At 39.3% G+C, this 144,179-nt stretch overlaps 1 long non-coding RNA gene and 1 pseudogene across 1 annotated transcript; both read left to right on the top strand.

The window, feature by feature from the left end:
• The first annotated feature begins 20,209 nt into the window (after positions 1-20,209).
• LOC120877808 lies at positions 20,210-94,313 on the top strand (annotated as a pseudogene).
• Positions 94,314-103,742: 9,429 nt separating this feature from the next.
• On the top strand, positions 103,743-121,523 carry LOC120877809. The gene is made up of 3 exons (XR_005724401.1): positions 103,743-104,680; positions 119,148-119,154; positions 121,514-121,523. It is a non-coding gene; the product is annotated as an uncharacterized LOC120877809 (long non-coding RNA).
• The last annotated feature ends 22,656 nt before the right edge of the window (positions 121,524-144,179 follow it).

Consider the following 144,179-nt stretch of genomic DNA (forward strand, 5'->3'; position numbering starts at 1 on the left):
GTCCAACTCTTTGCAACTCCATGGGCTGAAGTACACCAGGCTTCCCTGTCCTTTACTATCTCCCAGAGTTTGCTCAGACTCATGTCCATTGAGTTGGTGATGCCATCTATCCATCTCATCCTTTCTTGCTTCCCTTCTCCTCCTGCCTTCAATCTTTCCCAGTATCAGGGTCTTTCCCAAGGAGTCGGCTCTTCGCGTCAGGTGGCCAAAGTTTTGGAGCTTCAGCTGCAGCATCAGTCCTTCCAATGAATATTCAGGGTTGATTTCCTTTAGGATTGACTCATTTGATCTCCTTGCTGTCCAAGGAAGTCTCAAAGGTCTTCTCCAGTACCACAATTAAAAAGCATCAGTTCTTCAATGCTCAGCCTTCTTTATGATCCAATTCTAACCACTGGACAGCCAGGGAAGTCCCTATGTCTGCCTTCATTGGATTAAAGCACTCTAATTTCCATGAGGGATTACTTTTCTCTCAGTGTTTAGGGTCTGCTGGGTTGGTTAATCAAGGTGGTCTCCCCTTGCCCAGTCATGAGACTAAGCTAGGCCAGGTAACTGATGCTGGCTTATCCTTGCTTTACAGCCAAGGTGATCATTCAAAGTACCATAGATGCTCTGAGTAAACTGTTAAGCTGTTCTTAGACTCTTCTTGTAGGGGCTTCCTAGGTGGTGCTAGTGGTAAAGAATCCGCCTGCCAATGCTGGAGACATAAGAGATGCAGGTTTGATCCGTGAATCAGGAAAATTCCCTGGAGGAGGCCATGGCAGCCTACTCCAATATTCTTGCCTGGAGAATCCCTTGGACAGAGGACCCTGGTGGGCTATGGTCCACAGGGTCACAAAGAATCAGACATGACTGAAGCAACTTAGCACACATGCATGTCCTTCCTTATCCATTTTGTGAGCCACCTAATAGCCTTCAGTGAATTTCACCTACATTAGCTAGAAGACCCTTCTTGTAGGGGCATCCCTGGTGGCTCAGACAGTAAGGAATCTGCCTGCAATGCAGGAGACCTAGATTCTATCCCTGGGTTGGGAAGATTCCCTGGAGGAGGGCATGGCAACCCGCTCCTGTATTCTTGGCTGGAGAATTCCCATGGACAGAGGAGCCTGGCAGGCTACAAAGAGTTGGACACAACTGAGCGACTGAGCACACAGCACGCACACATTAGCTAGAATCTATTTCTATTGTTTGCAACCAAAACTTTTTACATTACACAGTTTGGATCTTGGCTCTAAAACTTACTAGCTTTGAAACTTTTTGCAAGTAGTCACTCAGTCATGTCCCATGGATTGCAGCATGCCAGGCTTCACTGTTCTTTACCATCTCCCGGAGGTTACTCAAACTCATGTCCATTGAGTCAGTTATGCCACCCAACCATCTCATCCTCTGTCATCCCCTTCTCCTCCTGCCTTCAATCTTTCCCAGTATCAGGGTCTTTTCTAATGCGTGGGCTCTTCACATTAAGTGGCCAAAGAATTGGAGCTTCAGCTTCAGCATCAGTCCTTCCAATGAGTATTCAGGACTGATTTCCTTTAGGATTGACTTGGACAGGTACACACTTCTATATTTAAAATGGATAACCAACAGGGACCCACGATATAGCACAGGGAACTGTGCTCAATGGCAGCCTGGCTGGGAGGGGAGTCTGGGGGAGAACGGATACATGTATATGTATGGGTGAGACCCTTCATTGTTCATGTGAAACTACCACAACACTGTTAATTGGTTATACTCCAATACAAAATAAAAAGTTTAAAAAAATAAAATAAATAGTGTCACCACAAACTTTCTTAGAACTTCCTGTTATTTACAGAGTTCTTCAAAGCCTGTCCTTGAAGGTGGCACAACAAAATATTTTAAGGTAAAAAATATTTAAAGCAGATTGATGGCATTTTCACTATATATCCTCAGTGTTTCTGTTTGTTTGTGCCTTCTTCCTCTCTGAAGGTATGTTTCACATCCAAAGCAGCGTTGCTGAGTTGGGGACTGCACAGGATTTACCTGCCTGACCCAGGGCTCCAAAAAATTTAACAGCAAATATAAGACAATTAAAAAAATATTTATTTTTATTTGTTTATCTGGCTGAGCCAGGTCTTCGTTAGGGCATGTGAGATCTAGTTCCCTGACTAGGGACAGAATCCAGGTCCCCTGGACCACCAGGGAATTCACCTAGACAATTTTTTGATCCACATGCCATAACTAAGACCTGGCACAGCCAAATAAATAAATAAATAATAAATATTTTTAAATTACATAACCATTAGTTTTTGACTTACAGAGGATTCCCCCAAATGCTAGATTTCAAATTTTGTGACTCTCACTTGACATGTAATATTCCCTCTCAGGTTTAAATTACAGCTGAAGATAAAGCCAATGTTTTAAAACCTCAGGGTTTTAAACCATAGATAATATCTTCCTGCAGTTGTCTGCTGATACCACTCCACTGGAATAAGGGGGAATTAAGGAGGTTTAGATGAGCCCTCACATTCTTAGCTCCTAACAGCTAAGTTGCAAAGAAGTAAGAAATTATTTCATTACAGTATTATTACTTGGCTGCTATAAAAATACACAGGAGCAGGCAAATATATAAAGCACAGTCACTGAGTCTAGATCTGCTCAGTGAAAAATCACATATTTCCTTTTTCATTGCTATTTATTCATGTTTGATGTTTCTTCTATTTAAACTGATTGAAGTTTTGTGTGTGTGTTTGTGTTTTTTTAGATTGTTATTTATCTGATTAGACCAAGCCACTAGGCTTGCAGAATCTTAGTCCCCAACCAGGGATTGACCCTGGCCCTTGGCAATGAAAGTACAGAGTCCTAACCACTGGATCGCCAGGGAATTCCTTAAACCAATTGTTTTTAATCTTTTATTTTTTTTTTTCAGGGCCATAAAACTCTTTGAGGATATGATGAAAACTATGAATCTTCTCCCTAGAAAAATGCATATTAACATTATATTTTGCTTATACCAGGTTAAAAACTTCTGTTGTAAGCTGAGAAACTCTCTTTTCTCAGTTTGAGTAGAAAACAATCTGATTGATTCTAACCATGATTTCTGATTAGGACAAAGTAGCTTTTCCAGGGCCTCCCTAAGGTTTTACATTGTTTTTTTCTTTCATTCCTGGTTCTTCAGAGCTAGAAATTATTTGAATTAGGCTTTTTTCAAATCAACCTGAATAAAGTTTGGTTTTCAGGAGATGGGCCTGGCTGAGAAAAAGAGCCCTCTTGGTAATAGTCTTCCTGAAGCAGGCAAATAGAGGTATCCTGCCCTGGTTTTTGTCATTATCCTTTTACAGTTTTTCCCTCCGTACTTTCTAGAAGACGGCTGCTGCTGCTAAGTTGCCTCAGTCGTGTCCGATTCTCTGTGTGACCCCACAGACGGCAGCCCACCAGGCTCCCGTCCCTGGGATTCTCCAGGCAAGAACACTGGAGTGGGTTGCCATTTCCTTCTTCAGTGCATGAAAGTGAAAGTGAAGGCGTTCAGTCGTGTCCGACTCTTCGCGACCCCAAGGACTGCAGCCCACCAGGCTCCTCGGTCCATGGGATTTTCCAGGCAAGAGTACTGGAGTGGGGTGCCATCGCCACGGGCAGTGTGCATATCTGCATGCCCACACTGGTTCACAGTATAGACCACTCAGACTCTTTCATACAACATACAAAAAAATTACAAGACAAAGCAAGTTGCCTTCCCTCCTTCTACATACAAACCTTGCTGTTGTTCTTTCATGACCTCTTTTCCCCTTAGTGGCTGTCCTTGCATGTTCCCCTTTAATTTTTTTCCTCTGGTAAAGTTCCAGTGGTTACACACCTCCAATCCCATCTTCAAAGCTATTCTTCACACTGTCACCATTGCACAACTTCACTAAAGATTTATTAGGTCTGTATTAGAGGTATAAAGACAAGTCTTGACTATAATGGAGATTACAGTCTACTACAAGAGGGTTTTTTTTAACAAATAAAAATGTATATATTTAAGGTGATGTTTTAATTTATGTACACATTGTGGAATGCTTACCACAATCAAATTATGTAACATATCCATCACCTCCCATTGTTACTGTGTGTGTGCATGTGTGCGTGTGTGTGCATGTGTGTGTGCATGTGTGCATGTGTGTGCTTCCATGTGTGTGATTTCCCTTGAGATCTACTCTTCTAGCAAATTTCAAGTATAGAATATATTATTATTAACTATAGTCACCATGATCCCTGGGCAGGAAGAACCCCTGACGAAGTAAATGGCAACCCACTCCAGTATTCTTGCCTGGAGAATCCCATTGAACCTGGCGGGCTACAGTCCATGGGATTGCAAGAGTGGGACACAACTTAGCGACTAAACTACCACCACCATCACCACATAGTCACTATGCTGTACATAAGGTCTCTAGAACTTATTCATTTTATAACTGAAGGTTTGTACCCTTTGATCAATATCTCCACATTTCCCTACTCCCCTACTTTGGCTAACCACTACTCTATTCAGGAAGTATTTTTTAAAAGGTCTGTTAGTCATTTTTCAGCTCAAAAACCTTCAGAGACTAGATAATGGCTACAGAATCCTTAGCGTGTTAATCTAGGTACACCATGAATTTACCTTTTTGGTTCATCCTCCTTCCTCTCCCTTCATGCACTATCTGTACAGACACACTGAACTTCAGATCAGAGAATGTGGTACAAAACTGGTGCTTCTTTGCTAATGTGGTTTTCTGAATGTGCTCATCTGAATCCTAAACTCAGTAGTACACAGTAGGTGCTCAATAAAAACGTCTACATCAGCGGCATGAATGAACACAATAGTGGAGGTGAGGTGGTTTAAGGATTAAAGCTAGTGGCAAAGAAGGTAAAACTCATTAGGTACTGAACATTGGGGTTAGACTTAGGATAATCGAGTTCTTATCTGGCATTTACAGAACAGAACACGGTTGAGTTTCTCCACTAACACACAGCTAAACCATTGTACACTGCAGTATCATCAAAGAAGGAAATAGATTACCAGGAAATGATCAGGAAATAGGGTACGGTTAGATTTAAATATGAATTCATCTTATATTCAACTAGCTGGAAACAAAGAGAAACTATAAGACAATGCAGAGAGCTAGTGCTTTGATAAGCATAGAAGTAATTATTTGTTGGTTGTTAATTTCATATATGATGCATCTGGTAATTTAACTGCTAACACAGAACAAAATGTAATTCCCGGGGTCACTGCCAAGGCTCGTGAGAAGCCCAGGAGGACCTGAGAGAAGAGCTCTCAAAAGAGTCTCCATCTTTTTCATCCAGTGATCACTGCTCTCACCTCTTTAAGTCTTTCTTTTCAAGTCTTTCTCCTCAAGCCTGTAGCGCTGGTGTTGCCATAGCTCCTTTTTCCGTGACTCCGTCTAGCCCCGACCCGGGGTCTCTAAGGCAACAATGTGTGGTCTCTTGTTTGGCCGGGAGACCTAGAGGGCTGGCTCCAAAACTGGGCACACGGACAAAATGGGAAAGTGTGAGTGCCCAGAGGGTGTGAAAGGCTGCCAACTCTCAATGTAATGCTAGGACGAAGATGCAGCCAATCCTGAAACAAACAGCATTAAATGCCCCATTCAAGCCGTAAGTATGTTTCCAATTAAGGCAACCTACTGAGCATGCCCAGTTACATCGTTCTGGTCACTCCGGGGTTCTGAAACGTGAACTCCGTTTCTCCGGGTTTTTAGAGTGGCCAACAGGTAAAAGAAGGTTGCAGGAAAAACAATTCCTGAGAGGTCCAATGAAACAATAGCAACTGCACACAGGAGGTGGAAGAACGTGGGAAAATTGCCCAACACACAAACTCAGCAATGCTTCAACATGAATTTTAATTTATTGGATTAAGGAACCAGAGAACCAGCAGATGGCATGCCTAAATAAGGATAACTCCAAATCTGGGAAATTTTACGATCTGGTCTAATTTAATTAATTAAATTTATGAAACATCTACCATGTAATGAGAGGCAGAGTGAGAATGCAAGAATAAAAAAAAAAAAATCTAACGAGGAGGATTTGAAAATGCGGTGTAGAAATAACTACTGTGATAGAACTATAAACTAATGCTGGAGAAAAACAACATTTCAGAAGGGACGTCTGGAAAATATAAAACAATTCTTATGGGCAGCAGCTAACCAAATTTAAAAAAAAAGACTTTTCTCATTATCTCATGTTTCCTAAAATAAATAAAAATGTACTCTCTTCCATGGTAAATAAATGTAAACCCTATGTTTATATTGTTTCATTGTTTTGAAATAGGCAGCATTCGTATATCTCCCATTTAAAAAGAAAATGAAAAGTAAAGCTCAGAGAGGTTGCTGCTTTCTTTAGAGTTGATGAAGGATCAGTAAGTGGCCAAACTGAAATTAGAAATTATGTTGTCTGAATTCTAGCCCAATGATTTTAAGTATGGTTGTATATTTTATGATCAAGTTGTACCTAAAATGAATAAACAAAGACTTTTGCAGGGGTGAAGGCCTGGGGGAGGTAAGTAGATGCAATACTAAATTACCATGTATTACCAGTTAACATGGATGGTTTCAAAACGGGTTCATCCAGAAAGAGACCAGTTTTAACAACTCCCTGGGAGAATGTTGGGTCTTGGTGAAGTTCCTGCTCATTAAAGACTTTCTATTGGTGGTTATAACATTGAATAAAAGAAAAATGGGATTAAAGAGAGCCTGACACTTTATCGCTGTTAGATCTGAATATTTTTATCCCTGAAAAAAAAAATAAAGTCCCTTTCATTGATCCTCTCAACTAGCATACTCTGGACCTCTCCTTGTTCAGCCCTTCATCAGTGTGACTGTTGATCCCCCAGTGAACAACACCATTCACATTGTGTTCACGGTGAGCACATTGGCTCAATGTCCTTGAAAATTTAACATTACTTTCATTTAAAAATTTTTAAAATTCCTTTAAAAATATTTATTTATTTGGCTGCACTGGATCTTAGTTGCAGCACACAAGATCTTTGATCTTTAGTTACAGTATGTGGGATCTTGTTCCCGGTTGTTCTTCAGTCGCTAAGTCGTGTTTGACTCTGCAACCCCATGAACTGCAGCATGCCAGGCTTCCCTGTCTTTCACTAGTTCCCAGACCAGGGATTGAACCTAGGTCCTCTGCCTTGGGAGGGTGGAATCTTAGTTACTGGACCACCAGGGAAGTCCCTCAACATTATTTTTAAAGGAAACATTTCAATCATAAAGAAAAGTTTACAGATTTGCCTAAGAAACACCCTTTTCTCCCCACAGAGATTTTTTTAAATGTTAACATTTTGCTTCATGTATGTGACTAACGCTTGAAGCCTCTTTTACATGCTGCCCAGATCTCATTTTTCACCCTGCCTGCCTAAAGGCATCCACTGTCATGAAATTAGTGTGCCGCCATCTTGTCCACTTTTTATGCTTATATATATATGCTTATATATACATGTTTACCAGACCACCTGACCTGCCTCTTGAGAAACCCGTATGCAGGTCAGGAAGCAGCAGTTAGAACTGGACATGGAACAACAGACTGGTTCCAAATAGGAAAAGGAGTATGTCAAGGCTGTATATTGTCACCCTGCTTATTTAACTCATACCCAGAGTACATCATGAGAATCGCTGGGCTGGAAGAAGCACAAACTGGAATCAAGATTGCCGGGAGAAATATCAGCCTCAGATATGCAGATAACAACACCCTTATGGCAGAAAGTGAAGAGGAACTAAAAAGCCTCTTGATGAAAGTGAAAGAAGAGAGTGAAAAAGTTGGCTTAAAGCTCAACATTCAGAAAATGAAGATCATAGCATCTGGTCCCATCACTTCATGGGAAATAGACGGGGAAACAGTGGAAACAGTGTCAGACTTTTTTTGGGGGAGGCTCCCAAATCACTGCAGATGGTGACTGCAGCCATGAAATTAAAAGATGCTTACTCCTTGGAAGGAAAGTTATGACCAACCTAGATAGCATATTCAGAAGCAGACATTACTTTGCAACAAAGGTCCATCTAGTCAAGGCTATGGTTTTTTCAGTGGTCATGTATGAATGTGAAAGTTGGACTGTGAAGAAAGGTGAGCACCGAAGTATTGATGCTTTTGGACTGTGGTGTTGGAGAAGACTCTTGAGAGTCCCTTGGCCTGCAAGGAGATCCAACCAGTCCATTCTAAAGGAGATCAGTCCTGGGTATTCTTTGGAAGGACTGATGCTAAAGCTGAAGCTCCAGTACTTTGGGCACCTCATGCGAAGAGTTGACTCATTGGAAAGGACTTTGATGCTGGGAGGGACTGGGGGCAGAAGGAGAAGGGGACAACAGAGGATGAGATGGCTGGATGGCATCACCGACTCAATGGACTTGAGTTTGGGTGAACTCCAGGAGTTGGTGATGGACAGGGAAGCCAGGCGTGCTGCAATTCATGAGGTTGCAAAGAGTCAGACGTGACTGAGCGACTGAGCTGAACTGAACTGATATATACATCTTTGGCCTCATAAGAGATGTGATAATGTTGATACATTCAATGATAATTTTTACATCATTCCCACCTCCCACTAGGAGCCAAGATATGTTCTATGCCTGGCAGTTTTCACAAGACCATGTGTAAATTGCATAAAAATGTGAGAGCAGCACATCTTTAGAGGATCTGAAGGTACAAGGGATGTAGAAGCACCTGAAGCAGGTCCACACTGATTTTCCTAAATGCTCTTAGCTGCTTCACTCAGCCTCAATAGAGGCAGTGTTGGTTCCACAAAACACAATGACTTAATAAGAATCAGCCTAAGGATCAACCTTACTTAAAAAAAAAAAAAATATTGCATTAGTATTTATTAATGAAATTGAAAATGTCATTTCAGATCCCTTTTATGATGCAATTCCCATAGCTCATCTTCTGACTTTAAACCGTATTTATGACTGTCTAAGCCCAGTATTTATTATCATTTAGGGATCACCTTTAAAAAAGATTGTTTCACTGGTGCTCAAACAGTAAGGAATCTGGCTGCAATGCAGGAGACCTGGGTTCCATCCCTGGGTCGGGAAGATCCCCTGGAGAAGGGAATGGCAATCCACCCCAGTATTCTTGCTTTGAGAAGTCCATGGACAGAGGAGCCTGGTGGCTACAGTCCATCGGATCGCAAAGAGTCGGACACGACAGAGGAACTAACACTTCCACTTTTCTTTGTATAAAATAGTTGCCTATAATTAAAGATGCCACAGAGATGTGTCCCAAGGGTTTGGACAAACCGCAGATTATATAGCTGTTTTTGGTCAGTCTCCTAACATGGGGTGGCAAAGTTTCAGACAGATTATATTAAAATACACCATCTTAACCAAGTGTATAGTTGAATAAGGTTAAGTACAGTCATACTATGCTACAAGATCAAAGTATTTCTTTAAGTCCTGGGTGCTACCATAGAACAAAAAAGGAAGGGAAAGGAAGGTAGGTAAAATGATGGAGGCAAAGGTAACAGCTTTGCCTTGAAATGAATGAATCCAGACTTAGCCCTCAAAAGGCTGCCTGGCTCAGGCTAAGTCTTTTAAACCTTTCTGGACCTTTCTTTTCCGCGTCTGGATACTGACAGGTTAGGTTTAGATGATTTCTAAGGAATCTTTAAGTTCTGAAATAGCTTATGTAGAAAAAAAAAATAAAATAAAATCACTTATGAAGAATAAGAGAGAAGAAACATTTCCCAAAGAACAGAAGATAGGGAATGCCACCAATAACCTCAAGCCCCATCTGCTCACTAAAGTGGGTGTTGGTAAAGAGGGTATCTGCTCTGCTGCTTCAGCCTGGAGCTCTGCAATATGAAAGCTGACTACCTCCATCTGCACCCAGTACCACTCTCAGCACCCGCCTCTTGTCTCTAACCCTCGCGTCCTCAGGGGGCACGCTGGTTCTCGAAACAGGTTTTGGTGGTCTCGCAATAATAGCATTCCAGGCTTGAGTGATGAGAGTCGCTGCACTGTCTCAGGAGGGAAGGGAGGGAGAGCTTTTTGCAAAGGGGACTGAGGGCATTTTAGAAAAGCTTCCAGAGCTTGGAACGACTCCGCCGGAGCAGGACAGGGCCAGGCACCAGCCTCCGCGCGAGGTAAAGAACATGGAAACCTGCAGACGGGTATCCAGAAGCCCGGCTCAAAATCGGAGAGCTCGGCGGAGCCTGCGCAGCGCGCCTGCGCCCTACGTGCGTGCGCATGCGCTCCCGCCATCGCGAAGCTCGCGGTCACTCCGAGGCGCAAGCTGGTGGTCCTCGCTGGCTCCGTTTACCTGAGGGACCTGCGGCTGCCCCCGGCCAGCGCCGCAGCCCCCCGGGAGCCCGGCCCCGAGGGGTGAGGTGAGCCCCGCGTCGTGCAGGCCCCTTCCCGTCCGGGTCTGCGGGAAAAGGATTCGGGAGTGGGGACTGAGGAGGTGCCGCCGCGGCAGCCCGCTCCTCGGTCTAACCCTGTGCCGAAGAGCCACCAGCAGCCGCGGCAGCTCCTCCTCAGGGATCGTTATTCTCGTCGCCGCCAAAACAAAAGTCTTGGGCGCCGCGCTGTGGAGGGGGTGTCTCGGGGCTTTCTCGGGGTGGGCGGCGGGCCGGCGGTGGAGCCCGAGTTTGGGGCTGGGCGCTGAGGCGGAACGATGCCCGCGGACTGGGTTAACCCTCTCAGTCCCGAGCCCGCGCTGAGCAACCTGTTCGAGTGTGGCCCGCGCTCTCTCCGCGCCGCCCTTAGCCCAGCCCTGGGGCTCGGTCGGCGCCGCGGGGGCGTGTGGCGCTCCCGGGCCGCTGCGGGCTGTGGGTGGAGCACGCGGCCGCTGGGGAGGAGGACGATGCACCGAGGGCTGGGTGCGGGGGTGCGGGTGTCGTCGGGGCTTCCCGGGGCCCGGGCGGCGTCGCAGCATCTTGACTGCCTCCTGTTTCTAGTCCTGAAAGTTGACCGCTTTCCTCCCTCCCGTCAGTTTTGCATATTCCTCCTTGAGGCTTTCCCCTCTGCCCTCTTGGACGCTCCGTGTGTTTGCCCTGGGGTACCGCGGGGAGGTTCATCCATAGCCTCTGAAATAAGGTGCTGCTAAACATTTCAAGACATTCCTAGACGTCTTTTTCAGAGTTAGGTTCCTTCCTCAATAAGAGAAAAAAAGAGGAGTTTTTTCTTTCTTTCTTAAAAGAACAAAAGCATATGCCACTTATTTAGGCAGAGGAGTCAACTTGACTTTGCAAAATATCTAGGAAGGAGGACAAAAGGTCTGGTTTTTGGCCCAGAATAAGTGAAATTTTGAATTTTGGTTCCCTTCTGAATGTAGGGAGACAGAGCAGCAGAGCAGACCAGCCGCTATAGAAATAAATGACTGCTCTAAAAGATTGGTCAAACAAGATCTTATTTTATAGAAGTAGTTTGGAGAGACCTGTAATGTTTATTTACGGGAATTGGGTTAGTTGGTAAAGCTAATACCACAGGAGCAAGGAAACAAAGACATGACAAGGGGGATGTTACCTCCCTCTTGAGCCTTCTTTTAGCCTTTAGTGGCGTGCTGACAGCCAAAGGGATAGATAAATCCCTAGTTCTGTTATTAAGAACCATTTACTCTTCAAGATAATGCTTTCCATCTGTATTTTTTTTTTCCCCATCCATTGTTTCAAGCAAATCAGTACCATCTTTTTCCTCCAGAAGAAGGGGGGGAAAAAAAAAAAAGTGTTTGTTTGAAGTACCAAACCACAACATAGAGGTAATAAGATTGGAAAGTGATGTAAAAGCTTAAGTGGGCAGGCTTGCAAGGATAGAGCTGAAAATAAAAGATAATTGATATGCAATTCTTCTTACAGTGTTGCCTTTTATTTAGTGACATAACAGGTTCCTCCTCTACCCCCCTTCCCCCAAATGCTTTGAAACTGTCAGGAAAATAAAGTAATTAGTAAAGCCTACTGTCTTACCTTCTCTTTACTCCTCCTCCGTTTTGTTTTTTTTTTCCCTCATCCACTAATATTCCCTGACTCTACATCTCTCCTAAATCTACTGATGCCCTATGAATAGAAGAAGAAAGGACTATAGGTTCTTTCATCCCTTTTTTCATCTTAGGTACTGTATTCCTCTGAGCTTTATTTTGTGCTTTGAACATTTAGGTGGATTTTTCTAGAGAGATCCCCAGCCATGATTGAGATATTTGAAGTAGGGAGGCTTGAGGGGAAGATAAATAGTAAAGTGCACGTTCTTTCTTTGTATAGCACGATGTTGTGAGAGCGTCATCATTGGGCAAAGAGAGGTGGTTTTAAACTCACTGTAAGTCCTCTGCGTATATGTTAGTAAAACTATGAGATTTCATACTGAAAACATCCTGAGCATGTTAGTTTGTTGATGTTAGACTGGTGTTAACTTTATTTTCTTCAGGAGACATGTGATAGGAAACAGTTCTTACTGCATCTTTACCTTCTTTCACAGGGAAGAGCAGTGTTGGCCTCAAGTGTTTTTTAACCTCTAAATCTCTAGAATTAGAAAAGCTGCAAATGTCCACAAAAAGAGCAGTAGTGCAAATGAAAAGCAAGGCTTTGAAATATGTATGAGAGGACTTGTTCAGTATAGATTTGGGAGAAGAAGGGTCACAGTGTCTTGAGGAAAGAAGTGAAGGTTTTTAATAGTGGCATTTCTAGAAGGTTAGGAATGAATGTTTGAAGAGTAACAACTCCTCCTTGACTAGAAAGCAGTTTTAACCGACTGTTGCATCAGAAATGATGAATCTATCTTTGAGTTACAATTTTTTTTGCTGAGAACTAACAACAGTTTTGGTGGATCCAAGGAATGTGCTGTGAATGCAGTTTAAGAAAAAACAGCTAGGCTGCTGCTGCTGCTCAGTCACTTCAGTCATGTCCGACTCTGTGTGCCCCCATAGATGGCAATGGGCTGCCATCCCTGGGATTCTCCAGGCAAGAACACTGGCGTGGGTTGCCATTTCCTTCTCCAGTGCATGAAAGTGAAAAGTGCAAGTGAAGTCGATCAGTCCTGTCAGACTCTTAGCGATCCCATGGACTGCAGCCTACCAGGCTCCTCCATCCACGGGATTTTCCAGGCAAGTGTACTGGAATGTGCCATTGCTTTCTCCAAACAACTAGGCTAGTAGGCCTAAAAAAAAAATCCTTGTCCCCAAAGTTTATCTCATTAAATTAATTTTATAGTCAAAACATGCAACCATACTAAAAGGGAAAAAAAAATTCAGGAGCTTGATATTAGAACATTTTCTGAACATATTTCAATGGAAAAGGGAAACCAGGCTGGAATTTCAACCTGATTTTTTTTTTTTTTTAATCCAAATCTGGCCATCTTTTAACTTTCCAATTTTGTTTTTCGTTTTAAAAGATCTTCTGCTTCTGCTTTCTCTAATATTAAAAATAATTATAATTTGTCAGATGGACTGGAATTTAATGCCTACTATTCATTTTAAGTTTGAACTTTAATGTATTTGTTTTTCCTGTATTTTTTTAAGCCCCATCACTCAGCACACTGGAAGATTAGATTATCTTTTGTAATCAGTAGATGACTAGATGGACTTTAAAAATTAGATAAAGTAGCAAAGTGATGCTTTGAGATTAGTAAGAATCTAGGCCCTGTGAATTAAATATGCTGCTGCTAAGTCACTTCAGTCGTATCCAACTTTGTGTGACCCCATAGACGGCAGCCCACCAGGCTCCCCCGTTCCTGGGATTCTCCAGACAAGAACACTGGAGTGGGTTGCCATTTCCTTCCCCCATGCATGAAGGTGAAAAGTGAAAGTGAAGTCGCTCAGTCCTGTCCCACTGCCACCCCATGGGCTGCAGCCTACCAGAGTCCTCCGCCCATGGGATTTTCCAGGCAAGAGTCCTGGAGTGGGTTGCCATTGCTTTCTCTGATGAATTAAATATGGAGCTATATAAGCTTTAGCAACCAGAAAACAGTATCCTGAGAATGAATTTATTTATTAAATAAGATATGGAAAACAAAAGACCAAAACCCACATGAGTTTTAGGGAAAAGAATCTAGCACTTTGAGCAGTGTGTACTTTGCTCTCTAACAAGATGATAATTTCCTTGAGAGAAAAAGCTTCAGAAGTAGTGATTGCTAATCCTTATAATGCAGTCTTGGAAAACTCTGAAGGAAGACAAAAGAATATCCTCCTGTTCCCATTGTAGGTTGGAGAAGGCAATGGCACCCCACTCCAGTACTCTTTATGTGAAAATCCCATGGACCGAGGAGCCTGGTAAGCTGCAGTCCATGGGGTCACTAAGAGTCGTACATGACTGAGTGACTTCACTTTCACTTTTCACTGTCATGCATTGGAGAAGGAAATGGCAACCCACTCCAGTGTTCTTGCCTGGAGAATCCCAGGGACGGGGGAGCCTGGTGGGCTGCCGTCTCTGGGGTTGCACAGAGTCAGACACGACTGAAGTGACTTAGCGGTAGCAGCCCATTGTAGCCAGTGTGTTTGAGGCAACCTTTAATTTCTGAATTGGAAACGCAAAATGTTATGTACATTTATAGTGTGTCAAGATAAGTAAATGTAAGCTGAGAAAGATGAATACTTTCTGTACAGAAAGTGTGAATTGGAATAGAATTGCTAACATCTTTTGTTGCAGGGCCTTGCTGACAAGCCCCCAGGGCCCACTTTTGTCATTGTCTCTTCTGGGATTCTGCCTGCCTTCTTGCCTCTTCACAGTTGCCATCTCCTGCTTTTCCCACCTGAGTTCTTGGGGTCTGGCTTTGTAGGTAGCCTCTGAAGACATTCTTCCAAGATTGCATTTCCTTTATTGCTGGTTTTCAGGACAAATACTCAACTTATTTTAGGGGCTTTACTTTTTATTATCAAAAGAGAACTGGTAAATTGGGGAATATCAGATTCCTGATGTTACACATTGATAAAAATTAAATAGTTAGAACTGGACATGGAACAACAGACTGTTTCCAGATAGGAAAAGGAGTACGTCAAGGCTGTATATTGTCACCCTGCTTATTTAACTTATATGCAGAGTACATCGTGAGGAATGCTGGGCTGGAAGAAACAAGCTGGAATCAAGATTGCCAGGAGAAATATCAATAACCTCAGATATGCAGATGACACGACCCTTATGGCAGAAAGAGAAGAAGAACTAAAGAGCCTCCTGGTGAAAGTGAAAGTGGAGAGTGAAAAAGTTGGCTTAAAGTTCAACATTTAGAAAACTAAGATCATGGCATCTGGTCCCATCACTTCATGGGAAATAGATGGGGAAACAGTGGAAACAGTGTCAGAGTTTATTTTTTGGGCTCCAAAATCACTGCAGAAGGTGATTGCAGCCATGAAATTAAAAGATGCTTACTCCTTGGAAGAAAAGTTATGACCAACCTAGATAGCATATTCAAAAGCAGAGACATTACTTTGCCAATAAAGATCCATCTAGTCAAGGCTCTGTTTTTTCCAGTTGTCATGTATGGATGTGAGAGTTGGACTGTGAAGAAAGGTGAGTGCCGAAGAATTGATGCTTTTGAACTGCGGTGTTGGAGAAGACTCTTGACAGCCCTTCGACTGCAAGGAGGTGCAACCAGTCTATCCTAAAGGAGATCAGACCTGGGTGTTCATTGGAAGGACTGATGCTAAAGCTGAAACTCCAGTACTTTGGCCAGCTGATGTGAAGAGCTGACTCATTGGAAAAGACCCTGATTCTGGGAGGGATTGGGTGCAGGAGGAGAAGGATGACAGAGGATGAGATGATTGGATGGTATCACCGACTCAATGGACATGAGTTTTGGGTAAACTCTGGGAGTTGGTGATGGACAGGGAGGCCTGGCCTGCTGCATTTCATGGGGTCGCAAAGAGTCGGATACGACTGAGCCACTGAACTGAACTGAACTAAACTTTTTATCATCAAAAGAGAACTGGTAAATTGGGGAATATCAGATTCCTGATGTTACACATTGATAAAAATTAAAGTGTAGGGGTAAATGTATCTAGTCCTTTTTGTTTTCTGATGAAATAATCATCAGGCCACTTAATCTGTAATTAGTTTTCCACATATCTTATATTGCTCTGTAAAGAAGTAAATGTCTCTTTTCTCAGGGTTAGGGCATGAAAAACTATTGTGAGACCCCTCATTTTTTACTGGTCCTTGGAGCCTGAGACTGTTCCCTCCAGTTACTCCAGCAATTTCCTTTATTCAGCTGAGATTCTGCAGATTCTTATAGTAAAAGATATAATATCAAAAAGAATGCAAAAAATCTTTTAACCTGTATGTGATCAGTTCCTGTATTTTGTCACTATTTCCTGGTTTCTTCAATATTCTGTGTTCTGCTGTCTTAAACTTGCAGCTTCTTCAAGGATGGTTCTCTTAGGAAAAAGGACTGTTGCTATCCATACTCACGTGATCCTGATTAGAAGCACTTATTTCATTATGTTATTGAAAAGCAATTTAGAATATATATCAGAATTTTTTTTAACTGTGCATAATATTTGGTTCAGCTGAGAGGTGATCTGATTTTTTTTCAGTATTGAAAATCAATTTTTGACCCATTCTAAGTTTATCATCATGTTTTTTGCTTTTCTTGCAACCTGTAGTAGGGCATTTTTGTGTCCCTTGGCTTGTTACTTAATCAACAGCCAGGAAATCATTGATTCAAGTAGTATTATTGTCAGCACATGTTTATAGATTTAGCAGACTTAATTTTCCCATGCACAAATAACATGTGACAGATTTTAAAATAACATTTCAGCATTTATAATACTTTACTACTTTTTTGTTCTTTGACCATGCTGTGCAATGTGGGACCTTAATTCCCTAACCAGGGATCAAACTCGAGCTCCCTGAAGTAGCAGTGAGGAGTCCTAATCACTGGATTGCCAGAGAAGTCCCTATAATATTGTATTTTCAAACAATTCAGATAGTTTTATTCTGTTGCATGTATGTATGTTTTTGACAAAAGTGGGAGACTATATGCTGTTTTGTAAACCATTTAAAATTTTATTTTTCACTTATTGTATTGTTACTGTCTTTTCAAGTCAGCATATACAGATCTTGCTCATCATTTTTAGTGAGTGTGTTATGTGTTGGTTGTACTGTAGTTTAACCAATTCCTTATTGGTAGACTTTCAGATTGCCTCTGGGTTTTTATTTTATAAACAATGTTGTACTAACATTTCAGTTATGCATCATGTGTTTACTTTCTTAGAATAAATTGTAGAATAGGTTTGCTGAATAAAATTATATACATTTTAAGGGCTTTTGGTGTCCATAGCTATTTTTTTGAAATACCAACTAGTTTGCTTTTCCTCCAGTAGTATTTGAAAATGGACAATTTCCTGGTGGTCTAGTGGTTAGGCACTTCACTGCCGTGGGCCGGGTTCAGGCCTTGTTTGGGGAACTAAGATTCTGCAACCCATGTGGGACAGCCAAAAAAAAAAAAAAAGTATTTCCAAGTGTTGGAATGTTGAATATATTCTTTTTTCTGAACCCTCTCCTATACTGTGTTCTGTTATTCTTACTTTGCTCATCTGATTGGCAAAAATGTTATATATCATGTTTGTCTGTTTTTATTAGTAAAGTTGAATATCTTTTCATATGTTTGTGGACATTTGTATTTCTTTTGTAAATTTATGTCCTTTTCCCATTTTTCTATTAAGGTAGTATTCTTTATCTACTTTTTAAGAAATTCATTTTATATATTACTTTTACTAAGCACATAATTATGTGCAAATATCCTGTACTGTTTTCAATTATTCCATTTTAGGATAGTATTTATCAAAATATGACTTATAGATCACTTGTAACAGTACCAAGATAATCCTTAGAATGCATGTATATCATTCATTTTCCAGATGTTTGGATTTCTTAGACCTATGGGGTTTCTATGAATCTGCTGTACATTAAAATTAGGTAACCTCTGATTTGGAAGAAATATAAATTCCTTAATATTGTTACTGTTCCTATTTTTCTTCTTGTCTCATGGCATTCTATGTTTTTTTCTTATTTATCTTAATAATCATAAACTACAGTCTTAATGTATTAAGGTTTTATCCTACCCCAGCCTAAAAATAATTTTACAAAAATGTTTTGATATATGGAAATTTGAATGTTAAAGTACATAAAGGAAAGCACTTTTGTAAGTATGTGAGAAGCATTGTTTGTAAATGAGGCAAAAGGAATAACTGAGAGAAAAACAAAATAGAGTAGACAGAAGTATAAGGGGGTTTCTCATCTAGTTTAAAAAACTCAATATTACTTTGTTGCTTCCTCAAGTTTTTTATGGTAATCTTCTTTGAACTGTAAATTTGGAACCCATACTGCTTGAAAAATAGTCTAAATGAAATTTTTGAAATTCTCATTGTTATATACATATTCAGTAGGGAGCAATGTTCCCTTTACTTTTTTAAAAAGTTGCAAGCAGATGAACATGCTGCATAAACAGCAAACTACAAAAAAAGGAACTTATATGGATGTTTTGATACTGTAGCCAATTAAAGTTTTCAGGGCTTATTTGACACATTTAATGATATGCATAATTGTTACTGTGCTGCATGGTAATTAAGCTTAAATATACATGACTGTGTTTAATATAACTTTTCCATAGCCAGACATCACATTTCTGGGCCCTGAAGGAGGAAAAAATATGGCAGGCCAAGAAGCTTTAACAAATATTTCTGATTTAGAGATTTCAGTATTAGAGAGATTAGACGTTTGAGGCAGAGGTTGCTTTTAAGTTTGTTGTTCCTAATTCCTAAGGTTGTAGACTTTCCTTTTCCCTTCTACTCAAGACCATATGCTTGGGGGAGAAATTGGGAAGATTCAGCCATGGCTTTACTTTCTCCAAATAGTTTTTTTCTGCCCAGTAATTAAAGCTTGGGATGCAGAGGTCCCTGTCATTGGTAGTGCACAAAGGACAGTTTCTTTCTCTGCTTTAGCCAAGCCGGTTCAAGTTCTCAGGGTCTATGCTGTCACGGGCCCTAATATCTATTTGAGTTGTCCTGTTTACCTGGGTCTCTTGAGAATTTCTGAACTGGCTTTCTCACGTTTTCCCAGCCGAGGTTGTGTACTTCAAACAGAAATACTTGACATCTGTGAAACGAAAATAAAGAAAAGCAGATTTAACGTCATTACAAAACCAAATGCAAGTGTGATAGTATTAGAATATGCTTTTTTTCCTACCAGTCCTGCCTCCTACTCTACCTACCCTTCCAGCCCCCAAAGAGGTGCATAGTTTTGTCCCTAGGAAAAAAGCGAAAGTGAAAGTTGGATTCAACTCTCTGCAACCCCATGGACTGTAGCCTGCCAGGCTCCTCTGTTCATGGAATTCTCCAGGCAAGAATACTGGAGTGGGTTGCCATTTCCTCCTCCAGGGAATCTTCCCAACCCAGGGATCGAACCCATGTCTCTAGCATTGCAGGTGAATTCTTTACCGTCTGAGCCACCAGGGAAGCCCCCAGGAAAGGCAGTGTCAAGTCAGACTCTGAAACATGGTATAAACTCTTTAACTGGAAATCATTCATATCCCACACTGTAACTTTCTAGGGTTGACTCTTCTCTGCAGCCTGACTGTGTGTAATGAAGCATTTGTTGGTCAAACATTTTCTCTATCTAGGTACTAAATTTTTGTACTATTTAAAAGGATGAAAATGTCCTGATAATACTTTTAGAATCTTCTGTTTGCCAGTTCAGTATTGGTTGATAGAAGTAAGTCTTTGTATCCACTATAATTCAGTACTAAAACTGCCTGAAGTTTGATGTTGCTTTACCTTTTATAGAGTACATTATTTTATAATTCACTCATATACCATCTTTGATAGGAAGGTGCAATTTTTAGAAAGAAAAATTCTGAGCTCAGAGAAGTTAAGTGATTCACATAGTTGGGAAGAGGCTTGAATCCATATCTTTTGATTTCTTTATATTTTACACCTTTCACAGATACCATCTGCTGAATCATTTAATGATTAAAACATATATAATAAAGTGTGCCAGATATTTAAATAAAATTTAGGACAACAGCATGCAGGTGTTTCAAAATGGATCAATTATGTCTTGTGACAAATGAAAAACTACCATTATAGTTGGGAAATTAAACTATATCTTATATGAACAACTGAGGGTGGAAATAGTACCTTTAAATGCTATTTATGGATTCTTTGGTATATCTATAGCAAGAATGATAAGGTAGAAAAACTATAGTATTTTTATTATAAAATACCCATGTATTTTATCTGTAAGGCAGTATTGTATCAAACCCAGAGCATCAAAGTTTGTGATTGTTGTTGTTAGCTACACTCTCGGCATTTGGAATTTTAGTTCTCCACCAGGGAGTGCACTGGTGCTCCAGCAGTGGATGTGTGCAGTTTTAATCACTGGACCACCAGAAAGTCCCAAAGGCAGTTTTTTAAAATTTCTCTTTCTAGTAGCTAATTGTTAGTGTGTAGAAACGCAACTGATTTTTGTATACCGATTTTGTATCCTGCAACTTTACTGAGCTAATCAAAGTTTTAATATCAATCAAGCCTGTAATATTTTACGAGGAAATTGCTAATTTCTCCCAATTTTTTTAAAAAATTATTTTTCAGATATTTCAGTCAAAGGAAGAAATAGCTGTTCTCCTAACATGGAATCTATTGTTTGGGAATGTGGTTGTTAGCAACTTGACAAGTTGGCCAAATGGTGCCCGATGTAATAAAATGAAAAGAAGAGGCAAGATGATGTCATTTTCCCATATTGTGAAACCAAAAACAAATGCCTTTTGTGAGACCAAGCTAACCAACCTCTGACGATACGAAGAGTAATTCTGTTTGAAGAACTTAACAGTAAAATAGAAGAAGTACTTTCAAGCTGAGACCTGCAGTTGTACAAAGATCTAAAATACATATTGAGTAGGCCTGATCATCTGAATCTCATTCAATACAGAAAGCATGGCTATGAGTTGGATCGTCTTCTCTCTGTGGCCCTTGACTATGTTTGTGGGCCATATAGGTGGGCACAGTTTGTTTTCTTTGAGCCTATTACCTTAAGGATGTGCCAAGATTTGCCTTATAAACTGCCTTCAGGCCCAATCTTCTGAATCATTATGACCAACAGAACAGCTTTAGCAATGGAGGTAAGACTTCATCTATTATTTGGCATGTCAGAGAAAATTATTCTTGTATTGCCCTTTTAATCAGTCTAATGAATGTGTTTGATAAATAACAGAAAAAACTAATGGGTTATTTTTACCTGCATCTTGTACATTAAAAAGATATGTATTTAGGTTCAGCCTCTGATAGATTGACGATTTCATGTTTGGGGAATGTTACTCATCTTAGTTTTCAGATATTATTCTTTTATGAAGATAAAAGCATTAGAACTGGGGAAATAATAGCCTTTCAGAAGTTTAAATATTCCAAGTTATGGTTACATCTTTTCTGTTATTTGATAATAAGCCTTTAAAGAGCAGACTATAATAATATTCATAACTCAGTTAGTAAATATTAAAGGTAACATAATTTTGAAAATGGATTCTTTGGTTCACCATTTAGGCTGGTCGGTTTACAGTATTTTAGTTCAGTTCAGTCACTCAATTGCGTCCGACTCTTTGCGACCCCATGAATTGCAGCACGCCAGGCCTCCCTGTCCATCACCAACTCCTAGAGTTCACTCAGACTCACGTCCATCCAGTCAGTGATGCCATCCGGCCATCTCATCCTTTGTCATCCCCTTCTCCTCCTGCCCCCAATCCCTCCCAGCATCAGAGTCTTTTCCAATGAGTCAACTCTTCACATGAGGTGCCCAAAGTATTGGAGTTTCAGCTTTAGCATCATTCCTTCCGAAGAACACCCAGGGCTGATTTCCTTTAGAATGGACTGGTTGGATCTCCTTGCAGTCCAAGGGACTCTCAAGAGTCTTCTCCAACACCACAGTTCAAAAGCATCAATTCCTCGGTGCTCAGGCTTCTTCACAGTCCAACTCTCACATCCATACATGACTACAGGAAAAACCATAGCCATGAGTGGACAGAACTTTGTTGCAAAGTAATGTCTCTGCTTTTCAATATGCTATCTAGGTTGGTCATAACTTTCTTTCCAAGGAGTAAGTGTCTTTTAATTTCATGGCTGCAATCACCATCTTCAGTGATTTTGGAGCCCAAAAAAATAAAGTCACACCGTTTCCACTGTTTCCCCATCTATTTCCCAGAAAGTGATGGGTCCAGATGCCATGATTTTAGTTTTCTGAATGTTGAGCTTTAAGCCAACATTTTCACTCTCCTCTTTCACTTTCATCAAGAGGCTATTTCCTCTTCACTTTCTGCCATAATGGTGGTTTCATCTGCATATCTGAGGTTATTAATATTCCTCCTGGCAATCTTGATTCCAGCTTGTGCTTCTTCCAGTCCAGCGTTTCTCATGATGTACTCTGCATAGAAGTTAAATAATCAGGGCAACAATATACAGCCTTGACATACTCCTTTGCCTATTTGGAACTAGTCTGTTGTTCCATGTCCAGTTTTAACTGTTGCTTCCTGACCTGCATATAGGTTTCTCAAGAGGCAGGTCAGGTGATCTGGTATTCCCATCTCTCTCAGAATTTTCCACAGTTTATTGTGATCCACACAGTCAGAGGCTTTGGCATAGTCAATAATGCAGAAAGAGTTGTTTTTTTGGAACTCTCTTGCTTTTTCGATGATCCAGCGAATGTTGGCAATTTGATTTCTGGTTCTTCTGCCTTTTCTAAAACCAGCTTGAACATCTGGCAGTTCAAGGTTCACGTAATTGCTGAAGCCTGGCTTGGAGAATTTTGAGCATTACTTTACTAGCATGTGAGATGAGTGCAATTGTATGGTAGTTTGAGCATTCTTTGGCATTGCCTTTCTTTCTGATTGGAATGAAAACTCACCTTTTCCAGTCCTGTGGCCACTGCTGAGTTTTCCTTATTTGCTGGCATGTTGAGTGCAGCACTTTCACAGCATTGATAGATAGAAATTAGGGGGCAGTAAACTGTGACGATAAAAGTTTTGGAGTTGTATAAACTGCAGCAGCAGCTACCACTTTCACTTTCTATCTGTATTACTTTGGGTAAGTTACTTGAGCTTTCTTACCATTGTCACTTTGCTTGTAAAATAGAGTTAACACTTTGGCAGATATGAAATGAAGCATTTATAAAGTACTTGTCACAGTACTTTTGGAGTAAGTTCTCTTAAAGTGATAACTTTTACCATTTTCCTATATTCTCATATTAATGTAGCTACATAGTACATAGAATTTAAAGTGTTTTTTTTTTTTAATTTAGTCTTTAATCCTTTGTTACAGTGCTTTCAGCAAGTTGAATACTACGTGTTTTGGAATCTTCATTTTATAGTAAAATTCAAAGGTTTAGTACTTCCAAGTAAACTAACATAAATTTGGGAAATTTTGTAGAAAGATTATTATTCATAGATTTTGGAACATAGAGGGCAGCTTGTATAGTCCAAATAGTTGAAAATATTGTAGAGGTTGAATAAAATATTTCTGCTCTTCCACTGACTACACAAAGTCTAACTGGTAAGGGGAGATTTGGTATAGGCTGTTAGATTGAGTATATGAAAATGCGTATTGTTTTAATATAGGAATTTGATTCCAGGCATGGTATTCCCTGTTGGATATTAAAACTACCCAATTCTCTCACCAAAAAAGAAAATGAAGGAGGAATATCTTTGGTTCTGGTATCATTTTAAGTCAGTATAACTCCTTTGGAAAGCAAATAGAGTTGTAAGAAATAAGTCATAAAGATTTGGGTTTACCTGGTGGCTCAGAGGTTAAAGCATCTGCCTGCAATGCGGGAGACCTGTGCTCGATCCCTGGGTCAAGAAGATCCCCTGAAGAAGGAAATGGCAACCCACTCCAGTATTCTTGCCCAGAGAATCCCATGGATGGAGGAGCCTGGTGGGCTACAGTCCAAGGGGTCGCAAAGAGTCAGACACGACTGAGTGACTTCACTTTCATTTTGCCTCTTTCACGTAGTAGCTTTCAGACTTTGAAATTAAGTCACCTACCTAACATCTATGTGATCTGGAGAAGGAAATGGCAACCCACTACAGTACTCTTGCCTGGAAAATCCCATAGACCGAGGAGCCCACTAGGCTACAGTTTATGCGGTGGCAAAGAGTTGGATACAACTGAGTCATTTCACTTCACTTCAGCATCTTTGTGAAAATCATTTGTGAAAAGTCACTAATAACAAAAATACTTTGAATGGCTATTAAGATTAAATGAGAGATTTAAGTAGCTAGCACAATGCATGATGCAGAATAGATGATCTACAAGTGTTAATTCTATTCCAAATTTCATTTCTAAGTGACCCTAGAGAGAAAGTACTAGGAAAACGATGTATTTGTTTCATATGAATTTGCATCTCTCATTGTGGGCTCCTGGGGCTTTCATAATGGTGGCATGGTGAGCTGTCTCTGTCCTCTCTTCAAACATGCCCATATAGGCTAGACATTTTGTTGGCAGTGAGACTGCATCTTTTTGAATTTCACTCATTCTAGGGAGAGCACCTAGATGAGTAAGAGAAAGCTCTGGTGATATGAAGTGATGTGGGTATAGTTGGCTTGGTCATCATATCAGGACAGTGATGCCACTGACAGAGTCTCCTGACAGTCTGGGAGTGTAAAGTTTCTGTAATAGCAGAGAATATGGAAATTCAGCAATCAGCACAGCATACTTGCAAATAGAAGTAAGGATTCTTAGATCCTTACAAGGACTTGTCTGCTGATGACACCCTCCTGTCTCTGATCCAGGAACTTTGGATCAGCTTGGCAGCTTTTAGTGGGAGCAAATAATTGGAGCAGGTAACCCCAACACATTCTTGAGTGTTCTTTGTGGGACTGGATGTGTTGAAAGACATTTCTTAGGTATAGCATCTTTCAGCAGACCCAGGCTTCAAGCCTGCCTCGAGTTCATTCCTGTACTGATGTTTGGTGAAATCAAAATGAGTGCTTTGAATGAAATAATGTATGATATTGAGCTAAGGATGCCAGGAGAGAAATTGCAGAATTTGGGTTATTTCAAATTTGCTTATTATTGTTCACAATCAACAAGTTGGGTGTTCTTTCATTATATATAAAAAATTCCTCCTCAGTACTTTGATTGAAATTGGAACATGTTCAAATAAATGGGGTGAATGTCCGTTTATTACATTGGAGAAAAGATCCTTGTAGTATGTTAGTATGTTTATTTCTCTTATTTACAAAACGTGCGTTTATACACACACACACATATTACATTTTTCTTAAGTTCTTAACTTGATGTCTGCTTTTCCCTGAGTATTGTGGCTTTTGATAGAAACAAGATTGCTCATTCCTGAGTTTCTCACACCATTTTGAACTGTCTAAATTGCCAAGTACAGGATACAGTACAATTGTCTTCAATGTACAATTGACATTGTACAGGAGACAGGAATCAAGATCATCCCCAAGAAAAAGAAATGCAAAAAAGCAAAATGGCTGTCTGAGGAGGCCTTACAAATAGCTGTGAAAAGATGAGAAGCGAAAAGCAAAGGTGAAAAGGAAAGATATACCCATTTGAGTGCAGCGTTCCAAAGAATAGCAAGGAGAGATAAGAAAGCCTTCCTCAGCGATCAGTGCAAAGAAATAGAGAAAAACTATAGGATGGGAAAGACTAGAGATCTCTTCAAGAAAGTTAGAGATACCAAGGGAACATTTCATGCAAAGATGAGCTCAATAAAGGACAGAAATGGTAGGGACCTAACAGAAACAGAAGATATTAAGAACAGGTGGCAAGAACACACAGAAGAACTGTACAAAAAAGATCTTCACGACACAGATACTCACGATGGTGTGATCACTCACCTAGTGCCAGGCATCCTGGAATGTGAAGTCAAGTGGGACTTAGGAAGCATCACTACAAACAAAGCTAGTGGAGGTGATGAAATTCCAGTTGAGCTATTTCAAATCCTGAAACATGATGCTCTGAAAGTGCTGCACTCAATATGCCAGCAAATAAGGAAAACTCAGCAGTGGCCACAGGACTGGAAAAGGTCAGTTTTCATTCCAATTCCAAAGAAAGGCAATGCCAAAGAATGCTCAGAATACCGCACAATTGCACTCATCTCACATGCTAGTAAAGTTCTCCAAGCCAGGCTTCAGCAATACATGGACCGAGAACTTCCAGTTGTTCAAGCTGGTTTTAGACAAGGCAGAAGAACGAGAGATCAAATTGCCAGCCTCTGCCGGATCATGGAAAAAGTAAGAGAGTTCCAGAAAAACATCTATTTCTGCTTTATTGACTATGCCAAAGCCTTTGACTGTGTAGATCACAATAAACTGTGGAAAATTCTTCAAGAGATGGGAATACCAGAACACCTGACCTGCCTCTTGAGAAACCTATATGTAGGTCAGGAAGCAACAGTTAGAACTGAACATGGAACAACAGACTGGTTCCAAATAGGAAAAGGAGTATGTCAAGGCTGTATATTGTCACCCTGCTTATTTAACTCATACCCAGAGTACATCATGAGAAATGCTGGGCTGGGGGAAGCACAAGCTGGAATCAAGATTGCCAGGAGAAATATTAATAACCTCAGATATGCAGATGACACCACCCTTATGGCAGAAAGTGAAGAACTAAAGAGCCTCTTGATGAAAGTGAAAGAGGAGAGTGAAAATGTTGGCTTAAAGCTCAGCATTCAGAAAACTAAGATCATGGCATCCGGTCCTATCACTTCATGGTAAAGAGATGGGGAAACAGTGGAAACAGTGCCTGACTTTATTTTTCTGGGCTCCCAAATCACTGAAGATGGTGATTGCAGCCATGAAATTAAGATACTTACTCCTTGGAAAGAAAGTTATGACCAACCTAGATAGCATATTTAAAAACAGAGACATTACTTTGCCAACAAGGGTCCGTCTAGTCAAGGCTATGGTTTTTCCAGTGGTCATGTATAGATATGAGAGTTGGACTGTGAAGAAAGCTGAGTGCTGGAGAATTGATGGTTTTGAACTGTGGTGTTGGAGAAGACTCTTGAGAGTCCCTTGGACTGCAAGGAGATCCAGACATTCCATCCTAAAGGAGATCAGTCCTGGATGTTCATTAGTAGGACTGATGTTGAAGCTGAAACTCCAATACTTTGGCCACCTGATGTGAAGAGCTGACTCATTTGAAAAGGCCCTGCTGCTGGAAAGATTGAGGGCAGGAGGAGAAGGGGATGACAGAGGATAAGATGGTTCAATGGCATTGACTTGATGGCCATCGATTTGGGTGGACTCCTGGAGTTGGTGATAGACAGGGAGGCCTGGCATGCTGTGGTTCATGGGGTTGCAAAAATCAGATATGACTGAGTGACTGAACTGAACTGAAATTGCCAAGTACATTTTTAGGAGCTGTCCAACATGGACAACAAATGTTAGTAACTATTTTTATGAACCCACATGTTATCAGCTACTTAAGATAATGAAAGAAATCCGAGCAGTTTTTTTTTCCCCTATATTGAATAATTAAGCCCTGTTGAATAGGACGGGTACAGTTTATTGAAAGAAGCACTAAAACAGGAATAGAAGACTTGTATTCTGCCACTACCTAATATTGTGACTCCCTTGTGTCTGTTTCTTCTAGGAAGTATTTTCCCTGTCCCTTTTACAAAGTTTTTGTTAAGATCAAATGGTACAATTTATGTGTATTTTAAAGAACTTTAAAAGTTAAAATGCTCTTCAAATACAGAGCATCATTCTTTGTTACCTGTCAGTCTGTTTAATTTTAGTTAGATTGTGGAATAAGCAGTCTTTAATTTCTTTGGGAGGTTGATTGCTTTTTTTAAATTTTTTTTTGAAACTAAACCTGTGTAGGATAATCAGAGGAAAAAACTCCCGAGATGGTTCCTACTTGCCCCCATTTGCTGTTTTCTTTTGTAATTCTCATTAAATATTTTCTTATAGCATGAGAAACTTGCAAGTGCATAGATCCTAGTGGAAACAGAGATCCTCAAAGCCTGAACATTCTTGGTATCCTTTATGGCTCATTGAGAACAAAGCATGTTTGGACTAGTTTCCTAGTTATCCAAACTCAAATTTTAGCCTTTTCTCCCTGCAACTTTTTATTATGGAAGATTTCAGTTATGTGGACATATATGGAACACTATGTACCCATCATCCAGGTGCAAAAACTATCAACTCATACTAGTCTTATTTCATTTATGACTGCACATCTAGCTGGGTTACTTTGAAGCAAATGACACACACCATAATTTTATCCATAAATATTTCCTCGTATTTCTCTGTAAAGTAAGGACTCTTTCAAAATATGTAAACATATTACTTCCTCAGTATTTGCAAATATATTTTCAAATATATGTTTCAAATTAATGTTCAAATTATCTTTATGCTGTGCTTAGTCTTTCAGTCATGTCCTACTCTTTGCGACCCCATGGACTGTAGCCCACCAGGCTCTTCCGTCCATGGGATTCTCCAGTCAAGAACACTGGAGTGAATTGCTATGCCCTCTTCCAGGGGATCTTCCCAACCCAGGGATTGAAACCAAGTCTCTCAAATTACAGGCAGATTCTTTACCATCTGAACCACAAGGGCAGCCCAAACTATACTTAGAATTTCACAGTTTTTTAATAGTTGGCTTTTCAAATCAGGGTTCATGCATTACATTCAATAGATATGTCTCTTGGCGATGGTCTTGATTCCTGTCTCCTGTACAATGTCAAGAACCTCCATCCATAGTTCATTAGGCACTCTATCAGATCTAGTCCCTTAAATCTGTTTCTCACTACCACTGGAAAAACCATAGATTCTGAAAAAGATGGGAATACCAGACCACCTGACCTGCCTCTTGAGAAACCTGTATGCAGGTCAGGAAGCAACAGTTAGAACTGAACATGGAACAATAGACTGGTTCCAAATAGGAAAAGGAGTACTTCAAAACTGTATATTGTCACCCTGCTTATTTGATTTAGGTCATGCCTGAATGGTCTAGTGGTTTTCTCCACTTTTTTCAATTTCAGTCTGAATTTGGCAATAAGGAGTTCCTGAGCTGAGCCACAGTCAGCTCCCTGTCTTGTTTTTGCTCACTGTATTCAGCTTCTCCATCTATGGCTGCAAAGAATGTAACCAATCTGATTTTGGTGTCGACCATCTGGTGATGTCCATGTGTAGAGTCTTCTCTTGTGTTGTTGGAAGAGGGTATTGGCTATGACCAGTGCGTTCCTTGGCAGAACTCTATTAGCCTTTGCTCTGCTTCATTCCGTATTCCAAGGCCAAATTTGCCTGTTACTCCAGATGTTTCTTGACTTCCTACTTTTGCGTGCCAGTCCTGTATAATAAAAAGGACATCTTTTTTGGGTGTTCTAGAAGTTCTTGTAGGTCTTCATAGAAGTGTTCAACTTTAGCTTCTTTGGCGTTACTCGTTGGGGCATAGACTTGAATTACCATGATACTGAATGGTTTGCCTTGGAAGCGAACAGAGATCATTCTGTCGTTTTTGAGATTGCATTCAAGTACTGCATTTCGGACTCTTTTGTTGACTCTGGTGGCTACTCATCTCACACACTAATCAAGTAATGCTTCAAATTCTCCAAGCCAGGCTTCAGCAATACATGAACCGTGAACTTCCAGATGTTCAAGCTGGTTTTAGACAAGGCAGAGGAATCAGAGATCAAATTGCCAACATCCGCTGGATCATCGAAAAAGCAAGAGTTCCAGAAAAGCATCTATTTCTGCTTTATTGACTATGCCAAAGCCTTTGACTGTGTGGATCACAATAAACTGTGGAAAATTCTTCAAGAGATGGGAATACCAGATCACCTGACCTGCCTCTTGAGAAACCTGTATACAGGTCAGGAAGCAATAGTTAGAACTGAACATGGAACAACAGACTGGTTCCAAATAGGAAAAGGAATACTTCAAAGCTGTATATTGTCACCCTGCTTATTTGACTTATATGCAGAGTACATCATGAGAAATGCTGAGCTGGAGGAAGTACAAACTGGAATCAAGATTGCTGGGAGAAATATTAATATCCTCAGATATGCAGACGACACCACCCTTATGGCAGAAAGTAAAGAGGAAATAAAAAGCCTCTTGATGAAAGTGAAAGAGGAGAGTGAAAATGTTGGCTTAAAGCTCAACATTCAGAAAATGAAGATCATGGCATCCGGTCCCATCAGTTCATGGCAGATAGATGGGGACACAGTAAACAGTGTCAGACTTTACTTTTTTATGCTCCAAAATCACTGCAAATGGTGATTGCAGCCATGAAATTAAAAGATGCTCACTCCTTGGAAGGAAAGTTATGACCAACCTAGACAGCACATTAAAAAGCAGGGATATTACTTTGCGACAAAGGTCCGTCTAGTCAAAGCTGTGGTTTTTCCTGTGGTCATGTATGGATGTGAGAGTTGGACTGTGAAGAAAGCTGAGCTCAGAAGAATGATACTTTTGAACTGTGTTGGAGAAGACCCTTGAGAGTCCCTTGGACTGCAAGGAGATACAACCAGTCCGTCATAAAGATCAGTCATGAGTGTTCATTTGACAGACTGATGTTGAAGTTGAAACTCCAATGCCTTGGCCACCTGATGTGAAGAGCTGACTCATTGGAAAAGACCCTGCTGCTGGGAAAGATTGAGGGCAGGAGGAGAAGGGGACAACAGAGTATAAGCTGGTTGGATGAAATCATCGACTCGATGGACATGGATTTGGGTGGACTCTGGGAGTTGGTGATAGACAGGGAGGCCTGGTGTGCTGCAGTTCATGGAGACGCAAAGAGTTGAACACGACTGAGCGACTGAACTGAACTGATATGTCTCTTAATTTATAGTTTCTCCTTCTGTTTCCCCTCTTCCTTTTTTCTTATAACACACTTAACCCTACAGATTTTCTCAGACTTCAGTTTGCTGTTTGCATTCCTCTGTTTTTTTTTTTTTTCTCCATTTTATTTACTTTTAAAATCAGAGATGACTTTATTACTTTAAAAGCCAATTACGTTGATGAATTGTCACCTTTCTGGATCCATGGTTTAAAGGGACAGCATTTTCATAGTGATTGTGTAAAGCAGCAAGTGTGTGTAAAAGTATTGGAAAAAAATATGTAAATGAGAACAGCACCATTAAAGTCTACCTCTGAAGCACTCAGAAAACATGGTTATAGGTATTGCACAAGTCTTGAGGGTTGCTTCAGGGGAACTGCATCTTTGCAATGACTGAATCTCCACATTCAGGGACAGAGGAACAGACAGAATCTGTCTCTTGGTCAGGGACCAGTGGGGAGGAAAGGTCAGTTAATGACTAAGGGATAGCAGCACCAGCAGCATGGCCCTGACTGGCAGGGCTCCCAAGCATATCTCAAGCCCCCACACAGCCTCTGTCCAGCAAGAGCCTCTAACTAGTGTTGCCCACACACAGCAGAGTGACCACAGGAACTGAGGCCTGATTCATGTGTGTTTCTCCATAGTAATATCAAACTTTTAAAAGTTCTAAAAATATATATTTTTAAATATTTCTTTTTATTATTGGGCTGCATCAAGTCTTAGTTGTGGCACGCAGGATCTTTGTTGCATTATGCAGATCCTTCAGTGTGGCACATGCTCCAGTGGGAGCTTTTTCAGTTGGTTCCTTATGTCTGTGACGTAGCTCTATAACTCTCCCTTTATGGGGCACTTCCTTACTTTTTTGCAGTGTTCCTCTGTCTATTTTTGTTTTGAAAGAAGACTTCCAAGGCAGTGTAATATCTGTTTGTTGCTCCGTATTATTTTAGCAGCCATCGATCTTTCCTTAGGTCAAGAATTTTATTAGGGGTTTGTAAAATGGTGATATTCTGTCATTCTTCAATTCTCAGCTAGAATATTTTATAAACAGAAATTTCCTCATTTTGATTATTGGACTGTTGAGTTATTCTTATGTTCAGTTTATATAAAAAAGACAGTAAATATGCAACTGTTCTCCTTTGTTAGTTTTTAGGATAATTGATTCACAAGAATCTTTCAAAAGTGACTAATGAGATCTTTCTCCTTTCAAATACCATCGTTCTCCTTTCCAAGTATCATTATGAACTCATGGATTTTTACCATATTTTATATGTTTCAGTCCATTGCGGTTACTATTTCGTTGTGGCTCAGTTTGTTCTGTTTTTGATAGTGAGCACCTCTTCAAGATAGCCCCTAACTGTTTTTGATACTACCCTAGTGGTTTCTGATGGCTTCCTTTCTTTCTGGTATGATCCAACCTAATTTATAAAATTCTGCCTCAGAACTTGAATTATCACTTTCTTTAGGGAGCACTGGTTCCTTTTAGTTGGAAAGAATTTTCACGGATTTTTACAGACTGCTATTTGGGTGCGATGCTTATTTATACTAGTTTAGTAGTTTATAGGTCTCTTCAAAGATGGAGCTAGGAAATACTTTTTTAAAAAAAGAAAAGTTCAGCATGAGTTTATACTGATAACTTGTAATTAAATAGTATTGGAGAGTTTTTATTTAATATTTTAGAATTTTTGTTTCTTCTCATACTGAAACCTTATGATTTACAGATATTACATAATTTCAGAATAATATCAGTATCATTACTGAAAGCACTGTAAGGTTTCTTGTATTTCTTATGTCCTTAGGATGTATTTCACCAAGGATCTGCAGTGAGATTACTGTGTTTTATAGTTAAGTACTCCTCTGTTTGGTTTAACTCAATACGCAGTTTAGGTTTGTTTTTCATTTGGGTTTTGAGGAACAACTTAAAATTTTTTTTGTTTAAATTAATTTTATAATCATGTTTAAAAACTTGATATATATGACAGGGTACCTTCAGAGGAGTCTAGTTTCTGGACTGTGTTTGTGCTTAGTCACTCATTCAAGTCTGACCCTTTGAGACCCAATGGACTGTAGCCTATTAGGCTCCTCTGTCCATGGCGATTCTCCAGGCAAGAATACTGGAGTGGAGTCATGCCCTCCTTCAGGGAATCTTCCCAACCCAGGGATCAAACTCAGGTTTCCTGAATTTCAGGCAAATTATTTACCATCTGAGCCACCAGGGAAGCCCACGAATACTGGAGTAGATAGCCTATCCTTTCTCCAAGGGATCTTCCTGACCCAGGAATTGAACCGGAGTCTGCAAGTGGATTCTTTACCAGCTGAATCCTAACCTTATTCTTTCGAAGGAAGGAACAACTACCCTTGGGGGTAGTTGTTTTTTTAAAGCTTTTTGTTTATCCTTCCATTAAAAAATTATAGTAATTACAGAAAATGTCTGTATAATATTTGTGTATAGCTATATATTCTTTCACGTACTTTTGATATAGTGTCAATACTGTTTGTTTTCTCTACCTTGCTTTTTTACTTAACAGTATATCCTGGCTATTTCATAGTAGCACTTATACATAATATTCCTCAGAATTTTTTTTTAAAATTGTGGCAAAATATACATGTTGCACTAGTGGTAAAGAAACCGCCTACCAATGCAGGAGATGTGGGTTTGATCCTAGGGTTGGGGAGATCTGGAGGAGGGCATGGCTTCCCAATCCAGTATTCTTGCCTGGGGAATCCAATGGACAGAGGAGTGTGAAAGGCTACAATCCATAGTGTTGCAGAGTTGGACATGACTGAAGTGACTTAGCATGCATGTACGCAAAATATATATAACATAAAATTTACCATTTGAACCTTTTCTCGTTTGTTTTTTGGCATACCATGCAGCTTATGGCATCTTAATTCCTCAACCAGAGATTCAACCCAGTCCCCAGCAGTGAAAGTTCAGAGTCCTAACCATGAGACCACCAAGGAATTCCCCCGTTCCAATCATTTTTAAGTGTGCAGTTCAGTGGCATTAAGTACAGTCCCCTTGGTATGTCATTACCACTATCCTTTACTTTTTCAGCTTCTGAAACTGAAACACTATAACCTATTAAACAATAATTCCCTCTTCTCCCCTCCCCTCAACCTTTGGCAACCACCATTCTACTTTTTTTCTTTCTCTCTGAATTTGACTACTCCAGTACCTCATTTAAGTGAAATCATAAAATATTTGTCCTTTTGTGATTGGCTTATTTCACTTAGCACAGTGTCTTCAAGATTTATCCATGTTGTAACAAGTGTCAGAATTTCCTGCCTTTTTAAGACTGAATAATATTTCATTGTATATTTATGCCCCACTTTTAGTTTAATCATTCTTTCATCAGACACTTGAGTTCCTTCCACTTTTTGGCTATTATGAATATAGCTGCTATGAATACAGATGTATAAATATTTGTTCCAGTCTTTGCTTTAAATTTTTTTAGGGTATTCTCAGAAGTGAAATTTTGGGATAGCATGATAATTCTGTTTAATTTTTTGAGGAACCTCCGAACTGTTTTGTATAGCAGCTGCTCCATTTTACATTTTTGCTAGCGATGCACAAGGGTTCCAGTATCTCTATATCGTCTGCAACACTAGTTATTTTCTGGGTTTTTGTTTTGGAATAATAGCCATTGTATTGGGTACGAACTTGTCCTCATTTTTTAGTTCAGGTCCTACTGAAGGACATTTCCTTTTGAAAGCAGAACTTGCTATTGAGGTCCTTATTCATCTTTGTAGGGCCAGCAGCTAACATAGTACCTAAAACATAATAACTGCTAAATAAGTGTTTGAGTGAGTGAATGAACTTCATAAACTGTGAATTCCGGAAGAGATGGTAGTAGCCGTGGTTGTGGTTGTAGAGCTGTACTCAAGCACATGATCTCCTGGAATTGTAAGTAGTTGTGCGTTTGTTGGGGTTAGTAATGGTAGTCCTGACAGGAGTACCAAAGATACCACTTTCCTGTGAACACCAGTGTTTTACTTTGCCCTTTTTTTTTTGGAGCGGGGAAAGGTCAAAGTGACTTGAAGCTTTCAACATTATGTATTTAAGCTTGTAAGTAGTATAGTAAAGGAATAAAACAAACCAGCTTTCTTATCTCTAGACCTTTCATTCTCTTTCTGCCTAAATAATCTCATCTCCATCTTTGCCTGTCAAATTCTAATGGTGGTACTTGATGGATCCCTCTAGGCTTCTCTGTCCATGGGATTTCCCAGGTAAGAATACTGGAGTGGGTTTGCCATTTCCTCCTCCAGGGAATCTCCCCAACCCAGGGATTGAACCAGCGTCTCCTGCTTGGCAGGTGGATTCTTTACTACTGAGCCACCAGGGAAGCCAAATTTGATACATTAATTAATAGGAAAAAATAGGAATAGATAATAAAATAATATATCATCCTGTTTTTGTTGAAGAAAAGCGTTTTCATGTTCATGTAGAGTAAGTGATCTGGAAAGATTTTTGTCAAGACCAACAGTGATTGTTCTTGAATTAGCACAATTACTTGCATTTTAGATCACTTTAAAGAATGCCTTAAAATGCTTACTTAAATTATTGGGATGAATTTGGTTTGTAAAATTTTATCGTTTGAGACAGACTATAATTCACAACCATCCATGATACTTAAAATGTTAAAAGTTTACTTCCTGAAGAAAAGTCAAATTTTATGGGCTGCTCCAGGAGCTCCCATTTGACTTAATTTTAAGATAAATATACTCCTGTGATAAAGTCATATTTCTGCCAACTAGCTCACTGAAGTAATATCGGAAAGTATTTAATATGCTGTCATAAGACATTAACTAAATAAATTTGTAAAAGAAAAGCAAATCTATGGGACTAAAGGTATTTTACAAATGTATAATTTATATATATATATATAAAGTAATTCTTAAAGTTTTAGACCTTTTCTCTTTAGAATTTTATTCTTACAAAAAAGTTTTTAAAGGTCTTTTTTTACATCATTTAAAATTATTCTAAAAGGTTTTTTAAAAATAATTTCTTACTCTAATTTGGATTTAAAATAGAATGAATATCATTTTTGAATTTTCAAGGCTGTTCCACATTTGGTTTCACATTTAATGGATTTAGTCATAATAGTCCCAAACCCAGTAGGATACAGTTTCTATGGTTATCAAATCCTTTGTAGAGTGACAAAGATTGGAATTCTGATTCTCATGAGTCGAATTTTGGCCTTTGACTCTGTTCCCCTTTCACAATCCTTGCTAAGCTTGGGCTGTTGCTATGCTTGAAGGCTTGTCAGCAAGTTCCTATGGTAACAGGAATGGAAATTTCAAAGAAGAAAGAGAATAGGAGCACAAAGGCTTGGTTGGTTTGAATTTGAACAAAGAATAGAAGGTTCCTGGTCTTGCACCTTTGTTGAAGAAACCAGAAATTTAATTTTAGAAAGTTATTTTTCAGTTTGTAAACTTCATATACCCTGGTCTTAATTTAGTGAATAAAAGTACTGCTGCTTAGGGGAATACTCAGTAAGAATCTTTTAAAAATTTTATCAGCTGAAGATTATTTTTTCCTCCTTTATAGAGCTTTGATAGTCTGTGTTCCTTATATAATTCTCAACTTGGCAGTATGCTGGCTAACATTTAATTTTCACTTTGATGAAATTAAGTTAGAGTTATAATCAGGGCAGTTTGCTTATTTGAAAAATATTAATGTTTTTGGTTTTTACATAACTATTGAGGTATGATTTGTATACAGGTAACTGTACCCATTTAACAGTGTTCAGCTTGAGTTTTGACAGAAGTATATATCTGTGAAACCATCATCACTATCAAGATATCATACATTTCCATCACCTCAAAAGCTTCCTAAGGATCTTCCCTGTGGCTCAGACAGTAAAGAATCTGCCTGCAATGCAGGAGACCCAGGTTCAATCCCTGGATTGGGAAGATCCTCTGAAGAAGGGAATGGCAATCCACTCCAGTATTGTTGCATGGAGAATCCCATGGACAGAGGAGCCTGGTGGGCCACACTTCATGGAGTCGCAGAGTCTGACACGACTGAGCGAATAACACTACTACACTACAAAAGCTTCCTTGTGCCCATTGTAGTCCGCCCCTTTGAGCTGACTGACTCCCTGCTGTAAGCAACCACTGATCTTTCTGTCACTGTGGATTAGTGTTCATTTTCTAGAGTTTTATATGAATGTACATATAGTATCTACTTTTTTATGTCTGGTTTCTTTCTCCCAGAATCATGATTTAGAGATTAATGCATGTTTGATTTTGCTTTTTACAAACACCATTCCAGTTGACAATTGATGTTTTCACTTGGTAGTTGAGCACAGGGAATTGAGCAGGGGTCCTCATGCCCATCAAACAGGCCTTCTGCGGCTTTATTAATTTGCAACTCTTTCCTAATCTCTTTTTAAGCTGTCATTTACTAGGTGCTGTATCCTATTTTATATATTCTTATTTGTACATATTGTTGTTCTTTGGTCGCTAGGTTATGTCCGACTGTTTGCAAGCCGATGGACTGCAGCATGCCAGGCTTCCCTGTCCTTCACCATCTCCCAGAAATTGCTCTAACTCATGTCCATTGAGTCGGTGATGCCATCTAGTCATCTCATCCTCTGTCATCTCCTTCTCCTCCTACCCTCAGTCTTTCCCAGCATCAGGGTCTTTTCCAGTGAGTCGGCTCTTCACATCAGGTGGCCAGAGTATTGGAGCGTCACCTTCAGCATCAGTCCTTGCAGTGAATATTCAGGGTTGATTCCCTTTAGGGTTGATTGGACTGGTTTGATATCCTAAACACATCTATATATATTAACACCATTTTATAGAGGAAAAGCTGAAATTTAGAGAGGTTACAGAGAACAAACTGGTTAATAAGCTCAAGGGCTCTGGATAAGAATGCCAAGGTTTAACTCTTGGGACTGTCTTTGTAGCTATGTGATCTTCGGCGAGCTACTTAACTTTCTATGTCTTCTTTTCTTCACATTTATTATAAAATGGTATGACTAATGATAGATCCAACCAGTCCATTCTGACGGAGATCAGCCATGGGATTTCTTTGGAAGGAATGATGCTAAAGCTGAAACTCCAGTACTTTGGCCACCTCACGCGAAAAGTTGACTCATTGGAAAAGACTCTGATGCTGGGAGCGATTGGGGTCAGGAGGAGAAGGGGACGACAGAGGATGAGATGGCTGGATGGCATCACTGACTTGATGGATGTGAGTTTGGGTGGACTCCGGGAGATGGTGATGGACAGGGAGGCCTGGCATGCTGCAATTCATGGGGTCGCGAAGAGTCGGACACGACTGAGCGACTGAACTGAACTGAACTGAACTGAACTGAATGATAGTACCTAACTTGTAGGATTGTTGAGAAGATTAGGTTAGGTGTGTAAAGCACTTAGGACACTGCCCAGCCTGTAGTGAGTGTCCATCAATGCTAGCTGAGGCACAGCACAAGATACTTACAGCTAGTGAGTGACAGAAGCATACACTTAAAACTTTATACTCAGTGCAGGCAGCACAAAATGGTGATTCAGGTCAGTTTTATAATTCATGGTGGGGCTCACAAATGGAGGCTTTACTACCATAGTAACATATCAATATCAGATTAGTTGGTATTGTATAGTTGAGGACTAAGCAAGTTTGAGACTTACTTAAGGCATACATATGCTTATATGTATGATGTCTATACATACATCAGCATGTGAATATAATGCATTTTTAAGCTTTGAATTTTTATATTTGGTGGCACTGGGTTGCTGTGCACAGTTTTCTCTAGTTGTGGTTTAAGAGCTTCTCCGTTGCAGGGGCTTCTCTTGTTTCAGGGCACAGGCTCTAAAATGTATAGGCTTCAGTAGTCGTGGAGCTTGGACTTAATAGTTGCAACTTCCAGGCTCTAGAGCTCGGGCTCATTAGTTGTGGCCCACTGGCTCAGTTACCCTGTGGGGATTGAACTGGTGTCCCTTGCATTGCAAGGTGGATTCTTAACCACTGGACCACCAGGGAATCCCTAAACTTTAAAATAGTTATAGACTCACAGGGAGAAGGCAATGGCAACCCATTCCAATACTTTTACCTGGAAAATCCCATGGATGGAGGAGCCTGGTAGGCTGCAGGCCATGGGGTGGCTAAGAGTCAGACACGTGAAGGGTTAATAGGGTAGCAGAGATGTGCCTGCAAACGGGTCTCTCTGCTCGGGCTGAACATGCTTGCAAACAAGGCATTCTGCCAAAAGAGTCTGGACACAGCCTTGAGTTTAATGGTCTCTTGCAAACGAGGGAGCATTCCTTTCTTGTGATAAGAAGGAAAGGAGGGCTTTGGACAGACTCTGCAGTAGACACGGATTTCACTCCCCTTGCTGTACGATAACATGTATGCCTCTGTGCTGTACTGAAAAGGCTTATTCATGCAGTCTGGAGTTCTGCCTAGGGGGGCTTTATAATAATAAACCGCAAATTGTTTGTGCAGTTCTGTTCCTCCGGCCGGAGTGTGTATTGTCTGTCTCTTGTGTCTCGTGTTTTGTCTTTGTGTCATTTCGCTCGCAACAGACACGACTGAGTGACTTCACTTTCACTTCACTTTCATGCATTGGAGAAGGAAATGGGAACCCACTCCAGTGTTCTTGCATGGAGAATCCCAGGGATGGGGGAGTCTGGTGGGCTGCCATCTATGGGGTCACACAGGGTTGGACACGACTGAAGCAACTTAGCAGCAGCACCACCTCAGGAAGTTAAAGTAGTGTAGAAATTCTATATACTGTAGCTAGTTTCACCAGGGGCAGGGTAGAGGGTGGTGGTGGTGTGTGTCTTGCTATATGTAGCTATTAGTATCAAAACTGGGATGTTGGACTTCCCTAGTAGTCAAGTGGTTAAGAATCCTCCTGCCAGTACAGGATACACCAGCTTGATCCCTGATCCAGGAAGATCCCACATACCTCGGGACAGCTAAGCCCATGTGCCACAACTACTGAAGCCTCTATGCCCTAAAGCCTGTGTTCTGCAACAAGAGAAGCCACTGCAATGAGAAGCCTACACACCGCAACTAGAGAGTAGCCCCCACTCACTGCAGGTAGAGAAAGCCGGCACTCAGCAATGAAGACCCAGCACAGCCAAATAAATAAATTTTTTTAAAGGCACAGGTGATCTAAAAGAAAAAAAGGAAAGTTGTCATTGGTATACCCTTTAGCCCTTTATCATATTTCACCAGTTTTTATATGTACTCATTTTTGTGTCTGTATATGCACATGTACATGTATTTTTATTGTCTTTGCATTTTTATCACGTGTATAAATTCATGTAGCCATCACTTTGGTTAAGATACTGTGGAAATTCCCTGGCAGTCTAGTGTTTAGGATTCTGTGCTTCCACTGCAGGGGGCATGAATTCAGATCCCTGGTTGGGGAACTGAGATCCCACAAGACCCGCAGCATGACAAAAAGAAAACAAAACACCAAAACGATACAGAACTATTTTTATCAGCACATCTTTCTTGTGCTTCCTTTCTCCCTACCACCCTTTCCTATTCCCAGGCAACCACTAATTTGTTCTCTGTCCCTATAATTTTGTCATTTGAAGAATGTTATATAAATAGAATCATATATAATCTTTTGAGATTGACTTTTTTCATTTAACATAATACCCTTGAGATCCATCCAAGTTGCTTCATGTACCAGTAGTGACTGTTTTTATTTGCTGCGTAGTATTCCATTATAGAGATGTTCTGCAATTTGTTTAATCATCCATTGAAGGATAATGAGTTGTTTCCAGCTTTTTGCTATTACAAATAAAGCTGCTATGAATATTCACGTACAGGTTTTTGTGCAGACATACATTTTCCTTTTGGGTAAATAAATGCCCAGGAGTGTGATTGCTGGGTTATATGATAAGCATGTATTTGAATTTTTAAGAAACTATTTTCCATAGAAGTTCTACCATTTTACGTTCTACCAGCAGTGCATGAGAGACATACTTTCTTAGCATTCTTCCCACCATTAGGTATTTTCACTATTTTTTATTCAGCTTTTGTGTTTCCCTTATGGCTAATAATATTGAACATCTTTTCATGTGCCATTTATATGTCTTCTTTGATAAAATGTTCATGTCTATTGTTCATTTTCAGTCAAATTGTTTTTTATTTTTGAGCTTTGAGAGTTCTTTATATATTCTAGATACAAATCCTTTGTTGGAAATGTAGTTTGTAAATAGTTTAGTCTATAGCTTGCTTTTTCATCCTTTTAACAAAGTCTAGGAGAATAGAAGTCTTAAATTTTAACAAAGTCCAGTTTACCAAGTTGTTTTTTTCCTTTTAGGGACTGTGTTTTTGGTGTCATTTATAAGAACTCTTCAGTGGGTCTGCAAATTCTCTGAAGTTTTATAGCTTTATGTCTCACATTTAAATCTATGATCAATTTTGAGTTAATTTGTATAAAGTAAGTTTCATTTTTTTGCCTGTGAATATCCACTAGCTTCAGTGCTATTTGTTGGAAAGGCTATCTGTCCTTCCACCATTGAACTGCTTTTGCTTCTTCCTCAAAAATCAGTTATATGTCCTTCCATAGATTTATATTTGGGTTCTCTATTCTGTTTTGTTGATCTTTGTGCCTATTTCACCACCATTACCACAGTGTCTTGATTTTTGTTAGCTATACAGTAAATCTTAAAATGGGATAGTAAGATTTTTCCCACTTTTTTTTTTCAAAATTGTTTCATTTATTCTACTTTTTTTTTCATATAAAATCTAGAATAAGCTTGTCTTTAACTACTAAAAGTGTTACTGGATTTTGACAGAGATGTTATTAAATCTAGAGGTCAGATGTTGAATCTCCAATCCATAAACAGTGTTGTTATGAATTGACTTGAGTCCCCCTGAAAAGTGAAAGTGTTAGCCGCTTGGTCATGTCTGACTCTCTGTGACCCCATGGACTGTAGCCTGTCAGGCTCCTCTGTCCATGGAATTCTCTCCAGGGAAGAATACTGGAGTGGGTAACCATTCCCTTGGCCAGGGGATCTCCCAATTCAGAGATTGTACCTGGGTCTCCCACGTTGCAGGCAGATCCTTTACTGTCTGAGCCATCAGGGGAGTCCCTTGAGTCCCCCTAATAAGCCCTAACCTCCAGTACCTCAGAATGTGACCTTATTTGAAAACAGGGTCGTTCTAAATGTTATTAGTTAAGACAGATTTATACTGAAGCAGTGAGGGATTCCTGTTCCAATATGACAGGTGTCCTTTTAAAAGGTAAGTTTGGACACAGGTACACGGAGAGGGAAGATACATATAGAAGCATGGAGAGAATGCTGTGTGAAGGTTAGGTTTGTACTGCCACAAGCCAAGGAGCTACTAGAAGCTTAGAAAGATACCTGGAACATATCTTTTCCTATCACCTTGGAGTATGGTTCTGCTAGCACCTTGTTCTCAGACTTTTAGCTTCCAGAAATGTGACACAATCAATTTCTGTTGGTTAAGCCACTCATTTTGAGGGACTTTGTTACAACAGCCCTAGCAAACTAATAAAACATATATCTGTTCATTTATTTATATCTTCCTTGATTACATCAGCATTTTATAGTTTTCAGCACACAAGCCACATGTGTTTTGTTAAGTATATACCCAGGTGTTTCTTTGTTACAAAATAAATGTGATTATAAATATATTGTTTTAATTTTGTTTCTACATGTTCATTATATATAAAAACACAATTGTATACAGAAATTAAATTTTTAGGTATGTTTTTCTTGTATTCTGCAACCTTGTTGAACTTACTCATTCTAGGACTAATACATTTTATTAGTTTTTTATTGTTGTTACTAATTTTAAAATGTTTTTTGAGATTCCTTGGGATGTTCTATGTAGACAGTACCGTTATATGCAAATAGGGACAGTTTTCTTTTTCCAGTCTCTACACTTTTTATTTTCTTGTTTTGTGCTGATGGGACTTCTAGTACTCTACTGAATATGAGTGGTGGGACTAGGCATTCTTCCCTTGTTTCCAACATTGAAGATAGAAATCCAGTGTTTCACCACAAAGTATGATGTTTACTATAGGGTTTTTGTTTATATATCTTATCAAATTGAAGAAGTTACTTTCTATATCTAGTTTACTGAAAACTTTTAAAATCATGAATGCTTTTTCTGCATCATTTGGCATGATTGTGTGATTTTTCTCTTTATTATGTTAGCCTGTTGATTTGGTGGATTACATTGATGTTGGAATATTGAACCAGCTTTGGATTTCTGGAACAAATCCTACTAAGTTGTGGTGTTGTGTAATACTTTTAATATGTTTTTGGACTTGATTTCCTACTATTTTATGAAGGATTTTTGCATTTTTAAGGGGGTGGTATTAGTCTATAGTTTTCATCTTTTGTATATTATCTTTGTTGGGCTTCCTTGGTGACTCAGACAGTAAAGAATCTGCCTGCAATGCAGGAGACACAGGTTCAATCCCTAGGTCAAGAAGATCCTGTGGAGAAGGGAATGGTACCCCACTCCAGTATTCTTGCGTGGAGCTTTCCATGGACAGAGGAGACTGTTGGGCTACAGTCCATGAGATTGCAAAGTCAGATATGACTGAGCAACTAACAGACTTTTGTTTTGCTTTAATATTAAAGAGTTCTTCTGTCTGTTCTTGCCACCTCTTCTTAATATCTTCTGCTTCTGTTAGGTCTATACCATTTCTGTCCTTTATTGAGCCCATCTTTGCATGAAATGTTCCCTTGATATCTCTAATTTTCTTGAAGAGATCTCTAGTCTTTCCCATTCTGTTGTTTTCCTCTGTTTCTATGCACTGATCACTGAGGAAGGCTTTCTTATCTCTCCTTGCTATTCTTTGGAATAGCAAGATTGTTTGGCTCCATAAAGGACAGAAATGGTATGGACCTAACAGAAGCCAAAGATATTAAGAAGAGTTGGCGAGAATACACAGAAGAACTATACAAAAAAGATCTTCACAACCCAGATAATCACGATGGTATGATCACTCACATAGAACCAGACATCCTGGAATGCAAAGTCAAGTGGGCCTTATGAAGCATCACTATGAACAAAGCTAGTGTAGGTGATGGAATCCCATTTGAGCTTTTTCAAATCCTGAAAGGTGATGCTGTGAAAGTGCTGGACTCAGTATGTCAGCAGATTTGGAAAACTCAGCAGTGGCCACAGAACTGGAAAAGGTAAGTTTTCATTCCAGTCCCAAAGAAAGGCAATGCCAAAGAGTGCTCAAGCTACTGCACAATTGCGCTCGTCTCACAGGCTAGTAAACTAATGCTCAAAATTTTCCAAGTCAGGCTTCAACAGTACGTGTACCATGAACTTCCAGATGTTCAAGCTGGTTTTAGAAAAGGCAGAAGAACCAGAGATAAATTGCCAGCATCCATTGGGTCATCGAAAATGCAAGAGAGTTCCAGAAAAACATTTATTGACTGCTTTATTGACTATGCCAAAGCCTTTGTGTGGATCACAACAAACTCTGGAAAATTCTGAAAGAGATAGGAATATCAGATCACCTGACCTGCCTCTTGAGAAATCTGTATGCAGGTCAGGAAGCAACAGTTAGAACTGGACATGTAACAACAGACTGGTTCCAAATTGGGAAAGGAGTACGTCAAGTCTGTATATTGTCACTCTGCTTATTTAAGTTCTGTGCAGACTACATCATGAGAAATGCTGGGCTGGAGGAAGCACAAGTTGTAATCAAGATTGCTGGGAGAAATATTAATAACCTCAGATATGCAGATAACACCATCTTTACGGCCGAAAGTGAAGAAGAACTAAAGAGCCTCTTGATGAAAGTGAAACAGGAGAGTGGAAAAGTTCGCTTGAGGCTCAACATTCAGAAAATAAGATCATTTTCTTATTCAGATTATTTCAACATTCAGAAAATAAGAAAATAAGATCATAGCATCTGGTCTTATCACTTCATGGCAAATAGATGGGGAAACAGTGGAAACAGTGACAGACTTTATTTTTTTGGGCTCCAAAATCACTGCAGATGGTGGCTGTAGCCATGAAATTAAAAGACCCTTAATCCTTGGGAGAAAAGCTATGACCAACCTAGATAGCATATTAAAAAGACATTACTTTCCAACAAAGGTCCGTCTAGTCAAAGCTATGGTTTTTCCAGTAGTCATGTATGGATGTGAGTTGAACTATAAAGAAAGCTGAGTGCCAAAGAATTGATGCTTTTGAACTGTAGTGTTGGAGAAGACTCTTGAGAATCCCTTGGACAGCAAGGACATCCAACCAGCCCATCCTGAAGAAAATCAGTCCTGAATATTCACTGGAAGGACTGATGTCGAAGCTGAAACTCTAATACTTCGGCCAGCTGATGCGAAGAACTGACTCATTTGAAAAGACTCTGATACTGTGAAAGATTAAAGGCAGGAGGAGAAGGGGTTGACAGAGGATGAGATGGTTGGATAGCATCACCAACTCAATGGACATGAGTTTGAGGAAACTCTGGGAGTTGGTGATGGACAGGGATACCTGGCTTGCTGCAGTCCATGGGGTCTCAAAGAGTTGGACACGACTGAGCAACTGAACTGAATATTAAGTAATCTGGACTTCATAGGATTTGTTTGGAGTAGTTCTCTGCTGTTTTCTGAAAGAGATTGTGTAGAATTGGTATTCTTTTAAAATTGTTAGATTTTACCAATGAAAGCATCAGGCCTGAATATCTTTTTTCAGGAGATTTTAAACTACAAATTCAATTTGTTGAATAGTTATAGGACTGTTCAGATTATCAGTTTCATCTTTGGTGAGTTTTGGTAGTCTGGCTTCTGAGGAATTGGTCTATTTCATCTAAATTGTCTGGTTTATATGCATAGAGTTGTTTGTCATATTATATATTTTTAACATTTTTATTGGAAAGTGAAAGTTAGTGTTGGCTGTGCTGGGTTTTCATTGCTGTATGCAGTCTTTCCCTAGTTGCAGAGTGTGGGGGCTACTCTTTGTTTTAGGCTTTTCATTGTGGTGGCTTCTCTTGTTGCAGAGCCTGGGCTGTAGAGTGTGTGGGCTTCAGTAGTTGTGGCACATGGGCATGTCACTCTGAAGCATGAGGGATCTTCCTGGACCAGGGATCAGACCTGTGTCCCCTGCATTGGCAGGCGGATTCTTAAGCACTGGGCCACTAGGGAAGCTCTTCCTTACTTTATTTTTAATGTCAGTACAGTCTCCAGTGATACCCTCTTTTTCATTCTTGATATTGGTTGTGTTTCTCTGTTTAAATCATTCGTACTAGAACCCTATCAATTGTACTGAAGGTTTCAAAGAACCAGCTATTGGGTTGAGTGACTTTTTTTTAAAAAAAATTGATTTTCTGATTTCAGTGTCATTGACTTCTCTTCTTTATTATTTCCTTTCCTTTGCTTGCTTTGCTTTATTTTGCTCTTTTTGGTTATTATATTAACACTACTGTGTTATGAACATTCATATACACATTTTTGCTTCAGTTCATGTCAGTTGCTCAGTCATGTCTGACTCTTTGCAATCCCATGGACTCTAGCATGCCAGGCCTCCCTGTCCATCACCAACTCCCAGAGCTTGCTCAAACTCCTGTCCATTTAGTCAGTGATGCCATCCAACCATCTCATCCTCTGTTGTCCCCTTCTCCTCCCACCTTCAATCTTTCCCAGCATCAGGGTCTTTCCCAATGAGTCAGTTCTTCCCATCAGGTGGCAGAAGTATTGGAGTTTCAGCTTTAGCATCAGTCCTTCCAATGAATATTCAGGACTGATTTCCTTTATGAGAGTGGTTTGATCTCCTTGCAGTCCAAGGGACTCTCAAGAGTCTTCTCCAACACCACAGTTCAAAAGCATCAATTCTTCGGCACTCAGCTTTCTTTATAGTTCAACTCTCACATGCATACATGACTACTAGAAAAACCATAGCTTTGATTAGACGGACCTTTGTTGACAAAGTAATGTCTCTGCTTTTTAATATGCCATCTAGGATGGTCATAACTTTTCTTCCAAGGAGCAAGTGTCTTTTAATTTCATGGCTGCAGTCACCATCTGCAGTGATTTTGGAGCCCCCAAAATAGTCTGTCACTGTTTCCATTGTTCCCCTGTGTATTTGCCGTGAAGTGATGAGACTGGAGGCCATGATCTTAGTTTTCTGAATGTTGAGTTTTAAGCCAACTTTTTCACTCTCCTCTTTCACTTTCATCCAGAGGTTCTTTGGTTCTTCTTTGCTTTCTACCATAAGGGTCCTGTCATCTGCACATCTGAGGTTATTGATATTTCTCTCAGCAATTTTGATTCTGGCTTGTGTTTTGTCCAGTCTGGCATTTCGCATGATATTCTCTGCCTATAAGTTAAATAAGCAGGATTATTATTGCTTAGACATGATTTAAAATTATTTGGGGTGTATTCCTAGGAGTGGAATTGCTAGATCACGTGGCAGTTTTATGTTTAACTGCTTGAATAGTCGCCAAACTGTTTTCCATAGTGGTTGCCTCATTTTACATTGCTATCAGCAAATTGTTTTAGTACCTAGTCCAGCAATCTTACTCTCTTATGTAGTCGGTAGTTCATTTATATATAATGCAATTGGTGATGTGCTTGGGTTAATATCTGCCATCTTATTATTCAATTTCAGTTTTTCCAAACTATTTTTCTTTTTCTCTCTCCTGTCTTGACTTCTTTTGTATTATTGTATTTTTCTCTCTGATTACCTAGTTAGGTGTGCATTCTTTTATTGCTTACCCCAGAAATTATGATATGTACTCTTGACTTACAATATTGTAATAAAAATAATAACTTTGATCACTCTCCCATTAATGTTCCTCTGACCCCTGTCTTTATCATTTTATTACACATAATTATTTTGTATTTTATATGTCTTTTAAGGCATTACTTTTTGTTTTTACAGAGAATATTCATTTATATTTTCCCACATAGTCACCTCTTTTGTGGCTTTTAATTCCTTTTGAATTTTCATCTTAGATTACTTTTATCATTTAGTGTAGGTTTGGGCCAGTAATTTTTCTGTTTTTGCCTATCTGAAAATGTCTTTACTTTGCCTTCACTTATTAAAGGGTATTTCTGCTGACCATAGTATTATGGTGAGCAGTTGTTTTCTCTTAGTTCTTTAAGTAAGTCATTCTGTTGTTTTCTAGCATTCCAAAGTCCAGCAGTAGTTGTTCTGTTGAACGTAAGGTATCTTTTTTCCCCTTTACAATATTTTTCTTTGGTTTTCCACAGTTTAAATGAGATATGCTTAGGTGTATTTTTTGTATGTATTCTTCTGGGGATTTGCATAACTTTTTGAATCTATGGGTTGTCTTTAATCAGTTTTGACAAATTCTTGACCATCATCTTGTTTTATATTGCCTCTGTTCATTCTTTCTTCCTTCTTTTGAGTTTCCAGTTATGTATATCCTAAACATTTTCATGTGTTTTACACATCTGTTATGCTTTTTTCTGTATTTTTCAGTAGGTTTTGGTCTGTGTGCTTCTGGTTTGGATATTTTCTATTGCCTTATTTTCCATTTTGCCAGTTCTTTCTTCTGGTATATCTAATGAGCTCTTAATGTCATAATTTATGTATTTCACTTACAGAATTTCCATTTGGTCCTTATGATAGATTCCAGTTTTCTGGAATCCTTCATCTTTTATTTTCTCAAACATATTTCTCATGTACAGTCTTGGGACTGAGCTGAGTTGAGGCTGGGTTTCAGTTTTGATTGGTCTCTGCCTCCCTGTCATTTGCCCCCACTGGTGAAGTGTGGTCACTCAGGAGAGGGGCTTCCAGCTCCAAGTGAGTTATGCTCATTTCCCCTAGCTGGACTTGAGCCTCTAATTTATGTTTCCTCATACTGATAACACTGACAAAATCTCCACTCTGCTTTTCAGAGGCTTTGTGCTTAGCTTTTTAACCTCCTGCCCTGTGCATCTCTAGAATTTTCAAATATCTTGAAGGGAAAATTAGCTCTGTGTCAGGCCCAAACCTAGGAACTTCCCTGTTCACCCATCTATCACTTTTGTTTTCAATTTTGTCTGTAGTCTTTTTTTTTTCTTCTAATTTTTATTTTATATTGGAGCATCATCTATTAACAGTGTTGTGTTAGTTTCAGGGGGTGATTCAGTTATATATATACATGTCTATGGTCTTGGACGACTACCAGAGCCCTGCTGGTTTCTTGGTTCTCTAGCATCAGCCTGGGCAAAACTTGCTTCTCAGTCTCTTGCCTTACACTTAGGTTCAACAGATACTTCCTTGGAGAAATGGCTGCACTTATCTGCATGCTTCCCTGCTCTCTGATTCCTGGTCTGTCTAGTTCTTTTCCTTCAGTAGTTCTCTAGTAGCCTTTAATAGATATTTTAAAACTTTTACTATATTTTGAAGTTGATCTTGATGGGAACATTGATTTAATTTAAAGTGATTAATTTAAAATTAGTTCATGCTTGGAAGTACTGGTTGCATATAGTTTGCTATATGTTATTATATATAAATATAATATATATATATATTATATATAGTATATATATAATATTATATGTAGTGTTATTTTATATATTATATATAATGATAGTAATAATAAGTGGTAAAGGTCCGTCTAGTCAAGGCTATGGTTTTTCCAGTAGTCATGTATGGATGTGAGAGTTCGACTGTAAAGAAAGCTGAGCACTGAAGAATTGATGCTTTTGAACTGTGGTGTTGGAGAAGACTCTTGAGAGTCCCTTGGACTGCAAGGAGATCCAACCAGTCCATTCTAAGGGAGATCAGTCCTGGGTGTTCTTTGGAAGGACTGATGCTAAAGCTGAAACTCCAATACTTTGGGCACCTCATGTGAAGAGTTGACTAGTTGGAAAAGACTCTGATGCTGGGAGGGATTGGGGGCAGGAGAAGAAGGGGACGACAGGATGAGATGGCTGGATGACATCACTGACTTGACGGACACGAGTCTGAGTGAACCCTGGGAGTTGGTGATGGACAGGGAGGCCTGGTGTGCTGCGATTTATGGGGTCGCAAAGAGTTGGACACGACTGAGTGACTGAACTGAACTGAACTGAAAGTGATCGTCACATATAGTTATGTATCAGTTATCACATCTCTTACACAGTTAACTTCTTTTAACATCAGTTTCTCTAAGTGACTCTTGGTTTTGTGACTATGTTGTGTATAGAAGGCTTCTGGAAAATGTTTTATATCAATGTAGAAATAAATTGATTGAGTCTTAGTGGAAAGGCCTTGTGGTGAGAATATGTTATTAGTTAAAAATCAGCCATGACTCTGAAACTGGCTATATAAACATGTGAAAAAAATATTTGGTTGTCAAAAGCCCAGATGTACATTTCTTGGATAATTGATCTATTCCTGTGGTTATAATGATCATTTTAGTATGGTTTTATGTTTGGGGCCACTATTTTTTCTTTTTGTTTCCTTAATATCAGCTTACAGTGTTAGTTCAGTTTACATCATGTGATTTCAGAGTTCAAAGAACACTAGTGTATGTTTTTAAATTTTTCTTTTAATGTAAAAACAACAGGAAACTATGAGACCAAAGTGATATCTCTTCATTTACTTCCCACCTCAAAATATGTACTACTATGTATAATGACTACTCTTTGTCTCCTACCCTTTCCTTTCATTTTTTGTCCTCCTCTGTTATTGATATATGTTAGTTGACAAAAATATGAAATTGAAGTACATAAGAAAAACAAAATTGAAATCTCTTGTAATTCCTTTACCAAGCAGTAATCAGGTTTCTAAGCATTTGACATGTATCTTTTGTGGATTTTTCTATGTAAAATGGACTGTATTGTTATTTGTTGTTCTCAACCAGGCCTTTTCATTAATATCACCTGTAATAATTTAAATATCCATATAGATTCTGCAATACACCTCATACTTAACCAAATCAGAATCTCTAGGGGTAGGGTGAAGAGGGTTTTGTTGAGAAAAACAAAAACTTCCCTTCAGAAAATTTTAATTGCCTTCAGAAATCTTCTGAAACAGATAAAACAAGAATATTGCCATATTATATATGAAGAAAACTTTGACTTGTATACAACTCTCCATCTAATGATCTGATTTGAACTTTTTCCTGGCCATTTCGCCCTGTGGTGAATTTGGACTGCTCTCGGGGTTTCCGGCCATCTCTCTGTGCACTCTGTGCTCCTGTCTGTGTGGAATATGGTTGTGTCACACTTCCTTGCCATAAGCTCTGTCAGCACGCTCACAGTGAATGTTCGAAGCTCATGGAGCTGTTTGGTGTTTCTTGGCCTGAAGATACGGAATGCAGTAGGTGCGAAAATCATAGATTTTTCATGGACCATTGCTTCTTTTGCAGCATATTTAAAATTATTTGTCTTCTAGTTCATCAGTTTTTAAGAACTTTTCGAAGTGTGTATATTACTTATAATTTTGAACAGAAGTTTCATGCCTCAGAGCTGTTCATTTCCTTAGGAATTTGGAATGAAATGAAAAAGGTGGAAAAAGAAAAACATTTCTATGAAGAAATTTTTAAAATAATTGAAAACATAATCAAGATATTATTGTTGATATCTTTCCCTTACAGTGTTTTTTTTTTTTTTTCTGGTTATAAAAGTAATGCCATTTATAAAAGATTAGAAGATACAGAGAACATAATCATTTGTTGATTATTAAATATCTTTAATGATTTAATGGGACTTGAATATCTTTATGATTTCAGTGTTAATGACTATAGTAGTTCTTTCATTTCTGTTTTTCTTTCTTTCTTTCTTTTTCAGTTTTGTTTTTTTGACCATGCAACATGTGGGATCTTAGTTCCCTGATTAGAGATAGAACCCATGGCCTCTGCACTGGGAGCACGGAATCAACCACTGGACTGCCAGGAAAGTCCCTTGGTTCTGTTTTACTGTCATGTATTAACATACCCAGACCCAGAAAATGTCAGATACTTTTCAAATCACTTCCAATATAGAGATTGTAAGCTTTTCCTAAAGGTTTGAGGATATTTACCTGACAGTCTTATAGATTTGTATAAGAGAATATAATTGTTAGTAATAACGTGTATGGTAGTAATACTGCATTTTTTTATACTATAATGTTGTGCCTTTTTGTGTTCTTAAATGTTTCAAGGATAAAGCATAGATGAATACCTATAAAACTCTTACTATCTAGCTTTGTCCAATATTTTGCAGTGTTTGCTTCAGATTTTTTTTTCTTGGCCACACCCAGGATCCCACATGGCTTGCAGGATCTTAGTTCCCCAACTAAGGATGGAACCCGGGGCCCAGACAGTGAGAATACCAAGGCCTAACCATTGGACCACCAGGGAATGACCCAGATTTCTTTTTTAAAGAAATAAAACAGTACAGGTAGAGTTGAAGATTCCTTCATTAGTATGCATCTTGATTTCATTTCCTTCTTTTCTCCCCAGAGAAGAGACAATCATTATGTTCAATTTTTTGTTAATTCTTCTTATGTTTGTTTTTATACCCTTACTATACATTACAGACATATCCATAAGCAACATTATATACTTTTTTATGTTTCATATATATATAAATATACAATGTTGTTTATGTATATGTGTTTATATCTGTATCTGTTTTTTATATTTGTTAGTTTGGTCCTTTCCTCTTAATTGCTGTGTAATGGCCAATTGAGTTAATATTACTATCTGTAGTTATTTAGCCATCTTCTGCTGATGGTCATTTAAGTTATTTCCAAGGGTTTGCTATTATGGGCAGTGCTGCACAGAACACTTTTTTTCTCCTTCATGTTTAAAATTAATTTTATTTATCATCTGTCAATAGCCATTGGAGATAGGTAAAAAGCCCACATTGTTACTGTCATTTGATAGATGGAGAAACTTAAAGCATGTATTAGTTACTTGTAGTCAGTTCACTGACAGTTTGCTTTCTTTTATTTGTCTACCCTATTTTCCACCTATTTGACATACTCTCTTGTCTAGACCCATGAAACCATTCATCTACTGTCTCCCCAAAACCTTATAATATTTATAGTTCCTCTTTTAGAAATCTAAATTTATTGGTATTTATAACAACAGTTATGAATTACCTCAGCAGGAATCCTATTTTATGTTTTGTGTCTAACTCCTATTGTTTAATGGTCTTTTTATTTTAATAGATTATTTATAGTTATAGAAATGTCATTATGATCTCTGTTTTGATAGTATTAAATCTGTTTTATGTCCTCACTATTTTGCCTGGAATTGCCTAACTCTGAATTCTTACTTAAGTTCTGATAAACTGTTCTTGCATAATAACCTTTCATTCTTCCACATCTCTCATATTCTTGTTCATACTGTACCTGTTCTTCAGTTTTATGGATACCTCAAAGTTTTGGGGTTTGCTCTCACCTTTCCTAATAGCTCCCTTCCTGATCTCATTTCTTTTCTTACTTAGGTTAAGCTTTGTTGTCTGTCACATAACATAGTACTTTTGCTAAAAGTTTCAACTTATTCCGTCTGTTGTGCTTGTTCAGATCTCTAGCTGGACCAATTCAACTAATTTCTTACAAATTAATTATGCTGCATATTTAATTATTTAAACCATAGTAACTCCTTATTTTTTTTTTTTACTATAGTCCAGATTCTATCATTGTTTTATTATATTTGCTTTATCACATCTGTCCATCCCTCTACTGATCCACTAATCTACATTATTGTTTAAGTGTATTTTAAAATAAATTAGAGACAACAGTATTGTCCTCACAAATATTTTATCAGGTCCTTCACCAAACATGTGTCTGTAGTTTTTTTTTTTTTTTCTATTTAAAACTTTACAAGGAAATGCACAGATCTAAAGATAGCACTTGAGTTTTGATAAAAACCTGCAGCTTAGAAAGCCAAATCCTGAGAAGGGTGTAGAATTGGATATTACCGTTACCTCATGCTCTTATGCTCCTTGCTAGTCAGCCCGTGTCTATACCATCCTCTGGAAGCAACTGCTGTTTAGCATCCTTCCTAGATAATTATTCTGTGTATTCTAGAACTTCATACAAATGAAGTCATATGTTGTATAACTCTTATTTTGCTTAAGATTGCTTTTCTTTGGTTTATTTTCAAGACTCATTAATGTTTTTGTGTTCATTAATAGTTCTTTCCTTTTTCTTGTCTTCCATTGTTTAGATTACTGTATTTTGTTTATCCATTCTCCTGTTGATAGACATTTTAAGTCATAGCCTCTCTATTTGCTCTTTGTCTTTAGTCAGTTTCCTATGTGGTCAACAGGAAAGTTTCTATTCATTCTCCTCAGCACTTATGCCAAATGTATGTCACTCACTTCAAACCTATATTTCATTTCACCTTTATTCCATATTTGACCCTTACTCCCCTCGACCTCAGTCTGTCCTTCTTTCCTGAAAATCACTTCGGCATTTTGTGCAAACTGTTGTGGTCTGCTACATCTCAGTCTAGTCCTTCTCAATTTCCTTTCTTGCATCTTCTTTTTCTTCCTGGTGCTTCTTAGCAATCTGTTTCTGTTCTTTTTGATTCTACATGCTTCCCTTGGATAATTTCATCTCACTGATTTTAACTCTTATTCACATGCTGATAACTCCTAAATCCAAATCTATAGCCTTGGCATCTTTCTGGTAAGTTCCAAATCTGCCTAACAAGCAGCCATTGGATATCCTAACCTGAATTTGTTCAAGTACCTCAACTTCAACATGTCTAAAATTGATTTTACTCCTTGCTCTTTTTTTTTTTTTTTAAATTCCTAGAAGCCATATTCCTCCTTCATTGACCTAAGCTCCCACATCCAGTCAGTTGTAGATTCTGTTGCTTTAATTTAACTAATTTCATAGCTGTCTCATTCTCACTGCCTTATCTGATTTTAGTTATGGCTCATCAGATATCTCTGCTCTCAGTTTTGTATAGCTCAAATGTCTTCCATACTCCTCCTAGTCATCTTTCTAATTAACTTCTATGTGGGGTGAGTTCTTAGTCATGTACAACTCTTTGAGACCCCATGGACTATATAGATGTAGCAGCCCACCAGGCTCCTCTGTCCATGTATGGAATTTTCCAGGCAAGAATATTGGAGTGGGTTGCCATTTCCTTCTCCAGGGGATCTCTCCAACCCCAGGATTGAACCCATGTCTCTTGCATTTCCTGAATTAGCAGGCAGGTTCTTTACCAGTTGAGCCACCAGGGAAGCTGTTAAGTTGGGTAAGGGCTATATGAATATATTTATCAACAGTCATCAATTCAGCAAATATTTAGTCAACAGTCATCCATTCAGCAAATATTAATTGGATGTCTTCCATGTTCTCGACCAGAGAAGGTAATGGCAACCCACTCCAGTACTCTTGCCTGGGAAATCCCATGAATGGAGGAGCCTGGTAGGCTGCAGTCCATGGGGTCACTAAGAGTTGGACACAACTGAGTGACTTCAGTTTCACTTTTCACTTTCATGCATTGGAGAAGGAAATGGCAACCCACGCCAGTGTTCTTGCCTGGAGAATCACAGGGACGGGGGTAACCCTTTTGGGCTGCTGTCTATGGGCTCACACAGGGTCGAACATGACTGAAGTGACTTAGCAGCAGCAGCATGTGCTAGACACTATTCCAGATAGTGAAGATGAGTAGTGAACAAAACGTGGTCTGTTTTTATGAAGCTACAGTTCTAGTGATGGTTGTAATGGTAGGATATAAATAAATAGATAATGTCAGCAGTGAATGCCAATAAGAAAGAATAGAGTTAGGTGGTAGGAGATAAATAAATAGATGTCATATGGCAATGAATGTCAATAAGAAAGAATAGAGTTAAGTGATAGTGATATAGTAGGGAGACATTAGGGAAGACTTTTTAAAGAAGGGGACAGTGTAACAGGGACATGAATGAAATGAGAGAACAAATGATACAGATATCTATGATACAGATCAGTCCAGGCAGAAGAAGCAGAGCAACAAGTGCAGAGGCTCTGAAGTGGAAGTGTGCTGGTTATATTCACAGAACAACAGGGACACCAGAGAGGCTAGAGCCATGTGAGTAAGGGAGAAGGGAAGGAAATACGATCAGAAAGCACTGGGGTTTAGGGGTGTCTTTAGAGCTCCTTTATGGAATTTGGATTTGATTCTGAGTGAGTTAGAAGATTTTGAGCAGAAGAGATATTATGAGCACAGGGGTGACATGTCTTTAAAGTATCACTCTGGTTCTTGTGTACAAATCGAGATGAACTGGAAGCCACTCCAGAAATCCAAGGATGAAGTACTAATAGCTCAAACTGGTTGGACGCTGTGGAGGACGTGGAAAGTGGTCATTTTCTAGATAACATTGTGAAGTCAAATGACAAGAAGTGCTGGTATGTTGTGAGGTGGATATGACAGAAGTAGTTTCAAGGAGGATCCCAAAAGTTTCAGCCTGAGCAGCTAAAAGAATGGGATTACCATTTGTGAAAATGGAGAAACTAAGGAGTGGAAATCAAGAGTTTGGTTTTGGAAGGATTAAAAAGGAGTATATGTATGGTGAATTGGCAGTTGGATGTATAGATATGTCCACTGATATGTTTATATCAGTGTTTATACACACACATGCACACACACACATTCTGAAAGTGCTTACCTCTTGTGCTTACAGTTCATGCACTCTTCGTGCCCCAGCAGTGCTAAACACACCCTGTTCAAACCTCTGTGCCTTTGCTCGCATTTTTTGTTAGAATACTGATTGCCATACTGCCAGTACTGGCAAATACTGATTCAGAAATCCTGTGGTGAGGGACTGACATGAAGTCTTTCATAATTTTGATTGCTTCATACGTCATGCTGCTATATCTTGTATTGTGTTTACAAGTTTGTCCTTCTTTTGGACTCAAGGATAGAGTGTTTTTTAGGTGTTTTTCTCTTAGAGTCCTGGCTTACTGCAGAGTTCTAATAAATGCCTCTGTGCAATAAGTTTCTGTCATTTGGCTTTATAATCCAAGCCTTGTGAAGAAAATGGTTTGTATTAATCAGCTTCAGTATAAGGTTATACATGTATTTGGCAAACAATATCAGTGATAGTTTATTAAGATTAATCAGCTTCAGTATAAGCTTATATGTGTATTTGGCAAACTTAATATCAGTGACAGTTTCTTGGAAACTATTTGATCCTTGTAACTACTGAATATCTAGTTGATGGGAGTCTAAAGGCTTAGAAACTGGTGCCGCCAAGAAAACTGAAAATGCAGGAAGTTCATGAGAACAGTACTTCTGATCATGTGAGAATGTCTGTAGCACATCCCTGTTTTTTCTGTACTGTGCGTGTGATGCTTTCTCAAGTCTGGAAAATTGTCAAAACGCAGATTTCTTGGGCCCTATCACAGGCATAATAAAATAGAATATGAGGTGGTGAAGGATGTCTCATCCTCACCTACCAGATCTCCCCATGTCCATCGGTTTCTTCTCTATGTCTGTTTCTCCACTGTTACCCTATAAATAAATTCTTCAGTACTATTTTTCTAGATTCCATATAAATGCATTAGAATACAGTATTTATCTTTCTCTTTCTGACTCACTTCTCTCTGTATAATAGGTTCTAGGTTCATCCACCTCATCAGAACTGACTCCAATGCCTGCCTTTTGATGGCTGAGTAATATTCCATTGTATATATGTACCACAACTTCTTTATCCATTCGTCTGTCAGTGGACATCTAAGTTGCTTCCATATTCTAGCTATTGTAAATAGTGCTGCAATGAACAATGGGATACATGGGTCTTTTTCAGCTTTGGTTTCCTCAGGGTATATGCCTAGGAGTGGGATTGCTGGGTCATATGGTGGCTTTACTCCTAGTTTTTTAAGGAATCTCCATACCATCTTCCATAGTGGCTGTATCAATGTACATTCCCGTCAACAGTGCAAGAGCGTTCCCTTTCCTCTACACACTCTCCAGCATTTATTGTTTGTAAATTTTTTGATGATGGCCATTCTGACCGGTGTGGTGATATCTCATTGTAGTTTGATTTGCATTTCTCTAATAATGAGCAGTGTTGAGCATCTTTTCGTGTGTTTGTTAGCCATCTGTATGTCTTCTTTGGAGAAATGTCTGTTTAGCTTTTTCCCACTTTTTGGTTGGGTTGTTTGTTTCTCTGGCATTGAGTTGTATGAGTTGCTTGTATATTTTGGAAATTAATCCTTTGTCAGTTGTTTCATTTGCTTTTATTTTCTCCCATTCTGAGGGCTGTCTTTTCACCTTGCTTATCATTTTCTTTGCTGTGCAAAAGCTTTCAAGTTTAATCAGGTCCCACTTGTTTACTTTTGTTTTTATTTCCATTACTCTAGGAGGTGGGTCATAGAGTATCTTGCTTTGATTTATGTCATTGAGTGCCTATGTTTTCCTCTAAGAGTTTTATAGTTTCTGATCTTACATTTAGGTCTTTAATCCATTTTGAGTTGATCTTTGTGTAGGTGTTAGGAAGTGTTCTAATTTCATTCTTTTACGTGTAGCTGTCCAGTTTTCCCAGCACCATTTATTGAAGAGCCTGTCTTTGCCCCATTGTAAAATCTTGCCTCCTTTGTCAAAAATAAGGCACCCATAGGTGCATGGGTTTATTTCTGGGCTTTCTATCTTGTTCCATCGGTCTATATTTCTATTTTTGTGCCAGTACCATACTATCATGATAACTGTAGCTTTGTAGTATAATCTGAAGTCAGGAATGTTGATTCCTCCAACTCCATTGTTTCTTAAGACTGCTTTGGTGATTTGGGATCTTTTCTGTTTCCATATGAATTCTGAAATTTTTTCCTCTAGTTCTGTGAAAAATGCCATTGGTAATATGATAGGGATCATGTTGAATCTGTAGATTGCGTATGGTAGTATTTTCACAATGTTGATTCTTCCTACCCAGAAACAGAATATCTCTCCATCTGTTTGTGTCATCTTTGATTTCTTTCATCAGTTTCCTATACTTTTCTGTATACAATTCTTTTGTCTCTTTAGATAAGTTTATTCAGTCAGTTTAGTTCAGTTCAGTCACTCAGTCGTGTCTGACTCTTTGCGACACCATGAATCGCAGCACGGCAGGCTTCCCTGTCCATCACCATCTTCCGGAGTTCACTCAAACTCACGTCCATCCAGTCGGTGATGCCATCCAGCCATCTCATCCTCTGTCGTCCCTTTCTCCTCCTGCCCCCAATCCATCCCAGCATCAGAGTCTTTTCCAGTGAGTCAACTCTTCGCATGAGGTTGCCAAAGTACTGGAGTTTCAGCTTTAGCATCATTCCTTCCAAAGAACACCCAGGGCTGATCTCCTTCAGAATGGACTGGTTGGATCTCCTTGCAGTCCAAGGGATTCTCAAAAGTCTTCTCCAACACCACAGTTCAAAAGCATCAATTCTTCAGCGCTCAGCTTTCTTCACAGTCCAACTCTCACGTCCATACATGACCACTGGAAAAACCATAGCCTTGACTTGATGGAACTTTGTTGGCAAAGTAATGTCTCTGCTTTTGAATATACTATCTAGGTTGGTCATAACTTTTTTTCCAAGGAGTAAGCATCTTTTAATTTCATGGCTGCAGTCACCATCTGCAGTGATTTTGGAGCCCCCCAAAATAAAATCTGACACCATTTCCACTGTTTCCCCATCTATTTCCCATGAAGTGATGGGACCAGATGCCATGATCTTCGTTTTCTGAATGTTGAGCTTTAAGCCAACTTTTTCACTCACCTCTTTCACTTTCATCAAGAGGCTTTTTATTTCCTCTTCACTTTCTGCCATAAGGCTAGTGTCATCTGCATATCTGAGGTTATTGATGTTTCTCCCTGCAGTCTTGATTCCAGTTTGTGCTTCTTCCAGCCCAGCATTTCTCATGATGTACTCTGCATAGAAGTTAAAGAAGCAGGGTGACAATATACAGCCTTGACGTACTCCTTTTCCTATTTGGAACCAGTATGTTGTTCCATGTCCAGTTCTAACTGTTGCTTCCTGACCTGCAAATAGGTTTCTCAAGAGGCTACTAAATATTTAATTTTTTTGTTGCAATGATGAATGGGATTGTTTCCTTAATTTCTCTTTATGATTTTTCACTCTCAGTATATAGAAATGCAAGTGACTTCTGTGTATTGATTTTGTATCCTGCAACTTTGCTAAATTCACTGATTACCTCTAGTCATTTTCTGATACTGTCTTTAGGGTTTTCTATGTACAGTATCCTGTCATCTGCAAACAGTGAGAACTTTACTTCTTCTTTTCTGATCTAAATTCCTTTTGTTTCTTTTTCTTCTTTGATTGTTCTAGCTAGAACTTCCAGAACTATGTTGAATAATAGTGGTGAAAGTGGACACCCTTATCTTGTTCCTGATATTAGGGGGAATGCTTTCAGTTTTTCACCATTGAGAATAATGTTTGCTGTAGACTTATCATATATGCCTTTTACTATTTTGAGGAAGTTTCCTTTTGTGCCCGTTTTTTGAAGAGTTTTAATTATAAATGAGTGCTAAATTTTGTCAGAGGATTTTTCTGCATCCATTGAGATGATATGATCTTTTGTTCAATTTGTTAATATGGTATATCACATTGATTGATTTGCATATGTTGAAGAATCCTTGCATCCCTGGTATAAACCCAACTTGATCATGGTGTATGAGCTTTTTGATGTGTTGCTGAATTCTGTTAGCTAAAATATTTTGAGGATTTTTGAGAATTTTTGCATCTATGTTTATCAGTGATATTGGCCCGTAGTTTTCTTTTCTTTTCTTTTTTTTTTTTTTTGTTTATCAGGGTTTATTTTATTTTATTTTAAATTTTTATTTTTACTTTATTTTACTTTACAATACTGTATTGGTTTTGCCATACGTTGACATGAATCCGCCACAGGTGTACATGAGTTCCCAATCCTGAACCCCCCCTCCCACCTCCTACCCCATATCATCTCTCTGGTTCATCTCCGTGCACCAGCCCCAAGCATCCTGTATCCTGTATTGAACATAGACTGGTGATTCGTTTCTTACATGATAGTATACATGTTTCAGTGCCATTCTCCCAAATCATCCCACCCTCTCCCTCTCCCTCAGAGTCCAAAAGTCCGTTCTATACATCTGTGTCTCTTTTGCTGTCTCGCATACAGGGTTATCATTACCATCTTTCTAAATTCCATATATATGTGTTAGTATACTGTATTGGTGTTTTTCTTTCTGGTTTACTTCACTCTGTATAATCGGCTCCAGTTTCATCCATCTCATTAGAACTGATTCAAATGCATTCTTTTTAATGGCTGAGTAATACTCCATTGTGTATATGTACCACAGCTTTCTTATCCATTCATCTGCTGATGGACTTCTAGGTTGTTTCCATGTTCTGGCTATTATAAACAGTGCTGCAATGAACATTGGGGTACACGTGTCTCTTTCAGTTCTGGTTTCCTCGGCGTGTATGCCTTGCAGTGGGATTGCTGGGTCATAGGGCAGTTCTATTTGCAATTTTTTAAGGAATCTCCACACTGTTCTCCATAGTGGCTGTACTAGTTTGCATTCCCACCAACAGTGTAAGAGGGTTTGCATTTCTCCACACCCTCTCCAGCATTTATTGCTTGTAGACTTTTGGAGCGCAGCCATTCTGATTGGTGTGAAATGGTACCTCATTGTGGTCTTGATTTGCATTTCTCTGATAATGAGTGATGTTGAGCATCTTTTCATGTGTTTGTTAGCCATCCGTATGTCTTCTTTGGAGAAATTTCTCTTTAGTTCTTTGGCCCATTTTTTTGATTGGGTCGTTTATTTTTCTGGAATTGAGCTGCAGGAGTTGCTTGTATATTTTTGAGATTAGTCAGGAACAAGACAAGGGTGCCCACTTTCACCGCTACTATTCAACATAGTTCTGGAAGTTTTCTTTTTTGTGTTGTCTTTGTCTGGTCATGGAACAACAGACTGGTTCCAAATAGGAAAAGGAGTACATCAAGGCTGTATATTGTCACCCTGCTTATTTAACTTACATGCAGAGTACATCATGAGAAATGCTGGGCTAGAAGAAACACAAGCTGGAATCAAGATAGCAGGGAGAAATTTCAATAACCTTAGAGATGCAGATGATGCCACCCTTATGGCAGAAAGTGAAGAGGAAATAAAAAGCCTCTTGATGAAAGTCAAAGAGGAGAGTGAAAAAGTTGGCTTAAAGCTCAACATTCAGAAAACGAAGATCATGGCATCTGGTCCCATCACTTCATGGGAAATAGATGGGAAAACAGTGGAAACGGTGTCAGACTCTATTTTTTTGGGCTCCAAAACCACTGCAGATGGTGACTGCAGCCATGAAATTAAAAGACGCTTAGTCCTTGGAAGAAAAGTTATGACCAACGTAGATAGCATATTCAAAAGCAGAGACATTACTTTGTCAACAAGTCCAGCAAGTCAAGGCTATGGTTTTTCCCGTGGTCATGTATGTATGTGAGAGTTGGACCGTGAAGAAAGCTGAGCGCCGAAGAATTGATCTTTTGAACTGTGGTGTTGGAGAAAACTCTTGAGAGTCCCTTGGACTGCAAATTGATCCAACCACTCCATTCTAAAGAAGATCAGCCCTGGGTGTTATTTGGAAGGAATGATGCTAAAAACTCTAGTACTTTGGCCACCTCATGCGAAGAGTTGACTCATTGAAAAAGACTCTGACGCTGGGAGTGATTGGGGGCAGGAGGAGAGGATGAGATGTCTGGATGGCATCACCAACTCAATGGATGAACTCCGGGAGTTGGTGATGGACAGGGAGGCCTGGCGTGCTGTGATTCATGGGGTTGCAAAGAGTCGGACATGACTGAGCGACTGAACTGAACTGAACTGTCTGGTTTTGGTATCAGGTTGATGGTCGCCTTGTAGAATGAGTTTGGAATTGTTCCTTACTCTGCAATTTTTGAAAGAATTTTAGAAGGATAGGCATTAGATGTTCTCTAAATGTTTGATAGAATTCTCCTTTTGAAGCCATCTGGTCCTGGGCTTTTGTTTTTTGGGAGATTTTTGATCACAGCTTCAATTTTAATGCTTGCAGTTGGGTTGTTCATAATTTCTATTTCTTCCTGGTTCAGTCTTAGAATATAGAAGTTTTCTAAGAATCTGTCAATTTCTTCCAGGTTATCCATTTTATTACCATATAGTTGTTCATCATAGTCTCATAATCCTTTATATTTCTGCATTGATGTTGTAGCCTCTCCTTTTCATTTCTGACTTTGTTGATTTGATTCTTCTCTCCTTCTTTCTTGATGAATCTGGTAAAGGTTTGTCAATTTTGTTTATCTTTTCAAAGAATCAGCTTTTAGTTTTACTAATCTTTACTATTGTTTCTTTCATTTCTTTTTCATTTATTTCTGCTTGGATCTTTGTGATTTCTTTCCTTCTAATTTTTTTTTTTTTTTTGTTGTTGTTCTTTTTACTTCAGTAGTTTTAGGTGTAAAGTTAGGTTGTCTATTCTATGTTTTTCTTTTTTATTAAGGTAGGATTGTATTGTCATAAACTTCCCTCTTAGAGCTGCTTTTGCTGCATCCCATAGGTTTTGAGTTGTCAAGTTTTCATTGTCATTTGTTTCTAGGAATTTTTTTATTTCCCTTTTAACCTCTTCAGTAACTTGTTGGTTATTTAGAAACATGTTGTTTAATCTCTGTGTGTTTGTGTTTCTTACAGTTTTTTCTTGTAATTGATATCTAGTCTCATAGCATTGTGGTCAGAGAAGATGCTTGATACGATTTCAATTTTCTTAAATTTACTGAGGTTTGATTTGTGACCTAAGATGTGATCTAGCCTGGAGAATGTTCCATGTGCCCTTGGGAAGAAAGTGTATTCTTCTGCATTTGGATGGAATGTCCTGAAGATATCAATGAGATCCATCTCATCTAATGTGTTATTTAAGACTTGTGTTTCCTTATTAATTTTCTGTTTTGATGATCTGTCCAGTGGTGTGAGTGGGGTGTTAAAGTCTCTTACTATTATTGTGTTACTGTCAATTTCTCCTTTTATGTCTGTGTTTGTCTTATGTATTGAGATGCTCCTATGTTGGGTGCATAGATATTTATAATTGTTATGTCTTCCTCTTGGACTGATCCCTTGATTGTTATGTAGTGTACTTCCTTATCTCTTATAATTTCCTTTACTTTAAGGTCTACTTTGTCTGATATGAGGATTGCTATTCCAGCTTTCTTTTACTTCCCATTTGCATGCAATATATTTTTTAATCCTCTCACTTTCAATCTACATGTGTCTTTAGGTCTAAAGTGGGTTTCTTGTAGACAGCATATATATGGGTCTTCCTTTTGTATCCATTCAGCCAGTCTTTGTCTTTTGGTTGGAGCATTTAATCCATTTACATTTAAAGTAGTTATTGATATATATGTTCCTATTGCCATTTTCTTAATTGTTTGGGGTTGATTTTTTAGATCTTTTCTCTTCTGTTATATTTCTTGTCTGTATAAGTCCCTTTAACATTTGTTGTAAAGCTGGTTTGGTGGTACTGAATTCTTTTAACTTTTGCTTGTCTGAAAAGCTTTTTATTTCTCCATCAATTTTGAATGAGATCCTTGCCAGGTACAGTAATCTTGGTTGTAGATTTTTCCCTTTCAGTACTTTAAATATATCCTGCATTCCCTTCTGGCCTGCATAGTTTCTGCTGAAAGATAGCTGTTAAGTGTATGGGGTTTCCCTTGTATGTTATTTGTTGCTTCTCCCTTGGTGCTTTGGATATTCTTTCTTTGTGTTTAGTCTTTGTTACTTTGATTAGTGTGTGTGTCAGTGTGTTTCTCCTTGCATTTATCCTGTATGGGACTCCTTGAGCCTCTTGGACTTGATTGACTATTTGCTTTTCCACGTTGGGGAAGTTTTCAACAATAATCTCTCAAAATTTTTCTCATACCCGTTCTTTTTCTCTTATTCTTTTGGGACCCCTATAATTTGAATGTTGGTGCATTTGCTATTGTCCCAGAGGTCTCTGAGACTATCCTCAGTTCTTTTCATTCTTTAAATTCTTCTAGGTTTTTGTTAATTGATTCTTGCATTTTCTCTATTTTGTTTTCAAGGTTTTTGATCATCTTTACTATCCTTATTCCGAATTGTTTTTCAGGTAGTTTGTCTATTTCCTCTTCATTTATTTGGAATTCTGTGTTTCTAGTTTGCTCCTTCATTTGTGTGGTATTTTTCTTCCTTTTCATAATTTTTTCTTAACTTGTTGTGTTTGAAGTCTCCTTTTCCCAGGCTTCAAGCAAAGTTGAATTCTTGAAGAAAGTTGAATTCTTTCTTTTGGTTTCTGCCCTCCTAAGGCTGGTCCAGTGATTTGTGTAAGCTTTGTGTACAGTGAGATTTGTGTTGAGGTTTTCTTTGTTTGTTTTTCCTCTGATGGGTAAGGCTGAGTGAGGTTGTAATCCTATCTGTTGATGATTTTGTATTTTCGTTTTGTTTGTTGTTTAGATGAGGCATCCTACACAGGGTGCTACTGGTGGTTGGGTGATGCTGGATGTTGTGTTCAAGTGGTTTTCTTTGTGTGAGTTCTATTTGATACTCCCTATGGTAATATAGTTCAAATAGTTCTCTGGTAGTCTAAGGTCTTGGAGTCAGTGCTCTGACTCCAAAGGTTCAGGGCTTGACCTCTGGTCAGAAACAAAGATTCTACAAGTGGTTTGTTATGACATTAAGTGAGATTAAAACAAATATCCAAAAATGAGAAACCAAAGGTGAACCCCAGACAAATGAGAGTTACAAAATCAGGCAAATAATAGTTAAAATAATGGAATATACACACACATATATATACACCCATGAGCAAAGTCAAAACAGTCCAACAAAAATAAAGTACAGAAGATTGATCCGGCAAACAAAGGAAATCAAAAATTATGTTTACCAGTTAAGAACAAAACTAACTAAAGCACAAACTAGAAAACAAAACTAAAGCAATGTGCCAAGTGGGGAATAGAGCAATGAACACAAAACTAAGAAATATGTTAAGAGGAAAGGAAGGAAAGAAAAGAAAGAATGGATATGCAAATTTAAATAGAGATAGATGAAGATTTATATACATTAAAGATTAACTGCAAGGGGAAAAAACAATAGGAAAGGCAAAGAAAGGGATAGATATACAAAAAATACCATAGGTTTAAAAAATTAAAATTATAAAGAGGAGAAAAGAAAAAAAAAAAAAAACGGAAGAAGAAAGAAAAAAGGAAAAGTCCACAGAACTGCAAAAGCCCAATGTAAAGGCAGAGGTTTATAACAACATTAAAAAGTGTGACTGAATATACACATATACATATATACCCATAGGCAAAATCAAAAAGTCCAACAAAAATAAAGTACAATAGATTGACCCAGTGAACAAAAGAAACCAAAAATTATATCTACCAGAACAAAACTAGTGAAAGCACAAACTGGAAAACAAAACTAAAGCAAGGTGCCAACTGGGAAATAAAGCATTTAAACTATAACAACTATGTTGAGAGAAAAGGAGAGAAAGAAACAAAAGAAAGCATAGATATACAAAGTTAGATAAAGGTAGATAAAGAAGATTTATATATGTTGAAGATTAACTGCAAGGGGAAAAGAATCATAGTAAAAGCAAACAAAGGAATAAGTATAAAAAAAATAGGTTTAAAATTTTAAAAAAGAGGAAAGAAAAAAAGAGGAAAACTCCACAGAACTCCAGAAGCCCAATATAGAGGCAGAGGTTTATAACAATAAAAAAATGTGACTAGAAAAAATAAAGCTCAAAAGCTTAATTGGATTTCATAGTGCCAGTAAAATCGACAGCTACAATAGAGGGGGAAGAAAAGGGGAAAAAAGAAAAAAAAAATCCAAAAGAATCTATGGAACAAGTCAAAAAATAAGAATAATAAATGTTTTTCTTGAGTCATTGCTGTCAGCGTCCTTTCCCTAGCTGGAAGTCATAGTCCACTTTACCTCCCTAGGATGCCCTCCAGCACTGTGCTGGTCTCTGGACCTGCTGTGGGGGCAGCTCAGATTCTAATCTGATCCTACTCCTGTGTGTTCTTGCCTCCAGTGTCCACAGCTTTCAGAACTAGTGAGTTTTCTTTTGTGGGAGCTCTCAATGACCTTTTATATATTCCATAGACACAGAGTCTGCCTAGTTGATCATGTGGATTTACTGCAGCTTGTACAGCTGGTGGTAAGGTTTTAGGTCTTATTCCTTAGCCACACTGCCCCTGGGTTTCAATTGTGGTTTTATTTCCACCTATACATGTTGGTCCTCCACTGGGGTTTGCTCCTGCGGCTGCCCTGGAGGACTTGGGTTTGCCCCTGTGAGGGTCAGGTATGGAGGTGGTGCAGTTGATGGGTCGCAGGGCTTCTGGCAGCACCAGGTACTCAGGGGAGTTGGTGGCTAGGGCAGCAGGAAATACAGTGCTCTAGAAGGGTATGGCAGGGCTTCCCTGGTGGCTCAGAGGTTAAAGCGTCTGCCTGCAATGCGGGAGACCTGGGTTCGATCCCTGGGTTGGGAAGATCCCCTGGAAAAGGAAATAGCAACCCACTCTAGTATTCTTGCCTGGAGAATTCCATGGACGGAGGAGCCTGGTGGGCTACAGTCCACGGGGTCGCAAAGAGTCGGACACGACTGAGCGACTTCACTTTCACTTTCAGAAGGGTATGGCAACCAGTATTGGCCAGTACACTCCAGTGTTCTTGCCTGGAGAACCCCCTCCTCCCTGGCAGAGATACCTGGCAGGCCAGAGTTTACAGGGCAGCAAAGAGTTGCACATGACTGAAGCAACCCTGTGGGCATAGACGCAAGACTTTTTTTTGCCTGTGGCAGCTCTGCCCCAGTGAGAACTGAGCATGAAGGTGGCACAGCTGCTTGGCTTGCAGGGACCCTGGCAGCACCAAGTGTGTAAGGACCTGGACTGCCTCCACTGCAGGAGTTATGTCCCTATCAGAGTCTTTTTTCGGGCCTCTTGTAGCTGGCGATCAAAAGGCCTCTTTGGCCATTCTGTCTGTAGCTCCGCCTGTTAGGCACTTAGAAGGCTACCTTGCCTGGGGTCCTCTGTTGTTCGGTGTGTCAGGCACATAGAGGGGCCCTCCTGGCTGGGATCCTAGTCTGTAGGTTGGCGCCCCTGACACTTAAAGTGGCACCCTGGATGGGGTCCTACCCTGTAGTGCAGTGTGTCAGGCGTTTGATGGGCCAGCCTCTCTCTATTGTTCAGCTGCCGATGCTGGCGTGTGGGGAGAGAGAGGCTATGGTGATGGCTCCATCCACTACCTGTGACTCAGCAGTATCACCTTGCTTCCGTGGCTTCCTGGCTTTCCTCCCTGCTGTCCCCTCAATCCGTCTCTTTTCCCTCACATCCCCTCAGTCCATCTCTCCCCAGTCAACAGCAGCCCTCACCCTGGGATTGCCCCACAATCCCTAAACTCCAGCTCCCAGCTGCTGTGCCTTCCAGGGGACCAGTGTTCCTGTCCGGGATGTGTATGGCTGCGGCAAGGACTGTCTGATTCTCCCTCCATTTAGGCTGCCACAGATCAGCTGTTTCCGTCTCAGCCTTAAATGTTTCTCCTCTGACTCAGACGATTGCCCCAGTGTGGGGATTGGACCCCTGCCTCAGTTCCCTCACCAGCTGAGGGCAGGTCCAGTCCTTCTAACACTCCTGTTATTCCCCATAGTTGTTCGTCCTACCGCGTTTTGTGTGGTTCTATATATTCTTTTCCACTGGTCAGGTACTCTTGTCCCCTGTTAGCTGGTGTTCTGCATGCACTTCTGTCTCTGAAGGTGTATTCCTGATGTGTTCTTGGAGAGAGATGTACTCCATGTCCACCGACTCCTCTGCGATCTTCTTCTAGGGAAGATTTTTACCTCTTATTTTTAAGAAAGTTCTATTTGAGTCTAGGGTAAATTAAGGACTACCTTGTAATTAAATGTTTTTAAAAAATAACTTTTAGCTACTATTCTACTGGAGCTTTTTAGTTTTGTATGTTTATTTTATATATATATACTTATAGTTTGAAATTTTACTGTAAACTGTGTGTCCTAAATAAATAGTATTAATTACACTATTTATTAATGGCTATGCCTGTTTTAATAAAGAGTAATATTTTTGAAGCCAAAACAAAATTAAGTATATATTTTTCATTTTTCTGCCAGCTGTGCAATATCTCATTGTATGACCCACAAGCAAGATATTTGCATTATTTCTTCGACATATCGTAATGTTCTCCAAGAACATAAGCATAAATAAGCCACAACTGCTAAATGTGGAAATCCAAATCATTGGGTTCCCAATAAGTAAATGATTCTTGTCTTGTGTTTTTAGGTTGCCAGATTGTGATAAGCCATATCCTTGGCTGGTGGACTTGAATTTATCTGGCGATCCTACTGAAAGAGCCTCAGTGGCAGTGCAGAGGGACTATGGCTTTTGGTGTCCCTGAGAGTTGAAAATTGATCCTGATCTTGGCTATTCATTTTTGCATATGCATGATTGTTCACCTCCTTGTTCAAATAGGTACTTTAGGAGAGAAGAGCTTTCATTTGCTCGGTATTTCATAGGATTGATTTCAATCGTTTGCCTCTCTGCCATGTTGTTTACTTTTTTAACTTTTTTGATTGATGTGATAAGATTCTGTTATCCTGAAAGACCCATTATATTTTATGTCATCTGCTACATGATGGTGTCATTAATTTTCTTTATTGGGTTTTTGCTTGAGGACCGAGTCGCTTGCAATACATCTAGCCCTGCACAATGTAAGGTTTCCACAGTGACTCAAGGATCTCATAACAAAGCCTGTATCATGCTTTTTATGATACTGTATTTTTTTTTTTTTACTATGGCTGGCAGCGTTTAGTGGGTGATTCTTACCATGACGTGGTTCTTGGCAGCTGTGCCAAAGTGGGGTAGTGAAGCTGTTGAGCAGAAAGCCTTGCTGTTTCATGCCAGTGCATGGGGCATTCCTGGAACGCTGACCATCATCCTTTTAGTGATGAATAAAATTGAAGGTGACATCAGTGGTGTGTGTTTTGTTGGCCTCTACAATGTTGATGCCTTGAGGTATTGTTCTTGCACCCCTCTGCCTATATGTGGTAGTTGGGATTTCACTCCTTTTAGCCAGCATTATATCCCTAAACAGAGTGTGAGTTGAGATTCCATTAGAAAAGGAGAACCAGGATAAACTGGTGAAGTTTATGATCCAGACTGGTGTTTTCAGCACTCTGTATCTCATATCACTCTTGGTTGTAATTGGATGCTACTTTTATGAGCAAGCTTACCGCGGCATCTGGGAAACAATGTGGATACAAGAACGCTTCAAAGAATATCACATTCCATGTCCATATCAGGTAAGGGAAACCTTGTTCTAAATTTCAGAAATATTTAAAAGTAAGCTAAGAGCTAATCTTAGCTGTTTTTTTTTTTTTAACTCTTCATGAAAAACATGAACATTAAAATTTTGAAGTGAAGTTAATGAACAAATTTATTGTAGTAAGAATGTCATACACACATTTCTGTTAACATCTTCCTTTTAAAAGATCACTTTCGTGAGTCCAAGCCATGGCTTTTAAGTACTTTACTTCTGTTATCACAAAATAGTTGCATGTTGATTACTTAGAAGTCTGCAGGTTTGAGGGGAAGATGTTGATTAAAAGACAGTGTCTGTGGAAATTTTACTGATACTTAGAACAGGAGTTTTAGCAGTTTTGAAAAAAAAAATTAGAATGCATTTGTACAAACAGTTTCATCTTTTAGTTGGTCTTAGTTTTTCTTTTTTGCATACTGAATATTTGTGATTTACCTTTTAATTTAAAGAGATCAGATAATCATAGAATTTTAGATCTAGAGAGGACCTTAGAGATGGTTTATTCAAGTTCCCTCTATAATTTAGAGTTCTTAAACATCTGTCTCATTTGAGGCTTAGAAATGTTAAGTGACTTGCTTACTTTATTAAAGTACTTATGCATTATAGATAACTTCCGTTTACTTGTCTCTTTCCTCTAATAGACAGTGAATTCTTTAAATGCAAGAACATCTTTTTCATATTTTTTCAAAGCATGTTTTATAGATTAGTAGATGATGGCATTGAGAATGGGAATGTGTATATCGAGAAGAAAAGACATTTTTAAGAAATGTTCCAGTTTTCCTGGAAACACGGAATGTGTGATTAGCACATAGTCAATTCTTATAAATACTTGATGACTGAAAATGCCATTTCCTTTTTTATTTTGTGCTATAAATAATTCTACACAAAATTACATTTTAATTATATTATTATATATAATATTATAAATATTAGCTACTGGCTTTTAAAAAACCAACCTATAATTGAGAGGCCAGAAAAATGAATACTTGAAATTTTATTACATTTCTTGATAGAATTGCTTATTAAAAACTTAATAAGAGTTTTCAGGCCTGAAGCTAAGTAAGCAAATTTTGCCTCTAATGAGAGAGAAAGAGATGATTGAATTACATCGTGTGCTTCTCCGTGTAAGGTTTCTAAGATTCCAAATATATATTATTTTAGGAAAAGGCAATGGCACCCCAATCCAGTACTCTTATGGACGGAGGAGCCTGGTAGGGTGCAGTCCATGGGGTCGCTGAGAGTCGGACATGACTGAGTGACTTCACTTTGATTTTTCACTTTCATGCATTGGAGAAGGAAATGGCTACCCATTCCAGTGTTCTTGCCTGGAGAACCCCAGGGACGGGGAAGCCTGGTGGTCTGCCATCTATGGGGTCGCACAGAGTCAGACACGACTGAAGAGACTTAGCAGCAGCAGGACTATAAAAGAATGTTTGGCTCTGAAATAATGATCTGAAAAATACCAGGCCTCAAACATGTAAATTAGTAAAATAGAGTAGTTGGGACGGCACTATTTTCAAGACATTCCTAAGAATCTTCTAGCATCTTTAGAACCAATTTGAGCTATACAAAAATCTGTGTGTGTATTCATCTCTTTACAGTCATAGGTTCTATAAGTGTTTTTTATTTCCAACTTACAGAAATAATGTTGGATTTCAAACATCCTAAAAAGAATAGAAAATGGTATAATAACTAATAGTTATGAAGCCATAAAGTCTGGGTCAGGAATCCTGGCTTCATATCTAACTCGTATGATTTACTAGTTTTATAGCTTTAGATCAACTTCACCTCTCTCCACTTCAATTCCTCATCTGTGGAATGAGTAATGGAATCTCATAGTAATAAAAGAAAAATCGTGTTACATAGAAATAGTAGTAGCATCTGTTTCCTAGGACTGTTTTTAGGCATCTACATGCAGTTAGAAATGTGCCTTCTGTATAATAAGTGCTCGAATGTTAGTTCTGTTACTCATTTTTTCATTTATTGTTGCTGCTGTTACTGTTTACACACACACATACATACATAAACTTTTTTTTTTATTAAGAAAATAGTTTATGTAGAGGAACGCTAGTGGCTGTTAATTGTCTCCCCACCTGTATTTATGGGTGTTAATTTTAACTGTTTTGCTAGTTGCAAAGCTGCATTATCAGAGTAAAAGTGTATTTGTAAACTGTATGGGAACTAAAAATTAGGAATAAAACCATTTTCTTATTAAAAAAAAAATAAAACCATTCAGTACCAAACTTTAGCAAATGACATATTTAACTTATTGAGAATATACATGACAGTATGTGTACCATTAAATTGTTCATTTTAACTGCAGTTTCAGTTCAGTTCAGTCCCTCAGTCGTATCTGACTCTTTGCAACCCCATGAATTGCAGCACGCCAGGCCTCCCTGTCCATCACCAACTCTCAGAGTTCACTCAAACTCATGTCCATTGAGTCAGTGATGCCATCCAGCCATCTCATCCTGGGTCGTCCCCTTCTCCTGCCCCCAATCCCTCCCAGCATTATAGTCTTTTCCAGTGAGTCAACTCTTCTCATGAGGTGGCCAAAGTACTGGAGTTTCAGCTTTAGCATCAGTCCTTCCAAAGAACACCCAGGGCTGATCTCCTTCAGAATGGACTGGTTGGATCTCTTTGCAGTCCAAGGGACTCTCAAGGGTCTTCTCCAACACCACATTTCAAAAGCATCAATTCTTCGGCGCTCAGCTTTCTTCACAGTCCAGCTCTCACATCTATACATGACTGCTGGATAAACCACAGCCGACTAGATGGACCTTTGTTGGCAAAGTAATGTCTCTGCTTTTGAATATGCTATCTAGGTTGGTCATAACTTTCCTTCTAAGGAGTAAGCGTCTTTTAATTTCATGGCTGCAGTCACCATCTGCACTGATTTTGGAGCCCCAAAATATAAAATCTGACATCATTTCCACTGTTTCCCCATCTATTTCCCATGAAGTGATGGGACCAGATGCCATGATCTTCATTTTCTGAATGTTGAGCTTTAAGCCAACTTTTTCACTCACCTCTTTCACTTTCATCAAGAGGCTTTTTATTTCCTCTTCACTTTCTGCCATAAGGGTGGTGTCATCTGCATATCTGAGGTTATTGCTCTTTCTCCCAGCAATCTTAATTCCAGCTTGTGCTTCTTCCAGCCCAGTGTTTCTCACAATGTACTCCGCATATAAGTTAAGCAGGGTGACAATATACAGCCTTGACCTACTGCTTTTCGTATTTGGAACCAGTCTTTCATTCCATGTCCAGTTCTAATGTTGCTTCCTGACCGGCATATAGGTTTCTCGAGAGGCAGTTCAGGTGGTCTGGTATTCCCATCTCTTTCAGAATTTTCCACAGTTTATTGTGATCCACACAGTCAAAGGCTTTGGCATAGTCAATAAAACAGAAATAGATGTTTTTCTGGAACTCTCTTGCTTTTATGATCCAGCGGATGTTGGCAATTTGATCTCTGGTTCCTCTGCCTTTTCTAAAACCAGCTTGAACATCTGGAAGTTCATGGTTCACGTATTGCTGAAGCCTGGCTTGGAGAATTTTGAGCATTACGTTACTAGCATGTGAGATGAGTGCAATTGTGTGGTAGTTTGAGCATTCTTTGGCATTGCCTTTCTTTGGAATTGGAATTAAAACTGACCTTTTCCAGTCCTGTGGCCACTGCTGAGTTTTCCAAATTTGCTGATGTACTGAGTGCAGCACTTTCATAGCATCATCTTTCAGGATTTGAAATTAAGTCATTAGATGGAATGAATTCTAAAGTAAACATGATTAAAGAGAGCACTAGTGAAGTGGAAAATTGTTCTAATTCTTTAGATCACCCAAAATGCGTAATAGAGACATAAAATACTCAAAGTTATCTAATTATTCCATGCATAGATATTAAAAATAGATTGAGATGCTTCAGTATACATCTAATGGGAGTTCTGGAACAAGGGGGTTTAAGAATGGCTAAGAAATGATAACTAAAGAACTACATCCTGAAGTTTTCAGAACTGAAAACTTGAAACCTCATATTAAAAGTATGCTCTGCATACTAAGCAGGACAAGTAAAAACCAATCACGATGAGAAACATTCTTTGCAACTAAAATGCTAGAGACATTTAAAAGTTACCAGAGAGAAGAAATCGCCAAAAGATTATCAACTGTGCAGGCTTCTCAACAGCAACAATAGCAGCTAGAAGATAATGAACTAATATCTTTAAAATGCTGAGTGATGATAACTTTATCCACCTAAAGCACTACTGGAGATTGAGGACAAGAGAAAGACATTTTGGGGCAAAGACTAAAATAATTTAGCATATCCTATCTATAAGAATTTCTAAAGAGCATCCTTTAGCAGAAAGAAGAGAGAACCTCAAGATAGGATGAGGGTGTACTTTTTGGCAAAGTCACTTAACAATGATAATAACATGACCAATTATTTTTGTAAAGGTTATTCTGAGTCTCTGGAAAATAATAACAAGGAGTATTAGGTAGCTCAAGTGTGTATTTACTGAGCACATGCTATGTGCCAGACACTGATGTAGGCTCCGGGAATAAGACCACTGGGGGAGAAAACTCCTCATTGAGTTTATACTTTAGTAGGAGGAAACTATATATTGTTTAAAAACAGTAATATCACACAAACAGGCTTGAAAAAAAAAAACATTGTTAAATAGGAAAAGATACACTTGAAAAGTGTGATGGTATGATAAAGAAAAGAAGTGGTGTGGCAATATTAAAGTCAGATAAAATACTGTTTAAAGTGAGCACTAAAGTATATTGGGTAGCTAGAGCATTTATATAACACCTAACATAGACCTAAAAGTGAAAAATGACAAGATTGGAAGAAAAACTGATGAGCCCACAGATTAGCATATCTCTATTAAAACAGATAGGTAGGGACTTACCTGGCAATCCAGTGGTTAGGAATTGCCTTGCAGTGCAGAGGACGTGGGTTTGATCCTTGGTTAGGGAACTAAGATTCCACATGCTGCAGGGCAACCAAGCCCACGCACAGCAACTAAGACTCGAGGGAGCCAAAAAAATACATATCCTTAAAAACAAAAATGAATAGGTAAACAGAAAATTAGTCAGGAAAACACATACTTTGTTTTATTGCACTTCCCTTTATTGTGCTTTGCACACACTACAGTTCAGTCAGTTCAGTCACTCAGTCGTGTCCGACTGTCTGTGACCCCATAGACTGCAGCACGCCAGACCTCCCTGTCTATCAGCAATGCCCAGAGTTACTCAAACTCATGTCCATTGAGTTGGTGATGCCATCCAACCATCTCATCCTCTGTCGTCCCCTTCTCCTCCCGCCTTCAGTATTTCCCAGCATCAGGGTCTTTTCCAGTGAGTCAGTTCTTTGCATCAGGTAGCCAAAATATTAAGAGTTTCAGCTTCAGCATCAATCCTTCCAATGAACATTCAGGACTGATTTCCTTTAGGATGCATTGCTTGGATCTCCTTGCAGTCCAAGAGACTCTCAAGAGTCTTCTCCAACACCACAGTTCAAAAGCATCAGTTGTTCAACGTGTAGCTTTCTTTATAGTCCAACTCACATCCATGCATGACTACTGGAAAAACCATAGACTTGACTAGGTGGATCTTTGTTGGCAAAGTAATGTTTCTGCTTTTTAATATGCTATCTAGGTTGGTCATAACTTTCCTTCCAAAGAGTAAGTGTCTTAATTTCATAGCGGTAATCACCATCTGCAGTGATTTTTTGGAGCCCCCCCAAAATAAAGTCAGCCACGGTTTCTACTGTTTTCCCATCTATTTCCCATGAAGTGATGGGACCAGATGCCATGATCTTAGTTTCCTGAATGTTGAGTTTTAAGCCAATTTTTTCACTTTCCTCTTAAACTTTCCTCAAGAGGCTCTTTAGTTCTTCACTTTCTGCCATAAAGTTGGTGTCATCTGCATATCTGAGGTTATTGATATTTCTCCTGGCAATCTTGATTCCAGCTTGTGCTTCCTCCAGCCCAGTGTTTCTGATGATGTACTCTGCATAGAAGTTAAATAAGCAGGGTGAGAATATACAGCCTTGACGTACTCCTTTTCCTATTTGGAACCAGTCTGTTGTTCCATGTCCAGTTCTAACTGTTGCTTCCTGACCTGCATACTGGTTTCTCAAGAGGCAGGTCGGGTGATTTGGTATTCCCATCTCTTAAGAATTTTCCAGAGTTTGTTATGATCCACACAAAGGCTTTGGCATAGTCAATAAAGGAGAAATAGATGTTTTTTTTCTGGAACTCTGTTGCTTTTTTGATGATCCAATGGATGTTGGCAATTTGGTCTCTGGTTCCTCTGCCTTTTCTAAATCCAGCTTTAGGATCTGGGAGTTCTCAGTTCATGTATTGTTGAAGCCTGGCTTGGAGAATTTTGTGCATTACTTTACTAGCATGTGAGATGAGTGCAATTGTGCAGTAGTCTGAACATTCTTTGGCATTGCCTTTCTTTGGGGTTGGAATGAAAACTGACCTTTTCCAGTCCTGTGGCCACTGCTGAGTTTTCCAAATTTGCTGACATACTGAGTGCAGCACTTTCACAGCATCATCTTTTAGGATTTGAAATAGCTCTACTGGAATTCCATCACCTCCACTAGTTTTGTTCATAGTGATGCTTCCCAAGGCTCACTTGACTTTACATTTCAGGGTGTCTGGCTCTAGGTGAGTGATCATACCATCTTGATTATCTGGATAGTGGTGCTCTTTGTATAGTTCTTCTGTGTATTCTTGCCACCTCTTCTTAATATCCTCTGCTTCTGTTATATCCATACCATTTCTGTCCTTTATTGAGTCCATCTTTGCATGAAATATTCCCTTGGTATCTCTAATTTTCTTGAAGAGATCTCTAGTCTTTTCTATTCTGTTGTTTTGCTCTATTTCTTTGCACTGACCACTGAGGAAGGCTTTCTTATCTCTCCTTGCTATTCTTTGGAAATCTCCATTCAAATGGGCATATCTTTCCTTTTCTGCTTTGCTTTTCGCTTCGCTTCTTTTCACAGCTGTTTGTAAGGCCTCCTCAGACAACCATTTTGCCTTTTTGCTTTTCTTTTTCTTGGAGATTGTCTTGATCCCTGTCTCCTGTACAGTGTCATGAACCTCCATTGATAGTTCCTCCGGGACTCTCTGTCAGATCTAATTGCTTGAATCTATTCATCACTTTCACTGTATAATCGTAAGGGATTTGATTTAGGTCATACCTGAATGGTCTAGTGGTTTTCCCTACTTTCTTCAATTTAAGTATGAGTTAGGCAATAAGGAATTCACGATCTGAGCCACAGTCAGCTCCCAGCCTTGTTTTGCTGACTGTATAGAGCTCCATCTTTGGCTGCAAAGAATAAAATCAATCTGATTTCAGCATTAACCATCTGGTGATATCCATGTGTAGAGTATTCTGTTGTGTCGTTGGACGAGGGTGTTTGCTATGACTAGTGCATTCACTTGGAAAACTCTATTAGCATTTGCCCTGCTTCGTTCTGTACTCCAAGGCCAAATTTGCCTGTTACTCCAGGTGTTTCTTGACTTCCTACTTTTGCATTCCAGTCCCCTATAATGAAAAGGGTATCTTTTGGGGGTGTGAGTTCTAGAAGGTCTTGTACATCCTAGAACCATTCAACTTCAGCTTCTTCAGCATTATTGGTCAAGGCATAGACTTGAATTACTGTGATATTGAATTGTTTGCCTTGGAAATGAAAAGATCATTCTTTTTTGAGATTGCATCCAGGTACTGCATTTTGGACTCTTGTTTTGCAGACACCACAGTTTTTACAAATTGAAGGTTCATGGAAACCCTCTGTTGAACAAATATGTTGGTGCCTTTTTTTTCCAACAGCATTTTCTCACTTCATATCCCTGTGTCACATTTTGGTAACACTTGCATAATAGGCATACCTCTGAGATAGTGAAGGTTTGATTCCAGACCACTACAATAAAGCAAATATCACAATAAAGCAAGTCACACACGTTTTGGGGGTGGGTTTACATATAAAAGGCTCTCCATGTGCTTCCCTATTCACTTAGACACAATGATATTGAAATCAGGCCAACTAACCTTACAGTGGGTGCTAAGGGTTCAAGTGAAAGGAGTTGCATACCTCTCACTTTAAATCAAAAGCTAGACATGATTAATCTTAGTGAGAAAGTCATGTTGAAAGTTGAAACAGGCCAAAAGTTAGGCTTTTTGAGCCCAATAGCCAAGTTGTGAATCCAAAGGGAAGGTTTTTAAAGTAAATTGAAAATGATACTCTAGTGAATTCATGAATGATAAGAAAACAAAACAGCCTTATTGCTGATATGGAGAAAGTTTTGGGATCTGCATAGATCAGCCAGCCATGGTATTCCCTTAAGCCCAAGACTAATCTAAGACAAGGCCCTAACTCTAATTCTGTGAGGGCTCTGAGAGAGGTGAGGAAGCTGCAGAAGAAAGGTTTGAAGCTAGCAGGGGTTGATTTCGTGAAGTTTAAGGAAAGATGTTATCTCTGTAGCATCAGAGTTCATGCAGAGCAGCAAGTACTGATGTAGAAGCTGCACCAAGTTATCCAGAAGATTTAGCTAAGATCATTCATGAAGGTGGCTGTTCTAAACAACAGATTTTCAGTGTAGACAGAACAGTCTTCTATTGGAAGAAGATGTCACCAGGAGAGGAGAGGTCAGTGCCTGGCTTGAGAGCTTCACAGGGCAGGATGACTCTCTTGTTAGGGGCTAATGCAGCTGGTCTGGTGGCTCAGTGGTAAAGAATCTACCTGTGAATGCAGGAGATGTGGATTTGGTCCCTGAGTCGGGAAAATCCCCTGTAGAAGGAAATGGCAACCCACTTCAGTATTCTTGCCTGGGAAATTCCATGGACAGAGGAGCCTGGTGGGCTACAGTCCATGGGGTTTCAAAAGAGTAGGATATGATGTGTCAACTGAATAGTAACAAAATGCTCATTTGCCATTCTGAATTATGCTAAATCTTCTCTTCCTGTGCTCTGTAAATGGAACAGCAAAGCATGGGTGACAGCATATCCGTTTACAACATGGTTTGCTAAATATTTGAAGCCCACTGTTGAGATCTATTGATTAGAAAAAAAAGAGTCCTTTTAACATATTACTGCTTATTGACAATGCATTTGGTCACCCAAGCACTCTGATGGAGATGTACAAGATTAATGTTGTTTAATGCCTACCTTCTCAACATCTGTTCTGCAGCCCACTGATCAAGGAGTAATTTGAACTTTCAAGGCTTTATTATTTAAGAAATATATTTTGGGGGTGACACACCTCACAGCTTGCAGGATCTTAGTTTCCTGACCAGGAATTGAATCTGGGCCACCACAGTCAAAGTGCCAAATTCTAACCACTGGACTGCTAGAGAAGTCCCATAAGAAATACGTTTTTAGGCTGTAACTACCATGGTGATTCCTCTGATGGATTTGGGTGGTTAAATGAAAACCTGGGTAAGATTCACCATTCTAGATGCCATTGAGAAAATTCATGATTCAAGGGAAGAGGTCAAAATATAAATATTAGCAGGAGTTTGAAAGAAGTTGATTCCAAACCTCATGGTGCCTTGTGGGGCTTTAAGACTTTGGTGGAGGAAATAACACCCAGTGTGGTAGAAAAATAGCAAGAGAACTAGAATTAGAAGTGGAACCTGAAGATGTGACTAAATTGCTTCAATCCCATGATAAAACTTTAATGGATGAAGAGTTGCTTCTCATGGGTGAGCATTAAGAAAATGATTTTTTGACACGGAATCTACTCCTGGTGAAGATACTGTGAGGATTGATGAAATGACAACAGAGGATTTAGAATATTACATAAACTTAGTTGATAAAGCAGAAGCAGGGTTTGAGAGAATTGACCTCAGTTTTGAAAGACATTCTACTTTGGGTAAAATGTTACCAAACAGTAATCCATGCTACAGAGAAATTTTTCATGAAAGGAAGAGTCAATGGATGCAGCAGACTTCATTATCTTCTTCTTTTAAGAAATTGCCACAGTCGTCCTATCCTACAGAAACCACCCCAATCAGTTAGCAGCCTTCAACATTGAGGCAAGACCCTCCATGACAAAAAGAGTATGACTCACTTGAAGCCTCAAATAATGGTTAGCACTTTTTAGCAATAAAATATTTTTTAATTTAGATATGAGCATTGTTATTTAGACTGTATGAGTAGATACTACATTCTACATTATAATATAAATATAAGTTTTATATGTACTAGGAAACAAAATAATCCCCATGATTCACATTATTGTGGTATTTGTTTATTGTTGTATGGAACCAGACTACAATATCTTTGAGAATGCCTATATAGAAGATTTGAACAACACAACTAATGAGGTTGGTTTAATACATATAGAAAATTTTGTACTTAACAAATAGAGAGTAAGCATTATTTCTGAGCACAGGAGTACTTTAAAAAATGGACTATGTCCTAAATCACAAAAGAAGTTTCCAAAATATAAGGTAACCAGAATCAAATAGACTACATTCTTTGACTATAATAATTTAACTTGAAATCAACAATAAAAATAAATCTTTAAAAAAACTCACCTGAATAGAAACTAAAAAATGTACTTATAAATAATTAATAGGTTAAAGAGGAAGCTTGAAAACAACCAGCAAAGCAGACATGAAAGGAGAATCATATTAAATAAAAGAACAGAAACTAATAAAATGGGGGAAATGATTAACACTTTCCTAATTGTATATTGTAACCAATGATAGGATGAGCAAAAGTTTATTTTCTATATTAGTAATCTTTTTCTTTAGACAGTATCTAATATGGGCTAGCAATAAAATTATAGAGCTCAGGCTATAGAATATATAGTCACTGTCAAATTTTCAGCAGTATATATTTTCCATATAATGAGAAAATTTTTGGACTGTGTAAGTGCAAACATCAGACTTTTATAATTATTTTACTATTTATTTAAAAGATTTTACAGTGGTCTTTAAGAGAAATTTCTATTTATATATTTAAGATATTCTTCTTCCCCTTCTTGTAGGTTACTCAAATGAGTCATCCAGATCTGATTCTCTTTCTGATGAAATACCTGACGGCTCTCATAGTTGGTATTCCTTCCATTTTTTGGGTTGGAAGCAAAAAGACTTGCTTTGAATGGGCCAGTTTTTTTTCATGGTTGTAGGAAAAAAGAGTAAGTTGAAGTAAATTATCATGGTGTTCACAGGCTTCACATTTACATAATTTTGTGTATGTGTGTTTCCTATGTTGAAACAATTTGGATTTGGAGGAAATATTCCAACAAGATTATAACCTCAGCTGCCACCAGGTATGATTAAATCTTAAACCTAAAAACGTACTCAGAAAAGATAGCCAAGTAGAACCAGGCTTAAGGCCTGTTCCTTACTAATTTGGAATATTAGAGGGAAAGCCAATCCTTTTTTTTTTTTTTTTTTTTAATTCCAAATTAGAATCTTCTTAAAATTAAAAACAAATGAATGCTTATGTATATACTTATTTGATCTTTTTGACATTTCTGTGATGACTAGTATTATCATCTCTGTGTTAAAGATATGAAAACTGATGCACAGAGAGTCTCAGTGCCTTGGCTAAAGTCACACAGATTAGACTTCAATTTCCAATTGTCCATTGTTCTTCCAGGTTACACCATAAATTATTTAAAGAGATAACATGTTATTTTATTCTAAGTCATACACATTAAAGCCAAAATAGTAAAATGATATTAGCAGATGAAATATGTTAAAGATGTTATTTTAATTCATAGTTGGCCAAATTGCATATTAGAGAGCCATGGTAAAATATAAGATTAGGCCATATTTGAGGAATCTTTCATTTTTTGACCACTTAATTAATAGAACAAAATAAGATCCTGCAGTATTCACAAAGGAACAGATGACTTCAAACTTTTCACTAAGTATAAAGCTAATATTTATACTGTATTTGAATTGTCACAAATTCTAAGTTAGTGGAATCCATGTTCTTATGATTTTATTTAATGCAAGTTACATGGAAAATAAATTTTGGGAAAATGAATTTCTATAAAAGTCTTAAGATTATATGTAAAATGTTATTGTGTTTTGTATGGGTTAATGTACTTTTAAAATAGATCTTAAATTACCACATTATCAGAATCTTGTGTTTTCTCAATTATCACTGATTAGCAGCTTCTGTTACACAGATTAGATTGAAATCTATAAAAATCACAATTTTAAAATATGCATTCCTTATTACCATATCTGAGACTACTGCTAGTGATATCAGACAATGCATTTCTCCTTTAAATGCAATTTCATTGGGCAGAGAAGGAAAGAAGGGGAAAGGTTAATTCAACAATGACAAAAATGTCTTTTCTAGTAATTCATCCTTTGAGAAAGACGTTAATGAGTGGTTACTATGTGCCATCAACTATTTGGTGATGCCACAGGTTCAGTAGCAAACAAAACAAACCAAGTCCTTGATTTCTCTGGAACAGCCTTACTTGGGATATTTATCTGTGCATTCTTTGAAAATTTTTAATGTATTTTAATCATTGTATACAATGATTAAAAACAAATGAATGCATATATATATATATATTCTTATTTGATCTTTTTGACATTTCTGTGATCACTAGTATTGTCATCTCTGTGTTAAAGATATGAAAACTGATGTAGAGAGAGGCTCTGTGCATACATCATTTTAATCATGTATTTTAATCACAGTAAAACGTAATTCTAAGGAGAGGGTTTGAATTAGCATTCCTGGTCACCTCTGGGCCACACACAAGCCACTCAGTCACACAGCAATTCTGTTGTGTTAGAAACTCCAAATGGGGCTAAACTAAACAAACTGGGGACTCATCCCAGTTATTTGGGGGATCCTGACTGGGCCAGAATCCTTTTGAAACTGGTTAGACCTCCTCCAAATCCTTCCATTTGGTTTTCTGGGACCATGGACCACCCACTTCCCTGACTCAACAAAGTCATTGTGACCCTCCCAGCTGGGACTGTACTCTAGGCTAGAGAGTCACTCCTCCAGAGTGTGAACAGCCTCAGTCATTTCTAGCATTTGTCTGGTTGAGCCTTTGAGAAATGACTAGAGAGTAACCGTAATAATGGTTTCCAATCAATTGAGCCCACTTAATACTCCAAGCACTGTTCTAATCACTAAATCATTTAATCCTCTAGACAACCTTGTGAGGAAGATTGTCGTTTTACAGATCAGAACATAAAACCAAGGTTCAATAGCTAGTGAGTGATAGAACTGAGATTCAAACCCAAGCAGTCTGATTCTAGCCTCTAGTCTTTACTGTTAACCCCTCTGTTATACTGTTCTGTCAAAAGACTGGCTTCTAAAATTATGACAATTAAATTAGTGTTCTTTCTCTCAGTGAAGCCACATTTAAGATTGCTTATGCTAATAATTCTGACACTGGTTGAAATATTTTTAGAAATCTTGTTTTGGAGTCATCTGGGACATATCATTTAATTTTTTTGGACCCCCGTTTCCTTATTTGTAAAATGAGGAGACAGACCTTCACCATTTGAAGGTAGATTAAATTTTTGGAATTACCAGAAGTCAGTTTGAACCAATTTTAAAAAATAAGTTTAGAAAATAAATTCAGCAGTCCAGAGCAACTTTGGATGTATGTAAATGTGCACAGGGCCATTGATGACAAAAGAATAAATGTTGTAATAACTATGTTTGAGTTGTTTTTTCTTCTATCTAGTTTTTGATATTTTCAGGATATATGTAAACATTGTTTTATCATTACTTTATGATTTGCCAGGAGCCAGCATGGGGAATCCCGCCCATGGCAAAGGTCATGAGGAAGTGGGCCTGGCAAAAGGCAAAGGCTGAGATCAGGCCTCAGCGGTACCCCTGGATTTTCCTGAGAATCTACCCCCAAAACCAGAGTCTGCCTGCTTTGTTGTACTGTGCTTTCCACTCTTCTAACATAACAGGGGGCTATCCCTGACCACCTTTCTCTGGAAAGAGTTAACTTAGAGCTCCAGTTAACAGTCTCCTGCATATAAAAGGAGTGTCTCAGCTCAAACCCCTCTAATGGCTCTCCAACTTGCCTGACAGTTAGAGACTTTTACAACTTGTGATGGTTTACAGCCCCTCAACCATGAGAGGCATGCAGCTTAAAACATCTTAAAGATATAGAGCCTTTTCTAAAGAGCTAAGAATTATGTTGATGATGGGTTTTCATTGTTGAGTCAATGACTGCTGCCAGGCCTCCATATTCTTTATCTTTTAGGCACCTGGAGGATATTAATCAATGTCATGTGGAATATAGAAAAAGGAATATAGTAGTTTTGATGTTAGCAACACTAGACTTTTGAGTTAATGAATTTTCTCTTTGTTATAAATCACTGTACTCCTCTCTTTGTTATAAATTGTTGTGTCTTTGCTATATAAGAATGTAACTTTATTTAGTGCTTTCTGAGAGTGGCACCAGACTTTAGTAAGAACAACACTTTTAAGGCAAATAAATTTTCTGGTTGACAGACCCTTATCAGAAAAGGGCCATACAATGCTAATAGACCTGGCCAGAAGATGATGTAAATCACCTAAGACTTGTGTATACAGCTAGGTATGCAGAGAGAAAGCCTGGTCTTGATAAGAGTCAGGGCTGCTGATGCTGCATAATTTTATATTATCCATTAATCTCTATGTACAACCAAAAGTATAAAAAGCTTTCCTGGACAATAAAGGATGGACCAGTCACTGGAAAGACTGGTTTCCCCCATGTGGTCTTTTCTCCTCCTTTTTTTTTTTTTTTTTCTGGTTGAATTCCCATCTGGATCGTGGAGGCTTGCCCTGTCTACTTACTTGCCCTGGCTTCTAACACCCAGATGAGAGGGAGCCCAAGGCGGGGCACCCTCTGCTATTAAAGCGGGTACCAGTGGCCTCCGTAGGTGCTGCAAGTTTCTTGTCTTGAGACTTTATTAGCGTTCCACATAAACCAAGTTATTCAGAAACTTTTCTCCACTAATTTTCCTACTACACTATTCTTTCCTAATTTCTCTTTATATTTCTAAATAAATAAGTTTTTCCTCGCCGACTCCATCCCTGCTTCGAATTCCCTGGATCCACTGGGGCTGGACCCCGACAATGATTAACTTTGAAACATTTAAACTTAAGTTTTATCCCCAACTGTTGTCTTGCTCTATGACTTTTGAAAAGTTCTTTAATCCCTTGTGACCTCACTTTCTTCATCTATAAAATGGGGATCACAATATTTACTCTTGATGGATATCTACCCCATAGAAGTGTCTGTTTAGGAGTTAATCTCTATAATAAAAACATTAAGAAAGATTAACAGAGACTGTCTGTAAAACACTTGGCATTATGCAGGTACTCAACAAATACTAGTCTTCTTTGAGTTCTTCTATCCCAGCACTAAAAATAACAATGGCAATCACAGCAGTGATTCTTTTTTAATTTAAAAACTTAGATTATATGCACTTTGTCAATTTATGATCTAATCTTTACATGTCACAACTTTTTTTAAGATAATATTGTCTAATTTTAACTTTATGATTCTTATAGTCAGTTATTTACCCAAATTGATACACTGACCTTTGCACCTATTTTTAATTGGCTCTTTAATTACCATTTTGTTCATCAACATCTGCTTTTAGTCTTCTCATAGCAGTTAAAATCTTTAGCTCTGGACATAATTCATCCCCTTAATTCTTTTTTTCCTAAGCCTTTATTATGTCTGGGACTTCATTGTATGTTTGCTTAAATTAATTTTTCATATGTTTTGTTCTAGTTAGGTCATGTTTATTCAAGCACTAGATAACAGCTTCTGTTGTAAAATCAACTTGTAACCTAAAAACAACTGCTCTTACAATTTAAAAAATGAGTCTATGCCATGATGAGACCTCCACTACGTCTATAAACCATGCAAGAAAATAATATTTTTCCTTTATAGTAGTACCTTTGCAATATCTCAGTATCTTCAAGAATGATAAATTTCTTTAGCTGAAAGGGGCTTTTTAAAAATGATGAAATTGTATGACTTCATTTTATGGATGAGGAAAATTAAGAAAAGGGGATAGTGACTTGCCTAAGATCACATATTTATTGATAGAGTTGGAATTAAAATCCTGAGTTCCTTATTCTAATATGAACCTCTTTCCATCATACCAGTTTAGGGGACAGATTGACACCAATTTTTGTTTTAGTCTCTCTTCTGTCAACAGTGTTACCTTATATCTGTCCTATAAAGACATTGTTTGAAGAGCTTTTTTTTGAAGAATAATATCAGTCTGTCAAAATATTGTTTTTGGTCTCTAGGGTTGTTATCTTACACTTAGTATTTTGTTATCTATGATAGTGACCGAGAGCCGACAGGTACTCCAGGAACCTGAGGGATACAAATAGTCCTATCATGAGGAAATCAAGAGGAACTTCCACTCAAGGGACATCCACACATGCTTCTTCAATGCAGCTGGCCATGGTGGATGACCAGAGAAGCAAAGCAGGGAGTGTCCACAGCAAAGTGAGCAGCTACTACGGCAGCCTCCACAGGTCCGGTGATGGCAGGTGAGTTTTATCGGCAGCTTAGTTTATATCATGTGCTGGGTTAGGGTCATATGGTGTCCGAAGGAAGAGCAGCCAATTATGAAACAGAAGTTGATCATTATTAACCTTTCTGAACTTTGCTAGGTTCAGTTGTCCCAGATTATGGTTAGACTTAATGGCAGCCAGAGGAGTTTAGACGTGATACAGTGAGCAATGTGGAGTCATTGCTCATCAGAGAGAAGGCAGGGTAAAAATGGTTTAGTAAGATTAACTTAACAAACAATTATGGAATACCTACTGTGTCAGACATTGTGTGAGTCTCTAGGAATACAAAACTGATTTAGGCATGATCTTTGTTCTTAATAAGCTCGAGAAAAATAGGGTAGTCATTATTTGTGTTGTAGTTAAAAGCATGGGGTCTAGAATAATAAACCTCAGTTTCCTTATCTGTAAAATGGAAATAGTAATAATATCTGTCCCTTAGCAATGTTGTAAAAAAAATAAATGAGATAATATACCTAATTGCTCAGAACAGTGCAAATATAATGGTATAGTCCAGAGATTGTCAATTTTTCTATAAAGAGAAACATATCTAATATAATAAATATTGTATTATAAATGAAATAACATAATAAATAACTTTAGGCTTTGTGGGTCACATGGTCTTTGTTGCCACCATTCATTTCTGCTGTTAATACCATGAAAGCAGCCATAGACAGTATGCAGTCAAAATAGGAGTGGCTGTGTTCCAGTAAAACTGTTTACAAAAATAGGAAGGGGCCCAATTTAACCAGTAGGCCACAGTTGGCCAACCCCTGTTTGGTAGCATGGACAGGAGGTGATTAAATCTGGTGGGAAGGAGGTGGGAGAAAGCTTCATAGAGAATGTCTGAGAGGGGGCCGGATATGCTTTCTTGTTATATTTGATGGTAGAGACACTAGAATTAGAAACCTCTTAGGAGCTCTGCAGTAATTCAGTTAAGAGATAATGGAAGTTTAGCAAATGAAGCAACTGACAAACAACTAATCTCAAAATTATACGAGCAACTTATGCAGCTCAATTCCAGAAAAATAAACGACCCAATCAAAAAGTGGGCCAAAGAACTAAATAGACATTTCTCCAAAGAAGACATACAGATGGCTAACAAACACATGAAAAGATGCTCAACATCACTCATTATCAGAGAAATGCAAATCAAAACCACAGTGAGGTACCATTTCACACCAGTCAGAATGGCAGAGATCCAAAAGTCTACAAGCAATAAATGCTGGAGAGGGTGTGGAGAAAAGGGAACCCTCTTACACTGTTGGCAGGAATGCGAAGTAGTACAGCCACTATGGAGAACAGTGTGGAGATTCCTTAAAAAACTGGAAATAGAACTGCCTTATGACCCAGCAATCCCACTGCTGTGCATACACACTGAGGAAACCAGAATTGGAAGAGACACGTGTACCCCAATGTTCATCGCAGCACTGTTTATAATAGCCAGGACATGGAAACAACCTAGATGTCCATCAGTAGATGAATGGATAAGAAAGCTGTGGTACATACACACAATGGAGTATTACTCAGCCATTAAAAAGAATGCATTTGAATCAGTTCTAATGAGGTGGATGAAACAAGCCTATATACAGAGTGAAGTAAGCCAGAAAGAAAAACACCAATACAGTATACTAACACATATATATGGGATTTAGAAAGATGGTAATGATAACCCTGTATGGAAGACAGCAAAAGAGACACAGATGTTTAGAATGGACTTTTTGACTCTGGGAGAGGGAGAGGTGGGATGATTTTGGATAATGGCATTGAAACATGTATACTATCATGTAAGAAATGAATTGCCAGTCTGTGTTTGATACAGGATACAGGATGCTTGGGGCTGGTGCACAGGGATGATCCAGAGAGATGATATGGGGTGGGAGGTGGGAGGGGGGTTCAGGATTGGGAACTCATGTACACCCGTGGCTGATTCATGTCAATGTATGGCAAAACCAATACAGTATTGTAAAGCAAAATAAAGTAAGAATTAAAATTTGAAAAAAAAAGAGATGATGGAAGTTTATGAAAGAACAGTGACAGTGCCAAGAGAGTAATAGCTGATCTGAAAGATATTTAAAAAAGAAATGAAATGATAGGAGTTGGTGATGGATTAAAATGGAGAGAAGGAATGTGCTGAAACAAAGGTTTTTTAAGATTTCTAAGCTTGGGAAACTGAAAGAATGAAAATTATGATGACTGAAATTCTCTATTCTGTGTTTCTGTGGCTGTCCTGTATCCTTCCATGCTCATTCCAGCCTTTCTTTCAGTCTTCCCTGTCCTTGTCATGTAGGATATGATTCCTAGATGTACTCTCTTTTTATTTTATTTTATTTTTTTTTTATTTTTTTTTAATTAATTAATTTATTTTTAATTTTTACTTTACAATTCTGTATTGGTTTTGGCATAGATTGACATGAATCCACCACAGGTGTACATGCGTTCCCAAACATGAACCCCCCTCCCACCCCACTCCCCACAACATCTCTCTGAGTCATCCCCACGCGTCAGCCCCAAGCGTGTCATATCCTGCATCAGACATAGACTGGCATTTCGATTCTTACATGATATTATACATGTTTCAATGCCATTCTCCCAAATCATCACACCCTCTCCCTCTCCCTCTGAGTCCAAAAGTCCGCTATACACATCTGTGTCTTTTTTGCTGTCCTGCATACAGGGTCATCATTGCCATCTTCCTAAATTCCATATATATGTGTTAGGATACTGTATTGGTGTTTTTCTTTCTGGCTCACTTCACTCTGTATAATCGGCTCCAGTTTCATCCATCTCAGCAGAATTGATTCAAATGTATTCTTTTTAATGGCTGAGTAATACTCCATTGTGTATATGTACCACAGCTTTCCTATCCATTCATGATGTACTCTCTTTTTAGAATGTTTGAATGTTTATAATGTTTAGAATCTTTCCTTCTTGTTTGTCCTCTCAACTTGCTTTCTTTTGCCTTCTAACTTGGTCAGCTTCTCTAGGTTTTGAAAAGGAGCAGCCTTTGACATGTTTTCTATCGTATCCATTGTTTACATGTTTCCTAACTTTGACATGTTTTCTATCTTGTATCCATTTCATTTTCCTTGCAAGATTATTGAAATGTTTTGACTATTTCCTTTCTACCAATTCCATCCTTCATTCTTTGTATTTCTGGTCTTTTTCACCTTCTTACCCCACTTCTAACATGACCAACAACCTGTTTTTAAACTGTCAAAGATCCTTTCCCTTTCCTGCCTTTTCCTTTCATTCAGCACTCCTAAGTTAAAAGCATTCTTCTAGGTGCTAGAAACACAGAGATGGAAGACAAAAGAGTAGTAGGTATGATAAAATCATACACAATGTACTTAGGGATTCCAGAGAAGAAAGCCTTTTAAGTCACTGTGGAAAGTCTCGTTCACAAACAAGGTAGTACTTTAATTTGAATAGGGTACAGAGGAGGCAGTTGGAAATCTCAGACAAGGAAATAACATGCAGAGGCAAGGAGGACAAAAAGGCATTTAGGTATCAGGGCCACCGTAGGAGATGAAACGTGCTGAGGAGTTCGGGTTTTTTTCCCCTAGATCAATGAGAAACTATTAAAAGACTTTGAGCATTGGGGTAATAAAATCAGACTTGTGTTTTAGGAAGATCACTTTGACAACAGCATAGGCGAGGAGGCTGTAAGTAAGGCCAGTTGGGAAGTTTCTAGAGTAAAATTAGAGCTCTTAACTTAAAACACTCATATAGAGAGAGGAAATAAGAGAATCTTTCAAAATACCTGCCTCCATGAACTGCTAGCTCCAGTTGGCGTTAGTGGTAAAGAACCCACCTGCCAGTGCAGGAGATGGAAGAGGCATGAGTTTGATCCCGCAATTGAGAAGATTCCCTGGAGGAGGAAATGGCAACCCATTCTTGCCTGGAGAATCCCATGTACAGAGGAGCCTGCCATGGGGTCACAAAGAATTGGACATGACTGACATGATGGCATAGCATGGCTCCATGAACTGACTTTCAGCAGTATTTGCTATTTGACATTATTAGCCTCATCCTTTTCAATAAGGAATGAACAGTTATACGACAACTCTTATGCATGTGGCATTCTGTGTATTAAGAGATGTACAGAAGAAAGCTAAAGTATAATTTCTACTTTCCAGGAGAATAGAACCTTACAGGAAAGGTAAGACATAACCAATTAAAAATAGTTCAAGCTAGCATATAATTAAAACTGTGAGTGTTAGAGATGATTGGTGTTAGAGAACTTCAAATGATCAGATTGGCTTCTCTGAAAATATTTCAGAGGAGATAAGTAGGGTGAGCAGATGGTAGTACAAGTAATGAGTTCATATTGAGCAGAGAACTTCTAAAGGGAGTTAAATGTAGGAGAATTTTAGCTTCTGCAATCTAAATGAAATTAAAGTTTAGGTAAGAGAGCTTATAATCTTTAATATAAGATAGTGGTAATTAAAAAGCTGTGAGATGGAATTCCTTGAAGCTTAATAAAAAAGGATATACCAAGATCAAGATAATCAGTCATCATCAGTTCAGTTGCTCAGTTGTGTCCAGCTCTTTGTGACCCCATGGACTGCAGCACGCCAGGCCTCCCTGTCCATCGCCAAACTCCCGGAGCTTGCTCAAACTCATGTCTGTCGAGTCGGTGTCCAACCATCTCATCCTCTGTCGTCCTTCTAGGAGAAGAACAAGATACAGTGATGAAAACAATACAGTAAGAATAGCCTAGCATGTGATTCAGCGAAAATGCTTATAAACACATGAAGGTCTCTATGAAAGTTTAGTGTCATGGAAACTAGGGGATAATGTATGACCTCCTGTGATGACCTTTCTTATCTCTCTGCTTAATTAAAATCACACTCATCCTTTAAGTCCTGCTTAATTCCCATACCATGGCAGCTAATTAATTGCTTTTTAAACATTCTTTGAGTGTGACCTGTTAGTACAGTTTTATTTTTTCCTCAGCTAAGTTTGCAGTTTCTGGAGAATGTGAACTTGCTGACAGATATCTGTATATCCCTTGACAGTATCTAGCCCTGTGTTGTTCTTTAGTTGCTAAGTCGTGTTCGACACTTTGCGACCCCGTGGACTATAGCCTGGCTCCTGTCTATGGGATTTTCCAGGCAAGAATACTGGAGTGGGTTGCCATTTTCTTCTCCAGAGAATCTTCCCAACCTGGGGATCGAGCCCATGTCTTCTGCATTGGCAGGCAGATTTTTTATCATGGAGCCACGAGGGAGGAAACAAATAAATCTGTCAAAAAACTTTAGAAATAATTTGGGCATGCCATCTCGTGGATATTTCTTTTGGCATCAGTCAGTTTTCAAGTTTACACGTTAGCACTATATTTTGGCCGTGGTTTTCTCATCATCTCATGTTCTCTTGACTGTAAGATTACACATATGCACACATATCTGCTTCTCAGTACTCACTCTAGTCCAGATACCTTGATGGATAATTACTGATCTCAGTGCTATGTACAATAAAATAGACTTAGGTAAATATAGTTAGATGAGAGGATATAGAAAAGGAAATGGTTGAGTAGCTGAGTGGAATTTGAAAATGAATGGTTAGTTTAGTAAGTGGGTGACATTTTACTGCGTAGTTGAGTCCTAATTTTCCATGGCAGGTGGTTCATATACTAGAATTTTGTGGATAACCATATATTTCAGTTAAATAGACATAACTCAGTTTTTTCTATGAAAAAGGTATTCTTTGAGTCTTATTCACTAAATTAAACTCAAAGATTTAGGTTTCAGTTTTAGAAAATGTAATTCATATTTTTAATTACTTTGATATCATCATATTTTGCTTTTTTTCATTTGCCATATTTACTTGAATTAGATACTTATGAAGTCATCAAGAGGTGAAAGTTCTCCAAATTAGCTAGCAAGTCATAGTTAGAAAAATTTTCAGTTTAGGGCAATAATTATTATGTAAAATAATTATTAACTAGAATAACATGCTTATTCTATTTTCATTATTTTAATTTGAAACATTGTAATTATTTAATCAAAACTTACAAATCAAATTTAAAACCTTTATGTTCTGAATGTGAAGTCTTTTAATAAATAAAAATTAAATGCTCCTTTATCCATTAATTTGAGGAATTTAAAAAATATTCTAAAGGTAGTTTTTCATTCTTAAATTTTCTTTTTTGCTTTACTCAAACAGGAGAAGAAAGACATGCTTTCTTTTACCATTTTAAAAGGACTTCATTTTTAAACTTGGTGCTATAATGAAAACATTGTTTGATAAACACTGCTATATAAGACTGGATCACCTCAGTAGTATATGAATCGATCTTTACAATCTTTAAATTTCACAGATGATTCATAATGAGTCATGAAATTTGTTATAATCATTAACTGAGGGAAATGGTAAATTGGTATTTTCTGATAGCCAGTAGGTCTTCAGCTGTTCATGACTAGTTCTTTTGATGACTTTTAAAAAGGAAAAACCTGCTACCTCCTTTTTATTTTTAGAAATACTACTAAAAATTTAATGTATTAATTATATTTAGTTGTTTTCTTTAATTGTTGTTATTCTAAATTAAATACTTTTTACAAAACTGTGTTTAGTTATACGGGGCCTTTCCCGGTGGCTCAGTGGTTAACAATCCACCTGCAATGCAGGAGACACAGGAAACACAGGTTCAGTCCCTGGGTCAAGGAGATCCACTGGAGAAGGTCATGGCAACACACTCCAGTACTCTTGCTTAGAGAATCCCATGGACAGAGCAGCCTGGAGGGCTATAATCCATAGGATCACACAAAGAGTTGGACATGACTGAGCGACTTAGCATGCATACACATAAAGTGTATATGACTGTGAGTTTTCTTAGCTCTAATGGGGACTCAGTGAGTCAGAATCGCAACAAAAGAAAATTTTAACATGTCCCACTGCTGCCCTTCAAGATAAATAGAATGATGGAGAGGACGTCCTGCGATGAGCAATGGAACCCAGTTGACACACTCAAAAGCTGCATCTTGGGGAAGGGATGAGGAGAGAATTTGCTTTACAGGTAGTTAATTGAGCTATTAACTGGGCTCTCTGGAAGGAAGCTGTTCACACTTAGCATCATCATTGCTTGCCAATGCCCTCACTTTTTTAATGTTCTGTTAATTTCTCCTCTAGTTTCATATGCTCCCTTTTCCAATCCCAGGGTTGTAGTGAAATTGGAGTTTGCTGTACCATGACTATCACCACTCTTCTAGATTGCCTAGGACAAAGCCATATTTCTTCTGTTCTTATTCTTCCTCTCCTGGGACCTACCTCACAACCCAAAACTTATTTGAATGAGAAAAATATCCTTACTTAGCATAGTTCTGGATCAGTTGGCTCTGCCTAACTTTAGCTTCTGTCTGGTTGCAAGGCACCTCTTAATTCTGAGCCTAAATAGTAGATTTTTTCTCCCTTTTGTTTGGCCATTTGAATAATTCAACAATGTAAATTATGAAATTATTTTGCAAATCAGTGTTATTTTCATGAAAAATTTTAATATTATTTTCTAATGTGTTCTGTTACCTCCTACGTTAGGTACACTCTCTGCAGTTACAGAGGAATGGAGGAGAGACTACCTCATGGCAGCATGTCATGACTTACAGATCACTCCAGGCACAGTAGTTCCCATCAGCTCAATGAACAGTCACGACATAGCAGCATCAGAGATCTCAGTAATAATCCTATGACTCACATCACACATGGTACCAGCATGAATCAGGTTATTGAAGAAGATGGAACCAGTGCTCAAATTGTGCTGTCTAAGGTGGAAAATTTGTGCTGTTTAAAAAGAAGATTTTATTCTTTGCCTTTGCATGACTGATTGCTGTAACTCAGTTATGATGCTTTCAGTCAGGTGCAGATTGTGTCCATTGAAAAGTAAATTTTTGCTTTTTATATTGCATCAAACTTGGAACCTCAAGGCATCCAAAATGCTAAGAATGATATGATCACATAAATAACTTATTTCTAGGTGATGAAGAAATAATTATTTGTCTGGTAAGCATTTTTATAAACACACTTGTTTTATATTTGGAAAAATCCTAAATGTATGGTGACTGCTTTATAGTGAACTTTCATATAATATCAACTAGTTGTGAGGTTACATCCTGGTAGTTAGTTCTGTTAATAAAACAAAATTTCAGAATTAAAGAAATTTTCTATGCAAAGTTTATTTCTCAGATGAATAGTAGGACTTTGTAGTTTTCTTTCCACTAAGTGAAAAAGAACTGTTTTTAAACCATAGGAGAATTTGATAAATCAGCAAGGGTATTTTAGCTAACAGAATATAAAATCAACTGAAGAATCTGATTAGTCTACTGAGACTTTCGAAATTCTGTCAAAATAGTCTTTATCCAGAGAAATACAGGAGTAGGATTAGCAACAGAGTAAAAGCGGAGATGGACACTTTTTTCTCAGTAATTGTGCTGTTTTTATTACTTTAGTAAATATTACTTTTACTGGCTGTGTTTTTATATTGATAACTTATCCATATGCATGACAGAAAATTTTTACTTTTAACCATTTTTTCCCATGTAGTAGTATTGATTTGTAGAGAACCTCATATTCAGATATGTTCTATGGAAGCATATAATAAGATAAGCATCACACACTGTAAGCCTTTTTGTAGTAACCATAATTACAAAACAGCAAAGTGTTTCCTCTGTATCTGTTATTGTTTTTTGCAGTGAGATGTAATCTTGCAAAAGCTGCCAGATGTTGGTATCCAGGCCCCTCCTATCAGTGGAGTTGTTCGCACTTGCATTGCCCAGTAGCCAATAAGCTATAGCTTTTGCCCCACACCCATATCTTCAGATTCTGGGTCATTCTTGTTTACAACTGAAATATATATATAATCCTAGTCCACAGTGGTGATTAATTTGGGATATTTGAAATTCATTGTAGCTTAATGAAGCATGATTAGTCCTTCTGTGAAGTATCTTTTAATTTTAAAATATCAACTCAGAAATCTTTGACATTTTGTCTTGTAATATTTAAATAATTCATAATAAAAATTGTAAACTTTATTATGCATGATAATGATCAGAAGGGAAAGAAAAATTTTGGAAAATGCTGGATATGTTATGTAGACAAGCATATTTAAACAAGCCATCCTCAACCCTGACTGCTGTTAAGAATCACTTGGCGAACCTCAGATGCCTGACACCTTCCTCTCATTGAGATGAGGACTGGTAGTTTTATACAAAGCTTCCCCAGTGATTCTAATCTGCTGCAGGCCTGACTGCAGGCTGTTTGAAACTAACTTGCCCTTGCTGACAAATGTGATGGCATCATATCATATCATATATCATATCATGAAAACCTAGCTGGACACAATGTTAGGCTTTTAGATCCATTACCTGACTGATCTACAACTGGAATTCTGGACCCCACTTCTAAAAATTCACACTCAGTAAGTCAAAGGTGATGGTTCAGTTCAGTTCAGTCGCTCAGTCGTGTCCGACTCTTTGTGACCCCATGAATCGCAGCACGTCAGGCCTCCCTGTCCATCACCAACTCTCAGAGTTCATTCAGACTCACATCCATCGACTAAGTGATGCCATCCAGCCATCTCATCCTTTGTCGTCCCCTTCTCCTCCTGCCCCCAATCCCTCCCAGCATCAGAGACTTTTCCAATGAGTCAACTCTTCACATGAGGTGGCCAAAGTACTGGAGCTTCAACTTTAGCATCATTCCTTCCAAAGAAATCCCAGAACTGATCCCCTTTAGAATGGACTGGTTGGATCTCCTTGCAGTCCAAGGAACTCTCAAGAGTCTTCTCCAATACCACAGTTCAAACGCATCAATTCTTCGGTGCTCAGCCTTCTTCACAGTCCCAACTCTCACATCCATACATGACTACTGGAAAAACCATAGCCTTGACTAGACGGACCTTAGTTGGCAAAGTAATGTCTCTGCTTTTGAATATGCTATCTAGGTTGGTCATAACTTTTCTTCCAAGGATTAAGTGTCTTTTAATTTCATGGCTGCAGTCACCATCTTCAGTGATTTTGGAGCCCAAAAAAAAACAAAGTCTGACACTGTTTCCCCATCTATTTCCCATGAAGTGATGGGACCAGATGCCATGATCTTCGTTTTTTGAATGTTGAGCTTTAAGCCAACTTTTTCACTCTCCTCTTTAACTTTCATCAAGAGTCTTTTTAGTTCCTCTTCACTTTCTGCCATAAGGGTGGTGTCATCTGCATATCTGAAGTTATTGATATTTCTCCCAGCAATCTTGATTCCAGCTTGTGTTTCTTCAAGTCCAGCGTTTTTCATGATGTACTCTGCATATAAGTTAACTTTAAAAATCTATCATCATAAAAATATTAATATCATAGGTGATTCTTATGCAGATATCCAAGAATCAGACTTTAAAAAATATTCTAGACTCCAGAGAGGTCTGGCTTTGCCATGTGCTAGTTTTTGACCTTTTACAAATTAATTTCTCTGAACCTTAGTTCCCTTGTTTTTGAATGAAGATAGAAAATAAATACCTACCTCACAAAGTTGTCAATAGGTATCAGATGAAAAGGCATATAAAAGCTGAAAGCTCTTTGAAAACTTTAGTGTTATGAACTAGAAGGGATTAAGATTATTGAGGACATAAGATATTTGTTTGAGGACTACCATTGTACAGTCTTTGACATGTGTTTGAATTCATGTGGACTTTTTCCTCTCCTTCTTTAAAACAAAATGTACCCAGAAATTTGGTGTTGGAAAAGCTTTCATCAGGCACAGAAATCAATTTTCTGATAATAATAATTTGTTTGCCTGTCATGTTTTTTTCTTTAAAAGTACATATTTTTTAATAATATTATTAATTCTTCATAAGATATTTGAACATTTGGCTCAAATGCTTTACTTTTTCCTCCATCCTCATTGTCTTTCTCCTTGAAACTGGAGTTAATACTTAAGACAAGTAGAGTCTGAATTCCCTCACATCTGACAGTAGACCTTTACTCTGAAGATCAAATTGGTAACAACTCATTTATAAATAAATCAGTAATTCATGAGGCTTTTGTCTGAGAATTTCTCCTGAAAACAGCATGAAAGACCAAAACAAACATTCAAACACAAAACTAAGTTAACATAGAAGGTACCAGTTTGAGCTCAAAGATGCTGTCATTCATTGCCATCTGCATTATATCATCAATTGCCAAAATGTTAATTGGTTTCTTTGTGGGCCAAGTATAGACAGTTCAGTTCAATTCAGTCACTCAATCGTGTCTGACTCAGCGATCCCATGAATCGCAGCACGCCAGGCCTACCTGTCCGTCAGCAACTCCTGGAGTTTACTCAAATTCATGTCCATTGAGTCAGTGATGCCATCCAGCCATTTCATCCTCTGTTGTCCCCTTCTCCTCCTGCCCCTAATCCTTCCGAGCATCAGGGTCTTTTCCTATGAATCAACTCTTCGCATGAGGTGCCCAAGTTTTGGAGTTTCAGCTTCAGCATCAGTCCTTCCAATGAACACCCAGGATTGATCTTCTGTAGGATGGACTGGTTGGATCTCCTTACAGTCCAAGGGACTCTCAAGAGTCTTCTCCAACACCACAGTTCAAAAGCATCAATTCTTCAGTGCTCACTTTCTTCACAGTCCAACTCTCATATCCATAGACAGTTAAGTGAACATCAGTATGAAAATCTTAACCCTGTGCTTGCTGATTTTTATATATTCATTTGTATCTTCTCTTTTAAACTGTTGATATATTTGTAAATGCTTTATTGGCCTTTCAGTTGCTTTCACTGTCTTAGTTTTGCGTCACAGAATTTACTTAATATTGTTAATCTGTTGTTTTAAATAACAGTATTTAGTTTGAGTTATTTATCCAACTAGTGCTCCAAATTAAAACTTTTTTCTTTAAAGATAATTGAAGAACTATATTAAAACAACAATTTCAAGTCTCAACTAGCTTAAACCAACTTGAACAATTCCAGACAGCTTTCTTACCATATGTTTAATTTGTGTTGTGATTGGCAGATGATAATGTTTAGTATTTTATTTGTTCAATTGACAAATGAGAAAATAATAGTTCTCTTTAAAATGTTAACATATAACCAAAAAGTTTTCGAAAGGTACTCTGATTTCAGCAATATTCTATTGAATTTTTTCAGTGATTAAAGCAAACAATTCAAAGCAATATTTAGCTCAAAACAATAATTAGTTTCAAAGAACAGTTAATAACTCAGCAACTAGAAAAGGGCATGGTAGGTTTTCAAAAAATATTTAAATGAGTGAGTGTTATGAAACTCACTTTAGTAGTGATAGTCTCAGTTCAAAGAAATTTGAAGAGTCTAAATTTAAGCTAAGTTAAATGAGTCTCTGCTTTTCTAGAATAATATGTGGCAAGTAATAATCAATGAATTGCACCAAATAAAGTTTATTTCTCCTAGAGTAACAGCACATATTACTATTTTAATTAAATATATATATACAAACTTACACCAACACTTTATATTAATTTAAAAGGTGAACAGATTTTAGAAGTAAGTAGGTTATTGTTGGTTTTATGTGAAATTAGATCTTTGTATACTAGTTGGGTGAAATAATATTCAAGTGAACTTTTATTAATGATGATTTTCTAAACTGTTTCTTAGAGCAGATTTAAGAAAATTCTAAGAATCTCTTCAAATGAGTAAAACTAACTACTTTTTAACCTACCTCATTAGTTTCTTTGTGATAATAGCTGAAAATAACTGAAGTTGTAACTTTATTGGTGTAGACTATATCCCCATGAAATAAAAGGAAGTACTTCAAATTTTTTGATAAAATAGTGGATCATTGGCTGGAGCTTAGAAGATGTTAATATACCAAATTTTCACTATGATGATATTTATATTGCTATTGACATGCCAAAGGTATACTTATATATTATCATACTTGGATGACTAACATAGTCTAGTGTAATGAAAATTGCTCTGGGCTTGGAATTCAAAAGACCCATAATAATGATGTAAACTGAACAGGTCATTTAATTTCTCTTTGTCTCAATTTCTTTGATGTAAAATGAGAATAAGGTAATTTGGGGCTCTGCGACCTGCTTTACAGGACATTGTGAGGATCAAATGAGCTAACAAGAATTATAGTGTTCTTTAAAAAAACACTGATAGTATTTGAATTTGTTAGAATTTGGGGGTTACAGAAAGCAAGCATAGTGGTATTGAGCAGTAAAAACAGAATAGGCGGTTAGGCCAATATTTATTTGACACTGTCTTTAAATCAGCAATCCAATTGACCCTTTAAAAATGAGGTTCTTTTTCGAGAATGACTATGCCCTTAGATTGTCAGTTCAGTTCAGTTCAGTCGCTCAGTCATGTCCGACTCTTTGCGACCCCATGAATCACAGCACACCAGGCCTCCCTGGCCGTTTATTATATGTTATACCAGAATATGCTCTGAAAATTTATATGGATGAATTTATAGGTCACTTTCAACAGAAATTAGGGGATATCCATTATATGTCTCCTTTGATATGGAATGATATAACTACATTAGTTTGGCAAGAAAGATATAAAGAGAAGTGTAGACCTTGTTAGTTTTTTTCCTTTGAGGTCTTTCATATGCCTAATTACTTCCAATTAGGAACAATTCTTTTTTATTAGTGATTACTGTAACTTACTGGTTTTCATCATGGCAAAAGTTTAAATTTTAAGTGATACTATAATATTTGTATATGGAACTTTTTAACCTGCATAAAGGAAGGATTTCTCCACTCTTCCACACATAAACACACAAAAGGGCATTTTTATAGAACTTAGATGTACAAAGGAACTCACAATTCCTTTAAACTACTTTTATGCCTTTTTACAACCAAGGAAACGTGTTTATGTTTAATTCAGGTATGTTTCTTAGTAGCTGTATGATTTTATACATTATTCTTGTGTCATTTTTATGTTTTTTATGAAAAAATTATGTTGACATCTCTTCATATTTTAATTCACTTCAATTCTGTTTTGCTCCAATTATATGATTTTTGAGAAAGAAATGGGAAAACTAAGCAACCTTTACCTACCATCTTATTATAATTACTCTCCTGGATTTTTTCCTAATTTAAATTCTATACTTCCTTAATAGCCAAATTGACAGGATTACAATAATTTCTCTCAAGATGCAAAGTCTTCTGGGAAAGAGAATATTAAGGTTTATCCAAAACCAGGCATCTTTGTAGACATTCCTATTTGGTTGATTTGTAAAGATTTAATACAGTAAATTAATAAGGATATTTCTTATTCTGTGATCTCTAATTAGAAAGTAACATTTTTGTTGCCATAAAGATAAAAGAAAGTAAATTTTCACTTAAATTCACTTTCAGATCCCATGCCAGTAAACATTATCTCCTATAAAAGACAGTAGTTTAATCTACTTAAATGTATTGAAGAATGGTTTCCTTCAGAATTTTTTTTTTTTTTTAATAATAATCACTTTTCTCAGGAAATCTGTTATGTCTGTTCTTGGACATTTTCAATGGTGTGATTTTTTTTTCTTCATCCTTTCGTTGGCCACTGTCAGCAGTTTTCCTTGATCAAGAGAAGCAAGTATTACCTTAGACTAATTCAGACCTTGAAAATTGAGTGTTTCATTATTTTCATAATTATTGTTCATTAATAACATTAATTTTTTATAAGACAGTGATATTTTTCAAGCTTTTTATCATATTTCCTGTAGTTCAGTTAAGTTCTGTCGCTCACTAGTGTCGACTCTTTGCGACCCCATGAATCGCAGCACGTCAGGCCTCCCTGTCCATCACCAACTCCCAGAGTTCACTCAGACTCATATCCATCGACTAAGTGATGCCATCCAGCCATCTCATCCTTTGTCGTCCTCTTCTTCTCCTGCCCCCAATCCCTCCCAGCATCAGAGACTTTTCCAATGAGTCAACTCTTCGCATGAGGTGGCCAAAGTATTGGAGTTTCAGCTTTAGCATCATTCCTTCCAAAGAAATCCCAGGGCTGATTTCCTCCAGAATTCACTGGTTGGATCTCCTTGCAGTCCAAGGGACTCTCAAGAGTCTTGAGAGTCAACACCACAGTTCAAAAGCATCAATTCTTTGGTGCTCAGCCTTCTTAACAGTCCAAATCTCACATCCATACATGACTACTGGAAAAACCATAGCCTTGACTAGACAGACCTTAGTCGGCAAAGTAATATCTCTGCTTTTGAATATGCTATCTGGGTTGGTCATAACTTTTCTTCCAAGGAGTAGGCGTCTTTTAATTTCATGGCTGCAGTCACCATCTGCAGTGATTTTGGAGCCCCCAAAAATAAAATCTGACACTTTCCACTGTTTCCCCATCTATTTCCCATGAAGTGATGGGACCAGATGCCATGATCTTCGTTTTCTGAATGTTGAGCTTTAAGCCAACTTTTTCACTCTCCACTTTCACTTTCATCAAGAGGCTTTTTAGTTCCTCTTCACTTTCTGCCATAAGGGTGATTTCATCTGTATATCTGAGGTTATTGATAGTTCTTCTGGCAATCTTGATTCCAGCTTGTGTTTCTTCCAGTCCAGTGTTTTTCATGATGTACTCTGCATAGAAGTTAAATAAGCAGGGTGACAATATACAGCCTTGACGTACTCCTTTTCCTATTTGGAACCAGTCTGTTGTTCCGTGTCCAGTTCTAACTGTTGCTTCCTGGCCTGCATACCGGTTTCTCAAGAGGCAGGTCAGGTGATTTTGTATTCCCATCTCTCTTAGAATTTTCCACAGTTTATTGTGATCCACACAGTCAAAGGCTTTGGCAGTGTCAATAAAGCAGAAAGATGTTTTTCTGGAACTCTCTTGCATTTTCCATGATCCAGCGGATGTTGGCAATTTGATCTCAGGTTCCTCTGCCTTTTCTAAAACCAGCTTTAACATCTGGAAATTCACGGTTCACGTATTGCTGAAGTCTGGCTTGGAGAATTTTGAGCATTACTTTACTAGCATGTGAGATGGGTGCAATTGTGCGGTAGTCTGAGCATTCTTTGGCATTGCCTTTCTTTGGGATTGGAATGAAAATGGACCTTTTCCAGTCCTGTGGCCACTGCTCAGTTTTCCAAATTTGCTGGCATATTGATTGCAGCACTTTCACAGCATCATCTTTCAGGATTTGAAATAGCTCTATTGGAATTCCATCACCTCCACTAGCTTTGTTAGTACTGATGCTTTCTAAGGCCCACTTGACTTCACATTCCAGGATGTCTGGCTCTAAATGAGTGATCAGACCATCATGATTATCTGGGTCATGACGATCTTTTTTGTACAGTTCTTCTGTGTATTCTTGCCACCTCTTCTTAATATCTTCTGCTTCTGTTAGGTCCATACAATTTCTGCCCTTTATCAAGCTCATCTTTGCATGAAATGTTCCCTTGGTATCTCTGATTTTCTTGCAGAGATCTCTAGTCTTTCCCATTCTGTTGTTTTCCTCTATTTCTTTGCATTGATCACTGAAGAAGGCTTTCTTATCTCTTCTTGCTATTCTTTGGAACTCTGCATTCAGATGGGAGATATCTTTCCTTTTCTCCTTGGCTTTTCACTTCTTTTCTTTTCACAGCTCTTTGTAAGGCCTCCTCAGACAGCCATTTTGCATTTTTGCATTTCTTTTCCATGGGGATGGTCTTGATCCCTGTTTCCTGTACAGTGTCATGAACCTCATTCCATAGTTCATCAGGTACTCTATCTATCAGATCTAGGACCCTAAATCTATTTCTCACTTCCATTGGAGGATGAGCTATATTTTTATTATAGTCCTGGGATTTTTGTTATATAAGTCAGCTTGTTTGTATTGCTAACTTGCAATTATTACTTTAATTGTGTTGACATGTTTTTGACATAAAAGAAAGAACTTTAGAGCTTAATAGTTTCTTTTTTCTAAATTGGCAGATTTTTTGAATGCTTAGTAAAAATACATTATGTGAACTTTTAAATCTGACAGAACTTTGTATCAGAGGGCTGATTTGTAGTGTTGCCTCTGTTTTCAATGAGCTGTGCAACTTTGCAATTTTATCTCTTGGGACCTCAGTTTAACCATCTGTAAGTGAAAGAAAAAGGGGATTAGACCAGGTCATGTCTCAGATTCCACCTGTCTCTGGTTTGATTACCCCTTGGTTATTTTATAATCATTATCTTATTCTTGTTATTCCTCCCATGAACTCCATTTACTAATCAGCCTGCAATGTTAATGCAAGTTACACTTAAGTTGATAGGATTCAGTTATGTTGCTGATTTTGTTTTTAATTCTTGGTTTTAGGTAATTTTAAAGAAGAAAAATTATATTACAGATTGTAAAAGTAAAAAAAAAAAAAAAAAGTTACAAATAATCAACATGACCTTTTTTCCTCCCAAGGGAAAAATCTCTAAGGAACCAATATAAGTACATTAAAACTAATGTACAGAAAAAAATAACATCTAAAATTTTGTGGTCTTTGTTCTTTTAAATATGAGCATAGCAACTTAGGCTAAACTTTTAAACAAAATGTATTAAGGTAAAATTAGTAAACAAAGCATGTAACAGTTTTATGGCCCATATAACTAATTAAAAAGCTATTAGGTTTGGCTTACATTAAAATAATTATGAAATAAAAAAGAATTGAGGACTGGATTGAAATTTGTCTGTTCAGTAATTACCCGTAAGCTGAATTCTTAGATTCTTTGTGTAACTACAGTTGCCAGATTGCCACAAGCAAGTGAATGTCCTGCTTTAAAATATCTTTGGAGATAAATGTGGTTTGTTTATTTTATTTTTTCAGCTCTGCAGAAGATGTTTCTGTGAAGCCTCCTTCTGTAATAAAATGTAGAGATTCTATTACTTCCATCTCTTGACAGAGTTCTCTTGTAGATTTATTGATAATTACATTCTCTGAGAACAAGGCCATTGAGGTTCCTGTTACACTTAAAGATCATTGTCTTTGTTCTAATTGTCTTCATTAACTCCTATCAATCTCTTGAACCCCTGGTCTGTAGATTTACAATCTAGGTATGGGTTTGGTGTCTGGTGGGTAGAGAAGAGTAATGGAAATGGATACAGGAAGGTGCACTGGTTTCTGATGTAATTTGTTTGGCTGTGCTTCATTCCTTGTCTTTGGTCAGTTCACTGGATCAGGCAGCTCTCCTGATATCCAAAAGTTCAATTAGATAACCAGCGTCTCATTCACACATTGCTATATTACAGTGTTATATTAACCGCCTGGTAAGAGCACCACCACAACTTTCTTTTCAGTTTTCTGACTCTGTGTGTTTTGCTATTATATTTGTTAAACCTTGAGTCTGAGGTCTAAACATTTCATTGAGTATTTTCTGGGTTTTGATAATGGGATATATAAGGTAAAACAGATAATCCTAGGGTGGTTTAATTTATATTTATCCATCCACCATTTTTCTGTTTTTCTAACTGACCCCTCCTCAGTTTTGAAAATTAAGTTTATAAATATCTTCCATCTCTCCCTTAGCCCTGCCTCAGATAATTTTTCTTTGAACTACTCTTGTTGGCAGAAAGGTTTAATATGAAATAATTCTGTGTTTCCGAGACAAGACCAATGCAGTAGTTCTTTACATTGAGCTGAGGGGAACATGTACTTGAAAATGTTGCAGTTTCTTAATATGTGAACTTAAAATTATTTTTTTAATCATGAAAAGGACACTGCAATTTGAAAACATTAGTTTGGAAGTTCTCTTGTCATCAGGTGCTATTTCTACTTTAGCTGTGAATTATCATAATAAATCTGAATTCTTTATCTTTCATCTTTTTTAAAAAGTTAATGCCTCTAGAATGATCCCATTTCACAAATCTTTTTTTTCCCCACAACTTTAATACCAACTTCAAACAACTTTTCTGCTTTTATTTTCAAATTCCAGACTCTATTTTTAAGTTTTATTTTTTCACTGAAGTTTAAACATATTACTGTGTGAAGGAGCGACTGCAGTTTGAACATTTACTTTGGCATGCTAAAGAGAGCTACACCATCCATAGTCGCTTTCTCCCATTCCCAGAAAGAAAAGTTTGTTTGTCACTTAAAACCTGTTAAATTGTCTTATTTTTATTTGAAAGAGCTATGGAAGCTGTTTCTTTTCATTTAAACTTTTTAAAAGAATACCAACTTTGCTATATTTTAATCTGATAGTGAATTGGGATTATTTATATAAGTATATATGTCTACAGTTTATCATAGTTAATAGTTATTTCACTTTCTGTAATATATGATACCTGAAGCTCACATTTATTTAATGTGAATGGTTTTTTTTTTTTTTTTTTGAGCCCCTTTTTTTGTTTTGTCTTTTATTTTCTTAGTGTTGCACATTATTGTATATGTTAAGTTATCATGGTCATCTCAGTAGAAAGTTCTTGAGTAGATGGTTTTTTGTTTTTGAGAATCAGCCCAAGGAGATTCATATTATGTGGCCATAGCTAGGTAATATTATTCTGAGCTATGTGAAGTTATTGGTTTTGTTGATCAAATGTTAGCAGTTTCATAATACATATTCAAGAAACAACCAAACAAAAGATCTTTTAGAAGAGCTATTTCAACTTCCCAATTCAACTCTTTAAACCGACCTACCAGAGGCTTTATAAAGATTCAAACTACAGATAACCAGAGGCCTATCCAGAAAATTCTGCTTTGTTTTGCTGTTAAATTGCCCAGTTTTCAAAGGTGTTTAATCAAAATGACTTCAGTAATTGAAGCAAATATCTTTTGGGAATGCTGAAGGTACGTAAGTTTTTCATTAAATCTGTGTATAGTTTTTCAGCTTTCATTCACTGAGATATTGTCATATATCAAAGGATTATTCTGTAAATATCATTTGAAGGCAAAATAACTACCCCCCGCAAATATCTAATATGGAATCCATTTTGCCAGCTATAGAATTTTTTCTTCTTAGTATACTTTCTAAAATAATAATATTATGTTATGTAGCCTACAAATTTGCCTAAACATGCCATTTTAAAGATTTTCTTTATACCTGTGTTTCAAGTTTTAAGAATTAAAACGTATGAGTATGAAGCTCCTACACAAGAAATCCCCAATTTTAAATAGAACTGTGTTTTGAAAGGTTGTGGATTGGGTTCTTCCAAAGTCAGACTATATCTCCTCATATATAAAATATTATGAATAATAAGGGTAGCAGATAGCCAACAAGAGCTGACCTAATGTTCTCCAAAATTAACCTAGGGGTCTTGATTTGGAATAAAGTGTTCGTGACTATAGCTCTTTCACTCGTTTTTAAAAAAACAAATACATTGTTGTTAGCACACATGACTATCAATTAGTAGAATAAATATTTAGCTTTAAAACAAAAGTGGAAATAGTTCAATCCATGTTGGTGAAACTATTTTGAGACGAGATTTCACTTAGGTGACTTAAGTTGGGAATCTGTTCCTCTTTTGAAGACCCCATGTGATGACTGAAAGTGCTGTGTGTTTTCAGTGACCTTGAGGAAGGGAGCCAGTCATTTCTTCTTAAGGGTCATAAGAAGTAGGGGCCTTGCTGATCTCATGCTTTTCAGTTCAAAAACTGTGTCCAGAACATCGTAGATATTCTTCACCCACATTGTTCAAAGGCTGTCTATTTCAGTCTCAGTCTACCCTACCTTCAGCTGAGCCTGTCTTCCAGCTCTGCTCCCTCATACTAAATTTACAGGTGGGCATTCTCCATTTTTTTTTTTTTTTTAAGTCTTTACTCATTTTACTGTTATGAGAAATGACCACCACCTTCTCCCTTTTTCAAGAAATATAAAGGTAGAAGAGATTCTCCTTTTTCATTATTTTTAAAAGCTATTGTTTTTGAACTGCTGGCACTCAGCAGTTTAGTTTTTAGACCCTAATCTGAATTACGTTGATGGAGGTGATCCTAAAACTGATCTAAAGTTTTGATCTTGCTTTATTGTATAAGCATCTGGTTGGAAATTGTGCTGATGAAGAATTGTATTTTGTGGCATTAGTTCTTCATGTTTCTTTTTTATGTGTTTAAAATCTATCATTACTTTCCAAACGAGTGGAGAATTTACTGTTGTTGCGCTATATAGAGGGCAAGTGTGCTTGATTACAGCATGAACTGTTTTTTCACATTAGCTGATGTGCTTTGAACACTCTGCTCTTGTAGATTTATTTTGTTTACAGTAGACTGATGTCAAGCTTTTGTAAATGTTTTTACTTAGCACTTTAATTATGATTGTACAAACTGATTTTAAATGTAATGGTTGTATATTTTGGCTATAAATTGGAAATTTGTAATAAAAATTAAATGATTTGTTCTCTATTTTGTCATCAGTACCCGATTGAGTGTAATTTTCTACATCATCTACACTGCTATTTTTAAATTAGGTTCCATATTTTATGTTTTTCTAATTATTTTTTTTTTCGCTCACAATAGCATAGACTCCACAGTAATCTGGAATATAGATACATCATTCTGTATCATATCTCTGGAATATAGCTACATTATTCTGAATGCTATCTCATCTCTATTCACTATTATATCCCCATGCATATCACTACCAGGTACATAACAGGAGAAATATATGAATGCATTAAAGTACCTATATCAATTTCCCCATTAGGAAGTCCTACTGAGAGGGTAACAGGCAGGAAGGCCAGGGGTCTCCAAATGGAGGAAATAGCCTGCAAGTGTCAGACATTTTTATCTCTTAAGCGGCTGGAGGAAACAAACTAGTGATATTTTCTCCTTCTCTATACAAATTTAAAAGGAGGTTTCTCTTAAAATTCTGTGTTGCCATGACATCTGGTTTCACCTGAAGTTAACTATTCTCAAACCTAGAGATAACCAATGCCTTTTTCTTATGGAAATGTTTATCTTAAGCTATGCTAGTGTACTATGCTTTTACCCCAAACTCTGTCTTCAAGTCGCTTCCAACTTTTGGCTCAGAACCTACTTGAAAAACCAGTATGTTATACTCTGATATTGTTCCTCTAATCTATGTAAATGAAACTATTTGTATGGTGATCTGCCTTTCTTCAAGACTCAAGTTAATCATTTTATGGCCCAAGATAAACCATTTGGTGCCAACATTATCCCAAAATACATCTTATTGGTGAGGGACCTGGTGCCATTCTAAGTTTTGAGACATTCCTTTCTTTCATTAACAGACTGCTGGTGACTATATAACATCCAGCTGAAGACTAGCAGGGGGGTACTCTTTCTGCCCCCTTCTGATGCCTATGTCAGAAGCTTTCTCTATCTCCTTTATACTTTAATAAAACTTTATTACACAAAAGCTCTGAGCGATCAAGCCTCGTCTCTGGCCCCAGATTGAATTCTTCTCCTCCGGGGGCCAAGAATCCCGGTGTTGTGATTAACAACAACCTTTCACTACCAATGTAAGCAAATCAGTTTTTTTTTTTTTTTCCCCATACGCAGGACAGTCGATTAAGGCTTTCACTTTCAAAGTCTTCATAAAGGAGCTGCTGATATCTTCATTTCAGCCCCATGAGACCCATGTCAGAATTCTAACTTACAGAAGGTGATAAGTTGCTTAAATGTTGCTTAAGCCCATAACTTTTGGGTAATTTATTAGAGAAGCAGTAGAAAACTAAAATATTCAGCCTCATACTTGCACATCTGCAAAGCGCGGTCAATAAACAAGCGAGGAATGGAAAATGGCCCAAAGAATCCATTAAAGACCAGAAACATTGCACAGAACTGACCTGTTGCCATGAAACAGACTGTTGAGGTGGCTTGGAGAAGTTGGAGGTACTGAGATTTGGTGCCTTTCTTTGAATATTATCCTTCAGTTTTTTTTGTTTTTTTTTTTTACCATTATTGTCCAGTTTTCTTTTTATTCCCACTCCTCTTTATCTTCTCCTCCATCGTACTTTCTTCCTTTGTTAAACCGTGCTCTTTATTTTTATCTGCTAATCAAGTGTTATGTTTTTATCAACCTCACATTCCCACTAGCATACCCACCCAATTTTTTGGAAGGAGATAAGGAGCAGAATATGAAAGGAGCATTGGGAGAAGTTTGAGATTTTGCAGGGTGCCAAGAATTAAAAAGGTAAGGAATGTAGCTTTACCACCTGGTGTCTGAGTACTCCAGTGCAGCACACGAATTCACAAATGAGGGTTATATACAAATCCATTTATTAGGAAAAAAAAAAACTAAGCAGGCATTCAAAAGCATTTTGAAAATAATAAAAGGTTTTTACTAAGGTACTGATTAGTGACTGTCCCCTATTTTGCTGCTGAAAAATTATGTTGAGCCCTTTTCACTATTTCTAAGCTCAAAACTAAGGCCTTAAGGAGCTAAGGGAAGGTTTTCATCAACTTCAAGTAATGTTAAATGAGCTACTGAACAATAGTAAATACAATAGAAGCATCTAAACACTTAAGTGAATCAATAAAGCATGTACATTTTTATTTTAAGAATTTTTGGCACCAGATATTTTAGGAAAGTGTTTCCTGAGTATGATGACTAAGATCCATGCACTAATGTCTATGTACAAGCTTTTGATTTCCCACATGTCCTGCTGGCTACAAGGGCAGAAGGGACATTGTTCTCTGACGACAGATTGGGCTTTGGTGGCACCAATTTAGGGACACTATTGGCAATAATCCCAAGGGCACAAGTATTACCTCAGTCATCAATTTAATAGATTCCAAATGAACCGTTAGCACAAAGACAAGGAGAGAAGTCTCTGTCATTTCCAATGTGATGCTAAGCATTTCAGAAAATTCCAAAAATTGTGTGGGCCACATGACTGTCAGAAATTGGCTTATTTCTAGAGCCATTGCTGCAGCACTAAAATTGATGAGCAAATACAGAGGAGAACAAAGTCATTTAATCTGAAAGTCCTTTTCTTCCTTTCTTCTGTCCTAATCATTGTTAGGAATTCTTTTGTAGAAGCATGACATATTTAATTAGAGACTTGTTTTTGCTGTCACAGTTTTAATTGTTTTTCCAGAACCAAAGGTTACATTCATATTGTTTTTCTTGTCTGTTGATGAAAGTAATTTTAGAAAATGATTTTTCAAGTCTCTGAATTGTTCATTAGCATTCATTCATTTATTCAGTAAACATGCATTTGTTTACCTACTCCTTATCAGGTAGTGAATAAGACCCTAGAATTCTAACTTGAAGAAGAAAATGCCATGATTTATACTCCTGCAGAGTTCACACTCTAGTAAGGAGATAAGCTTGTAGACACATGAGTATTATAATGGTGGTGTGTTCAAAGTGTTATTTGAGCACAAATGTGGAAGTAGTTACTTCTGCCATGAAGACTGGGTGTTCAGAGAACTATTAGAATATAAAAGATCCAATCAATAGGAATTTATTAATCACCTAATAATTGCTGAGGTTATGGTAGGGAACAAATAGACAGTTGTCATTTTATAGTTCTATAATGGAAATTTTGAGTCTAAAGAGAGGGAGCAGACAATAAGTAAAGGCATTAACAGATTAGTTTCAGATAGTAATAAGTGTTATGAGATACAACTAAGCGTCCTGTAGGGAAAGGCTTAAGGGTCTTCGTAAACAATACGGATTTCATTCAAAGTGCAAAGGTGTGCCATTGAAGCGTTTTAATTAAGGGATTAACATGAGTAATTTTCCTTTTTAAAGGAAAATGGATTATGAAAATCAAAAATGCACACAGGGAAACCAATAGAAAAGCAATTGTATTAGTACAGGTTAGAGATAATAATGACAAAGACTCAGGTGGCAGTAGATGGATAGGAAGGGGAAAATTCAGGACGTCTTAAAAGCAGAGTCAGTACCACAGACTTAGAAAATAAATTCATGGTTGCCAGAGGGAAGGGATAGTTAAGGACTTTAGGAATGTCATGCACACACTGCTATATTTAAAATGGATAACCAACAAGGACCTACTGTATAGCGCATGGAACTCTGCTCAATGTTATGTACCAGCCTGGATGGGAGGGGGGTTTGGGGGAGAATGGATACATGTATATGTATGACTGAATCCCTTCACTGTTCGCTTGAAATTGTTACAACATTGTTAATTGTCTGTATCCCAATAAAAAATTATTTTGGTGTTAAAAACAAATAAAACTTTATAAATAAATACTTCAAGATAAAAATAGAATAAATAAGATTGACACACTGGATGTGATAGTGACAGGAAGGGGGTGAATGAAAGATGACTCCTAGTTCTTTGTTTAGAGCCACAAGGTGGAGTCAAGGCCATTTACTATGGTGGAGAAAACTGGAGGAAGAATAGATGCTGGAGGGGAAAACCAAGAGTTCTGTTTTGGACAGGTTTAAAGTGAATGTTACCCAAGTGAAGATGCCAAGTAAGCAGCTGGATATAAGTCTAGAGCTCAGTTCAAGATTTTGGCCTGAGGCCGAAATGTGAGAATCATCGAGATGTAGGTAGGATATAAAGCCATTAAGTTATAGGAGATCACCTTGGGAAGACTGGATAGAGAGAAGTTGTGTAGAAGACAAAAGGTCAGGAAAGGAAGGAGAGGCCAGTGATACAGGCATATCCAGGGAATGTGTTGAAGAAGCTGGGAAAGAAATGCTGTATAAAGGAAGGAGTCCTTAAACCAGTCAAATGATGCTTAAAGGTCAAATAAGATGATGACGAAGGAAGATCATTTGATTGGACAACGTGGAGGATACTGAAAAGAACAACTTAAGAGGAATTCCCTGGCCATCCAGTGGTTGGGACTCCATGTTTTCACTACCAGGGGCCCAGTTTCAATTCCTGGTCAGGGGACTAGCATGGTGTGGCAAAAGCAAAAAAAAAATAAATAAAACACCACCAACAACAACAAATGGAGTGGGAGGGGAGGCATCCTGGCGTGGACTGGAGAGTGAATTGGGAACTTGCATTTTTAGGAGTTGGAAGATGAGATACTCAATGACCCTCCAATGTAAACAGTCAAAAATCTTCTTTGTATTGCTAAACTGGCATGATCTTAACAAAGGTCAAAAACAGTGAAAGCTAGAAACACTGGTGATAAGGTAGCACCAACACCAGCTTCTCTTGAGTTTTTTGCTGAACCCTAGAGACAGTACCATATTTGGGGGCCAAGAAATTAAGCTTAATATCAATTGCTGCTAAGTCACTTCAGTTGTGTCCGACTCTGTGCGACCCCACAGACAGCAGCCCACCAGGCTCCCCCGTCCCTGGGATTCTCCAGGTAAGAACACCGGAGTGGGTTGCTTGGAGACTGATAAGTCTCTGCAAAAAGCTGAGACTTCAATGGGTTATACCTTCAATGTAAAGGAGATGGAAGAAAGGAAAGTCACATGGAACGAGACATCAAAGAAATCTGAATCTGAGTTTAGCACTGGTTGGCAGAAGTATGGTGGAATTTCCTCCTAAGAACGTGTAATGGCCCTCACAATACATTTTTGGTCCAAATATATGCTGCATGTGACCTGTACCTTAAACCAAGAATATAACTCAAAGTGTCTTGGATTGCTTGTTACTCCAGGCAGTTGTCAGAATCCAATGTACATCTTTGGAGGAAAGCAGTCTAATGTTGGAAAGACTGGGGGCAGGAGGAGAAGGGATCAACAGAGGATGAGATGGTCAGAGGGCATCACTGACTTGATGGACATGAATTTGAGCAAACTCCGAGAGATGGTGAAGGACAGGGAAGCCTGGCATGCTGCAGTCTGTGGGGTTGCAAAGAGTTGGACATGACTTAGTGACTAAGCAACAACAATAACAATGTTAATTTAGGTGCCAAGGAATTTCCACAGAGAAATTTCCAAGGGAAAGGAGCAATTCATAGTCAAAGCTAGCAACACACACACTAAAGAACAAGACATCAGGAGTGAGAGTCTATTCTCCAAAGACTGAAGATTTTTTAGAGTTAGCACACAATATAAAATAACAATTTAACATGTTTAAAGAAATCAAAGAAGGTATTAGATGTATAACACAATACTGTGAAAAATCATTAGGTAGATTTGAAAAAAAGAAGCCTAGCTGAATGTCTAGATATGAATGTTTTAGTAACTGAATTTAGAAGCAACAGATTAAACACAACCTATGAGAGACTACTGAACTGAAATACGCATGCTCAGTTGTTCAGTCAAGTCTGACTGCAACCCTATGGACTGTAGCCCACCAGGCTCCTCTGTCCATGGAGAAATTTATGTGATGATTTTTAAAAACATTTTTTGGCTATGCTGCACAGCATGTGGGATCTTACTTCCCCAACCAAGGGTGGAATCACTGCCTCCTGCAGTGTAAGAGTGGATTGTTAACCACTGGACTGCCAGGGAAGCCCTGTGTGGTGATTTTTAAGTGTTTAGAATTCTTTGATATTCTCCTCTTCAGGAGGTGGAGCTTCATTCTCTTTCCCTTAAGTATAAATCAGCCTTTTTGATTTGCTTCTAAGAAACTGAATAAAGTGGAACTGAAGGTGTGTATGGTTTTTCCTGTGGTCATGTATGGATGTGAGAGTTGGACTGTGAAGAAGGCTGAGCGCCGAAGAATTGATGCATTTGAACTGTGGTGTTGGAGAAGACTCTTGAGAGTCCTTTGGACTGCAAGGAGATCCAACCAGTCCATTCTGAAGGAGATCAACCCTGAGATTTCTTTGGAAGGAATGATGCTAAAGCTGAAGCTCCAGTACTTTGGACACCTCATGCGAAGAGTTGACTCATTGGAAAAGACTCTGATGCTGGGAGGGATTGGGGGCAGGAGGAGAAGGGGACGACAGAGGATGAGATGGCTAGATGGCATCACTGACTCGATGGACGTGAGTCTGATTGAACTCCAGGAGATGGTGATGGACAGGGAGGCCTGGCGTGCTGCGATTCATGGGGTCGCAGAGTCGGACCCGACTGAGTGGCTGAACTGAAGGTGTGTGATTCAGGGACTGGATCATAAAAGATGCTGTGGCTTCCTGCTGCTGCTTTCCCTCTCTCATACCGCAGATTGGGGAAGCCAGCTGGTCTGTCAGAGACTACTCAGGCAGCTCTGGCAGAGGCCCCTGTGGGGAGGAATGGAAGTGAGCCAACCTAGAAGCAGCTTTCTCTCCAGCCCTGGACAGCCCCAGGGTCACTTGACATTCACCTTGTGAAAGACAATGAGCCAAAACCACCCAACTAAGTCATTCCTGGATTCCTGTCCCCCAGAAACTGTGTGAAGTAATACATGTTTGTTGCTTTCAGCAGCTAGGTTTGTGGTAATTTATTATACAGCAATAAATAAGTAAAACAAGATTATTTTCAAGAAATTACCCTAAAGGCAGCACAGGGATAGAAAGTGATAGAAAACATTAAATGAGATTAACCAACATTCCAGAAAGAATAATGGGAACAAAGAAATATTTGAAGTATTAATTGCTAGGAAATCTCTAGAGTTGTTGAAAGACAATAATCATTAGGTCCATGGAGCCTAGTGAATCCTAAGATGAATACCTTTTTTTTTTTTTAATAACACTTAGACATCTTATAGGAAAATTGATGAATACCAGATGGGGAAAAGATTCTTTAACAAAACACAGCAGAGAGGAGAAAGCTCAGTCTCAAAGGCATGGCAATTACAGTGAAGGCTGATTTCTCTATAGCAATAATGGAAGTCAGGAGCCAGGAATATATCTTGATTTACTGACTGCAAGACAACTGTAGTTTGAGCATTCTTTGGCATTGCCTTTCTTTGGGATTGGAAGAAAAAGTGACCTTTTCCAGTCCAGTGGCCACTGCTGAGTTTTCCAAAGTTGCTGGCATATTGTGCAGCACTTTCACAGCAGCATCCTTTAGGATTTGAAATAGCTCAGCTGGAATTCCATCACCTCCACTAGCTTTGTTAGTACTGATGCTTCCTAAGGCCTACTTGACTTTGGACTCCAGGATGTCTGGCTCTAGGTGAGTAATCACACCATCGTGGTTATCTAGGTCATTAAGATCTTTTTTGCATAGTTCTTCTGTGTATTCTTGCCACCTTAATATCTTCTGCTTCTGTTAAGGCCATACCATTTCTGTCCTTTATTGAGCCCATCTTTGTATGAAATGTTCCCTTGGTATCTCTAATTTTCTTGAAGAGATCTCTAGTCTTTCCCATTCTATTATTTTCCTCTATTTCTTTGCATTGTTCACTTAGGAAGGCTTTCTTATTTCTCCCTGCTATTCTTTGGAACTCCGCATTCAGATGGGTTATATCTTTCCTTTTCTCCTTTACCTTTAGCTTCTCTTCTTTTCTTAGCTATTTGTAAGGCCTCATCAGATGACTATTTTGCCTTTTTGCATTTCTTTTTCTTGGGGATGGTCTTGATCACTGCCTGTATAATTTTATGAACCTCTGTGCATAGTTCTTCAGGCATTCTATCAGATCTAATCCCTTGAATCTATTTGTCACTTCCACTCTATTTTCATAAGGGATTAATTTAGGTTGTACCTGAATGGCCTAGTGGTTTTCCCCACTTTCTTCAATTTAAGTCTGAATTTTGCAATAAGGAGTTCATGATCTGAGCCACAGTCAGCTCCCAGTCTTACTTCTGCTGACTGTATAGAGCTTCTCCATCTTTGGCTGGAAAGAATATTATCAATCTGATTTTGATATTAACCATCTGGTGATGTCCACGTATAGAGTCATCTCTTGTGTTGTTGAAAGAAGGTGTTTGCTATGACCAGTGCGTTCTCTTGGCAAAACTCTATTAGCCTTTGCCCTGCTTCATTCTGTACTCCAAGACCAAACTTGCCTGTTACTCCAGGTATCTCTTGACTTCCTACTTTTGTATGTCAGTCACCTATGATGAAAAGGAAATCTTTGGGGGGTGTTAATTCTAGAAGGTCTTGTAGGTCTTCATAGAACCGTTCAGCTTCTTTGGTGTTAGTGGTTGGGACAGAGACTTGGATTACTATGATATTGAACGGTTTGCCTTGGAAATGAACAGAGATCAGTCTATCAATATGCTAGCAAATTTGGAAAACTCAGCAGTGGCCACAGGACTGGAAAAAAGGTCAGTTTTCATTCTAATTCTAAAGAAAGACAATGCCAAAGAATACTCAAATGGCACCACACAATTGCACTCATTTGACATACTAGCAAAGTAATAGTCAAAATTCTTCTAGCTAGGCTTCAACAGTACATGAACTGAGAACTTCTAGATGTTCAAGTTGGATTTAGAAAAGGTAGGGGAACCAGAGATCAAATTGCCAACCTGTGTTGGATCATAGAAAAAGCAGAAGAATTCCATAAAAAACATCTACTTCTGCTTCATTGACTACACTATAGCCTTTGAATATGTGAATCACAACAAAATGTGGAAAATTCTTAAAGAGATGGGAATACCAGAGCACCTTACCTGTCTCCTGAGAAACCTGTGTGCATGTCAAGGAGCAACAGTTAGAACTGGACATGGAACAACAGACTGGATCCAAATTGGGAAAGGAGTACGTCAAGGCTGTATATTGTCACCCTGCTTATTTGACTTACATACAGAGTACATCATGAAAAACTCTGGGCTGGATGGAGCACAGCTGAAATCAACATTGCTGAGAGAAATATTAGCAACCTCAGATATGCAGATGACACCACCCCTATTCCAGAAAGTGAAAAGGAACTAAACCTCTTGATGAAAGTGAAAGAGGACGGTTAAAAAGCTGGCTTGAAACTCAGCATTCAAAAAGCTAAGATTATGGCATCTGGTCCCATCATTTCATGGCAAATAGATGTGGAAACAATGGAAACAGAGACAGACTTTATTTTCTTGGGCTCCAGAATCACTGTAGATGGTGACTGCAGCCATGAAATTAATGCTACTTGGAAGAAAAGCTATGATAAACCTAGACAATGTATTAAAAAGCAGAGACATTACTTTGCCAACAAAGGTCCATCTAGTCAAAGCTATGGTTTTTCCAGTCATGTATGGATGTGAGAGTTGGGCTATAAAGAAAGCTGAGTGCTGAAGAATTGATGCTTTTGAACTGTGGTGTTGGAGAACACTCTTGTGAGTCACTTGGACTGCAAGGAGATCAAGATGGATTCTAGCAAAGAGGCTTCTGAGTAGGCTGACATCACCTACTAAGGGGTGGCGCCCCCTCACTTTCTGACCATGGAGGAGCCTTTCTGTACGTGTGCAGTTGGGAAGGTCGCCTTGACTTCTAGAGTGAGAACCACCTGGTTTCTTCACCTCTTATCTGGGCAGGCTCAGCCCCTTCTCACTCCTGCTATTACGTTCATCTTAGAGTCTCTGTCCACGGGGGACAGACTGCAGCTCTCAGCCTGGGGCCCACTACCTAAGAGTGGCATGCATGGAGGGGTATGGAAGCTCTGTGCTGTCTCTCCACACCTTGCTCTGGACACCTCATCCATCTGGCTCCTCCTGCATTACCTCGTTTTATATTAAACCAGTGATATGGAGGGTCTGTATGAAGACAGTGACATTAGATAATGGAAGGGAACCCTTGATGTGTTTGTCCCAGATAATTAGTGATATTGAGCATCTCTTCAGGTACCTGCTGGCTGTCTGATTATCTTCTTTGGAAATATGTCAGTTTGGGTCCCAGACCACCCAGCACCACAGGGTGCACTCTGCCACCGCCCAGAGTCCCCCAGTCAGATTCTCTGGATGGGCAGAAACTGAGGCCAAGTTATTTGCTTTCCTGCTGAAGTGAGGCAGAAGAATGAGCTGGTGGGGCCCCTTGATTGAAGACTCAGGTCAGACGGAACTCCCAAACAACCGTATTCCCTGGCCAGATGGGACCCCCAGCAAAGCCACTGGCTGGGATGTCTGCTCCCATACATGGTAAGTGGGAACATGGTTCACAGAGGGCCACAAGCAGGTGCCTGCAAGCCTGGTGCCCTGTGTCTATATGATCCCTGATGGTGGAGCCCTGCCATTCCCCCAAGTAATTTCTTTGAGGCAAGACTCAAACAGACCTCCCTGAAAGCATGTTCCAGAATACTGGGAAAGCTGGGTGTCCATTTGGGGTTCTCTTTTTGCCTGCCAGAGAAACTAGGTGGGGGGCAGGGATGGGGGTGCTCTTCAGGCAGTGCTATACCAGCCTAAGGGAGGAACAGTGTGGAACAATTGCTCCTTATACCTTTGAATGTGGTCCTCCTCAGTCTCTGTGGTCCAGATGGGTACTTCAGCCTCACCCCTATGTCCTCTGATTTTCTCTGTGGAAAGATCCTTGTTGATCCTCTTGTGAGAGGGGCTGAAGTGGCTTGAGGCATGGCTCCATCCTTATGAACTTACCTTGGGGAAGATGCTGCTGCAGGCCCAGCTAGGGCACTGGGGCAAGCTCTTAATGGCCCAGAAAGTTCGGCCGGTGATGGCAGGATCTGCTAGTATTGGAGGGTTTCCTCTCAGGTGGTGGGGCGGGGCCTGTGGCTCACTAGGAGGAAAAGGCCACTAGTGGCAGTAGCTGTGGGGAGCACTCACTGGTGTGAGCCATCCTGGAGACCACCGTTTTCTCACCAAGACCTGCCTCACCCAGCAGCCAGACACTAAATTGTGTCTGTTTACAACCTCATGGACGCAGCACATGAGGCTCCCCTGTCCTTCACTATTTCCCAGAGTTAGATTCATGTCCACTGAATCGATGATGCCATCAAACCATCTCATCTTCTGTCATCCTCTTCTCCTGCCTTCAATCTTTCCCAGCATTAGGGTCTTTTATAATGAGTCAGTTCTTTGCATCAGGTGGCCAAAATATTGGAGCTTCAGCTTCAGCATCAGTCCTTCCAATGAATATTCAGCGTTGATTTCCTTTAGGATTGACTGGTTTGATCTCCTTGAAGCCCAAGGGACTCAAGAGTCTTCCCCAGCACCACAAATTGAAAGCATCAATTTTGTAGCCCCTCAGAGATGTAGACTCAGTAGGTCTGAGGTGGGGCCCAGGAATCTGAATCTGGAAGCACACATGATTCTAATGCTTGTGGCCTAAGGACCACACTTAGAAAAACGTTCTTACACATCATAGATTCTTGAACCCATTAGGCAGCAAGCACATCTGTATCACAGAAGCACAAATAAGCAGGTAATGCTGAGTTGTTTTGATTACTTCTTGAGGTTTTTTTCCTTTCCCCTTTTCCCTGAATCCTTGGCTCTGCAGCAGCTTAATTGTGCTGTGGGGTAGGCACGTGGGAAGTGTGGACACCTGTCATCCAGCGTGGTGGGTGCAGCGCAGCTCCAGGGAGGGACAGGGCAGTTCTGAGTCACTTTTCCTAATGAGCATCGCTTGTTGACTGACTGGAGGCGAGGAGCTCATTATTCATGTTTGGCCCAGGGCCTTCTCTCTTGATTGCAAAGGAACAGAGGCCCCGCGGCTTCCACCATGTTCACCTCTGTGGAAAAAAGAGTGGAAAGATCATCAAAGCAACACTTTAGTTCACCCTTCTCATTGAAAAGTGTTAGATTAGCTGGAAGGAAGCTTATGAGGCTGTTTGGCAGATAATTTTCACACTTGATCTATTCCTTTCTTCCTCCATCCATTACCCCTTGCCCAACCCACCTTGATCCTTTGAATAAGGACATTGTCTGCTCCAAGTCATCCAAAACAAAGCCTCTATTCTTTTGAGCAATTCCTGCCCCCCCCACTCCAGCCCCCAGATGCTTCAGAAACATAACCCCTAAGGAAACAACATGAGGTTAAAGAATATCATGTCAGTATCCCTATTCCTGTAAAAGGGCTGGCCTAATCCAGAAACTTCATTTCTCATATTGTCCTTGTTTCAAAATCCTACAGCACCTTTGTTTTTTTGTCTCCTGGTAGAACTCTCAAATAAAGCCCCTAGAGCCAAACATATTTGGAATTAAAAATTAAGTTGGAAAACAGGGTGGAATTTGTGGAGCTCAACTCCAAAGTGCCTTCCTGGACCAGCCACAGCCAACACTTCAGGGTGATGGTTTCAACATAAACAACCTTCTTTAATCATGAGACAGCTCTGTACAAAGGCATAATGGGAGGTTCTTCCCTCCCCAGAAGAGGAAGGTTCACTTCATCCTGGCCCCCGGTTCTGTAGCCCACAGGGACTGGAAAGGAGAGAAGCCTTAGCTCTTCTTCCTGCAGTCTTGGCTCCAGTTCTCCATCCATGGCACCCAGCACTCCTACTGGCCCCTGGACAGCTTCTGGGCTAATCTTGTATCGATTCAAAAATGTCCGTATTCATCTGTGGGAGTCCCTTCACTAGGTCTTGAGAGGCAAGTGATTTGCTAAGGTAACAGTGCTCAGAGGGGTGGCTCCCATCTGATGTCATTCTAGAATGGCTCCTATCATCAAGTTTTAAGCCCACAGTGCTCCCTTTGAACGTGGGATGTGTTTAGGTGAGAGAGAAGCTGGGCTGGGGAGGGGAATGCCCATCTTCCTTTCTTTCCTTGTGGCTCTTTTTTCCCATTTCTCTATGTTTCTGCCTCGTAGCATCTTTCTCCTTGCTTTTGCTCCTCTGTAGCTCTGTTTAAGGCTTCCCTGGTGGCTCAATGTTAAAGAATTCACCTGCCAAGCAGGAGAATCATGTTTGATCCCTGGGTTGGGAAGATCCCCAGAAGGAAATGGCAACCCACACTGGCATTTTTGTCTGGAAAATCCCATGGATAGAGAAACCCAGTGGGCCACAGCCCATGGGGTCATGAAAGAGTCGGACACAACTGAGTGACTAAGCAACAACAGTCTTGTTTAAACCAGGAACTCTATTTTTGGCTGCACCACTCAGCTTGTGGGATCTTAATTCCCTCAGCAGGGCTTGAACCTGGGATATGGCAGTGAAAACTCAGAATCCTAACCACTAGGCAACCAGGGAACTCCATTAAACCAGGAGTTCTGAACCTATGGTTCAAGGATACCTTGAATATACAAGAATATGTCTATTTTATGGGGGAAAGCCCACAGTTTTCACACTGTCAAAGTGGACTGAGAAAAAAGAACAATCATTCTAATTTTTTCCTCCCTTTTCCTTTCTCTGACACTCTCGCTGCCCCTTAGGATTCTGACTCCTGTACTGTTATGACTCTTTCTCCCTGATCCATGTCTCTCCTGTTTCTTCCCTCATGTGCTCATGTGCTAAGTCACTCAGTCATGTATGACTCTTTGGGGCCCCATGGACTGTATCCCACCAGGCTCCTCTGTCCATGGGATTCTCCAGGCAAGAATACTGAAGTGGGTTGCCAGGCGCTCCTCCAGGGGATGTTCCTGACACAGGGATCAAATCCCTGTATCTTATGTCCCCTGCTTTGGCAGGCAGGTTCTTTAGCACTTTCTGGAAAGCCCTTATTCTCTCCTACCTTCTATCTTTCTCCTTCTGTCTTTGGCTTATTGTCCCATGCCATCTTTTTTTTTTTTTTTTCTCTGAAAATAGAGTATATAAAAAGTGAATACTAATAATTGTCACGTATTGGACAATGTTCAGTAAATGAAGGTTTAATTACCCTAGTTACGTTCTTAATTTTAAAAGCCGCTGAACTGTATATTTTTCTCTAAAAACAAAATTCACGAGGGGTAATTGTTGGGTACTTTTTAAAAAAGTCATCTGTGATGGTTCATTCTACCCACCGTGAGCCCTCAGTTGTGAATGAGAGCATAGCTTCCTGCCCGCAGTCTAATCAGACATCGGGAGGGCAATCCCGCGCCCCCTAGTGTCACAGTTTTAGATTGCATATTGCGTTAGATGAGGAAGGTTACCTCCAAAGGCAAGAAATCTAATTATTTAATATAATTTGAATCCATGAACAGGATTGCTTTCAGCAGCTTGCTGGTCTATCCCAACGGGGGACTTCAGAGAGAAAGAGGCAGAGGGAACAGGGAAGGGTCTGACTCTTTGTCATCGGAGCAATACAAGACTCCTCAACCATTAGATACAGTGGATCTTTGTCCTTAAAGAGTACAGACTGCAATCCCACCTTCTGGTGTTTCAATGTTTGATGTATTACTATTCCAGTATTTTGCTGGCATAATGCTACCATTATGGTAATGTAAAAAAATCTGAAACTTATCTTGAGAAACATTTAGAGAGTTAGACACTGCATTAATTTTCAAATGGTAAAGTTTACTCATCTGGAAAGTGTTCTTTTATGCCTGTATAACATTCAAGAAGAGAAAGAAAATCAACTGACAGAGAATCTCTTGCAAAAATGAGTTTCCATTTTCAGACTTTAGAAATTTTATTTCTCATATTATCCCAGGAGAAGGAAATGGCAAGCTACTCCAGTATTCTTGCCTGGGAAACCCCATGGACAGAGAAGCCTGGCTGGCTACAGCCCGTGGTGTGACAAAGAGTTAGATATGACTTAGTGACTATCCCTGCTTCAAAGCCCCTAAAGTACCTTTTTCTTGGAACTCTTTATCTATTGGTAGAATTCTAGAATAAAAGCACAAGAACCATGCTTATCTGTTTGGAGTTAAAAATAAAGTTGGAAGATAAGGTGGAATTTGTGGAGCTTAATTCCAGAGTACCTTCCTTGGACCAGCCCCAGATGACACCCCGAGGAGAGGGAAGAAGCCTGGGGCAAAGGTCAGCATTAGACACTTCAGGTGGAAGGTTTCAACACAGATATCCACCTTCTTTAACCATGAGACTGCTCTACACAGAAGTGCAAAGGGAGGTTCCTCCCTCCCCAGAATTCTACAGTGTCCAGATGTAAAATCGTTGTTCCGTGGGTATTCATCTTGTTCCTATGTAATGTGCAAAACTGAGATTCATCCGGGGATGGGAGAAGGACGGCATCCATGGGAGCCTCAGGGACCAAGGGAGGAGATGGTTCTGAAGGTGAAAAACAACAATGGTGTTAGAAGCTGTTGTCAAAATGCTCCTACCTCAAAGCAGCTGCACCGAACTCTCAGAAACCTACTAAAATACGCTGTTACTGAGGCGCTGGGAGGGAACCATGTAGGGGCAGTTTATATTGATTGCAGGCCAAGCAGTGGGAAGAAATGAACTTACCATCTCATCTTTTTTAAGGGACATGGAATGAGGTGCTGTGAGATGGGAGTGGGAACCAACAATTACTGAGCACCTACTGTATGCCACTCGCTGCCTCTCATTTATCCTTCAAAACAGCTCTGGGTGGTAGGTAGTATTAGCCCTAGTTTTCAAGAATCAAGAACTTGAGGATCAGGTTAAACGGCATGATTTTTTCATGTTCCTATGATGAATTGTCTGAAGTATCCCACAGTAATTCCCTGCAAAGCTGAATCAAAGGTGCAGTCAGCTGTAGTCGCCCAGACATCACTCTTTAAGGACTCTCCATCCTTGCTGGAACGTAGTAACGTGGAGAACGTTAATTCCACTCCCACCCCCTGCCCCGCACTTTCTCTTAGGGAGAATAGAATAAAAAGCTGTAAGAAATAGTCGATGTGCTTTTGGGGCTGAAGTGGAGTTATAACCCCTGGCTCCTAGCCGTCCTTCTGGAATGTGGAGAAGGCAGTTGATTAACCCATGACTCTGGTTTGCTGAGGTGGCATGCAAGGTTAGATAGCGGGTTTGGGATCCCGCAGGAAAGGCGGAGCAGCTGCGACCAGAGGGCGCCCTTCGCTCCTGCCTGCACCCCAGACCCATCCACACCCACCGCGCAGCTCTAGCCCCAGTCTGGTCTCCATCCGCATCTCGTTCATTGCTCCAGTCTTTTTCTTTTTCTTTCTCCCGGCCCTCCTCCCTCCAGGCTCACCCGCTCCCGCTCTTCTCTCTGAGGATCATAAGGCAATAATGAAGGAAACCTCCTGTAACTGCTTTTCCACAGCTAGGCACTTTGTTGTCATGTCTATCCATGGAGGTCGTTTGACAATTTTATGTGACCTTCACTTTGGGTAAATCTTTTCAGTCTTTAATAACAACGTTGCTGGAAATTGTTTCACCAGGGGGAAAATAACAAGCCCACCATACTAGAATTACAACAGGCCTTGCTTTTTAACTTTTAGAGTGACCGCTATTTAAAAAGCCAATTTCCAGGTGACCACGTAAATGTGCGTCTAAATTAATAGGAAAGGTGTTTCATAAAACAAAATCTAGCCTTTTTCAAATTTCCTTTTAAAAACGAAATAATCCAGAATGTTGTAGAAAATAGTTGGATCTTTTCCCCACATGATAAGAGGAAGGACATAAGTGGGAAGATTGGGAAGAGAGAGAGGATCACACAGAGGGATGGGGTAGAAAAAGAATTAGGAAGGTAAGGAAGATACAGTGGGAGGAGGGCACAGAGTTTGACATGAGGAAAAGAGGGTGAAAAAGTGATGAAGAGGAAAGGGGAAGAAAAGAGGCATAATAGTTCCTGCATCACGTGCCCGGAATGACTTAAGTGGGTGGAAATTAAAGCCTGGGTGTTAGCACCTTAAGTTTTCCTTGCCTATGAGGTGGAAGGTGAGGGGGAAATCCAGGGAAAAGAGTCCTAGAGAAACTGCTAACTCCACCATCTTTCTCAGAGCATGTTCTCATCTTTTATACCCACAGCAGAGGAAACTGCAGAAGGAAGGTCCAAAACTGTTCCCCTCACAAGGTGAGTGTGCTTCCATCTGCCAGGCTGTCTGCTTGCTTTTCACATCTCCCCAAATCAAAAGCTAACAGCACCCATCGTCTGCCATCCTGGCACAAGCCCAAGAAGATGCAGCTAAATTAGAACATGGGGGAGTGGAGGAGAACACAGCTTGTTTTCTGCTCTGAAATTTGTGGTAATTCATGAGTCGCTGCTGCTGTTTAGTCACTCAGTCGTGTCCGACTCTTGGAGACCCCATGGACTGTAGCCCACCAGGCTCCTCTGTTCATGGGATTCTTCAGGCAAGAATACTGGAGTGGGTTGCCCTTTCCTTCTCCAGGGGATCTTGAGGCCTTTGGAGGTCCAGACAATTGGGATCCTTTAGAAAAAAATTCAAGGCTTTGTGCTGGGCTTGCCCAGTCTCTCCTTATTCCCTTTGACCTCGTTGGTGTGCTTCTGAACATCAGCAGATTTTTGTGGGACAGTCTTGGGATTCAGTTGAAATGAATGATCCTCCAAGATAAGGCTCTTTAGTTCACTTTTGGTGGTCTGGCGTTCATTTCTTTTTTGATTCAAACAACAAGTATTTGTTGCATGACTTCTACATGCCAGAACAGGAAACAGGGTGGATTGAAAGATCCCTGCTGTCTCACAGAGATTCTCTTCTCACAGAGCAGGACAGGCAGTAAGCAAAGAAATAAACAAGAAATCTATCAACAAGTAACATGAGCTACACAGATAATTACAATAAGTCGCCGTAATGGTGAGTGAATGGGTGGTCTTCTGGCACGGGTCCTCTGAGCTGGTGACATCACTTGGAGTACCAGAGGCCCCCGCCCTGCCAAGATATGAGGGGACACATTGCAGGCTGATGCAAAGGCCCCAGCCCAGGACTAACCTTGGAACATTTGAGGAACAGAGACAAGGCTAACTTGTCCTGAGCCCAGTGAATGAACAGAGAGGTGTGGGATGAGTTGGAAAGACAGTGGAGGGTAGGGGGGATCATTGAGGCTTTTCTGACTCAAAAGAAGTAATTTGGAATTTTTTTTCCAAGTGCAGTGGGAAATCACTGGAAAGCTTTAAGCTTAGGGATAATTTGATCTGGTCTATATTGGCTCAGATGGTAAAGAATTTCCCTGCAATGCAAATTTGATCTCTGGGTTGGAAAGATCCCCTGGAGGAGGGCATGCAACTCGCTCCAGAATTCTTGCATGGGAAATCCCATGGACAGAGGAGCCTGATGGGCTACAGTCCATAGGGTTGCAAAAGAGTTGAACATGACTGAGTGACTAACACACGCACACACATATTTTTAAAAGGTCACTGACGGGTTTGTGAAGAGGGAACAAGTCTGGGATCAGGGTGGATACCACAATGGTAAAACAGAAATTTGGCCCAGACTTGATGGTGGTGGAGTTGTAGAAGTAGAGATGTGGAGAAGAGAATGGATTAGGGTGCATTGTGAATGTAGCATTGAAGGCCCAGAGGAAGATGAAAGAAAGAGACCTGGGAACATCCCTAGATTTTTGGCTTAAGTAACCAAGTGTATTGTGTTACCTTTTTCTGATTTGGGGTGCTTGAAAGAGGAGCCAGTCTGGATGCAGGAAGGCAGAGTCAAGAACTCTCTTCTGAGCAAGTTCATTTGAGATGCCTGTGAAACCATTCAATTCTTCATCTAGAGTTCTGGGCAGAGTTCAGGTATTGAAAATACCAATTTGGGAAGCCATTGGGCTGTAGGGAGAATCCTCTAGTGCTGTTTTTTAAATTGCTATTGCATTTGTCTTCCTCTGCTTCCCTGGGGGTTCAGATGGTAAAGAATCTGCCTGCAATGCAGGAGACCTGGGTTCGATCCCTTGGTCTGGAAGATCCTCTGAAGGAGGAAATGGCAACCCACTCCACTATTCTTGCCTGGAGAATCCCTATGGATAGAGGAGCCTGGCAGGCTACAATCCATAGGGTCACAAAAGAGCTGGGTACGATTGAGCAACTAATTCTTTCCTTCCTTTTTGTCTTCCTCTGCCCACATTCTCTTCTCCTAAGACCACGAAGCCTTCTTTTCCTGATCTACTGGCTTTTTCTTTGTATGTATGACAACCTAGACTGACCAAAGTCCTTACTGACCCTGATCATTTTTCCATGTTGGAAATATGGGAACAGGACCACTTTCCCATCTATTCCCATCACCCTCCACTATCCCCAGTTATACAAACATACACACACACACATTTCTGGATTTACAGCATATATACATAAATACAGGTTAAGGAAAGTTCATTGAATTGAGCAGTTGGGGAGGCTTCCAAAACATCAATTTCAAAAGATAATATCAATTTTTAATGACCTTTACTGATGGCTCAGAGGTAAAGAATCTGCCTGCAATGTGGGAGACTCAGGTTCGACCCCTGGGTAGGGAAGATCCCCTGGAGAAGGGAATGGCAACCCACTCTAGTATTCTTGCTTGAAGAACTCCATGGACAGAGAAGCCTGATAGGCTACAGTCCATGAGGTAACAAAGTCAGACATGACTGAGCAACTAACAGACCCACACCCTATTTCTCTGATGGAAAAACTGAACTGCAGGTGGATCTAGGTTTTCATGTACAGCTTATCAGGGTAGAGGCAGAAACTAAGCCCCATTCTGTATCTCATTTGCTGGAGAGCACAGCTACAGAGACATGGTAACATACCCAGGGGTCCCTTCATCCCCACCCTGAACCTGATACCTGCAAATACTCTGCCTGTTGCTGTCATTGGGACCAGAGGAAACAGGAATGAACTGCTACTCCAGAGCCCAGCACTGAGCTCTATCTCTGACCCTGAGATCCAAAAGAAAGAAGGAAAATGATTATTGAGGATTCTTATGTGGCAAAACTGTGCCAGTGCTCTTCAGGTTTCAGTCTTAATTTTAACAGCAATCCTGTGAAGTGATTCCTATTATGCCTATTTTACAGATGAAGAAGCAAGGGCTCAGATGGGTGCAATGACTTCTTGGTGTTTGGGAATCAAGCCCTGATCTATTGGAAGCTATTGTCCTGTATTGCTCCACCTTGTCATGTACCCAAGGGCCAGATTTTTAACCTCTCTGCCCCAGAGTGTCTCCATTTATTAAATGGAACATGACATTTTTTATTTTTATGGGTTCATCTAACTCTGATATTCTGGATTGTAAATGCATTTGAATGCTTAATTTTCCACTTTCCTAAGCAAGAGTTTTGAATCATATTGTGAGTGACATGCTTTAGCCAGAGTGACTTTCACGCTTTCACTGCAAGAGGGGATAATTGACCTCACTTGTGGAGTGGATTTGTTACCCTGACACCCAGGAGTGAAAGGCCACTTAAACACAGAAAGGATACTGACATAGTTTCTTTGTTCCCCTTGTTTATAGCTCTTGGTGTCTTCTTTTTCTTTGTCTCTGGAAAATGCTCCTCATTTTCTAAATCCTTGTGCTTTGAAGACCAATATTGCCAGAGAAATGTCAAAGGAGACATGGGGTTAAATACGGAATTGATTCTGTTCACTTTGAGCTGCAATTGCCTGACTGTCATGCCAGACCTCATCATCCTGGTGAGATCAGAGGCTTGACATTCTGGGATCACCACTTCCTTTGCCAACAGCAAAGGGCAAAGGGTTCTTTCTTAATTGATGTTTGCCTGTCTGGATTCTGAAGAGCATTGTGATGGTAGAAAGGAAAGGCAGCACCTGGCTGGCAGCATGATGTTTTGGTCAAAATTTATCTTCACTGCAGAAATTCTCATGGTGCCTTAATCTCACCCCTTTGGGTGGTTGTCCATTTATAGCATGTTTTAAAACTTTAGCAAAGCGAATCTTAGTGTTCTTGAAAATTATCTATTCATGAAGAATTGTTATTATTAATTTTGTATAAAATATATCATGATTGGGGGTTTGATTTTGTAAAATACACTTGCTGTATCTATTAATATGTTCATGTGATTTTTCTTCTCTAGATTGATATGCTGGGTTCCTTCCATTCATTGATTTTGGAGGGTATGCAAGGCTAGAGTTTGGGGCTAGCCTTGTATACCCAGGATAAATTCCACTTGGTATTGTTTATACCATTACAAAAGAATGGTATAAAATTCTTTTCATATAGTGTTGGCTTCAACTTACTAATAATTCTTTAAAGATTTTTGCTTCTGCGTTCATGGGAGATACTAGTTTTGTTTTCTTTTCTTGTAAAGTATTTGTCTGGTTTTGATATTGAGATAGTGCTGTCCTCACGAAATGAGTTAGGAAGTGTTCCCTGTGCCTCTCTTTTCTGGGAAAGATCCTAAGGGATTCAATACAATTTCTTCCTTAAATGTTTGTTAAAAGTCATCAGTGAAACCATCTGGGCCTAATGCTTTCAGTTTTAGAAGGTTATTAATTATTGATCCACTTACTTTCTTTAATAGAGATAAGCCTGTACAGATTATATATTCTCTTTGTGTGAGTCTTGGTAGAAAATAGTTTAGGAAAAAAAGAACTGCATCTTCAAGGAATTGATCCATTTCATCTAAGTTATCAAATTTGTAGGCATAAGTTTGTTTATTATATTCCTTTATTACTCACAACATCCATGGGAGGTGTAGTGATAGCCCCACTTTCATTTCTGATATTAGCAATTTCTATTTTCTCTCTTTTTCTCTTTACTAGCTTGGCCAGAGGTGTATCCATTTTATTGATCTTCTCAAATAATTGGCTTTTGGTTTTGCTGATTTTCTCTGTTGCTTTCCTGCTTTTAATTTCATTTATTTCTATTCTAATTGCAATCTGCCTCCCAATGCATGAAACTTAAGAGATACGGGTTTGATCCCTGGGTCAGAAAGATCCCTTGGAGGAGAGCATGGCAACCCACTCCAATATTCGTGCCTAGAGAATCCCATGGACAGAGAATCCTGGTGGGCCACAGTCCTTAAGGCCGTAAAGAGTTGGACATGACTGAAGTTACTGAGCACACATGCATGCACAATATAAGCTTAGATTACTGGTTTTAGATCTTTCTTCTTTTGTAATAAATGTATTAAATGCTATAAATTTCCCTTTTTGCACTGCTTTCTCTGTATATGATAAATTTTGATAAGTTGTGTTGTCAATTAGTTTAAATTTTTAAAATCTTCTCTTGAGACTTCTTTGACCCATGTGGTATTTAGAAGTGTATTGTTTAGTCTCCAAATATTTTAGAATTTTTCAGCAAACTTTTTGTTATTGATTTCTAGTTTATTTCCACTGTCGTTTGAGAGAATACTTTGGTTTCTCTCTCTCTCTCTCTCTTTTTTTTTTTAATTTGTTAAGGTATGACATGGAAGCAACCTATGTCCATTGACAGATGAATGAGTAAAGAATATGTGGTATATATATACACAATGGAATACTGCTGCTGCTGCTAAGTACTCAGTCATAAAAAGAACGAAATAATGCCATTTGCAGCAACATGAATGGACCTAAAAATTATCATACTAAGTGAAGTAAGTCAGACAAAGACAAATATTGTATGATACTGCTTATATGTGGAATCTAAAAAAAAATGATACAAGAGAACTTATTTACAAAACAGAAATAAACTCATGGACATAGAAAACAAATTTATGGTACCAAAGAGGAAAGGGAGGGAGGGATAAATTTAGGAGTTTGAGGTTATCATTAACTATTGTATATAAAATAGGTAAAAAGGATCTACTGTATAGCACAGGGAATTATACTTAATATCTTATAATAATGTATAATGGAAAAAGAATCTTAAAAAGAATATATAGTTTTCTCTTGATTAGTATTAATGTGGTGTGTCTTTCTCCATTTCTTGTTTTTAAGAAACTATTGTATCAAATCTATCACTAGTGAAATTTACTTTGAAGAATGTAACCACTCTTGCAAAAGGCAGGATAGTAAGCCATTTTCAGTCATTCACACCTTAGTATAAGTCAATGTATAAGCTCCTTTCAGTAAACAGATAAGGACAATTTTATGTGGAAGGAAATGGAGAAGCTGTAAGAGATGATGAGTCAGTAGCTGAGAAAGGGCAATAGAAGCCCTATAGAGAGAAAGAAGAGGTAGTCAGATGTAAAAGGCAAATCTTGTGCTCCTTAAGATTTTTGCTCAAGGCTGATAGTGCCTGAATGTGTAGGAGCTTTCCTTCCTAGGTGAATTCATCAGTAGCTGTGTACTGAGTGTGGACCTGGATATGGAGCAGGAGCTAGGAACACATGAGGGCTCCCAGGAACAGCCTAGTGACCACCTAGTGGCCATCTAGTGGCTCCATACAGTCTGTCTTAGAACTTGCTGCGGTTTTGCTCTCTAGGTATACGAAATTGAAGGGAAAACAAAATTAATTTACAGGCTTATTCCCAAAGGTTACTTTTTTGCTTCCTTCCTTAAGCTACATCATCTCAAATCCTTATTATTTGGACTGCATCAAGGTAGCCTAGTGTTCCCAGTTATGCTCAACGCCAGGAAGTGGGTTGTTCTTTCAAAGCCCACTTCCTGTCAGAGTGTCTCAGTCTTGAGAGGATCTGTCCAGACAGGACTAGCCCTTCAGCCAAGCTGAGTATGTGGTGTGTCTTGATGGTGTGATTTGAGGAGTGCCCACAGGGTTCCCACATTCAAAAATTTTCTTCCCTACTCATGCCTAAAATCCTATCCTTGATAATTCATACCTGTTGTTAACACCTGGTGCCTGGAAGGGAAAGACACCTGGCTGTTTACTTCTTAATTTTGCCTGGCAGTGGCCCAGGATTAGGCTCATAAAGGAACTTCTGAGTGTATGAAATGGAGTGTCTTGCAACTTCTCGTAAATGCTGACAAAACTCAGTATGAGGTCTCAAGTCTGTGGGGCAGGGGGAGAAAATCAAAGAGGCTTTCAGTGATTATTTCTTAGGAAGCAGGTTAACAGCAATGGGCTGGGTTTGACCAAACTTAAGCTAGATCATGGCGTTCTACACATGACCCATTGTATACCCTTGTTTGTATTCAGGTCATGAAATAAGATTGCATGTTGGCACCTATTCCACTCTGTCTTTATCGGACTAAATTTATTATATGGTAGTGATTTGGTAGCTTGACTAAAGCTTTGCTGAGTACAAATGACCACTTACTCTAATCTCCCTTCTTTCCATTTATATCCCATTCTTAGTTTTTATTTATGTATTTATTTATTTATTTTTTATCTTTTTGGCTGTACCGAGTGGCATGTAGAATCTTAGTTCCCTGACCAGGGATTGAACTTGTGCCTGCTGCATTGGCACAGATTGTCTGGGAAGTCGCTTAATTTTTTTTTTTTTAACTTATCTTCCATTCTTCTCCATTCTTCTCTCAACCAGTTAATATCCACATACACACAGCAGTCACAACACCATTTTACTTTCTGAGCATGACTGCATGTGGACATTTATGGACATCAAATGTGGACCAATTCTTATCTCCCTTGGGTAAAGCCCTACCTGTAACTGCAGACTTACTGGAGCCTTCTAAGTAACCTCTGCTCCCTTCAGTCCTCCCTCTTCCACGTGATAGTCCATCTGAGAAAGTCTGTATTTCAGTGGGGCAAAGTGGAAACATCCTGGACACTGGCCAGAGGTTTGAGCTGGAACTCCTGTTCCATCATTTTCCACTTGTAGATGATTCTGTAAGATAAATGGCACTTAGCCAGTTCTACCTTAGTAACAAGATATGACTATGTGGAGGCAAAAACGTGACGTGTTAACCAATATTCAGAGCAGAATTATTCACAATAACCCAAAGGTGGAAACAACCTGGATGTATATTAACATATGAATGGATAAACAAAATGTGGTATTTCACACAGTGGAATATTCTTCAGCCACGAAAAGGAAAAGAATTCTGACACATGGCACAACGTGGGTGAACCTTGAAAATAAGCTAAGTTGCAGATGCCAGATACAAAAGGACAATTATTGTATGATTGCATTTGTAGAAAATACCTAGAATAGGCAAACTCCTGGAGACCGAGTAAATTAGACATTAGATATTAGTGGAGATTGGGTGAAATAAAGAGTGGGGATTTATTGCTTAATAGGCTCAGAGTTTCTGTTTAGAGTGATGAAAAATTATGGAAGTAGTGGCGATGGTTGTATAATTTGTGACTGTCACTAATGCCACCAATTCTACACTTAAAAATGGTTCAAATGCCACATTTTATATTACATGTATTTTGCCACAATAAAAGATAGTAAAAAGAACAAACCCAAAACCTGGGATTTTAATAACAAAACTATCGATGTGACTCAAGATTCCTGGCATAGGAAGAGACCCATAGAGCTGGGAAAAGAGTGAAAACTCAGGAAAAACAAGTATTAAGGCCTAAAATCAAGCAAACATGGCTTGTTAGGGAATGACAACTTAGATAAAGTGAAGTTACCAGGAGTGGGGAGGCAGATACAGCTGGTGAGTAGATGCCAGATCAGGAAAAGCCTGTGTCTTGTGCAAAAGAGAGTCAACCTGACCCAGGGAAGGGTTTTTAAGCAGAAAGGAACATACGTGTATCAGCTTTGCTCATGGGAAAAATCACCCCAGCAAGGGTGGGGGATTATTGTACAAGAACACCATTAAGGGGACTTCCCTGGTGGTCCAGCAGCTAAGAATCCACCTTGCAATGCAGGAGGCACGGGTGCAATCCCTGGTCGGGGAACTAAGATCCCACCTGCTGAGAAGCGCTAAGCCTGTGTGCTACAACTACTGAAGCCCAAGTGCTTTGGAGCCTGCATGACACAACTGGGGAGTCCATGTGCCCCAACAAAAGACCCCACATGATGCAATAAAGAGCCTGAGTGCTGCCACTGAGCCCTGACGTGGCCAAACAAATGACTGAATTAAAAGGACAACACTGAAAGCAGAGTCAACTTCTGGGTTAGGCTGGAGGGCAGGTGCACCCCTAGTCTGCACTGTAAACAGGTACAGAGCCCCTGAGAGCCTGCTAGAATGACAGGAGACCCAGCAGTTTCTTTTGGTTGTCTTACCTGCCTTCAGTTCCGTTCAGTCACTCAGTCGTGTCCAATTCTTTGCGACCCCATGGACTGCAGCACGCCAGGCCTTCCTGTCCATCATCAACTCCCAGAGCTTACTCAGATTTATGTCCATTGAGTCAGTGATGCCATCCAACCATCTTGTCCTCTGTTGTCCCCTTCTCCTGCCTTCAATCTTTCCCAGCATCAGGGTCTTTTCAAATGAGTCAGCTCTTGGCATCAGGTGGCTAAAGTTTTCGAGTTTCAGCTTCAACATCAGTGCTTCCAATGAACACCCAGGACTGGTCTCCTTTAGGATGGACTGGTTGGATCTCCTTGCTGTCCAAGGGACTCTTAAGAGTCTTCTCCAACACCACAGTTCAAAAGCATTGATTCTTTAGCACTCAGCTTTCTTCATAGTCCAACTCTCACATCCATACATGACTACTGGAAAAACCATAGCCTTTACTAGATGGACCTTTGTTGACAAAGTAATATCTCTGATTTTTAATATGCTCTCTAGGTTAGTCATAACTTTCCTTCCCAGGAGTAAGTGGCTTTTTGTTTCATGGCTGCAGTCACCATCTGCAGTGATTTTGGACCCCCAAAAAATAAAGTCTGCCACTGTTTCCACTGTTTCTCCATCTATTTGCCATGAAGTGATGGGACCGGATGCCATGATCTTAGTTGTCTAAATGTTGAGCTTTAAGCCAACTTTTTCACTTTGCTCTTTCACTTTCATCAAGAGGCTCTTTAGTTCTTTTTTACTTTCTGCCATAAGGGTGGTGTCATCTGCATATCTGAAATTATTGATATTTTCTCCCAGCAATTTTGATTGCAGCTTGTGCTTCCTCCAGCCCAGCGTTTCTCACGATGTACTCTGCCCGCCTTCACACAAGCTTTATCAGCAATAACAGGAGACCACGTGTGTCTTGCACTGGACTCAGCCTCATACCAAGTCACTCAAGTGGGAGAACGACCTTGTGGAATGTAAGCTCAGTGACACGACAGCTGGGTGAGCCCTGGAAACTCTCACCTAAATGTCCCTCTTCCTGCCAAGGTCATCTCAGGGTGAACATCCTAAGAAGGGAAATGAAAGAGGGGTGTTTTCCTTCAAGTTGAGAAGATTCTGATTGCTTCACTCGTGCCTGTCCTACTTCTCTTACCCAGACTGAGTGAGCCTCTCTCAGCTTGGAAAGAAGGCACTTTCTCTTTCTGGGTTTGGTCTCCTTGCCCATTCCCCACCCCCACTGCCCTGGAGACTGTGTAGGGGCCCAGATTCTCATAGCCCTGCCCCACTGCCCATGGCTCCCCACTAGCACTGCTGCTGAGTTGGAGGCTCTGCTCTAAACCCACAAGGCCTACTTTCTGTCTGCTCCCAGAAATGGCTCCTTGGCAGCCTTCCAGCTTTGAGACCCTGAAACCAATTACCTGGGCTTGGTGTTGGGCATGCTGATGCTCCAACTCTGCATTCAGTGACCTCCTGTTGGTAGCTTGAAATCAGCCATATGGAAGTATTTATGATACTAAACTCAGCCACTCTGCACTGGTGCCGAATAGAATCTCAGAGACAGAGTTTTGGGTGAAGTAGAAAATTATAGCTTTATTGCTTCACCTGGCAAATGGGGACACAGCAGGCTCATGACCTGAAAATCTGTGTGTCCCTACCCGAGAGGATTTGGTGAGGAGTTTTATAGCAATGATACAAGGACAGGGTTGTTGATAAGGATCAGGCTTTGTGCCGGGTCCAAGTTCCTTTAATCTGGCCTTAGAGGATCCCCTGATGAGTTTTTGGTTCCCGAAGTTATCAAATTGTGACCTTCTCTCTGGCATGAAGAATGCTTCAAGTAGTTAACATATCCTATTTGTTCGGGGAGAACATCTCCTTCTAGTTCTGCAGAAGAGCTCAAAGATATTGCTAAGTGTATCCCTTAGGGTGGAGCTGGGATTCTATACCAAGGCTGCACTATTGTTTCTTGGCCTCTCCTCCCTTGTCTCTGCAGCCTCTCCCTTCCCTGATTAGCAGCTGTTTGAACCTGCCCTTTGGGGTTCAGGGAAGGTCATGGAGGCTAGGGCTTCCCTGATAGCTCAGTTGGTAAAGAATCTGCCTGGAATGTAGGAGACCCCGGTATGATTCTTGGGTCAGGAAGATCTGGTGAAGAAAGGATAGGCTACCCACTCCAGTATTCTTGGGCTTCCCTTGTGGCTCAGCTGGTAAATAATTTGCCTGCAATGTGGGAGATCTGGGTTCAATCCCTGGGTTGGGAAAATCACCTGGAGAAGGGAAAGGCTACTCACCCAGTATTCTGGCCTGGAGAATTCCATGGACCGTATAGTCCATGGGGTCGCAAAGAGTCGGTACACGACTGAGCGACTTTCACTTTCATGGAGGCTGAAGCCTATTTCCTACAAACAAGAAAGGAGGACACAGAAAGTTTTCTATGCCAAGGAGCCCCACAGGGTTCTGCTCAGTTTTATTTACATCTGCAAACACCATGAATTAGAGCTTTTCTTTCTGGAGAATCAGTTGCTTCTATCAGTATACCTCTAATTGGGCTTCTGGTTCTTTTAAAAGAATTAACAAACAAATAGATGGAACTGTAGTATTAGGGCTTTGTTCTCTCAGAGATCTTCTGGGTCCCCATCATCTCCAAAAGCAGGAGGCAGGACTCAATAGTGATTTTAAGCTTCTTGTCGAAACCATGTAGTGAGGTGAATTGGGAGAGGCTGGCTCAGCTCAGGAAGACTGGATCAGTACTTCCAATGAATATTCAGGACTGATTTCCTTTAGGATTAATTGGTTTGATCTCCATGAAGTCCAAGGGACTCTCCAAGAGTCTCTTCCAACACCACAGTTCAAAAGCATCAATTATTTGTTGCTCAGCTTTCTTTATGGTCCAACTCTTGAGTCTGTACATGACTACTGGAAAAATTATAGCTTTGACTAGATGGACTTGGTTGGCAAAGTAATGTCTCTGCTTTTTTAATATTCTGTCTAGGTTGGTCATAGCTTTCCTTCCAAGGAGCAAGTGTCTTTTAATTTCATGGCTGTAGTCACCATCTGCAGTGATTTTGAATCCCAGGAAAATAAAGTCTGTTACTGTTTCCATTCTTTCCCCATCTATTTGTCATGAAATGATGGGTGATTTTAGGAACAGACTTTATGATCTCAATCCTTGCATCTCCTCATATCTAGAGAAGCAGTAAATCCCTTCATGGTGACATCAGATCCTCATGACTAGCAAAAAATCTTTTGTAAAATGAGTGCTTAATGGTACTGAACTCTACCTTCACCAAAACCTTATATATTGACCTCCTCCCACTTCTTCTTTGGAGCAGTACCCCAGAGTTATCTGAGTTGCTGCCTCTTTGGCTGCAGTCCTCATTTTGCCCCCAATAAAACTTAACAGCTCTCAAGTTGTGCATCTTTTTTTGGTTGCCATCCCCAAGCTGAGGCTCTTATCAGCCTCCTGAATGAAAGTTGAGTTCTTCACAGGAGGCTGTTTGTGTGTGTTTTCCAGTGATGAGATCCTGCTTACAGTTCTCCACCCACAGCCTCTCTGACCTTGTTCTTGAGGCACAAATGCAACAGATGGCGCATTCCTCCCTGGACACATGGACACACCTTCTCCAAGCCCTTCCTGCAGGAGGTCAGACACATCTGATCTACTATCTGTGAAGCTAAAGGCTGTCTTCTTCCATTAATATCTCTGGTTCCACTGGGAAAGCCTGAAAGGTGTTAAAGGACAGAAAGAAGAATGCTGTAATCAGTTTAGTTTTACTATGTTTAAGTTGAAAGGGTTTTTATATGTTTGAGACTGTATACAGGATTACTAAATAAAAAAAGACTGAGTGCAGAAGAATTGATGCTTTTCAATTGGGGTGCTGGAGAAGTTCTTGAGAGTCCCTTGGACAGCAAGGAGGTCAAACCGGTGAATCCTAAAGGACATCAACCCTGAATATTCGTTGGAAGGACTGATGCTGAAGGTCCAATACTTTGGCCATCTTATGCGAAGGGCCAACTCATTGGAAAAGACCCTGATGCTGGGAAAGATTGAAGGCAAAAGGAGAAGAGAGCGGCAGAGAATGAGATGGTTAGATAGCATCGCTGACTCAGTAGACATGAGTTTGAGCAAACTCCAGGAGATACTGGAGGATAGAGAAGCCTGGGGTGCTGCTGTCCATGGGGTCGCAAAGGGTTGGACATGACTTGGTGACTGAATGACAAACCCCTCACCACTCCCAGAAGGAATAAATCCTGCCAATACCTTGATCTCAGATTTTCAGCCTTTAGAACTGTGAGACAATAAATTCTGTTGCTTAAGTTGCCCAGTCAGTGGCAGTTTTAGCTCTGGTAAACTAATACACTCCCCTAATAAATTTACTTTTTTGTGCCACATCAGGGTTTGCAGATAAGCAAGACTGTCTTGGTTCACTAAAACCTCATAATTTTTTCTTTATCATGTAAAGTGAAGGAAAACTAAAATATTTCAGTTCCATCCAAAATTAGAACTAGTTCCCCACAAATTAGAAATGTTTAAAAAGTTATTTAGTAAAGAGAAAACAACTCGCATTCACACTCAGTCTTTCAACTTGTTGGGACCCTATGGACTACAGCCTATCAGGCTCCCCTGACTATGGGATTTTTCAGGCAAGAATACTAGAGTGGGTTGCCATTTCCTCCTCCAGGGGATCTTCCCCATCAGGGATCGAACCTGCATCTCTTGCATTGGCAGGCAGCTTCCTTACCACTGAGCCACCAGGGAAGCCTTAAGACATAGTAAACTCTCTATACATTGTTCCCAAGGTTCTTTTCACATTTCTTAACACATATTTTCACATAGACTCACAGTTCAGTTCAGTTCAGTTCAGTCGCTCAGTCGTGTCCAACTCTTTGCAACCCCATGAATCGCAGCACGCCAGGCCTCCCTGTCCATCACCATCTCCCGGAGTTCAATCAGACTCACGTCCATCGAGTCAGTGATGCCATTCAGCCATCTCATCCTCTGTCGTCCCCTTCTCCTCCTGCCCCCAATCCCCCCCAGCATCAGAGTCTTTTCCAATGAGTCAACTCTTCGCATGAGGTGTCCAAAGTACTGGAGCTTCAGCTTTAGCATCATTCCTTCCAAAGAAATCCCAGGGTTGATCTCCTTCAGAATGGATTGGTTGGATCTCTTTGCAGCCAAAGGGACTCTCGAGAGTCTTCTCCAATACCACAGTTCAAAGGCATCAATTCTTCAGCATTCAGCCTTCTTCACAGTCCAACTTTCACATCCATACATGACCACAGGAAAAACCATAGCCTTGACTAGACAGACCTTAGTCGGCAAAGTAATGTCTCTGCTTTTGAATATACTATCTAGGTTGGTCATAACTTTTCTTCCAAGGAGTAAGTGTCTTTTAATTTCATGGCTGCAATCTCCATCTGCAGTGATTTTGGAGCCCCCCAAAATAAAGTCTGACACTGTTTCTACTGTTTCCCCATCTATTTCCCATGAAGTGATGGGACCGGATGCCATGATCTTGGTTTTCTGAATGTTGAGCTTTAAGCCAACTTTTTTGCTCTCCTCTTTTACTTTCATCAAGAGGCTTTTTAGTTCCTCTTCACTTTCTGCCGTAAGGGTGATGTCATCTGCGTATCTGAGGTTATTGATATTTCTCCTGGGAATCTTGATTCCAGCTAGTGTTTCTTCCAGTCCAGCGTTTCTCATGATGCATAGAAGTTAAATAAGCAGGGTGACAATATACAGCCTTGACATACTCCTATTCCTATTTGGAATCAGTCTGTTGTTCCATGTCCAGTTCTAACTGTTGCTTCCTGACCTGCATACAGATTTCTCAAGAGGCAGGTTAGGTGGTCTGGTATTCCCATCTCTTTCAGAATTCTCCACAGTTTATTGTGATCCACACAGTCAAAGGTTTGGCAGAGTCAATAAAGCAGAAATAGATGTTTTTCTGGAACTCTCTTGCTTTTTCCATGATCCAGCAGATGTTGGCAATTTGATCTCAGGTTCCTCTGCCTTTCCTAAAACCAGCTTGAACATCAGGGGCATTACTAGCATATGAGATGAGTGCAATTGTGCAGTAGTTTGAGCATTCTTTGGCATTGCCTTTCTTTGGAATTGGAATGAAAACTGACCTTTTCCAGTCCTGTGGCCACTGCTGAGTTTTCCAAATTTGCTGGCATATTGAGTGCAGCACTTTCACAGCATCATCTTTCAGGATTTGAAACAGCTCAACTGGAATTCCATCACCTCCCCTAGCTTTGTTCGTAATGATGCTTTCTAAGGCCCACTTGACTTCACATTCCAAGATGTCTGGCTCTAGATTAGTGATCAGACCATCATGATTATCTGGGTCGTGAAGATCTTTTTGTACAGTTCTTCCGTGTATTCTTGCCACCTCTTCTTAATATCTTCTGCTTCTGTTAGGTCCATACCATTTCTGTCCTTTATCGAGCCCATCTTTGCATGAAATGTTCCCTTGGTATCTCTAATTTTCTTGAAGAGATCTCTAGTCTTTCCCATTCTGTTGTTTTCCTCTATTTCTTTGCATTGATCACTGAAGAAGGCTTTCTTATCTCTTCTTGCTATTCTTTGGAACTCTGCATTCAGATACTTATATCTTTCCTTTTCTCCTTTGCTTTTCGCCTCTCTTCTCACAGGCCTTGTGGTTTCTTGGGTTCTGTGTTTTTAACAGTATTTGATAGAAATATTTCTAGGTAGTGATGATATTCATATTTTTATTTAAGTAGTTACATATTATTTTGTTAAAAGATGGTATTAGCTCAGATGGCAAAGAATCTGCCTGCAATGCAGGAGACCTGGGTTCGATCCATGGGCCAAGGTTGTTTTATTAAATAAGTGAGCAACTAACATACACACATACGTATTATTTTTATGCCTTTCACATATTTTTAGCTGTTTGTTACTTTCTCATTTGTCACTGTGAATATTTTTGTATAATTTATTTTCACCCTACTTGAACTGTTTCCTTGAGGTGTATACCAAGAAGAAAAAGTCCTGGATTAGACACTTTTGTAGCCTATGTTCCGTATTACCGTTATTCTCTAGACTGATTTAGTTTTATGATATTAAAATTACTTTCCCTAACTTAAAAAGCTTTTCCGAGACTGACAGTTGCTTAGTTTTTCATTTGTATCACTACCCCGGAGGGGGCCCTAGGCACTTTGAAAGCATCATTTATTTTCATCTTTGAGAGCATCATTTATTTTCATCTTTGAGATGTGGAGCAATAGACAACCAGTACTAGCTCCCTGGGGTCCCCCTGAGCGCCCGGGGTCCCCCTGAGCGCCCAGCGCCTCCCCTCCCTCCGCCGGTTCCCGCACAAGGTCCCCGCCAGCCCTGGGTTAGTTGTCGGACGCGTCCGCCAGGGGTCAGTGCAGGCTCGGCGGCGGGCTCCGGCTTACCACAACGCACCGGGCGCTGGGGTCCGGAGGTGACCGAACTGCAGCTGCGGCGGCCGAGCCCCAAGGGTTTGCGGGCGGCCGAGGGGTGGGCGCTATAGGGGCGGGGCCAGACCCGCAGCTCTGGCCTCGGTCGCATGCCGCTGCGCTTCTCCTGCGGGTATTGCTGGGGCTCCTGTCGCGTGCTTCCCGGCCTCGGAGACTGTCCACCTGGCGCTGTAGCAAGGTAGTAGGGGGGCTCTTCCGGGCCATCCAATTTTTCTTGGTGGTGGGGTGGGCTGTGAAATCTTAGTGGCTGCCAACCGGAGAAGCCCGAACTTTGCTAAAATTTAGGGATGGAGCAACCAGTTTCGCTCCGAAGAATTTATTTAAAACTCTTGTTTCTGTCCCATTCTCCCCGTGCTCTCCAATCTCCGCTGGGCTTTGGGAAGCCTGATTTAGGGTGCCCGTGCCAGGGTAATTTCAAGCTCTAGGTTCATCTCTCCTGCCTTGTGGAGGGATGCTAACTAGCAGGTGGGGTTAGAATGCGTGAGAACTTTTATGGGTGTAGGCTGGTTTCTTCAGATGTGTGCCTGTGTAAAAACTGAAAAATTAGATGTACTTGGTGTGGGTAGGTATCCTGAGTCCTCGCTGTTTCAGGGAGTTAGACGTGTCTTGTCTCGTGCCCGTCTCCGCCACCATGTAGCCACGAGGAGGTAGCAATCCTGGGATCTAAGCCAGTGGGTGCCCTCAAATTCTACACCCCAGGACACTGCTTCCTAACGGCCCGTGCTGCCGCACAGCTGACCCTCGTTTGGAGATACCAGCTTTTCAGAAGTCAAGTTTGGCAGATACAAAGCGCTGGAATATGCGGGCACCTGGGACAACTTAAACTTGTTGGAGGTCTGTCGTCCTCAGCCTGTTTCTTGGTCACACTGCATGGCGCAACCCATTCGGTCTACTTTCTGTTACCCCAGTGCTCCCCTTGGTAAAAATGCGGATCTGAAGTAATCCCAATGTGAAACCTGCAAGTTTAAAGTGACTCCACATTCCCCACTTCTAAAGGCTTAGAAAAGCACTTTAGTGCCCTGATCCCTAACTTCAGTGAAAAATAAATCATAGTTTTAAAGGTTTATTTTTCTTTAAAACCCTCACCCAGTAAATATCAACGGTTGATTTTACTTGTGAAATCCAAGCAGTTTCATTTATTGGTTAGTAATAAAGATTGTAACTAGGAAAACTATCTAAATGATATATTCTTCAGATGACTGTAATTAACCAAGTAGCTGATAATAAAAGGCAGATGGGAAGTCAAGTAAGTGTGGGTCTAAAACATTTCTGCCTCTGAGAAGTTTGGAAAGATAAACTTTCCTTCTAAAAGTAGAAAGAACACAGATTCTCTGCCCGCCCCCCGTCCCGCCCCCCCTGCCTTTTTTTTTTTTTTTTTAAGACTAGACAGACCTCTTAATTTGAGATAATCAAAAATAAGAAAGCTCTTTCAAACTGCTAGCACCTCACCTGTGTCCACCCAAGGAAAGAAGGTAAGTCTAGGAGTTGTAAGGATTATAAATCTTTAAGTAGAAATTCTTAATAATCCTTAACACCATGTCTGGGTATGTTCCTCCAGAAGTGTCAGTTCTCCATCAAATATAAAATTATGAATTTCTAATGTATAATATTTTCTATTTGGAAAATATTTTCCATATCTAATGTTAACATTTACTTAAAAGCATTGTGTATTTGTGAGTAAAATGATACAAATCTTTAAAGGGTTAAATCTTGGCTAGTCTACATCAGAGATTCTCACCCTGAGGGCCTCAGTTATTGGCAATAAACCCCAGAGATAAAAACCAAAATCTGGGGAAACTTCCCTGGTGGTCCAGTGGTTAAGAATCTAGGGGATTGCAATGTAGGGGAGGCAAGTTTGATTCTTGGGGGAGCTAAGATCCTACATCCCTTGGAGCAACTAAGCCTGAGCACCACAGCTACTGAACTTACTCGATGCAGCCAAATAAATAAATTTTAAAAATTCAACAATAAAATCAAAAGTCATTAATAATTAATAATTGCCAACACCTGTAAGAACTAGAGTACACCATTTGAAGCTTAAAAGGAGCTGATTAATGGTGGCTCAGGTGGTAAAGCATCCTCCTACAATGTAGGAGAGACAGGTTCAATCCCTGGGTTGGAAAGATCCTCTGGAGAAGGAAATAGCAACCCACTCCAGTATTCTTGCCTGGGAAATCCCATGGAGAGAGGAGCCTGGAGGGCTATAGTCCATGGGGTTGCAGAGTCAATAACCTCAGATATGCAGATAACACCACTCTTATGGTAGAAAGCGAAGAACTAATGAGCCTCTTGATGAAAGTGAAAGAGGAGAGTGAAAAAGTTGGCTTAGAGCTCAACATTCAGAAAACTAAGATCATGGCATCTGGTCCCATCACTTCATGGCAAATAGATGGGGAAACAGTGGAAGACTTTATTTTGGGGGGCTCCAAAATCACTGTAGATGGTGTCTGCAGCCATGAAATTAAAAAACACTTACTCCTTGGAAGGAAAGTTATGACCAAGAATATTAGATAGAATATTAAAAAGCAAAGACATTACTTTGCCAATAAAGGTCCATCTAGTGAAGGCTATGGTTTTTCCAGTAGTCATGTATGGATGTGAGAGTTGGACAATAAAGAAAGCTGAGCAACAAAGAATTGATGCTTTTGAACTGTAGTGTTGGAGAAGACTCTTGAGAGTCCCTTGGACAGCAAGGAGATCCAACCAGTCCATCCTAAAGGAGATCAGCCCTGGGTGTTCATTGGAAGGACTGATGTTGAAGCTGAAACTCCAGTACTTTGGCCACCTGATTCCAAGAGCTGGCTCATTTGGAAAAGACCCTGATGCTGGAAAAGATTGAGGTCAGGAGGAGAAGGGGACGACAGGGGATGAGATGGTTGGATGGCCATCGACGCCCAGTCCCCACTGACTCAATGGACATGAGTTTCGGTGGACTCCGGGAATTGGTGATGGACAGGGAGGTCTGACGGGCTGCAGTCTGTGGGGTTGCAAAGGGTCAGACATACTGAGTGACAGAACTGAATG

This window comes from Oryx dammah, unplaced genomic scaffold (genome assembly GCF_014754425.2).
Source record: "Oryx dammah isolate SB20612 unplaced genomic scaffold, SCBI_Odam_1.1 HiC_scaffold_18, whole genome shotgun sequence".
In the NCBI taxonomy this organism is placed as follows: domain Eukaryota; kingdom Metazoa; phylum Chordata; class Mammalia; order Artiodactyla; family Bovidae; genus Oryx; species Oryx dammah.